The 144,179-nt window shown below is 36.4% G+C and overlaps 1 protein-coding gene across 1 annotated transcript; it reads right to left on the bottom strand.

Moving 5' to 3' along the window:
- Nucleotides 1-35,114: 35,114 nt before the first annotated feature.
- LOC131168340 (uncharacterized) lies at nt 35,115-131,606 on the bottom strand. The gene is made up of 10 exons (XM_058127679.1): nt 131,155-131,606; nt 110,505-110,540; nt 110,016-110,139; nt 109,572-109,633; nt 106,849-106,916; nt 106,410-106,459; nt 88,732-88,801; nt 60,358-60,481; nt 47,888-48,004; nt 35,115-35,575 (listed from the first exon to the last, which is right to left on the bottom strand). Exons 1-10 carry the CDS (start codon nt 131,470-131,472, stop codon nt 35,477-35,479), a joined length of 1,068 nt encoding a protein of 355 aa, XP_057983662.1. The 5' UTR covers nt 131,473-131,606; the 3' UTR covers nt 35,115-35,476.
- Between the last annotated feature and the right edge of the window lie 12,573 nt (nt 131,607-144,179).

Here is a 144,179-nt window from a genome sequence, read left to right as displayed (position 1 = left end):
CCAGTTAACCAAATGAGATCAAGTTCTTTCTCAGGTTTAGAATATATCTGACATCCTCCAGCTTTCATACTGACCCGTTCATCTTGATCTTCACAATTCCCTTGCCAGTTTTGTTGCAAGGTTGATCATTTCCAAGGTATACCTTATCGAAATCACTTGGTATATACTCCTCTAGGCAATTATTTCTGCAAATGGCATGAAATGAGGTTCCAGAGTCTAAGACCCAAGACTTCTTCTTGCTTTCCAAGAGCATATCAACATATTACCTTCTTCTAAAGCAATATTTGCTTCTGTCTTTGCCTCATATTCCTTTCTTGGACCTTTGCATTGGTTTCTGAAATGACCGAACTTTCCACATTTCTAGCACTCAATGTTCTTTGTGCCCTGGGAACCTTTGGGATTTATAGATTTGGATTGCCTGGACCTAGATCTGCCACGATTGTTTGATCGACCATGCCCGCTTCCTTTCCATGAATATCTCCCTCGCTTTCCACATTCAATGCTGAACTTGAAGTGGAAGCAATGTTTGACATCCTAATTTCTTCCATCAAAATCATGCTGACAACTTCATCAAAATTTAGATTTGATTTTCCTGCAGAACTACTGATCATAGTAACAATACTTTTCAAACTCTCAAGCAACTGACTAAGAATCAGTAAGGTGCGGATCTTGATTATGCGTCAAAGATACGTAATTAGGTATTTAAATGTATTTATTAAGTGTTAAAATTTTGATTAAATACCTAATTATGTTTAGTATTTAAACATTAGATTCAATTCAAAAAATTTGAATTTTTATTTTATCTTTGCCATGAAATTTACGAGTTTTTCTACCTAATTATTGTAGGGTAATTTTTGAAAATTTGAAGGAGGACTCAGCCATACATTGGGCTTAGGGGCCATGCATGCATTCAAGTGGGCCGCGTGTGTGAAGAGTGAAGCAACTGGCAAGCCCATGAGCAACAAAGGCCTTGGTGTGTTGGAATGAAGACAAAACACAAAAAAAAAAAAAAAAGGAAACTGGGCCGGGTCTTTGATGTGGCCCAACTATGCAATTCAAAAAAGGCCTTGTGTGTGTGTGTGTGTGTGTAATGACCCAAATAATAAAAATGGTATTTAAATAGAGAGGAAGGGAAATGGAAATAGAAACAGAAAGAGGCAACAAACTTCGCATTCATCGACGACATTACACTTTGGGAGTATTAATCGAAGGAAATCATCAGGTCCTCGTCGACAAACATAGGGGATTCGTCGACGAGGGTATAAGAGGGCCTTGTCGACGAAGCCAAGTTTCGTTGATGAGAAGATACCAAGAGAGGGTTTTGGGGAAGTCTGAAATTTGTCAACGAAGGTGCAGGTTCGTCGACGAACTTTCTACAGGACTCGTCGATGAGGTGACATGTCTCGTCGACGAATCCAGCCCTATAAATAGCTGAAAATCAGATTTTTAACGTAGAAAAATAGAAATTACTCACTCACTCTCTCTCTCTCTCTCTCTATCTCACTCCCTTTGGTTTCTCTCTCCTCTCTCTTTGATTTCGGCTCCGTCGTTCGCCAGATCGATGATCTGAGGCTGCCACGATGCTCTTGGGGAAGTATTCTAAAAAATATGCTGGAGCGGATTGTTGGTGGAAGTAAGTTGGAATTCATCCCTGAGTTGAGGTAAAACTTTTTATGCCGAATTTGGTCCTACTGTAGTTATAGGAAATGATATTTACGCGAAAATACTAAAGTTTAGTATTGGGAGTTTCATTTTCAGGATATTGATTAGGAAATCCTACTGGTGTGAGAACAGAATTTATAGGGGCTTTTCTCAATAGTCAGGTAAGAGAATAAACTAAAACACTTATTTTCTATGCAAATTATTATTATTTATCAGTAAATTTATTTTTAGAAAAGCATGTACTATATTTGAATATTACGAAGGAAATGCACGTTTAGGAAAATACTGCTATTATGTTGAAATGTATATGTATGTATGAGATGCCAAAAATTATGATTTTAGAATACAATGTATTGTTTTAATACAGTAAATGTGTGACATGAATATTTCTTTACATGACAAGTATTATGATATGAATATGTTATGAATGAAGCATGTTTTCAGGAATATGAAATATACAGTACAAAATGATGTTGGAAATACATGATAATTGATTTATTATTCAGAATGATATGTATGAAATATTTGGTGTAAGACTGTGATTGATAGCCGGTGCGAGGCCGTGTTTTATGTATGATTTCGGCGCGAAGGCCCTATTTATGAAATGTTCGGCACGAGACTGTATTTATGAAATGTTCGGCACGAGGCCGTATTTATGAAATGTTTGGCACGAGGCCATATTTATGTAAATTATAGAAATGCTATCAATCTATTTATGTCAAATGTTATATTATCATATACTATATGTTACCAGAACCCAGATGTTAGTTTAGTTCAGTTTTAGGAGCACGGTACCATAGCTTATAGATCATATATCTATGATCAGATTGGTGTTAACCACCCCACAAGGGGGTGGGAGATGGATAGTCGATGTGGCTTTCAGTGTAAAGTGTGGATGTCCGCCTAGAAGTCCGGACCATGGTGTGACGGGCCCATCTTACTTATAGACATTTTTTACTCGATAGTGGTCAGCTAGCCATTGTCAGGTCCCGTCTTCGGGTTGCACAACCTGTCATGGGGGGTAATACATGACATCAGCTAACTATTCATTCTGGGTATGTTTTTAGTATTATTAGCTATACTAGACATTTATGATTAGTATGATGTATTAGAAATATGAAAGTATACGTTTATGCAATTACTAAATGATGAATGTTTTCTGGTATTAAGTTTGTACTGTATATCTATATTATTATTAAATGTTCATGTTACCACACAGCTGTATTTAGTTTATTTTCCCTTACTGAGAAGTGTCTCACCCCCGAATTTAATTAATTTTTTAGGAGACCCTGAGAGACCGGTAGGTCGTGGCCTTCGTTAAGTTTATTGAGTTACCCCACTAGGAGGGTAAGATTTTGTACTAGGATCAGGATTATTTTGTTATGAGATCCTAGTTATATTTGGAATGTTATGGGAGATTGAAAATATATGTATGATATTTTGGTATAAGTAGACTCTGGTATTATAATTTATGGTTGGATGATTGTAATTTTATACTTATTATTGCTTAGGTTTCTGCTGTGAATGACAAGTGTCCCCGTTACCCACGGGTTCGAGTTGATTATTTTATTTATTGTGTTTATATATATAAAATTTATGGTTGGATGGTTGTAATTTTATACTTACTACTGCTTAGGTTTCCGCTATGAATGACAAATGTCCCCGTTACCCATAGGTTCAGGTTGACTATTTTATTTATTGCGTTTATATATATATATATATATATATATTAAGATAAGCAGGTCGTTACAGTGTGTGTGTTGTGTGAGGGGCGTGAGGCTTATAGGCACTGGCATGTGAAGGCATTGAAGTAAAAGAGAGGAAAATGAAAAGCAACAAAACAAGGAGAGAAAAGGGCTACGACTGGCAGAAAAAGTAGGCGGTGGCAGGAGGTTATAAGCTAGGAGGTAAATAAGAAAAAGAAAAAGAGAGTAAAAGAAAAGGGAAGGCAAGTTAGGGTAGAAAAGGTGGCTAGGGTTTTTGGGGAAAAGGAGATTGCGTGTGGGAGGCTTGGAGCTGGGGTTTTGGGGAGTTGCGCCGCTGCAAATAGGAGAACACAGCAACAATAGCTGCTGTGTGGAGCTCACGCAAGCCCTCCTCTCTCTCTCTCTCTCTCTCTCCCTCTCTATTTTAATTAATTTGTTTAGCTAGTTGTTGTGCACTTTATTGTTATTTTAATGGATAATTTAATGTTGAGTTTATGTTGATTAATGCATTGAATACTTTCATTTCCATTATTGTTGAATTTCTCTCTCTCTCTCTCTCTCTCTCTCTCTCTCTCTCTCTCCATTTAGTTTTTACATTATTTATTAGAATTGTTTTTAGTGTTAAGATCTTAGTTTATTGTTATTTAAAGTTGGTGTTGGAGTTAAATAATTGTTTAAGTCAATTAATGTGTTGGTTTATTTCATTGTTGAAACACTTTGTATTAAATTAATGCTTGTTTAAGTTATCTCTCTCTCTCTCTCTCTCTCTCTCTCTCTCTCTCTCTCTCTCTCTCTCTCTCTCTCTCTCTCTCTCTCTTTCTCTCTCTCTCTCTCTCGTTATCATTTAGTTGTGTTAGGTTACTTCATTGTCATTTTAAAAAAAAAAATACCTTGCTGTTATTTTAGTTGCATTTTTTTTACCTTAATATCATTTTTAAACATTCTATGGGAATCTTGTTGTTTATTTTTTTTTTACTTTAATATCATTTTAAATATTTGGTTGGAGCTTTCTATTAGCTTGAGTTTAGTTTATTATTTTATTTTAAGTCATTTTAAACATCTTGTTGGAGCCTTTCATTAGTTTAATTTTAGTCATTGTTACTTAAGAGTTGTTTGAGTTTATCTATTGTTAGGTTTAGTTTTTTTTATTCAGTTGAGTTTTATTTATTGTTTAGTATAGTTTATTTTTCATTTAGTTGAGTCACTGTTGAAGTTTGATTTTAATTTATCTTTGTTTATTATTTGAATGTTTAACTAGTGAGTTGTTTGGCTAGTTTTATGAGTGTTAGGTTCATAGTTTAGGTCTCACATCTTTTCAATTTCACCACAATTTTCAAAACCCCCAAGATTTTGAATCTGAACCATGTTCAGTAAAATTGTTTTCATATTTTCTTTTTACTGTTTTGCATTAGTTTAAAACTAATTTATATTCCCTAAGGAAACGATCTGGCTTGTTTGGGCTAATTATTACATGACATAACTCCTATACTTGGGATAGCTTCCGAGTTACTCATTTTTAGAAGTGAGTCATTGCCGGGGAGTGTTAGAATTAGTTGCAATCTAGTGTTTCTCCATTTATTTTGATTTTTATCATAATTTAAAACAAATATATATATAAATATAATATTTTTAAAAAACCAATAATATATATATATAAATATAATATTTTAAAAAAAACCAATAAAAAACAAAGAACATAAAAAAAATTTGATCATGCATGTCTGTTGCTATGTTGGTGACTGTCTGCTGCTTGGGTTGATGTTTGATGTCTTGGGTTAGAACATCCACTTGCTCCTCCACCTACACCACGCACTTTGAAAGACATTTTGCAGCCTACACGCACCACCACACCATCCTGTTTTGCTTTGCCAAATAATGCACCAAATTTCACCATTAAGCATGGTATGTTGTCAGTAATGCCTCAGTTTCACGGGATGGATTCTGAGAGTCCTTATCAGCATCTGACTGATTTTGAGTTGGCATGTACTACCTTCATTACTAGAGCAAGAACTGATGAATATATTAAGTTTCGTTTATTTCCTTTTTCTTTGAAGGATAAAGTGAAGATCTAGTGTAGTGACTCAAATAATTATAATATTTAAATAATATTCGCGTTCGTTGACGAAGTTACAATTGGGCTCATCGACGAGTGTACGTTTCGTTGACAAGAAACAGAGTTCGTCGACGAATTTTTTTTATGACCTCATCGACGAGGTGGTGTGGCTCGTCGACGAAGGCCACAATATAAATAATTCTAAATGCGATTTTTTGATAGAATTTTGGCGCAGAATCCTCCCTTCTCTCTCCCTTCGGTTCCCTAACCTTCTCTCTAGTTTTTTGGGTCCATTCTTCATTGGATCGACGATCTGAAGCCACCACAACACTCATGGGGAAGTTTTTTGCATATCTGCTGGAGTGGATTGTCAGTGGGCCGAGTTCGAAATTCATCCTAGATCCAGGGAAAGGCTTTCTACTCAATATTTGAATTCTTGTTAGTTGTAGAAAGTGTAGTACGTGTAGAAATATTGAAGTTTAGTTCTAGGGAATATCATTTTTAGGGTGTTGAGCGGGGAATCCTATGGGTGCAGGAGTGTTTCTCTTAGGGGCTTTTCAGGAATCAGGTAAGGGGATAAACTAAACTAGTTATTTTATGAAAGTGTATGTATGTTATTACAACATCTGATTTTAGGAAAATAAAAAAAAAAAATATATATATATATATATATATATATATATATATATATATATATACTTTATGTTTGGGAAATACTGCTGTAAAAGATGATATGCTTAAATATGTATAAAACCTATTTCGTGTGGCATGAGCGAAATTTACAATGAAATATTGGTTTTTGGGAACATGGTAAAGATATGGATATGATTTGTCGGCATACATGCCATGCTATGTATGTGATTTGTTGGTGTGACTTACTCAAAAAATGAGCAACTCCGAAGCTATCCCAAGTATAGGAGTTACGTCGTGTAATATTAAGCCCAAAGGCTAGATCGTCTCTTCAGGGAATGCGTTTTAATCTCAGATTTTATGTTTTTCCAATTGAAAATAAAAGTACTGAACTCAGTTCAGATTCAGGCTTTCAAGATTGTTCAATTTAACTTTTGACAAATTAAATAACACACAAATTAAACCCTAAAACTAACATTCACTAAATTAAAAAGCAAGAATGGAAGCCCTAGTTTACTCAAGGAAACATCGAAACAACAGCGAATTTAAATTGGTAACCTAGAACACCGAAGTAAAACATGTCAATCAAACTCAACACACACACTAAAAACTGAAACTTTAATCAAATCAAGAACTCAAACCGAAAAAAAAAATACTGTTAAAAAGACTTGAGGATTCAAATAATTAACTGAGTCTAACAATGCTAAAAGTAAACAACCATTCAAAAATCCATTTTTTTCAATAAACAAAGAAAGAATAATAACCATTGTAATAAATAAAGAAAGAGAAAAGAAAGAAAAGAGAGAGAATGATGTTCTAGCCGAGTGGTTTGCTGCAGAGGGTGGCAGTGCTTTGGTGGCCGAAGTAGAGAAGGTAATCTGCTTGAGGAAAAGGCTGGTCTGCGACTGCTAGTGGTCGGCCGTGGCTATGCAGAGCTGGCTTATGTGCAGTTGCAGAGGAGTTTGTGGCTTGCAAGAGGTTGCTGGAGAGAGCCTCGGGCACTGCTATTGCTATGCTACTTGGAAGCTTCTGCTGGTGCTTGGATGATGAAGAATGCTCGGGTGGAGGTTGGACTGTTGCAGCAGGTTGCAGCCTGGGATGGCTGGGTTGCAGAAAAGGGAAGAGAAGGAGAACTGAAGGAGAGCAAAGAGAGAAGAGAGAAGAGAGGTTGAAGGGAAAAACAAAATAAAAACAGAGAGAGCAGAAGGCATCGAGAAACAAGGAGAGATGAGAGAAAATAAAAAAACAGAGGAAGAAAACGGGATAATGAGCAAAAAGAAAGGGCAGAGGACGGCTAAGGGAAAGAAAAGAGGAAGAAGAAGGAGAAGAGAAGAGGAAGAAGAAGAGAAGATGCACGGGGGCGGTTTATAAAGAGGAAAGAAGGATTGCCCTACCTAGATTGTCCAACGTGACCCGATTTGCATGGCGGGGTCAAATCATGATCCTTTTACATATATTTTTATTTTCTCATTTTATTTGTTCTCTGTATTCATAGCCTATTTTGACCTCCTTGGAACCCGTTTCTCGCAAAACTTGAAACACAAAAGTTATAGATAATCCTTTCCCCTTTCTCCAAAAATTTGAATCGTTTTGATCAGAGTTCGGGTGGAAAAGTTATGCATGAAATACGAACAGGTGCCGATTTTGGTTTTCGAGAATTTTCATGCGATAAAAAATTACCCAAAATTCATAAATTGCACAATAAAACTCCAGAATGATAAATTCAGCACTTTATCAAAATATTGGACGTAATTGGACATTTAGTTAAAAATATAAGCCATAAATACCAGGTTAAGATGCTCAATTACGCAGTTTTGGCGCGTAATTAGACCCCCCAACTAACATTTTGCTAGTCTCTAGCAAATAACATGAATGAATTTTAGGGCGGTGCCTACAGCTACAAACTCCAATGAGCATAAAATTAGTGCACATGCGACACTACCATACGGTTTCACATACAAGAATATAACTGAATTTCACACAGGCTTGTTCATATTCAATGCACATTCTCCAAAGTATGTCACTCATGCAAGTTTCATCGTTTATATGTCATTTAAGAGCAATATACTTACATAAAGTTAACTAGCGGCACAATTCAGAGTTAATGTAGTCATATAAGTTCGAGTATAAATAGGTAGACTCTCGAGGTGTGTGTGATATGTGTTACTTAGTACACCTAGGATATCAGTGAACACCTTCAGAATGGTCGCTTTGACTCGGCCTAACTGGTATACCCTCAAAAACACTCAAAGAAAATAGGTTCACTCGTCATATGTGAGGAGGAGTGTCATGATCAAACATCCCACATATTAAAAGGAACAAATGCTAAATATACGGATTGGACTAGTTTGGAAAGGATCTAGCCTATCTATGAGGTGTCGGGTCCTTCATCCTAACATCTTCTCACCTACTTGCCATATCCAACCGAGACCACCCTAGATCAACTTATTCACAAACTTGTCGTGAGTACATTTGAGGCATTAACCGGTTGAAGCATCTTCATACGTGGAAAACATGTGTCGTCTCCTTGAATTTTTTTGATATGTATATGGACCGGCATTGATATTTCATTTCATGCACATGTTTATTTCTTATTCTTTCTTTTGCTCATTCTTTATTTTCTATCTTTTCTTGAGTAATAAGGACAATCTTAACACTTCTTTTGTAATCTTCATACCATCAATGGGAATTGAGCTCGAATAGGGGTTCATGAATTAAGTCTATCTTTAGGGGTGACTCAGCCTTCGCATTTTGAGTAGGCTACAAGACCTAGGTTTCTATCTCCCCACTTGGTGTCACCTCTAGGCTAGTAAATCAAAACATAGACTAGTGTACAAAGGATCCATAAAAAGAGAATTGAGTTCCATGAATTTTGATTTGATATTAATGCTCAAAACGACGATACATAGCTCAAGAATATCTCACAAGGTGTCATAATAGTCATGGGTGTTTTTTTTCAGTGCTCACAGGAAACTCTAAGTGTAATGAATCACGTGAATGTGTTTATTTAGCCTCGTGAGATACATGTAGATACAAGAAATTATATAACCAAATTAACATGAGTGTACTACCAATCAATTCTTTGTGGAGTCACAAAATCATATATAGAGAAACTACGCATGATTGACTAAAGTGTGTCATTCTTAAGTTATACGCAAGTATGTGAACGGTATGAGTCAGTGTTAAGTATAACATAATGTAGTGTAGGTTTTTTAGTGCTCTTTCTTTATTTCTCTCTTTCTTTTGATTTTTGTTTTTTGTTTTTATTTTTTTTTGTTTTTTTATTTTTAATAAGACCCAGTACGTATACGTGCATAGTGTCTTATGCGAATGCTCACCCCCCCCCAACTAAAGTGGAACATTGTCCTCAATGTGAAAGCATAAGGGAATTAAAAATTGTGCACGGTGAATAGCTAATGGGAAATTACTACCGACTAATGACAGAAGAAAAAGAAAGATACAAACAAAAATAAAAGAAATAAAGTGAAAATAAAAAATAAATGAAAAAGAAAGCAGTAACATAGGAAGGTCAGAAGACTCCCCTAGGGTCTTCAGAAGTAAGACCTCCTTATTAGGATCAAATGGAATCGTGAGAGGCTTGAGCTACGGCTCCTTGACCTTGACATTATTATCATTCATTGAACCCACCAGTTCTACTATGTTGTGGGAATGAGCATGTTCAACGATATACGAGCCACAGCAGGGTCTCAGCTTCAACGAAAATAGGTGGTACTTAGAGTTGCAGAGAGAGTCTAGCTGACTTGGGAAGGGTTGTTTTTCCTTGAGTTTATGTAGCACCTTCATCTGCTTCTTCTCTAAGCGATCCTTGTCATAGACTTTCCTCTTAGATCTTTTAGGCACATGCACTTGCAATTTTCTCAACCCTATGGCATTATTAAGTAAAAAGTTATTCTGTTTTATGATCCAAAATATATAATGCTGAATTTTAACAGGTACTTCACATGCCTTATCATAAATCAACCTGTATGGAGTCATTCTTGAAATTCTCTTGGTTGCAGCTCGGTAAGCCCAACGCGCATCATCTAATTCCTTGAGCCATGCTTTGCGGTTAGGACAACCCATCTTCTCAAATATATTCTTGACTTCTGAAAAGAACTGTCACTTGTCCTGTAGTAATGTTCGATTGGTAGCAAAGTAGTTCACAATATCATCAACTAGAGGGTCGTATGACATGTCGTTGATTGGATAGGTGATGTTTAACATAGTCAATTCTGGCGATTTCCATTGCTCATCACGGATCAATATTTCATCTATCCCTGTGGACAGCTTATCAATTACCTCAAGTTATCCAGGAGCTTCATTTTCACACATACCATCCAGACCAACTGCTGAAAACGGCTCCAATGCATCCAAGTCATCCACCATGTCTACTGCGTGTGCCTCTTATTCCTCACGTCCAGTTAGCGTTTTATTAAACACGTTCATTTCCTGTGCCATGTTCCCAAACGTAAGCTTGAGTACTCCACTTTGACAATTGATTAAAGCGTTAGAAGTTGTAAGGAATGGTCAGCCAAGGACAACAGAGGCCTGATAGATGGTGGACACAGGCTACTGCATTTTGAGAACAACAAAATCCACTGGATAGTAAAATTTGTCAACCTAAATCAATACATCCTCAATGATGCCTTGTGGAGCTTTTACGGATCTGTCTGCTAACTGTAGCATCATATTGGTCTTCTTTAGTTCACCTAAACCCAATTGTTTATATATCGAGAATGGGAGCAGATTCACACTACTCCCCAAGTCAAGTAAAGCTCTCCCGATGCGAGATTCACCATCAAGATCAAAATCGTGGGAGACCCAGGGTCTCTAAGTTTCTGTGGAGTCTAATTTAGTATCAACGCGCTGACTTGCTCAGTCAAGAAAGCCTTTTTCTCCACATTTAATTTCCTTTTTACTGTGCATAGGTCTTTCAAAAATTTTGTATATGCTAGGATTTGTTGTATCGCCTCTAGAAGTGGAATATTGATCTTCACCTGTTTGAATATCTCCTAGATCTCCGTATGATACTTATTCTTTCGATCAAATGTCAACCGCTGAGGGTACGGTACCACAGGTTGGTATTCCTTAACTGGATCATCCTCTTTATTATCTGACTTTGTTAAACTTGAGTTGGCCTCATCTGATTTTTCTTTTCCTTTATCTGTCTCATTTGCCACCTTAGGTGCTGGCACGACTGTTTGTTAGTCAGTGGGCATTTCAGGACGGGCAACTTCTTTTCCGCTTCGCAAGGTAATAACTGCCTTTACTGACTTAAACGTATCTTCTGAAACATTGTGCACATATTGCTGTTGCTTTCTATATACCTGGGGATTCGGCTAAGGCTGTGCAGGGAATTTCCCATTTTCCATGGTGTTCAACTGTGTACTTATCTTATTCATGGCATCTTTTAATTCACTGAATGATTGACTACTCTGATTACTGGTCGTGACAAGAATCTGCATGAATTGTTGAAACATGTTTGTCATTTGCGCCATGTTATCATCAAGAGACTTCTTCGCTAGGATAGGAACTAGAGTTGGTTGAAATCTCGGTGGTGCGTAACTCTGAGAAATTTGTTGCGGCTGATAATGTGGTGGAGGAGCGGCAACTAGCTGATATATCTGTTGCAGAGGCAGTGCATATGATTGAGGAACTTGCTGATACCGCGAGGATGATGGACCTGGCTGATCATTTTTCCATGGGAGGTTTAGATGATTCTGCCATCCTGGGTTACAAGTGTTTGAGAGAGGCTGATTTTGTGTTGTGTTGACCCAATTTGCCGATGGTACCCGATCAGGTCTACTCTCTTGCCATACTGGTAGGAATTGATAGTCCTGAGATCTGTGGTCTGAAGTCTCACAGATAGTGCAAACCTCAGATTTTGCTATCTCTAATTCCATAACTTTCAGTTTCTTAGATAACGCAGCAACCAGAGCTTGTAAGCTAGTCTCCTCTTTGACCTCGTATTGGCCTCCACCACTAATCGCTCGGAGAGGTTGTGTTGCTATCGATGCCCTTTCAAGACGCGTGTTCCATTGTTGGGCACTCTCAGCTAGATAGTCTAAAAATGATAAGTCCTCATCTAGTTCCTTACGGAAGAACATCCCATTGCACATAGTCTAGACAAATTGTTTGCACACAGGGGTTAAAACAGTAAAAAAATAGTTCACGAACCTCCAAGATTCGAATCCGTGATGTGAACATATGTTCATCAGGTCCTTGAATCTCTCCCAACATGCTTGGAACGTCTCGCCATCTTTTTGCATGAACTAACTGATCTGCTCCTGTAGGTACTGAGTTCTCTAAAAAGGAAAGAACTTATGCAAGAACTTACGCTGCATATTAGCCCAGCTAGTAATAGAGTTAGGGCGCAAAGAATTAAACCAGATTTTTGCCTTGTCTTTCAGAGAAAAGGGAAACAAACGCAGTTTAATGTATTCATCAGTCCCAGCCCTATTAATAAACGTGGTGCAAACCAGCTCAAAATCTATCAAGTGTTGATATGGACTCTCAAAGTCCATCTCCTGAAACTGGGGAATCATAGATAACATGCCATGCTTAAGAGTGAAATTCGATGCATCTTGTGGCAGCACGATGCATGAAGGTGTAGATGTGTGAGTAGGTTATAGAAAATCTTCAAGTGTACGTGGTGCATGTGTAGCCATAGCTTCTTCGAAATAGTGGCCAAATAGATTATTCAACTCAAATTTAGAATCACTCTCAAGACTAACAAGTGAACAGTCAGATTCGATGTTATGTGTATCCCTATTAGTGCTAGGTGAAAGTCTACACAATCGATTCGAACTATCTCCACCCGAGCATTCTTCATCATCCAAGCACCAGCAGAAGCTTCCGAGTAGCACAGCAATAGTAGCGCTCGAGGCTTTCTCCAGCAACCTCTTGTAGGCCACAGACTCCTCTGCAACTGCACACAAGCCAGCTCTGCATAGCCATGGCTGACCAACAGCAGCCGTAGGCCAGCCTTTTCCTCAAGTAGATTACCTTCTCTACTTCGACCACCAAAGCACCACCACCCTTTGCAGCAAACCACTAGGCTAGAACATCATTCTCTCTCTTTTCTTTCTTTTCTCTTTCTTTCTTTATTACAATGGTTATTATTCTTGCTTTGTTTATTGAAAAAATTGGATTTTTGAATGGTTGTTTACTTTTAGCATTGTTACACTCAGTTAATTATTTGAATCCTCAAGTCTTTTTAACAATATTTTTTTTTTTTAGCTTTAGTTCTTGATTTGATTAAATTTTTGGTTTTTAGTGTGTGCATTGAGTTTGATTGACATGTTTTACTTTCGTGTTCTAGGTTACCAATTTAAATTCGTGATTGTTTCGGTGTTTTCTTGAGTAAACTAGGGCTTCCATTCTTGCTTTTTAATTTAGTGAATGTTAGTTTTAGGGTTTAATTTGTGTGTTATTTAATTTGTCAAAAGTTAAATTGAACAATCTTGAAAGCCTGAATCTGAACTGAGTTCAGTACTTTTATTTTCGATTGGAAAAACATAAAATCTGAGATTAAAACGCGTTCCTTGAGGAGACAATCAAGCCCTTGGGCTTAATATTACACGATGTAACTCCTAAACTTGGGATAGCTTCCGAGCTACTCATTTTTTAGTGAGTCAAGTTTTTGGTGCTGTTACTGGGGAGTCTGTGGCCTGCAAGAGGTTGTTGGAGAGAGCCTCAAGCGTTGCTATTGCTGTGCAACTTGGAAGCTTCTACTGGTGCTTGGATGATGAAGAATGCTCGGGTGGAGGTTGGACTATTGCAGCAGGTTGCAGAGCTTCTTGGGATAGCTGGGTTGCAGAAAAGGGAAGAGAAGGAGAACTGAAGGAGAACAAAGAGAGAAGAGAGAAGAGAGGTTGAAGGGAAAAACAAAAGAAAAATAGAGAGAATAGAGGGCAGTAGGAAACAGGGAGAGAATGAGAGAAAAGAAAAAAAAACAGAGGAAGAAAACAGGATAATGAGCAAGAGAAAGGGCAGAGGACGACTAAGGGAAAGAAAAGAGGAAGAAGAAGGAGAAGAGAAGTGGAAGAAGAAGAGAAGATGCGCGGGGGCAGTTTATAAAGAGGAAAGAAGGATTGCCCTACCCAGATTGTCCAACACGACCCGGCTTGCATGGTCGGGTCAAATCATGACCCTTTTATATATATTTTTATTTTCTCATTTTATTTGTTCTCTACGTTCACAGCCTTATTTGACCTCCTTGAAACCCATTTCTCATGAAACTCAAAACACAAAAGTTGTTGATAATCCTTTCCTATTTCTTAAAAAATTTGAATCCTTTCGATCAGAGTTCGGATGGAAAAGTTATGCATGAAATACGAACAGGTGCTGGTTTTGGTTTCCGAGAATTTTCTTACGATAAAAAATTACTCAAAATTCATAAATTGCACAATAAAACTCCAGAATGATAAATATGGAACTTTATCAAAATATTGGACATAATTGGACATTTATTTAAAAATATAAGCCGTAAATACAGGGTTAAGATACCCAATTACGCAGTTTTGGCGCGTAATCACGGTGTACGGGTCATGCTATGGATACGATTTGCCGGCACACAAACCGTGCTATGTATGTAATTTCCCAGTGTATAGACCGTGCTATGGATATGATTTTTTGGTGTACGGGCCATGCTATGGATATGATATTCCAACGTACGAGTCGTGTTATGGATATGATTTGCTGGCGTATGGGCCGAGCTATGTTAAAATATGAAATACCGGCATACGAGCCGATGATTTTATTGATATATGTATAAATATGCAAAATGATGTGATGATATTGATTTGGAAATTAATAGTATGAAATATCTATGTATCATAGTTTGATTATATGCTACATGTTATTGGAACCTGGTTGGCTTGGTTTAGAATAGCACTTGCATGGTACCGATGCTATGTGTTCATGATTTATCATGATATTTGTATTAACGCTGCTATATGGAGTGGTGTGAGATTGGATGGTTGATGTGATTTTAAGAAGTGTGAGCGCCCCAGGTGTACGGATCAGGTCTAGCAAACCCATCGGACTTACAGACTGTACTTTTGACTTGACAGTAGTCAACCAACCATTGTCAGGTCCCGCTTATAGACCACACAACCCAGTCATGTAGGGGTAATACATGACAATGACTAGCTAACCTACCATGATTGTTTTTGTATTATTATTATATGAGATGAGTTATGCTATGAGAATGCAGTATGTTCTGTCATGTTATGATTATACATGTTTTTCCTAGAAATATATATACAGTTTTACTGGTTATGTTTATGATTATATATATATCATAGAAATTCTCATGTTGCCACACACTAGTGTTAGTTTATTTCCCTTACTGAGAGGTGTCTCACCCCAAAATTTCATGAACTTTTTAGGATCCCCTGATAGGAGAGCGGATAAAGCTTCACTGAGGTACATACGATTGACCTGTCCTTTCTAAAGGGTATGTCTTTTGTGATAGGGTCGGATGATTTTTGTGGGAGTGACCCTAGGTCTCCTTTTGAGTTGTAAATATAATAACAATGGATATAGTAACTCTGGTATTGAGATGGATGGTTTTGTATTTATGATATTGTGATTTTATGGTTCCTGCTGTGTAGGCTTCCATTTTGTATTTCTCTTATATCCTTAGTACCCACAGGTTCAGGTGGATTATGTTTTTATTATATTATGAAAAAAAATCATGGAAATTAAGTAGATCATTACAATTTGGTATCAAAGCCTAGGTTGCTAGGTTTTGTAGACTTTAGAATGCAGCGGAAATGATACCAGAGTATAGGAAATGATTTAAGGTTGTTCTACAGTCTAGAGGCAGGATTTAAGCTATTGTCGGGTTATGTTCCTAGAATGTAGGACTAGGGTTAGAAATAAGCTGAGAGTGTTGAGATAATAGGTTAAGTTAAGTGGGTATATTATAAGGATTGAATTTCTAAGTTGCATTTGTTGTTTTCAGGATGGATCTAGGAGGAAGTAGTGCCTATGTGAGTGGCAGTGATGGAGCAGGGCCATCAGGTGCAGCTGGAACCGACTTTGACACGGTATTACATAGCGTGGCTCAGCAGGTTATGGATGAGATCACTAAGAGCTCTAGGGAGTAAGGTGGTTTGTTGGTTGGCCATGGATGCACTATCAAGAAGTTTACGAAGATGAATCCTCTGGCCATTTCATGAGGAGTCGATCCTATAGCCACTGAGAACTGGGTGCAGGAGATCGAGAAGGTCCTGGCCATGTTACAGTGTACGGATGAAAAGAGGGTCCTCTTCGCCACCTATAGACTGACAGGAGAGGCCGAGAGATGGTGGACTGCTATGAGGCTTTTGGAGCAGCAGAGGACTACGCCGATTGCCATGACTTGGGATCGGTTTAGGGAATTATTCTTTGATAGGTATTTTTCAGCCACTGTCAGAGAGGCTACAGTGGAAGAGTTCCTAAGTCTGAAGCAGGGACAATTATCAGTTTAGTAGTATGCGGTGCGTTTCATCGAGCTCTTTCGTTTCGCCCCATACATTGTCCCTAATGAGGTGAAGAAAGCGAGACAATTTGAGAGAGGCTTAAGACGGAGTATTTTCAAGCAGGTGGTAGTGCTGTGGATCCAGGATTTTGCTAAGCTATTCGATAGAGTAGCCTTGGTAGAGGTTGGTGAGCGGCTGGATGTAGAGAAGCAGGGACAAAGGAAGAGATCTGCATCTACAGGTTATCAATAGGGTCACAGACCGAGTCAGTGGAGGAGAGGAAATCATGGCAGAGGATGGAGACAGGAGACTAGAGGACACAAGGTTTAGGCAGTGTAGGGTCTCCCTATCTGACAGACTTATGGGAGGAGACACTTGGGAGAGTGTTGCATAGGTGGAGTTGTTTGTTACTGTTGCGGTAGGCAGGGTCATATGGTGCAAAATTGCCCTACCCCACTAGATGCAATTCCAGCTCCCTGACCACACCGAGGATTTTATCAGGCGCCACGTGGAGGCTAGTAGAGGAATATGACTCCAACCAGGGTGTTTACTCTAACGTCAGGTGAGGCTGAGACGGCAGGTGACGTGGTGATAGGTATGGTTATTATACTTTCTTTTAAAGTTATTGCATTGTTTGATTCAAGAGCTACACACTCGTTTGTGTCCTTGGAGTGCACTAGACTATATGGAGTAGAAACAGAGTTGTTAGACACTAAATTGTTGGTATCTACACCAACTGAGTTAGCAGCGAGGTGTAGTAGGGTGCTCCGTCTAGTTGATATCCAGGGGAGGACTTTGTTTGTTAATTTGATAGTGCTGGACATGCACGAGTTTGATGTCATATTTGGCATGGATTGGCTAGCAGCTAATTTTTCTAGCATAGATTGTCAAACACGAGAAGTGATATTCAGACCTCCGGGATAAGCGAAATTCAAGTCCGTAAGGTTGCGAGTGCAATCCCTACCTCAGCTAGTTTCAGCTATCCAAGTCAGGAGACTGTTGCTGAGTGGTTGTCAGGGGTTTGTGGCCATTGTAAAGGAGATGTCAGAGAATGAATTGAAACTTGCTAGTATGCCTGTAGTAAAATATTTTACAGATATTTTCCCAGATGAGTTACCAGGCTTGCCACCTAATCGCGAGGTATATTTTCCTATTGATCTACTTCTAGGTACAATGTCGATTTCTAAAGTACCTTACCGAATGGCGCCAGAAGAATTGGCAGAATTAAAGAATTAGATGCAAGATTTGCTGGATAAGGGCTTTGTACGACCTAGTGTATCTCTATGGGGAGCTCCAGTTATATTTGTAAAGAAGAAAGACGGGTCGACGAGGATGTGTATAAATTATAGGGAGATTAATAAAGTGACAATTAAGAATAAATATCCTTTACCCCATATAGATGATTTGTTTGACCAGCTCCAGGGTACACGGGTTTATTCTAAGATTGATCTTAGATCCCACCATCACCAGGTAAAAGTGAAAGCAGAAGACGTATCAAAGACAGCCTTCAGGACCAGGTACGGACATTACAAGTTTCTTGTTATGCTGTTTGGTTTGACGAATGCTCCTGCAGTATTTATGGACTTGATGAACAAAGTCTTCCACCAATACCCAGACCAGTTCATTGTTGTTTTTATTGATGATGTACGGGTCTATTCGAGGAGCCATGAGGAGCATGAGATGCACTTGAGGCGGGTTCTACAAACGCTTCGGGAAAAGAAGTTGTATGCCAAGTTCAGTAAATGTGAATTCTAACTTGAGAAGATCATGTTCTTGGGGCATGTTGTATCTGGAGATGGTATTTCTGTAGATCCTAGTAAGGTTGAGGCCATAGTAAATTGGGCTAGACCAAGGAATGTCTAGGAGATTAGGAGTTTCTTGGGGCCATCTGGGTATTACCGTCATTTTGTAGAGGGATTTTTATCGTTATCGAGGCCTTTGACATGACTAACTCAGAAGAATGTCAGATTTGAGTGGGACGACAGCTGTGAGCAGAGTTTCCAGGAATTGAAGCAAATATTAGTCACAGCACCACTATTGGTCATCTCGTTAGGGGGTGAGGGGTATGTCATTTACAGTGATGTGTCCTTGAAGGGACTTGGTTGTGTATTGATGCAGCATGGCAGGGTGGTGGTGTATGCATCTAGGCTGTTAAAAGAATATGAAAAGAACTACCCTACCCATGATTTTGAGTTGGCTGTAATTGTACACGTATTGAAGATTTGGAGGCATTACTTGTATGGCGAGCAGTGTGAAATCTTTTCCGACCACAAGAGTTTGAAGTACTTTTTCACATAGAAGGAACTGAATATGAGGCAGAGAAGGTGGTTGGAGCTAATTAAAGATTTCGATTGTACCATCAGTTGTCACCCAGGGAAAGTAAATGTGGTAGTTGATGCGTTGAGTAGGAAATCGTGGGAATCAGCATTGGCGACTATGGAGATTCAGTATTCAATCATGATAGATCTGGAGAAACTAGGTACTGAATTAGTTGAGAGTGGTTCTCAGGCTCACATTGCCAGTTTAGTAGTGCAACCTATCATGTAGGAAAGAATTAAAACTACTCAGAAAGAAGACCCAGAATTAGCAGAGGTGATGGACAGAGTGCAGAGTGGTTAGGGGGAGGAATTCAGTGTTGCAGATGACGAAGCTTTGAGGTTCCATTCCGGATTATGTGTTTCTGTCGATGTGGATATTAGGAGGACCATTCTAGAGGAGGCTCACAGATCTTTATATACAATTCATCCTGGTAGTACGAAGATGTATAGGGATCTGCAAGAGTCGTACTAGTGGAGTGGTATGAAGAGAGAGATCGCCGAATATGTAGCCCAGTGTCTAACATGCCAGCAGGTAAAAGCTGAGCACCAAAGGCTGGAAGGGCAGTTGCAGCCGCTATTTATCCCAGAGTGGAAGTGGGATCATATATTTATGGACTTTGTGTCAAGACTGCCGATGGCATTGCACGACTAAAATGTCATCGGGGTGATTGTTGACTATTTGACTAAGACTGCCCATTTCTTACCTATCAAGATCAGCTACTCCCTTAACCATTTGGCAGAGCTTTACATTCAAGAGATAATTTGTTCTCATGGGGTGCCAGTATCGATTGTGTTAGATCAAGACCCGCATTTTACGCCACATTTTTGGAAGAGTTTGTAGGAAGCACTAGGGTCTTAGTTATCGTTTAGCACGACATTTCATCCTCAGTCAGATGGGTAGACTGAGTGGACGATACATACATTAGAGGATATGCTCCAAGCGTGCGTATTGGATTTTGGGGGTAATTGGACTCAATTCATGCCGCTGGTAGAGTTTGCGTATAATAACAATTATCAGACCAGTATTGGCATGGCACCATTTAAAGCACTGTATGGTAGGAGATGTCGTTCTCCTTTGTTTTGGGATGAGATGGGTGAGTGGCGAGTTGTGGGGCTAGAGTTGGTACAGCAAGCGTGTGATAAAATTCGACTCATCAGAGAGAGAATCAGTGCAGCTCAGAGCCAACAGAAGAGTTATGTTGATAATCGCCGCAAGAATTTAGAATTTGAAGTTGGCGATCATGTATTTTTGAAAATAGCTCCGTTGAAAGGGATTATGCGATTTGGAAAGAAGGGCAAACTTAGTCCTAGGTTTATCAGTCCATTTGAGATCCTAGAGAAAATGGGGCCGGTGGCCTACAAGCTAGCTTTGCCACCTGTGTTATCTAGAATTCACGATGTATTCCACATATCTACATTGAGGAAATACGTTCCAAACCCTTCTCATATTATTAGTTATGGTGAATTAGAGTTCAGTGATTCACTAGTATATGAGGAGGTACCATTACAGATTCTAGATAGGAAAGTACAGGAGTTACATAACAAAGAGATTCTTCAGGTAAAATTTTTGTGGAGGAATCATACAGTTGAAGAGGCTTCTTGGGAATCCGAGGAGCAGATGAAGCAAGAGTATCTGCACTTATTCCAAGAAGTTTAATCGGGTAAAATGTAAGTAGTTAGGTAATGTTTCTTTTGTAGGTACATGTAATAATTTAATTAGTAAGTGGTATTTTAGTTTTGGGAGAATTTTCTTTTGTATATGTAATCTCCCAAAACTTGGAATGTAACCATGGTATTCCTCCTTTATAAGTGAGGGTAAGTAATAAAATAAGTAGACCTTTTTTCTTTTAAGGGACGATAAGTTACATGAACAGTAAATTTTAAGGACGAAATTTTATAAGGAGAGGAGAATGTAGTGACCTGAATAATTATAATATTTAAATAATATTAGAGAGGGAGGAAATAGAAATTGGAAAGGATAAAGAAAGAGGCAGCAGGTCTCGTCGACAAACGCAAAACTTTTGTCGACGAAGTTACAATTGGGCTCATCGACGAGTGTACGTTTCGTCGACGAGAAAATACTGAAGAGCAATTCTCTCATTCCTGAATTTCGTCAACGAGAAACAGATTTTGTCGATGAACTTCCTTCATGACCTCGTTGACAAGGTGATGTGGCTCATCGACGAAGGCCGCAGTATAAATAGTTCTAAATGCGATTTTTTGATAGAATTTTGGTGCAGAATCCTCCCTTCTCTCTCCCTTCGGTTGCCCAACCTTCTCTCTAGTTTTCTGGGTCTAATCTTCGCCAGATCAACGATCCGAAGCCATCAAGACACTTCTGGGGAAGTTCTCTACATATATGCTAGAGTGGATCGTCGATGGGTCGAGTTCGGAATTCATCCCAGATCCAATGTAAGACTTTCTACTTAATATTTGACTTCTTGTTAGTTGTAGAAAGCATAGTATGCGTAGAAATACTGAAGTTTAGTTCAGGGGAATATCATTTTTAGGGTGTTGAGTGGGGAACCCTACGGGTGCAGGAGTGTTTCTCTTAGGGGCTTTTCAGGAATCAGGTAAGGGGATAACTAAGCTAGTTATTTTATGAAAGTGTATGTATGTTATTACAGCATCTGATTTTAGGGAAATAAAAATATATTTACATATATATATATACTTTATGTTTGGGAAATACTGCTGTAAAAGATTATATGTTTAAATATGTATAAAACCTATTTCGTGTGGCATGAGCGGAATTTATAATGAAATACTATTTTCTGGGAACATGGTAAAGATATGGATATGATTTCTGGAATACGGGTCGTGTTATGTATGTGATTTGCCGGTGTACGGGTTGTGCTATGGATACGATTTGCCGGCGTATGGGTCGTGCTATGTATGTGATTTTTCGGCATACGGGTTGTACTATGGATATGATTTCGGCGTACGAGCTGTGCTATGGACATGATTTGTCGGCGTACAAGTCGTGCTATGGATATGATTTGTTGGCGTACGGACCGAACTTTGTTAAAATATGAAATACCGGCATATGAGCCAATAATTTTTGTGATATATGTATAAATATGCAAAATGATGTGATGATATTGATTTGGCAATTAATAGTATGAAATATCCATGTATCACAGTTTCATTATATGCTATATGTTATTAGAACCTGGTTGGCTTGGTCTAGGCTAGCACTTGCACGGTACCGATGCTATATATTCATGATTTATCATGATATTTGTGTTAACGCTACTATACGGAGTGGCATGAGGTTGGATGGTCGATGTGGTATTAAGAAGTGTGAGCGCCCTTGTGTACGGACCAGGTCTGGCAGACCCATCAGACTTATAGACTGTACTTTTGACTTGGCAGTGGTCGGCCAACCACTGTCAGGTCTCGCCTACAGGCCACACAACCCAGTCATGTGGGGGTAATACATGCCAACAGCCTGCTAACCTACCAGGATTGTTTTTGTATTATTATTATATGAGATGAGTTATGCTATGAGAATGCAGTATGTTCTGTCATGTTATGATTATACATGTTTTTCCCAAAAATATAAATACAATTTTACTGGTTATGTTCATGATTATATATATATATATCACAGAAATGCTAATGTTGCCACACACTAGTGTTAGTTTATTTCCCTTACTGAGAGGTGTCTCACCCCGAAATTTCATGAAAATTTTAGGAGCCCCTGATAGGACAGTGGATAAAGCTCCACTGAGGTAGATACGGTTGACCTGCCCTTTCTAAAGGGTATGTATTTTGTGATAGGGTCAGATGATTTTTGTGGGAATGACCCTAGGTCTCCTTTTGGGTTGTAAATATAATAACAATGGATGTAGTAACTCTGATATTGAGATGGATGGTTTTGTGTATTTGATATTGTGATTTTATGTTTCTTGCTGCTTAGGCTTCCGTTTTGTATTTCTATTATATCCCTGGTACCCACGGGTTCAGGTGGATCATGTTTTTATTATATTATGAAAAAAAATCTATGGAAATTAAGCAGGTCGTTACATCTAGTTTAATTCTCTAAGACCTAACTCTATTTCTAATTAGACTGACATGCAGCGTGAGTTCATACATGAATTTTTTCCTTTTCAGAGAACCTAGTTCCTACAAAAGCAAATCAGTCAGTTTATGCATAGAGGCAATGAAACCTTCTAGGATTGTTGGGAAAGGTTCAAAGAGCTAATAAATATTTGTTCACATCATGGGTTTGAGTCTTGGAGGCTGGTAAGTTATTTTTACATCGCCCTCACTCCTGATTGTAAGCAGTTTGTTCAGACTATGTGTAATGGGGAGTTCTTCAGCAAGGAACTAGATGAGGCACTAGCATTCTTTGATTACTTAGCTGAAAGTGCACAACAGTGAAATACACAATTTGATTGGGCACCAATGACAGTGCAACCTCTCAAGGCAATTGGTGGTGGAGGTAAATATGAGGTAAAGGAGGAAATTGATATCTAAGCTCGTATTGTGCATTGGTTAAGAGGGTAGAGGTTATGGAGTTAGAGAAGGTGAAAACGGCGAAATCAGTTGAGGTGTGTTCTCTTTGCGCCAACTCTAGCCATAAGGCTCAGGATTGTTCGATCATGATGGTAGTACAGGAGAGTAGGTCTGATCAGATTCAATCAGCAAATTGGGTTAACAAAGCCCCCAATCAGCCTTTCTCAAACACTTACAATTCAAGATGGAGGAATTGCCTGAATTTTTCATGGAGAAATGATCAATTTGGTCAATCTTCTTTATAGTTTCAGCTGCCTCCCCAGTCTTGTGCACCACCACCTCAACACCCATATCAACCACATCCGATTTCTTAGCACGACTCACCTCTAGGTTTTTCATCCAATGTTGCACCCATTCCACCAAAAAGGTCTCTTGAGGATACTCTTCAGCAGTTCATGCAAATTCAGGCCACAACTAATAATGAACTGCGAGGCGCCATTAATAAGAAAAGTACACAGTTGAGTACCTTAGAGAAAGGGAAATTTCCAACGCAACCTTATCCTAATCCTCAAGTCTACCGGTAGCAACAGCAACCAGTGCATAATGTTTCAGGGGATTCTATTGAGATAGCAAAGGCCGTCATTACTTTGAGGACTGGGAAAGAAGTCTCTCGACTTGAGATATCCACTGAGAGGCAAACAGTTGCCCCGACACCAGAAGTAGCAGTTGAGGCAGATAAGGCCAAAGAAAAATTAGAGGAAGTAAGCCCATAATTGAAGAAGTCAATCGATGTGGAGGCCGAGACTAGTAAGGAGTACCGACCTATGGTACCCTATCCTCAGAGGTTGATAGCTAGCCAGAAGAACAAATACCATAATAAGATTTAGGAGATCTTCAAGCAAGTGAAGATTAATATTCCACTTTTGGATGCCATAAAACAGGTTCTTTCGTATGCAAAATTTTTAAAGGACTTGTGCACAGTGAAGAGGAAATTGAATGGAAAGAAGAAAGCTTTCTTGATAGAGCAGGCTAGTGCATTGATATTGAGTGAAACTCCTCAGAAACTCAGAGATCCTAGTTCTCCCACCATCTCCATTATGATCGGTGAATCTCGAATTAGGAGATCTTTACTTGATTTGGGGAGTATTGTGAACTTACTACCATTCTCGATATAGAGCAATTGGGCTTAGGTGAGCTGAAGAAGACCTCCATTGTGCTGTAGTTGGCAGACATATCAGTGAAGATACCACGGGGTGTTATTGAGGATGTATTGGTTCAAGTCGACTAATTTTACTACTTGATGGACTTTGTGGTTTTGGATATGCAGCAGCCTGTCTCCACCATTTCCTAGGAACCTATCATACTTGGACAGCCATTCCTCGCTACCTCCAATGCGTTGATCAATTGTCAGAGTGGAGTACTGAAACTCACATTTGGGAAGATGAATTTGTTTAATGCTTGCAAGATGAAGAGTGATTGTGATGACTTTGAGGTACGTGTAGTTGATGTGATAGATGGTTTTGATATTTCAAAGTTTTTATCAGTGTTTGATTCTGACAGTGCATTTGAGAATGACTCTCCTGAGCAGCCTAATATTTTTTATGAGACAGTTCCTTTTTCTAGAGAGTTGATAGAATCAAAGGGGTTATAGCGACATGCTTATGTATATAAACTGTAAACTTTCACCATAATACCCTCTAATATAAACCATAACATCATCACGGACCAGGTAGGGACCATGGAACCTGTATATCTATAAACTATGCAGCGGAAAGTAGGAATCAAATAACCACATCAAATATATACAATACCAGAGAGCCAATATCTCTCCAAGAGATACTTACATAACCATTCCCAAAATACCCTCACCTGAACCTAGGGACTACTCAAAAGTGACTTCCCAAAATACTTACCCTCTGAATAAGGCAGTAAAAGGTCCCCCCTATCTCGGTGCCTGATCTACACGCCTTCCTGGATCACCTGAAAAGTGGTAAATTACTGAGATGAGACAACTCTCAGTAAGGTGAAATATGCTATTACTAGAGTGTAGCAGATGAGTTACAGATATATTATACAGATAAAAATTCTGAAACTAAGTTACTGATAAAACAATTTATATTGCAACTCACATCTATATACTTTAAAATACAACTGTGTTAACTGAGTTTCCTACTTATTCATATGGCTAATACTATAATATATCTGATGTTTACTGTAATTCTATATACATATAAATAACTATGAAAATACCTTGAAAAACTATAAGTCATGATTTAACCCCTCATGATAGGGTTGTGCGGCCCGTAGGTGAGACTTAACACTGGTTGGCCGACCAGGATAAGTCAACTGAACTTCGAAAGTCAAATTGGCCTCCTCAACCCTAACTGACAGTGAGCCTATCCACAACATAAGCACAATCAACTACTAAAAAATCCACATACTATCTAAGTTGTGTGGTTACACCCTAAACTGAAATAGCAATGGTACCGTACTTTGCTGACTGAATAATTCATCAAGTCTAATACTATATAATACTGATATTTATAATTATCTTACTATTTTTACCATGATTTTGGAATAACCATAATACCGTAAAACTGATCTGAATAATCTGAATTTCTGAATAACTAACCGAATATCTAAATATCTGAATATTTGAATATTTGACTGAATATGTGAATATCATGGTTCTGAAGTAATGGTAACTTGAAAATACTATAAATCATATTTATGAATATTCTGTAAATTGTCTATCTATATGTATTCTAGAAATTTATAATTCTGTAGAACACACACACACACACACACACACACACACACACACACACACACACACACATATATATATATATATATATATATATTTCATGATATTTTGAGAATTGTATAAATTCTATATTGAATAAATATAAACTCATGTCACATACCAAATAAAAATCATGTATTAAAAATCTGTATAAATCTATATTCTGACATATTCAAAATCACACCCTGTACTTATATTTAAATATTATAATTGATACTGATAAAATTCCTGAATTTGCTAGCATAACATATTTCCCTTACCTAACTGTTGGAAGGCTCGCCGCCTCCAATTCTATTTTCATGCTCATGGCGTGTTAACCCAAAAATCCTGCAATAATAGAGTTATACAAATTCCTCGGTAAATCACTGAATTTTCCTAGAAAATTATCTCACTCATATTTCCTAAATTATAATATACCTGAGCTTCTATAAAAATATCTGTTGGGGGTCCTCAACCCATGCCTGTAGGGTCCCAAAATACCATATCCCTGAAAATATAATACCCTAGTTTTACTCCATAAAACACTAGTATATTTACATACATTACAGAATCTAAATTTGGATAAGCTTGATAATACTGGAAATACCCAAATATTCAACTTACCCTAATTTTGGGAAGGTACCCAAGTTGGCCTAACCATTGATCTGCCTAACCAATGATCTGCTTCAACATACTTAAAGAGAATCTTACCAGGAGTAATGTGGCAGCTTCCGATCATCGAATCGGCGAAAAAAGGGGCCTAAAATGAAGAGAGAAGGTGAGGGAGACGATTTTAGAGAGAGAAAGAGGATTGCTGCATGAAAATTTCATTGGAAGCTAAGTTTGAGCTTATTTATACACCTGGCTTTGTCGACGAGACACATCACTTCGTCGACGAGGCCAAGAAGGTAGTTTGTCTATAAGAACTTACCCCTTGTTGATGAATTTCAAATCCTGAAATCAGCCCTCTCGGAAATTTTTTGTTGACGAGACACATGTCCATGTTGACGATCCTAATAATCTTGTTCGTTGATGAACGCGGAGCATTCGTCGACAAGGCCCTACTTAGTCCCCTTTTTAAATTCTCTTTTTCCTCCTTTCTCTTATTATTTAATTACTATAATTCTTTGGGTCTCTACAGGGGCAGTGCACGAGGTTAGATGGTTCCCCTTGATTGTTAGATGTAGGTTATATGAGTAGTTGGCTTAAGCCAAGTTTTGAAGCTCTTGACTTACCAAAAGTCATGAAGTCATCGAAAGAAGAAGTCCTAACACTTGAGTTGAAGCCACTACCTGAGGACTTGAAATATGCTTTTCTAGGCCCAATTCAGGGCACATTCATGGTGGTAATTTCTTCTCATCTTATTTTGAAGCAGGAAACTGAGTTATTACAGGTATTGAGGCAGCATCGAGGAGCAATATGCTAGACTATTGTAGACATCAAGGGTATTGATCCTGCAATCTGTACTCGCAACATCTTTCTGGAGGGAGATGCAAGACTAGTTTGTGATGCGTAGCGGAGATTGAATCCAACCACGAAAGAAGTGGTAAAGAAAGAAGTGCTGAAACTATTACATGTTGACATCATCTATCCCATCTCCGATAGCAAGTGGGTAAGCCCAACACAGGTAGTACCAAAAAAATATGGTTTAATTGTCATTGGGAATGCTAGTGGAGAGTTGATCCCATCTAGGAAAGTAACAAGTTGGAGAATGTGTATTGATTATCGTAAGTTGAATTCGGTTAGCCGAAAAGATCACTTCCCGTTACCCTTCCTAGATCAGATACTCGAAAAAGTAGCTGGTAATGCTTTCTATTATTTTCTGGATGGTTTTTCTAGGTATTATCAAATTGACATAGCACCAGAGGATCAAGAGAAGACCACCTTCACTTGCCTCTTTGGTACTTATGCCTTTCACAGGATGTCATTTAGATTATGCAATGCACCCATTACTTTCTAGCGCTGCATGATAAGTATTTTCTCTAACATGTTAGATGAGATTGTGAAATTTTCATGGATGATTTTTCTATGTTTGGTAAGTCTTTTGATACCTATTTGAAAATATTGACTACTATCTTAAAAAGATGTGAAGAAAAGAACTTGTTGTTGAATTGAGAAAAGTGTTAATTTATGGTAAGTAGTGGTTTGGTACTTGGCCATTTAGTTTCTGAGCGTGGTATAAAGGTTGACAGAGCCAAGGTAGAATTGATTTCCTAGTTACCTGTCCCTAATACAGTGAGGAATATTTGTTCTTTCCTTGACCATGCCTGCTTCTATAGGCGTTTCATTCAAAACTTCAGTAGTATTGCTATACCACTGTATTCTTTATTGCAAATGGAGACTGGATTTTTATGGATTGATACATGCCAACTCGATTTTAAGACACTGAAAAAATATTTGACCATGGCACCCATTATGCAACCCCCTTGGTGGGACTTGTCATTTGAGATTATGACTGATGCTAGTGATTTCGCTCTTGGAGCTGTTCTTGGTCAAGGAGTTGATAACAAGCCTTATGTCATTTATTATGCAAGAAGTACCTTGAATGATGCTTAGAAAAATTATACCACCACTGAGAAGGAGTTGTTGGTTATTATGTTTGCCTTGGAAAAATTTCACTCTTATGTCATTAGATCTCCAGTTATTATTTTTACTAATCATTCTACATTGAAATATTTATTGACAAAAAAAAAAAAAATGCTAAGCCCAGGTTGATAAGATGGATTCTACCTCTTCAGGAGTTTGACATCACCATTCAAGATAAAAAGGGAGTAGAAAATGTTGTAGCTGACCATCTTTCTCATTTGCAGCTACTTGATATGTTTATATCCCTTTCTCCCTTAAATGATGATTTTATTGATGAGCATCTTTTTGCAGTGTCGCGCGCTCCTTGGTTTACTGATATTGTGAACTATCTTATCACCGATTGAATGCCAGACCATTGGGTAAATCAAGACAAGCGTAAGTTCCTTGTAGACGTACGACACTACTATTTTGATAATCCATATATGTTTAAATATTGTTCTGATATATTGGTTCACAGATGTGTGCTCGATGATGAATTTACTTCTGTGATGCATTTTGTCATAGTGAAGTGTGTGGAGGCCACTTTACTGCAAAGAAAACTGTTTCAAAAATTTTGCAAAGTAGACTCTACTGGCCTACTATGTTCAAAGATGTTGAGAATTTTTGTAAAACCTGTGAGCCTTGTCAAAAATTAGGGAAAATTACAGCAAAGAATGAAATGCCTATGTGTTAGAATTGGTGTATTCCCAAGAGGGGAGGGGGTGAATTGGAATTTTAAACTTTTCTCCTAGGTTGAATTAGATGTTAGTGAATATTACAACCTAGGGTCTTTCTATGCAGTTCCAAATACGCCGATAAATATAATATACGGAAATTTAAATCAAGCGCATCATTCACATAATAACATACATGTGCGGTAAATATAAAGTGCGGAAATATAAACAAACACACGATATGTTATCGAGGTTCGGCCAACTGTGCCTACATCCCCACCTTTAGCTCTCAAACCTGAGGATTCCACTAATAGCTCACTTAAGGGTGGAGCGGCATCGATTACAACCAAGTCAATTAGCACAAGACTGACCTCAACCTTAACCAGGTCAATTAGCAGGGCTGACCTCAACCTAACACTTGTCTCTCTCTCACCTTCAGCACTCTCACACTCCTCGCTCACTCACTTCACTTGCACTCTTCATACAACACAAATATTCTTATTTATAGATACATAGGATATATATAGAATGAAAGTAGTTATTGCATTCTAATGGATAATGAGCACATTTTTTTTAATGGATTATTTGAGCATGTGATAATTGTGTTTTTGACGGAATGAATTGGGTACACGACTGTAGTTCATCCTCTTTAAGGCCTTTCCATTTTCTCCATTTCCATATTTTCTCCATTTCCATTTCAGCTTAACAATCTTCCACTTGGAGACTAAGAGACCATCTCAACCAGTATATAGATGATGATGTGTTCAAATATGTATTCAAGCATGAAGACCAACTGAAGTTGATCATAACTTCATCTTATCTATAGTCACCACCTTTGTTAGCATATCTGCCAGATTCTTGCTACATTAGATTTTTTCTAGTGTCAACACTCCATCCTCTAACATAGATCTGACAAAATGATAACGTAATCCAATGTGTTTGGTTCTAGAATAAAATGCAGAGTTGCTTGCCAGATGTATCGCACTCTAACTGTCACTATGCAAAACATTTCTTTCATGCTTTATTTCGAGCTCTGTTAACAAACCTTAAAGCCAAATCATCTCTTTACTGACTTTTGTCACTGTTACATACTCAGCTTCTGTAGTGGATAAAACAACAATCTTCTGTATCTGTGACATTAAACTGACAACTATTGTGCCAACAATGAACACATATCCGGTGATACTTCTGCAATGATCAATTTTACCTACAAAATCAGCATCAACATATCCTTGAATTTTCAAATCTCCTTTACCAAAACATAGGCACTTATCAATAGTGCCACGTAGATATCTCAAAATCCACTTCACTACTTCCCAGTGAGTCTTCCCTGGATTTGACATAAACCTGCTGACAGCTCCCACTGCTTGACTATTGTCTGGTCTGGTACCAACCATGACGTACATGAGACTTCCAATGACTGAGGCGTAAGGCACCTTAGCCATTTAGCCCTTCTCTTCATCTATTTGGGGAGCTTGATCCTTGGAGAGACGAAAATGACCGGCCAATGGATTATTTACTGCCTTGACGCTACTCATGTTGAATCTCTATAAAACATGGCTAATATACTCTGACTGAGATAACCGCAACAAAATCTATGGTAATTTTTTAGTTTCGCTCTCTATTTTTTATCGGTGCAAAACTGCAAGTGCACAGTATTGTAATTTTATAATATAATGATGTAGAGTATCGTCCTCAGGGATTGATGTCTTAATTTTACCAAGTACCGAAATTATACTAACCTTGATTTTATTTAGAAAGATTAATAATTTTAGACTGTGAAATTGAAATAAGACTACTTTAAATAAATTGTTCAAGAGAAAATAAAATTGGTTGTCGTGTATCAAATTAATGAGGGCGAAAGCTTCTAGGAAACCGATTTCACCTAGTTTTGCACTATGCTTTACTCATCTAGCTAATTCGACTTCGTTTTCTCTATTTGTTAGCAAATCTCCAATTTTTCCAAAAGCCCTTTTCGATAGTCAATCAGAACCTATCCTTATTTATTATTTAACATAAGAGTATGCAAATTAATGACACAAGAACGCAATAAGATCTACGATTTTATTTAACGTTACGTATGTTCATATAAGTCTTTCGATCTCTATATTCACCTACGCTGAATTATCCAAGATCTATCCTACAATTCCCCCTTTCGGTAGCAAATCATAATACCAACATCATCTAATTAATGGTCAGTTAATTAAAAGCATTAAGTGCAGAATAACTCAAACAAACATTAAGGAAAACTACTTCGGATTAGCATCGCAGAGCAAGCATAGTTTAAAACTGACTACATTGTTTTCCTAGAATACATAAATTAGCTCATTCCGAAAATTAAATCCAACATAAAAGATTTCACCAAACTTGTTTTTATTTGTAGAGTAAAAGATAAAACGACAGCCACAGCATTGCCATCGCGCCTCGCGAACACCCTGAACACCGCCTTTGTTCGCCGCTTTCCGGTTCCTGAAAAGATTTTATTTTTCTGTGCCGCCGCTTTCCTTTGCCACTATTTGTGTTGACCTTTTTCCATGCAGTCTCCCAACAAGAATCCAAGACAAGTCCCCTGCTCCCAAAAAAAAAAAAGAATAGTAAAAAAAAAAAAAAAACTCCAGTGTGTGTGAGAATTCACCACCAAAAGAATCCTCTTGTCCGTGCACCCGACCTTCAGTCCCAGTGAAAAAACCCTATGTGTGTGGTGCGGCCTCTTGTATCTTCTATATTTTCCTTGTCTGCGGCCCCCACCAAGAAAACCTAATTGGCCTCTTTTTCTTTGACTTTTCAAAATCCTCCTTTTCTTCCCTTTCTTTTCCCTTTTCTTTGTGTTTTCTCCCCCTCCTATCCGTGTGCATCTCGCCTAGCGCCCCACCAAGAGGACCCGGCTGCATGGCCAGGTCACATCATTATTTATGTTTTTATTTATTTATTTATTTTCTTTTTTTTTTTTTCAAAAGCACACGGTCTGCCAACCAATTTCAAACCCAATTTCAACCCTCTGATAGCTCATAACTCTCAAATCTCAAAACACGAAAATTGTACAGAATTTCCTTGGTTTTCCACAATATTTTTAATTATCTCGATCAGAGCTCGGACGAGAAAGTTGCACCCAGATTACAAAGTAATGCCGAAATAGTTCATAAAAACAGCATATGGTAACTTCATGTCCGATTTCGACCTTAATGTTGTCCGTATTTTTCAAAACACAAAGCATGAAAGTTGTAGAGGGTTCTCTTAGCTTTCTACAGCATCTTGAATGATTTGAATTGGAGATCGGATGAGAGAATTACACACAGATTATAAAATAGTGTTGAAAAAGGCTATTCTTTGCGTGCATGGCTTGGCTTCCAAAAATTATCTTGCAATAATAAAATATGAGTGTCCGCAGATTTTCAACAAAAGTAGGCTAATTTATCTTAAAATTATAGGGTGAGCTCGATGATTAAAACATTAGACAAAATTAGACATTTTAATTAAAATTATGATCTTAAATGCATAATTACACAACTGTGGCGCGTAATCAATTTTATATTTATATTTATGATTTATAGAGTTTATCTTGGGAAAAGCTATTACTTGGTACCTGATTTCGTAACTAAATTTGTTGTCGACAACTCATAGTTATTTCTACATTGTTTATCTTGACACTATTCTTTTTCTTTCTGATTTGTTTGTGTTGCAATAAATCATGTTCAGCCACTCCTTATTTGTTACTCATTTTGATTTCTCTTAGTTGTGGTGGTATCTATTATTCTAGTTGGTATTTTCCTTTGATAGTTTCACATTGTCCTTTAAAAAAAAAAAAAAAAAATCAACTAGCACTGGACCCCATATTGGCAAATGAAACAAGATTTACTTATTAGAATCTTTAATATTTAGAGATAAGAATGATCTTTCATTTGCAGTCTTGAATTATAAATGTTAACTTCATTGTCGAAACAGCAAATGCAATGTTATTTGTCTGATTATGCTAGCTAAGAAAAATTAAAATTTATTTATGTTTTCAACTATGTTTTCATATGTTACTATGGGTTTGTTGAGCCTTTTATCCTGCAAATTGTTCTTACTTACCATGGTTTGTACTTCAATCTTGTGAGTGCCTTTCATGCAGCAAAATTAGGAGGCACTATGGTCCAATGCATACAATATTTCGTCAAAATTTTGGGTCGAGACCATTGCATTTAGCACAAAAGTCACTTTGGGGTTTTGCGATGCGATGGATCAAAGAGGTGTGGGCCACTTTGACGAAGGCTTGAGATATTAAATGAGAAAATCTATGAAAATACCATATCAAGTATGTATCAGGGAGTTTTTGACCATTTAAGGATGATTTATATTTCAGTCTATTGAGATGACTTTTGTAAGGGCAAAGATACGAGAGGTAAGCACACAATATCAACGGAGATGGATCGAGATTATTACATTTCATACCAAAGTTACCTCAAGGTACTGTCATTTGGACGGATCCTATATAGAGGTGTGGACTACTACTCCAACGAGGGTGGACTACTACAACGAGGGCATTAGAGAGTTAAAAATGCATATCTCGATCTCATAGCAGACATGTATAAGAAGATTTTGGTCATACAATGATGCTACAGGTTTCAATCTTGTATGAAATTTTTACGAGGCAAGGTCTCATAATACTTCATTGTAGTTAGGTTAAAATTATTTCATTTAGCATTTATTTGAAGTGAATATGCATTGGTTCTCAGAGGAAAAAAATAATTGGCACCAACTACCATGCCTCAAATAACTAATGCTGATTTTAACTCTACACAATTCTTAAGTTACAAACACATTTACATGCATCCATTATCCCAATCAAGAGATTATTATCTATGTTAAATCTTCATTTTAAAAGTTTATAATTTGATTCTAAAATAACTGACTTGTTTATGCTTTGCAGCATGAAGAAAATTAGAAAAAGAAAGAAAGCAAGGTTCAACTTTGAACATGCATAAAAAACAAAGGCTAAATGGGAACTGTTCCTTCCTTTTTCTGCTTCATTAGTTTGATCACTGAAATATAGATATTATTTGACCTAAAGGTTCAGGATTATAAACATTTTTTGCTCTTTCTGAAGACTATTGCTCTCTGTAATTGGCACATCTTGTTTGCTTTCTGTTATTTTTATTTTTCTAGTGCCTTTGAAAGTAATAACTCTTAAATTGCTCTGCTGTGCAGCACAGGCATTCCACTAATTATGATTAAATACAAAATGAGATTGATGTCATTCATTTTTTAAATGTCAAGAGATGTGTCTAATGGCAGACCTAATTAGAAGTTCCGTATTTTTCATCTCTAAGAGTTCGTTTGGATCAAAAATTCTATTTAAAAAAATAAAAAAGATTAAATTTTCATCACATTTTTCTTATAATTTAAATACTATTAAAAATTTAAAAAAAAAATTAATATGATTAACAAATTAAGAAAAATGAAATATTATTCATATTTCTTTTCCGTTTAAAACGGGATGTAAAGTTTTCTAATTGCCATTACTATAATTAATTGCATTTTTTACATCCATACCGCCACCCTTTCTCCTTTTTCTTGATCCAACCACATTTCTTTCTTCGTTTGGGTGCATAAGCCCTACTTCCCTTGTCTTTATTTCGCTAGATCTCTCCATTTTCGGGCTATTATATCATATTTTTTCACCTTGAGATATCTGCATCTTTCTTCTTATAAAAATTTGAAGTAAATAAACAATGAGTTAGTATTTATGGATTACATTTATCATATGTTGGGGCAACATCAAGTACAAATCTCATCTTCAAATTTGTATAAATTTTGACAAAATTCAATACATTTTTATATTGCATTTTGTTCACACAAATCCGAATCAACAGCCAAATTCAAAGCTCCCAAACACATGTTTAGGCAATTAGGGATAACTTTGGACACAGACCCTATGTTTGGGAGAGACATTAGCTTTGGATTTCGTAAATTTAAAAGAAATATGATACAAAATCGTACTGAATTTTGTCTAAATCCACACAAATTCAAATCTAGAGCTCTGGGACAAGTTTACATGTCTATGCCCTGCTCCTCGATATTCAGAAACGCGCACACACAGCATATACACAGCGTTCAAAATATCTGAACTGGTATTAGATCTCAACTGCAGGAGTTTTTGAAGACATGTTGAAACTATAAAGTGGCAGCTGAGTATGTACCAAACAAATAAGATAAAATGGTCTTGCAGTCACCAAGTTGGGTATCAGTGTTGGGATCAATAATGAACGGCACCTGTAGTAAAAATACAAACAATGTCAATGTTCATCGCTTAGGACTCCCAATTAACATGCATACAATTAAGCAAAATACAGTTTTTTGGAAAACGTCAGTGCTGAACATTGAAGATTGAATCAACATATGGGTTCGTTCAGAAATTTATCCTGTTTAATAAGAGTAAAAAACTAATAGGGTAATTTTCAATATATGAGGATGCGTAATTTTTCATTGCAACCCTGTTTAATAAGATTTAAATGTGATGAATAATAGGGTCAATCGTGAACCTCTAAGAAATTTATCCTTTTTTCTTTTTCCTTTTAAACTTTAAAGGACAAACCAAGGTGCACTGCCAAAAATAAAAACAAAAATCTTCCCATTTTCTCACAAATCAAAACACAAATAAACAAAGATCATATTTCAATAGAAGTAGAAAAAAAAAAAATACTTTTGTTTTTTAGAACTTAAACATGAGTGTTTAAACCAAGTCACATTGTCAACATCTTTGATTTTGCAAATTTCTCATTTTCTCCGAATTTTCAGATCTTGAAAATAAAATTCTTCATTTTCTTGGAAAATGTTTCATTTTCTCCTTTGGCTCTGCAAATCTACCATCCCAATCATCTATGTCTCCTCTTCTCTCCCAAATTTCATAGCTTTACGAGGAATTCAACTGTTGCCATGAAATTTTAGGTCACAGTTCAATGATCAACAGGGGTTTTTCTATCACTAACATCGTATTTTTCAATCTCCTAATTAACACTTGATAAAAAATGAAAAATAAAATTATGTATCTTTCTTCTTACCTTTTTCTATATATTACAATATTTACCTATCCGAAAATTCCTCCTATAATCATGCCACAATTTTAATCCTACAACCAAGCCTACAATCACACCAACACTCCCCCTCAAGTTGGTGCATATATATCTCTAATGCCCAACTTGTCAAGTGAGTTGTAGAAGCTCTTACTGCACACAGCTTTTGTAAGTATATTTGCCAACTGGTCTTCGGACTTAACGAATAGAAATCGAATTATCTTGGCCTCAAGATTTTGTTTGATGAAGTGTCGATCTACTTCCACATATTTGATCCGATCATGCTGAACTAGATTATGAGAAATGTCAATAGCAGCCTTGTTATCACAAAATAAGTCCATCTCGTAGTTTGAGGCATAGCCAATTTCAGTTAATAGTCTTCAAAGCCAGAGAAGCTCACACAAACCCTTAACCATCCCACAAAACTCAGCTTCTGCACTTGATAATGTTACCACCTTTTGCTTCTTGCTTCTCCATGTAACCAAGTTCCCTCCAACAAACGTAAAATAGCCTGAGAGGTGGATTTTCTATCTGAAATATTTCCTGCCTAGTCAGCATTTGTATAACCTTCAACCCTCAAGTGGTTTTTTTTATAGAACATAAGTCCTTTTCTAGGGAAGGACTTTAGGTATCGAAGAATCGGAATCACTGCAGTCATATGATCTTCACTTGGACAATGCATGAATTGACTTACTACACCTATTGCATAGGCGATGTCATGCCGTGTATGGGATAGATAAATAAGTTTCCCAACCAATCTCTGGTACCTTCCTTTGTCTGTTGGCACTTGGTCTAGGTATTCTCCAAGCTTGTGATTCTAGATTATTGGTGTATCTGTGGGCTTACAATCTAGTAACCCAACTTCTGATAATAAATCTAGGATATATTTCGTTGGGAAAGAAATATGCCTTGCTTAGACCTAGAAACTTCAATTCCTAGAAAATATTTGAGTACGCCTAGATTTTTCACCTCAAACTCTATTGTTAATTGCTCTTGAAGTCTTGTTATTTCTTCTGGATCATCTCCTATAATGATCATATCATCTACATAGATTATTAAATGCTATTACCTTGCCCAGTTGATGCTTCAGGAAGAGTGTATGGTCTGAGTTGCTTTTTGAAACCCATATTTCTTCATTGCCAAGCTAAATCGCCCAAACCATGCTCTTGGTGATTGCTTTAGTCCATACAGTGCGCGCTGTAATTTACACACAACCTTAGTCGTTGAGGTTGTCGTATACCCTAGTGGAATATCCATATACACTTCCTCCTCAAGATCATCGTGAAGAAAGGCATTCTTTATATCAAACTGGTGCAGCGACCAGTCGAGATTTGCTATTACAGATAACAAGACTCTAACTGTATTCAACTTGGCTACTGGTGAGAACGTTTCTTGATAGTCCACGCCATATGTTTGTGTATAGCCCTTTGCCACCAGTCTTGCTTTATATCGTTCGATAGATCCATCTGCCATGTGTTTAATGGAAAACACTTATTTGCATCCCACCGTCCTTTTTCCTCTAGGCAACGACACAAGAACCCATGTTTTGTTCTTTAGTAATGCCTCCATCTCTTCTTTTATAGCTTGGGTCCACTTAGGGTCTGTTAGAGCTTCCAGAACATCAGCGGGAACATGGTACGAGGAAAGTTCATGTGCATATTTTTTAATGGGTTCGGATAGTTTCTTTGCAGATACATAGTTGCCAATCGGATACCTTGACCTTCGTTCCTCAATTTATGGAGAGTACCTATTTAGTGGCTTTTCACAATTATGCTTGGAAGGTAAGGTATAACCAGCAGAGATACCCATATCATTATTAGTTGGAAGTGTAATGGGAGAGTTTACCTTAGGGGTATTCTCAGGAGATGGCTCTTTAGGTACTAAGTTGTGGAGGGATTCTTGTTCAGCTTCAGGTGGGGTTGATGTAGATGTTGCTGGTGTAGATGTTGCTCTTAGAGTTATGTCATCCTCTGAAGATTGATCTGGAGTTTTATCAGGTTCCCCACTGACTACCGTATTTATGTCATCAAACCCTAGCCAGTAGTCAAATCTTCACCAATTCTGCTCTTCAACTTGGATCTCCCTTTGAAGAGAAGAATTGGATACCGAGGGAGAGTAGAACATGTCGGATTCCAAGAATGTCACATCCATAGTGACATAGGTGCGTTTGGTGATCAGGTCATAGCACCAATATCCTTTTTGATGTACGACATATTCCAAAAAAAAGACATCGAATAGCACATGGATCAAGTTTATTGCGTTGGTCCTTATGGAGATGTACAAAAGCTACACATCCAAAGACTCGGGGAGGAATCATTAATACTGTAGGCAAGGACACATAAGTTGAAAGAGCCTATAGGGGTGTCTTAAAATCCAAAACTTTAGATGGCATACGCTTGAGGAGGTTCATAGTTGTAGCAACTGCATCAGCCCAGTGCTAGTTGGGTACATGGGCGCCAAGTAAAAGGGCACGAGAAATTTCAAGTATATGTTGGTTTTTCGTTCAGCAACACCATTTTGCTAAGGAGTCCATGAGCAATAAGATTCATGAATAATTCCATGGTGTTGGAAATAATCAAGGTATCCCTAGTTAAAATATTCACGACCATTATTGGACCAGAGAATCTGTATCTTGGCTGAGAATTGAGTCTGAACCATGACATGAAATGATTTGAACACACTTAATACCTCATCTTTATGTTTCAGCAAGTATAGCCAAGTCATGCGAGTACAATCATTTTACAAATATTACAAACCAGCGAATTTCAAATGCAATAGGAAACAGGAGAGGGTCCCCACACATCGGAATGGATTAAAGCAAATGGAACGTCACTTTTATGCATACTCAATGGATAAGTAACTTGATGACTTTTGCCAAGAATGCAAGTATCACACTTAAAGTCAGCAGTTGATATGTGTGAAAATAAATCAGGGAATAAATGACGCATATACCCAAATAACGAATGTCCTAATCGACGATGTAAAAGCCAAATCTGTTTCTCCTTGATACCATTCGGATGACGCATATGATGTGCTCGACCCACACTGAAATCATCCATGTAGTAAAAACCCCACCCCCCCCCCCACTCTCTTAGTACCGTGCCCAATGATCTCCTTTGTGAGAATATCCCGAAGAAGACAAAAAAGTAGGATAAATGAGCACAACACAATTTAAGTCTGTTGTTACTTGGCTAACAGAGACTAACTTATGAGACAGAGAGGGAACCAATAAAGTGTTAGATAATATGAGAGAAGGAGACAAAGTCACCGTGCCAGCCCCGGTGACCGAAGAAACAACTCCATTGGCATTTGCAATGTTTGTGCGTCACGGTGGAGAAGTGTGTGAGAAATCATTGGGATCGAACGTCATGTGATCGGTAGCCCCAGAGTCAGGTATCCAAATATTACTATCAGCATTATGACAAGAATTAAATAAAGTAGTAACAGAGGTGCCGAGATTTCCGGTGTCCTCCATTGAGGAAAAAAAAAAAATCGGATAGAACAGTTCTTGGATTTCAAGCTCACAAAAAAACCTGCAAACCTGCAGAGATAGGGAGCTGCAAGAATCTGAAGGATCTTATTCTCAATAATAACTTTCTTAGTGGTGAAATTCCAATTGAATTGTTCAAGAGTAGTAACCTTGAATGGATATCCCTCACGAGTAATGCCCTCACAAGAAAAATCCCACGTAAATTTGGCCTTCTGACAAGGTTGGCTGTTCTGCAACTTGCAAATAATAGCTTCAGTGGTCAGATACCGAGAGAGCTAGCAAAGCATCCACTACATCCACTATAGTCACAAGATAAAATAAAACATGGCAGTCTCCATCTTTTTCCAAATCCTAAAATAGAAACTCCAAAACAGCAACAAAGAGTAATCTCACAAAGGACACCCAAATAAAGGAAAAGGAAAGAAAAGGGAAAAATGAGAGAGGTGGGGCTACTAGCCTTCACTTTAATGAAAATAAGAAAGGAATGTACAAAGGCAGTCCATCAAACAGCCATGAGATCTCCATAGTTACGCATCAGAAGGATGGAGCCAACAAATAATCCGGCACTCGAGGAGATGTGTTTCGGCGGAAGACAGTCGTGGACGAGGTCCAGTGGGCGTCGGAGATGTGGGGTTTTTCCAGGTACTGAACCACGGGATGGGAAGGATGTGTTGGTCTTCCTTTGGAACGTCACTGACGCTGATGAACGCTCCGGATGGTGCCCGTCAAGGGCTGTGAAATTTTATTTTCTTTTTTTTCCGAAGGGGCAAGACAGTGCTGGCCAGTGCAGGCCTTCATCGTCGTCGGTGAAGGCATCAGGCACGTCTAAACGATGGCGGCAGAGAAGGCATGGGTAGGGTTAGGGAAAAAGCTAGGTCCAGAGTTGGAACCTTGTCTCTAATACCATGATAAAAAATGAAAAATAAAATTCTCTATCTTTCTTCTTACCTTTTTCCTGTACAAGATGAATGAATATAGATTACAATATTTACCTATCCGAAAATTCCTCCTATAATCATGCCACAATTTTAATCCTACAATCAAGCATACAATCACGCCAACAATACTCAAAGCTGCTACAATCTTTCATAGACAGCTCAGCCAGAGGGATTAAAAAATAAGAAAGAACAAGAACAAAAAGAACCCTGATTCTGCCATGGTGCTTCAATCTGCTGTGGACTACAGCCTTGCACTTTTCACTGGTGGAAATGTACATCAAACCCAAAACTAGATCATGAGTAAGTTTGGCATTATCACTAATAAAACTATAATCTGTGTCCTAAGGCAATTGAACCTCTTAAAGTAGTTAAATCCCTATTTTGGCCCTAAATTTATAGCTTACGGAACGGAGAAAAAATGGGAGGAAAAAAAAATAGTGGCTCAGTTGAGATTCAATATGATTTTACTCATTATTTGATAGGCATCATGATTTGAAATTATGCCTGAGTGCCATGGGCTGTTAGCTAATGTGCACACATTATGGATAACTGATTAAGATGATCCTTATAACCTTTGACTAATAATTTTGTAAAAATAGCTCTGCATTTTCTTGTGAAACTAGATATCTGAGGCTTCCAAATGAATACCAATTTGACCCATTTTGCATTTAAAATGAAATAGATATGATCATGACATTTGAGCTAGTTGTGCAATTTTAGGATGCAAATGTTGGGAATTTGAATGTGTTACTAGTACCTACATGAGCTTGGACTAGTATTCACTAAAGCATGATGACAGGATCGTAATCGCAAAGAGGAGATGTTTAAGATGGAGATTAATAGCCTAATGCTTAAAAAATAAAAATGTGGAGACGGTTCAAACTTCATGTATGAAAATCCATTTAGAGGAGACAGCAAACCCTCCCGCATTTTTGTCATTAGCTTGCAGTCATTGCCTCCCTATGTCCTTCCCCCCTCCAGCCTATCTTGTATCTTCAACTCAGAAACCAGCCCAAAACATTGAAACATCTTATTGGGACTCCCCGTTAAAATTTTTTTGGAGTAAATCAATATTTGGTGGCTTCATTCATGTGGGTATAATATCTGAGAATCCACAGGCTGATCAGCCGATGCATATTTTAATTCTGCATGCCCCAAAAACATGACTTAGTCCAGGCATTTTGATTGGGATACCTCAAACTCAACATTTAAATTGCTGACCTGATGCCTACAAGGAAGAGTAAGAACAGTTGTTAAAGGTGCAAGGTTCCCTTAGATGCCAAGGGTACCTAGAGCCCAGGCCTGATGAGCAAGAGACTGAGGTTCACATTTATTAAAAATTGTGTAAAAGGCCACATAAGATGGATTCTCAATTGTTAAATGCATTCGCAGTAATTTTTTATCCAAAAAAAGAAATAATATTCAATACTAAAACATACGCTTCAATGCAAGATCCTTTTTAGGGCCTAAAGAAACCATTATAATCTCAAATAATTTAATATAAATTAGAAAGAAAAAAAGAGAGAGAATATGAAACCAACAGAGTGGGAAACAGAAGGATAAAAGAGTGTATAACAGAGAAAAAAGTGAAGGGGAAAGGGGGAGAACAGAGGGAATAGAATTGCTGTCTGCCTAGAAAAAAAATTTGAAAAAATAAATAAATAAAAGATGACAGCAGCATCTTTAAGCTCTAAAAACATGCATAAAAGAAGGGAAAAAGATAGAAACATAAACCAACAGTAAACATGAAGAAGATGACAAAAACAAGGAGAGAAGAAGACCAGCCGATCATGAGTAAGAAGAAGAAGATAAAGGGCAGCCCGGTACACAAAGCTTCCGCGTATGCGGGGTCCAGGGAAGGGGTGGGCCATAATGGGTCTATAGTATGCAGCCTTACCTTACATTTTTGCAAGAGGCTGTTTCCACGCCTCGAACCCGTGACCTCCAGGTCACATGGCGACAACCTTACCGTTGCGCCTAAGCTCCCCTTTAGTAAAAAAAAGAAGATGATGAAGAAAATTTGGTTGAGCTGGTTGAGTGGTTGTTACTGGCCTGCTGAGAAGAAGAAGATGAAGAAGTAGAGAGAGCAAGAGAGAGATATTTGTGTGATAAGAAGGGCTGCTAAGTTTGGAGCTTCTGGTACTGTGGGACTATATTTCAGGAGCAGATAAAAAAAGAAGATGCAGTATTGTTGCTTACATCATTGTTATCTTCAAATAAATAAGTGGGATGGAATTAAAACAGAAATATGTTGAATTAAGAAAACATAAAAAATGCTTGAGGCATGAGCCCTATAGCCTCACCAGTAGCAGATGAGGCACTCACATAGTGACTCAGTGCACCTCATATTTTATATTTGTATTATTCGTATGTCTTATGTGTCTAATATATTAATGGGGTGTATAATGTATTTTTCTTTTTTAAATTAATTTAGCACACATAAGAATTTATCAAAGATAAGAACAATGAGAAGTATAAATACGCACACACGTAGTTTTTCTATCAATGGTGGTTTAAAACAAATGTAAACTTGTTGTCCTCACCAAATGACTTAGTTACTCAAATTAAAGGATCCAAATACACTAAAACTCTTTCTAAGAAGGACTAAAAGCTTAAAATATGCAAGTATGCTAATACGCACAAGGTTGTGCGTGCTTCAAAAAAATTCACAGCCGTTACACCTGCTTTCCGTTATGTAACATCCCCTACTCCCGCTTCCCTTTACACCCATTACCGTTAAGTTACGCTACCCGCTACCGCGATTTAAAACCATGGATCCAACGTATCGAAACCTACTAGCGCTATTGATTTCTTCATTATCAAGTTTAACTGTCTCTAGTGTTCCTCCTACTATGACTGAAATTACATTTCATATATTCTATCTTATTTCTATTTATACTAAAGTCTCTAGATTCTAAACCTTCTCTCCATAATTCCAACTTAGATTCTATTCCACCCCTAGTTTCATCAATCAAAACAATATTATCTGCAAACAACATACACCATGGAACCTCATTTTGGATACTCCTAGTAAGTTCATCCATCACTAAAGCAAAAAAATAAGAACTCAAGGAAGATCCTTAATGTACACCAATTGTGAGTGGAAATTCCCTAGTCTCTCCACCTATGGTCCTAACTCTATTCATTACTCCATCATACATATCCTTAATAACATCAATATACCTACTACAAAAACCCTTTTTCTAAAACCCACCATAGAACTTCCTTAGATACCCTATCATACGCTTTCTCTAAATCAATATATACCATGTACAGGCCCTTCTTCTTTTTTCCTAAACTTTTCCATTAATCTTTTTAAAAGATATATAGATTCTACAGTAGATCTCTTAGGCATAAAATCAAATTAATTACAACAAAACCAAGCCTTAGTCCCACTTGGTGGGGTCGGCTATATGAATCCTTTTCCTCCAATTTATGCGATCATGGACCATTTCTTTTGATAGATTCAAGAATATTAAATCCTTACTCACTATCTTCTCCCAAATTATTTTAGGTCTATCCCTACCCCTTCTAATGCCCCCCCAGGTAACTAAGTCACTCTTCTTTACAAGTGCACTATATGGCCTACGTTGCAAGTGTCCATACCATTTGAGTCGCCCCTCCCTTATCTTACTTTTATAGGAGCTACACCTAACTTACCACAAATATGTTCATTCCTTAATTTTCTAAGACCTACATTTATAATCTTAATTTTTGTTCAACTACCCTTTTCACAATTTCATTGGATGACTCATAATTTTAATTCCACTATAGATATTACAATGTTGAAAATCTCATTCATTTTTATATATAGGTATTAAAGTGCTCTTTGTCCATTCATCTAACACTTTCTTAGTTTTTAATAATTGTGTTAAATAAGTTAGCTAATCATATAATTCTATTATCACCTAGGCATTTCCAAAATTCAATTGAGATGTTATTCGGTCTATAGCTTTTCCATTTTTCATTTTTTCTCAAGGCATACTCAACTTCGTTGACTCTAATTTTGGGAATAAATCTCATATTTTTAGCTTATTTTTTGCGAATAAATCTAAATTTAAGCCTTCTACTTGGTTTTCATTAAATAACTTATTAAAGTAACTTCACCATCTTTCTTTTATGTTTTCTTCATTAACCAAGACAATATCATCCTCACTTTTTATATATTTTACATTATCTAAGTTCTTACTCTTTCTTTCTCTAGCTCTAGCAAATTTAAATGTCTCTTTCCCCTTCTTTTGTATCTAGTCTAGCATAGAAATTATTAAATGATCTATGTTTAGCTTCACTATGACCTTTTTTGCATCTTTTTCGCCTTTTTGTACTTTTCAAAGTTTTCCATGTTTTTACATTTTTTACCATGTTTTATGCCAAATTCTTTGTCTTTACAGTTTTTAGGACATCTTGATCCCACCACCAACTTTCTTTGCTATCCAAGAATCTTCCTTTTGATTTACCAAAAACTCTTTTACCATCTTGTTAATAGAGCTAGCTATCCTACTCCAAAGAGTGTTTGTGTCTACACCATCCTCTATTGTCCAATCACTATCTTTGATCATTTTATCTTTTAATACATATATCTAACACTAAAACTCTATGTTGTATAGTTAAGCTTTAACTTGGGATAACTTTACAATCCTCACATGATAATCTACCCTCCTAGTTAAGAAAAATCTATTTGACTTATTTTCACCAACGTTGGAGCTAATATAAAACTTATTACCCATACTAAATAATGTAAAGTTGAACCAAAGGATCCAAATATATAAAAAACTCTTTTAAAGAAAGATTAAGGCTTTAAAACATGCAAATAGAATATACCAATATAAACAATGTTGTATGTGCTTCAAAAAATTCAAAATGATTATACATCTACTTCCAACTATCTAACATTTTCTACACCTGTCGCTATCACACTGTGCTATTTACATCCAAGGTCTTAAATTTCGGTTTCAACTCAAATTTCGAAGCTCCAAAAGTATGGAAATTTTGATTTTGATGTCAATTTCAATTTCTATTTGAAAAAATAATGAAAATCAATAGTAAAGCACGGAATCCTTTTAGGAAACTTTAGAAATGATTAACAAACATAATAATATAAGTTTTAGAACTAATATATTACAAGTAAAATACATATATGTTGTGTGTGGGGTGGCCAAGTTCTAATATAATGTGTATCAAACATATTTGAAAGATAATGTGCATTAAATATATTTAGTTAATACAAATGAAATTCATAAATCACTTAAATACTATTTATTATAAAAATAATGATAATTTAGACATGAATGGTTACATAAAATGTTGTTATAAGTTTATTTTTTCATATAATTTTGAAAGCTCTAGTAATAATATTTTTGCTTCAAATAAAAAAAAAATTAATTAAAAGAGAAATTTCACTTCACTCCCATATCACTCATTCGAATTCCAAGGAAATTTCATTCTATTGTTAAAATTTCGACAGTTTTCACTAAAATTCCGAGATTTCGATAACTTTTGGATGATTCGTTGAAATTTCAAAGGAAATTATGTAAAATGGAAATCGACTCTCATTTCGATTTCAAGGGTGACGAAAACTAGAAATTTCAACGAAAATTTAAAAAATTTTTTGGAAATTTGAGACCATGATTAAAAAATGTTCCCCATTTTTAAATTTTATAAAAAAAATAACTGTTACCATAGACTTTTTTTTTTTTTTGTGTACATTACAAATATTTTACCAAAAACATGGAAATTCCTTGAATATTATTGAAGTAAGACTTGTTTTGAAAACTCAAATTGGAAATCATAGATTACTTCCGAATTTAGAAAGATAATGGAAAGCAGTCAGATGGTTAGGCATAGCTCTTGTAGAAGATAAGATAATGGAGGGATGGCTCAGATGGTTTGACCATGTGCAACATATGCCAAATAGTGCACTAGTGAGGAGTGAGCCAGTTAAGGGGGGGTAAGACCTAAAATGACTTGGAATGAGATAGTAAGAATTTAATAACCCTGATTTTGTCAGAGGAAATTACCTATTATCGTGTAAATTGGCAGAAAATAATTCATCTAGCCGGTCCAAGACTTAAGACTTCATTTGTTGTTGCTACTATTGTTGTCTTATTGGAGTATAGAGTCTAAATTGTTAAAATAAAACTACTTCTATTTTCATTTTTTTTTTTACTATGACTTATGATTTAACATCATTAGTTGGATACACACTAATGCCCAATCAATGGGGCAGACACTGATGCCAAATCAGTGGGGTGGGCATTCATGCCTAGTTAGTGGAGAGGACACTGATGTCTAGTTAGTCAGCAAGACTGAACCCCAGTTGGGTGCAACATTGATGCCAAGATAATGAAGTAAACATTATCAGTTTGCGTGGCAGGCACCAATGCCTAGTTAGTGGACAGACACTGATGTCGCAATTGGTGGGGAAGAAAGCAATGCCTGGGGCAGATTCTAACGAACTGTAAAAGATGAGAATGACTGGAAATAAACCGTTCACCCCAAGTTTAAATGGTATATTAACCCCTAGTTATAAACACTCCTCTTATTTAAACCATCTTGTGTGTAGTTTTTATGGGATAGGAGAAAATTTATTTACACAGAAAGAAGGTACAATGAGAGGAGAACAAAATGTCCTCCAAAAAAACAAAAGAAAATATATAACAATTACAAAACAGCTTCCCTCCAATCCCTTTGCAGGTCGGGCAGCTATATCCTCCAGAAAAACCAAAAGAATGAGCCCAAAAAGAGGCCAGAAATACAACTCAATCCCATAACAAACTAGTTAACCAATATAATACCGCTAAGCTCTAATGTATAACCTTAGGAAAACAAAAAGTGATGCAATGATATGATTCCAACAATTGCTTTGTAAAAGCAATTGGCCATGCATTATCTTTATTCCTCCACTGAGAATGCTATCCAGTTGATCAAGCCCAGAATAAAGCACCAGTAAGTGGTATCCACAGAAAGACAATCCACACTGAGTGAAAACTTTAAATCCATTTAATGTTTTGATATCTCTAATGCTTGTTGCTATAAAACAAATGTATATCTCTGATGATTGTGGATTGCTTTAAAAACTACTAACCTCTTTGGATCCAGATGCCTCAAGAAGTAACTTTGTTCGCCAAGATCCTTCCCCCATGTTTTGAAGTATGTAAGGAAGCTCCAATTCACAGAGGGCTTCACGCACCATCCGTGCATACTAAAAAAAAGGGGACAGGGAAAGTATGAGGTGAAAAGTGTATGACATGCTGTAGAAGTAAAATTTCTGATATAAGATATTTAAATGAAGTATAGCAAGTAACAAAGACAATTCATGTCCTTCAAAGATTCCAATTCCAAAGCTGCTCTGCTTCACATGAGCAGACTAAATCACTTGGACAGTTTTATTGATTGACAACTCACTGATGTATGATATAGCAAATGCACAACAGTATCAGTATAGCAGATGATAGGTACATGCCTCATTTTGGATGACAATGTGAAGACCATGGATAAATCATGAATAGAGTTGGTAATACAGACTGACAACATGCAAATTATTAAAACCGCATGATGTGAATATCTAAGAATGTCAATATCTAAAAAATATGAAGGAAACAAATTCCAAAATTTCAAGCCATGAAGTTCCAGTTGGGTATCCCTGGATTTCAAAAGATTATGGAAGATTTTGCACTACATTTGAAAACACAAGTATGACAAACAAGATAAACAAGCTATAGCAGCCCAAACAGATAAAAGGTTGTCTATTTCACAATAAAGCAAGGCTGGAAAGGTTGTTTGGTTTCATTTTTGTTTCCATTTTCTATGTGCATTGCAGTACAGCAATGAAACAGCTGGCACAATGCATTTGCTTGCATTGCAATTTTTAGTGTCAGCTGTAGGTTTTTAATTCTTGTAGCAATAAAAAAACTCTGTTCAGTTTTACTTCCACAATATTTTAATATTCAAGACCCACTTTCGTAGATTAAATCATTTTTCACTACAGAATTTTTTTAATGAAAAAATGTTAATAAAATTACCATGTAAATTAAAGTAGAATTAAAAAAAAAAAAATCCTTGAATTTACTAATAAAATTTTTTAAATATAAGAAAAAAGCCATCCCAAAAATATTTTCATTAGTTTTCAACCTTCATATATGACAGGATTAATTCTGGATGTATCAAAGAGTGAATTTAAGTGTCTAATTATTAAGTAATTTCTATTTTTTTTATCGCATTCTTTTAAATATTTTATCATTCTAATGAGTAAAATCATAAATAAGTCCCTAAACTATTAAGCAATACCTATTTTAGTCCATATACTTTTAATTAGTACAAGTAAGGACTTGTAGTTGAGGGCAGGCCTTGGATCAATGGTAAGGTTGCTCCTTTGTGACCAGTTGGTCATGGGTTCGAGTCCAAGGAAACAGCCTCTCTGCATAAAAGTAGGGGTAAGGCTGCGTACACTGTGGCGACCCTCCCCTTACCCTCGCAAAGCAAGGAGCCTTATGGCCCGAGGACGCCTTTTTTAATTAAGGACTTGTAGTTATTGATTTCATGCACTTGTTTAAGTTATCCTGATTAAATATAAAAATATTAATCAATCTACCTTATGTATATAAAATGTTGCACTCACAGTACACGTTGTACATCACTTTTGTTTGTTACAAGCCTAGCGCTAAAAGAAATCTCAAAAAAGTTCTATTCGTAAAATGATTGTGGCTTCAAATGCATAATTAGCATAAAATAATTAAGAATAACATATAATTTTTCCATAACCAATATTATCTAGGCCCCAAATGAGCCTACTAATCCAAGAATGATTTTGGCTTCAAATGCATAATTAGCATTAAATAATTAATAATAACATATACTTTTGCTGTAACCAATATTATCTAGGCCCCAAATGGGCCTACTAATCCAAGGGCGGAGAGATCTTCCATCATATCTAATTTCCAATTCATAATCATTAAATTAGTTCAGATGACAACATTAATTGAATAAAATTAGTAAGTACAAGTCCTCAATTATATAAATTAAAACTACAAGGAATAAAATAGATTTCAACTAATAGAACAAGGACTAACTTATCATTTCATTCTATTCTAATCATAGCTTAACTCTATTTCTAAACTATTTAATAAATGCTAGATTAATAAGGTATAGTAGTGGTATGGTTAAATTTCTTAGGACTCGAGGACGAAAAATTTAATGGTGATTTAAGTTGGGGGTGATAAATCTTTTACTATTCTAATCATATTGTAGTTGATTACGACTTCAAATTTCTTTCCAATGATGAGTTTATATAAGGTTTAGCAATGACTTTTCTAAATTGCTTAGGACTTAAGATGAAAATGGTTATGATGATTTAAGTGAGGTATCATAACCAAATTTTATTTAGTCCAACAACAAGAATGAATATGCATTCAATCAAGTCTTTCAGATTTAGGAATATAGTATAACCAAATAAGTTGCTAATTTTCAGTTTTTGACATTTGATACCAAATGGCCTCTGAAATTGTAAAAAGAAATTTGTACACCTGCAACATGGTAGTAGAGATTTCAAATCTCATCAATCATTATGCATCTCAAGATAATACTAGGATTTTATATGTATTCCAACCATAAATTTGTTATTCCACATAACTTAAACAACATGTGTGAGGACAACTTTGCATTCTCATTGTTCTAAGAAGACTAAGTGGTCTCACCTAAAAATGACCAATTTCCAAAGTTGGAGATGCAAACCAAGGTGTGGTAAGATATTACTTCAACCAAAACAACTTTTTTTTATCCCAACAAAAGAGAGGAATAATACATACAATAAGAAGATCAAGAAAGAAGCAACAGGCAGAAACTCATGAGGACCAGGAGGGTATTCCCTCTTCTTTAGAAAGAAGCAACAGTACCAGAAGGATTAGAGGGAAATGGACAACAAAAGAAAGGTTAGTCTTAAACAATTCTGGAAGTTTGATTGATGATTCTATTCTTTAAGTGGGGAGAACCTTCAGTGGGCCTTCTTCAGTACCTGAAATGGGGGGTGGAGGGGTTCTATAAAGAAACGAAATTCTTCTAGTGGGAGATTCAAGTTAATTACTTTTTTTGGGGCTAGAAACTAATGGCAAGGAAGCAAATTCTGATAAGTTCAGGGGTCAAAACTCAAAAGGTATACACTTGTTGGGAGACATTGTAGATGGGTATTGAAATGAGCAAAACATTTGAATAATAGCGAATTAATTTTGATGCGATAACAAAAACAATTATAATGAGAGATTCAAGAGTATAAGTATAATGGACAAGCCAATCATTCAGAAGGGTGATACCAGTAAGAGGGTTAGCATTTGGAAGGAAAAAAGAAAAAAAGAAACATAAAAGACACTAACCTCCCTTGAGATTTCAAAAATCTCATGGACCTCCCCTAAGGTTTGGCAAAAGGACACGGACCTTCCTAAGGTTTCAAAAAAAACTACAGACCCCCTATGACATTTGGCAAATGCCTCCCCCAATATTTGGCAAAAGATAAGTCTAGGAAGGTCTGCGTCTTTTTGTCAAACCTCAAGGGAGATCCGTGGAATTTTTAAAAGGTAGATCCACATTTTTTACCAAACCTCAGAGGAGTGTTAGAACCGGAGGTGTCCAAAGGTATGCTTGATACACATGGGTGAACACCAACTTGACCCAAAAGCTTACGCCCATTGGGTCTTGGGCTACACCATATATATAAGCACCCATCAAACACTCACTTTTTCCAATATGGGACAAACTTCATAAGTGGAATTCTCAACAATCTCCTCCTCACTTGTAAGTTCCAACTACTCCCCCTTGAACGGAAGTCATCTCCCTTACGAGACAAATTCTCCAACAGTATGCTCAAGTGGGCTGTCTTACGTGTCTCGGATTGTATTCCAAACGGCGCCTCCAAACCAATCCTACCTCCCACGTCTTGACCCAATTTGGATCCATCTTGGCAGCTTAGATGATACTTCTTAGCCTCGGTCACACACTCCCACACCCAGCGTTATGAACCATCGGCTCTGATACCATTTGTTAAAACTAGAGGAGTTCATAGGTGTGCTTGATACACATGGGTGAGCACTAACTTGACCCAAAGATAAAGTTACTTTTGATGCTGTTTGTATTGCATTGATTAGTACTGAATGTAGAAAGAAGGATCAGAGGGTCCATAAGGAAACAGCAAAAGCACTAACAATAAGGGGACATTCTCAGAGTGATAAGTCTGGAAGGAGGAGTAAATCTCATGGGAGACCTGCTAAAGATGAATGTGCCTTTTGTCATGAGAGAGGGCATTGGAAGAAAGATTGCCCTAAATTACAGCAGAAGAATAAGGACAAAGAACATTCTAATGTCAATATAGCCAATGATGATGGAAGTGAGTCAAAATTTTCTCTTGTTGGAACATCTTTGTCACATTATTTTGGTGAGTGGATTTTGCATTCTGGTTGTTCCTACCACATGTGTCCCAATAGGGAATGATTTTCTAATTTTGAAGAATTAGATGGTGGAGTTGTTTTTATGGGAAATGATAATACCTGTAAAACAACTGAAATAGGATCAATACAGTTGAAATGTCAAGATGGAACTATCAAAACCTTGAATAATGTTAGGTATGTTCCAAGCCTAAAGAAAAATATGATTTCATTGGGTGCCTTAGAATCTAAAGGGTTCACTATCACTTTGAAAGAAGGAACCTTAAAGATTAAATCAGGTGCGCTTATGGTGATGAAAGGAATAAGGAAAAATAACTTGTATTCTTTACAAGGTTGTACAGTTATTGGCTCAGCACTTGTTGTTTCTGAGAAAGATGCAGGTACAGATACAACCAGGTTATGGCATATGCGATTAGCACATGCAGGAGAAAAATCTTTGCAACAATTAGTTAAGCAAGGTTTGTTGAAGAGTGCAAAGGTGTGCAAACTTGAATTTTGTGAGCATTGCATTCTGGGAAAACAAACTACAGTAAAATTTGGCACTGCAATCCACCAAACTAAAGGTATTTAGACTACATCCATACAGATGTATGGGGGCCCACAAAAACGGCTTCATTGGGCGGTATGCATTATTTTGTCACTTTTGTTGATGATTTTTTCAGAAGAGTTTGGGTGTATTCTATGAAGAATAAAAATAAAGTGTGTGATATTTTCCTTAAATGGAAAAAATTAGTTGAAACTCAAACTGGCAGAAAGATTAAACAGCTCAGATTAGATAATGGTGGCGAATATAAGAGTGATCCGTTTATGAAGATATGTCAGGATGAAGGTATTGCTCGACACTTCAAAGTTAGAGATACACCACAGCAGAATGGGATGACAGAGCGCATGAATTGGACTTTGCTAGAGAAAGTTCGATGTATGTTGTCTAATGCTGGGTTAGAAAAAAGGTTTTGGACTGAGACTGTTAGATATGCATGTCATCTCATTAATCATCTACTATCATTTGCAATAAGGGGAAAAATACCCAATCAAATATGGTCTGGAAAGCCTGCTAGTGATTATGATTCTTTACATGTATTTGGTACTATGACATACTATCATGTTAAAGAATCTAAGTTGGATCCAAGAGCTAAGAAAGCAATATTCTTGGGGATAAATGCAAGAGTCAAAGGATACCGTCTTTGGTGTTGTGAGACGAAAAAAATGATTTTAAGCAGGGATGTGACTTTTGATGAACTTGCGATGATGAAGAAAACAATACGCAAGGAGTCACGAGTTAAGACTAGTGGTACTCAACAACAGGTGGATGTTGAGACAATTTTTAGAAACCTAGTGAGAAATGAGACTACACAAGGTAGCTCTCCAGTTACGGTGGGGAATAGTGTACAAGAAGAGGATATTTCAATTCGAGAATCTTCACAGCAACAAGAATCAATTGTTTCTCAGAGGCCAACATGAGAAATTCGAAAACCTGCTTGGTATACTGATATGGTGGCCTATGCACTTCTAGTTGTGGAGGATAATGCTCCTTACACTTGCAAAGAAGCAATGAGGAATTCTGAATCAGACAAGTGGAAAAGAGCGATGGATGAAGAAATGCAGTTTCTTCATTAGAATTAGACTTGGGAACTAATCCAGTTACCGAAAGGTAAGAAAACAATTGGTTGCAAATGAGTTTATGTAAAGAAAGAAGTATTTCCAGGTGCAAATAATGTTCGCTTCAAAGCTAGATTGGTAGCTAAGGGCTACGCATAGAAGGAAGACATTGATTATATGAGGTATTTTTTTCCAATTGTTAACATTCTTCCATTCAAATTTTGTTGGCTTTGGTAGTACAATTTGATCTTGAACTAGTTCAGCTCAATGTAAAAACTGCATTTTTACATGGTGATTTGGAAGAGGAAATCTATATGACTCAGCCAGATGGATTTCAAGTTGCAAAATTGGGTATGTAAACTGGGTAAATCGTTGTATGGTTTAAAACAGTCTCCAAGACAATAGTACAAACGATTTCATCAGTTTATGATGGGTCACAAGTACATCAGAAATAGACATGATCATTGTTTTTATTTTCACAGACTACAAAATGGATCTTTTATATATTTACTCTAGTATGTTGCTGATATGTTGATAGCTTCAGAGAACAGGGAAGAAATCAACAAGTTGAAAAGTCAGTTAAATCAAGAGATTGGGATGAAAGATCTTGGTGAAGCAAAGAAGATACTTGGCATGGAGATTCACAGAGACAGAATGAGAGGAAGAGTTAATTTGTCTCAGAAACAGTATTTGAAGAAGGTAGTACAGAGTTTTGGCATGTCTGAGCAGTCCAAACCAGTAAGCACTCCTCATAGACATAGTCCTCATTTCAAACTTAGTGCGGTTTAATTCCTAAATCAGACGAAGAACGTAAGTATATGTCATAGATTCCTTATGCAAGTACTGTTGTTTGTCTGATGTATGCAATGGTTTGTACTAGACCTGATATTTCACAAACTGTTAGTATGGTGAGCAGGTATATGCATGATCCAGGTAAAGGACTGTGAATTGGATTTTGAGATATATTATGAATACGTTTAATGTTGGTATTGTATTTGAGAAAAATAATACTATTGATCAACGGATTGTTGGATAAATGGATTCTGATTTTGCAGGAGATCTGGATAAACATTGATCAACTACTGGATATGTTTTTACATTTGCTAATGGTCCAGTGAGTTGGAAGTCTACCTTACACTCTACCATTGCCTTGTCGACAACAGAAGCAGAGTACATGGCAGCTTCAAAGGCTGTTGAGGAAGCTATTTGGTTGTAGGGTTTACTTGAAAATTTGGGAGTTGTTCAGAAGCACATTGTTGTGTTTTGTGATAGCCAAAGTGCTATTCATTTGGCAAAGAGTCAAGTCTACCATGCACGAACGAAGCACATCAACGTTCGGTTTCATTTTATGCGGGATATTATTGATGGAGGCAAGATACTTCTTTAGAAGATTGCTGCAGCTGAAAATCCCGCAGATATATTGACCAAAATTGTGACAACAATCAAGTTCAAACATTGTTTGGACTTGATCAATATCCTGCAAGTATGAATATTTTGGAAGGCGCCAATGATGTGGAACTCCAAAAAATGTTGGTGACTGAAAAAATTTGTTGAATTTATCGTCAAGGTGGAGATTTGTTGTTTTTTGTCCCACATTAGTAGAATAGTTCCACATTGGTAGAAAAAGTTGTTTTGAATTTTTTCTTTGTTTGTCCCACATTGGTGAGAAGTGTTTTTTGAACTTGAGGTTGAAGCTATACAAAGAGCTCAACTCTCCATTTGTAAAACACACTTCAAAGTTGTACTTTGTCAAGAAATAGTGGATTGATCGTTAGCGCCCGAGGACGTAGGTAATTCTGTACCGAATGTCGTTAAATTCTTGTCTTGTTCTTTTTACTATCTTTATTATTAGTTTCGGCATTTGCTTTAGTTCTTTATATTTTCAATAGCATTAGTTGTAGTATTGGTGTTTGGCACAAGTAGGGTGCCCGGCACAATAGGGAGGTCAATGTCTTTTGCCCAAAAATTTTGGGGGGAAGGGGGATGTTGGACAATGACAGTGAAGACTAAGCAATTCTGATTATGACAAGGTTTTCTTTTCGACGAGATTTGGGTATAGTATGATTATGCTTCCAATTCATCTGATGTGCTTGGGGGATTTAGTATGTGTGTTGCATCCTCCCATGGAAGGATTGGAGAGCTTATAATTTTTGAAAAATGATGGTAGATAAAAAGCAAATGGGTAAGGATGGAACCTTGGTCACCCTCGTAGAGGATCAAGAAAAAATTGGCCATAGGGATGTCTAACTGTGGAGGAAACAAAGCTAGGCTAGATGGTGGTAAAGCTAAGGTGAAGAAGGGCCAAAGTTCTAGCAAACTTGAAGTGATTGGTGAATTAGGATGGGAAGGGTTTAAAGAGGGGATTCCTGATTAATTATTGTAAGTTTTTTATTTTATTTTTGTTATAATACCACTTTACCTAAAAGCTTACGCTGTTTGGTTGTGGACTAACAATGTATGTCAAGCATTAACGCTCCACCGCATCTGCAGCCTGACAGCACATGGAGAGATAAACACATAATAAATAACACCCATTACAAGGAACAAATAATTTTTTGAACACCACACAATAAATGCAAGCAAGGAGACTAGAACCTAGGACCTTCTAGTAACTAGCTCTGATATCATGTTAGAATACCACTTTACCTAAAAGCTTAAGCTATCAGGTTGTGGGCTGACAACGTACATCAAGATTTAACAATTTTATTTATTTTTTTCTGGTTTTTTTTTTTTGTTTCTCCCTCTCTCTCTCTCTCTCTCTCTCGCTCTCTCACTCTCTCTCTCTCTATACATATATATATATATATATATATATATAGGATCAAGAAAAAGCAAATTTAAATGTCAAGAACTTGAAGGCATAGGTTTAATTTGATCTCCCCCCCCCCCCCCCCCCCCCCCCCCCCCCCCCCCGTCTTTTCTAAAAAAAGAGGATAAAGAAAAAGAAATTTTAAGTGTACAACAGTTGAAGGTACAGCCGTACAGGTTTAATTTGAAGTGGTTCCTCATGGGAGTAAATTAAAACTTTTTCTGTTTGCACTGTCCATCTTACTAATCAAATCACTGCAAAAAAGTATTGACCAGCCAACTTTGTGGAGCTCTACTTAGAAGTTTTCTGGGTGCTTTAGTACAGGTTTTCTGGCCCACTCCTCTTTGAGTTCAGTCTGCTTTGGACTTGCAAAGTTTCTCTGTTGTAAAAGGTTTCTTATTTGAGTTGGTCCTATTTTTTATATAATTAGGCATGCATTGTAAACACAAATGACAATTAAATTTTCAAAATTTATAGAGGTTTTGAGATTTTATCAAACCATGGAAAGTGTGATGATTCGTTTACCCAAGAGTGATTCCTAGAAAAATTCTCATGTGAAGCTATATTGCAATTTTCTCTCTTTAATTCTATCTTATTTTCAGTTTATGATCAGATGTGCGCAGGCTTGAATTTTCAAACCTAATTCTTCAATTACGCCCAATTCTTATAAATCCTAACCCAAATTTCAATACTGCAAGAATTCCACTTCATGGTCCTACATCACAGTCACAATGCAATCCCTTTTCTAGGAATGGCCAAACATACTTTGTGCAAACAAAAGTGTGCAAATTCAGTTCAAACAGAATGAAATCGATTCAATGATATGTAAATATCAATCGTATAATAGGTAACCAAACATCTCCTTAGTTCAACAACTTTCTGAAAGCATATGGCTCCCTTTCCAGCATTGTGCCAAAATCTGTACATTGACACATGTCATTTATCAACATCATTCATAAGTCCATGTGACTTGGTTGGTCTGCCTTGTTATGATGTTTGTGGCATGTATAGTTGTATAAAAATTGTATAAAAATAGTTCTCATATTCCATTTCTAGATTTCCAAGTAAATACAAAAATAATTCCTTATTTTCCTATTTTCCAATATTTACATAGGAAAACTAGAAAACAATGAAAAGATATTTTCCAACTTTTCCATACAAATTTGGAAAACTGGAAAACAAGAGAGCATTTCTGTAATTATTGAAAATTGAAAATGGGAAAAACTGTTTTCCACAAGTGAACAAGGGCATAAGCTACTGCTGGGAGTAGACAGGATTGAATGTTGAGCACCAAGATATTAACCACTGTATTGCAAAGATACAAGTAGACAATCAACACAATCGTGCGCTCCTTAATCATAATCCTTGAATATTAAAACGTCTGGCCAATGGGGACTCAGAACTTTCACTACTAAGACAATTTTTTAAGGGTACAATCATCGTCTTTGTTTCAGATAGTCAAAATATTTATAGAACACAATATTGTTTCCATAACAGTTAACTGTCTGAAAAATAAAAATGAGAATTTCACCTAGTCCAAAAACATATGTAGTGTAGCCTATAACCTAAAATGCTAGTCAATCACTAATTGCCACAAGTTGAGGATCTACACAATGTATTCAGTCATACAGAAGGCCTTAAATTTTTGAATTTGACTAAACTTTTGAGGCTATAAAAGTGAACAAATTTTGATTTTGATTTAAGAAATTGTGGAAACCAGAAGTAAAGACATTGAATTCTTTTATAAAACTTTAAAATTTTCTAATAAGCACAATAATGAAAGATTCAGAACTAAAATATTACAAATAAAATACATCATTGGCACATATGTGGTGTATAAGATACAATAACTGTAATGTAATAAACATATCGAGCATGTCCAATTAACACAAATAAAATTCATAAATTAGTTAAATATTATTTATGATACAAATAAATATAATTTAGGCATAAATGATCACACAAAATGCTGTAACTAATATCTAAGTTTAATTATTTTCATATGTTTCAAGAGTTTGAAAGCTATTGTTCTTATCCTTTTACAATAATATTTAATCACAATAAATAAATAAATAAAAAGGAGATTAATTAAGAGAGAAATTTCAATTTTAGCTTTGAAACTCAAATTTTAATTTTAAGAAAAATTTATTTTATAGTTAAAAATTCTCTGAAAGTTTGAGATTCCTAATATTCAGATGATTCCTGGAAATTATGACAGAAGTTTTGTACGATAGAAATTGACAGTCATTTGAGGAAAGTGAAATTTACACAGAGATTTCAACAATTTCATAGCAATTGAACACAATGATTAGACATAGTATCTTTCCATCTAAGAGATTCCATTGCAATCATGGTCTTTAATAATTTAAATTTTGACTTTTTACCACCCTCAACATCAAAACAATAGCCAATTTCCACATTACAATATTTGCATAAAAATTTCCATAAATCATCCAGAATTTTTTAAAATCTCAATATTTAAATGAACTTTGTTTGATAATGGAACAAAATTCCTTGAAATTGAAATTATTTTAGGCCAAGAGGGGAAGAAATTAGCTTGGACTGTGGAAGAGGAAATTTTTTTAAAAAAAAAAGGGGGAAAAAATAATAAACCAATTTGAACAGCTCTATAAATTATGATGGAAAGGGGTTGAAGGAGGGCCTTTTGAATTAGTTTAGTTTTCTAATTTTTTTCTTCTATTTTTTTTTTTCTCTTTTTAGTTTGAGGACTTTTCAGTCTCTTTTTCTTGTATCTTCCTTCTCTCTTTCTTAACAAAAATCTTTTTGTATTAAAAAAACCCCTTTAAATAGAAATTTTCATCTTCATAAATTTTTTTCAAATGTTACTAGTTATATTTTCATAAGAACTAATATTTAACTAATTTCTTAATTTAATATATTAATGCAGTAATCATTTTACAGATATTGCACCTTATACATCAGATACATGTCATTGATGTATTTCAATTACAATAATTTTTATAAACCTTGCATTAGTATGGCTATTAATAGTTTCTAAAGTTTCATTCAAAAACCACACGTTTTATTTTTGATTTTCATAATTTTTAAAAGTCAAAATCAAAATCGACATCAAAATTTCCGCATTTTTGAAGCCTCAAAATTTTGCTCAAGACTGAAATTTAAAACCTTGGCTGCAATAAACTTCACAATAACATTGAATGTACACAATCAAAGAAAATGTCCATGCCAAAGATCAATGGTTAACCATTGTTCCTTCAAAGAACCCTCCTCTCTTCAACTCTTTAGAGTATTATATGCATCGGGTCAGGGGTTCTTGGATGTCTCCCATTTGACTGGCTATTATCTTCTTAAGAAATGCAAAAAAATATTTAGCAACAATGAAATTTCCCATGGGATATGTACTGTTATGTGATCCTCTAGGTAGTTTGGGAGTAGAGGGATGCAGTTATCCTTCAGACAGGGATCTTTGGGTGAAAAGGTCAAACTCTCCTCTTTGGTTTACTTCCTCTCCACTTCCTGAATTTATAGAAATTAGAAGAGGGTTACATTAGAGCAGCATGAGCTTGCTTGCCATTTTTTTATACCTCAGGCTGTTGGTTTTCAGCTTTTTGTTCTATTTTACCCTTTACATGATTCTTATTCTATCTTCTTAGCCTTCCCTTAAAATTTTAATAAATAAAAAAGAAACATAATAATAATATTCACCATATAACACATGCAAAACCATTGTCTTACAGGATTATTTTCATATGAGAAAAGTTCCAACTTTTCAGGTGGCGGGTCTGATCTGGCTTTCTCCCATAATGTCATTCCTCTACCAGCTCGAAGAATTGTTGGTATCCATCCTGTGAAAAGGGTGCTGCAAGATGCCAGATGACTCATTTAGAGCAAAAAATGAAAGGAAATAGGGTAAAAAACCCACACTCAATATCTAAACAAATATGAAATTCCATTTTTATTAAAAAATTACTATATGTTGGATTATCTGAATAAATGATTGCACCATGACAGATTTGGGCACTCACAGTTGTCTCAACTTTCACCACAACACCCCAACTAGGCATGTAAGTGATTAGAGTTAGCTTACAAGCTACTCAATCTCAACTTGACCCGTCGCTCAACTTGACTCAACTCTATTCAAGTCAAGTTGAGCTCAAGCTACTCAAGTAGTTTGATGAGTCCAGTTTAAGTTTCATAATACTCTATTTGGTTATTCAGAAGCCTAATTGAGCTATATCTTTTGTTTCTGCATAATATAACTTCAAAATACGCACACAGGCAGCTCCACTGTGCTCACTAGTGCAATGTCCCCCACTACAATCCCCTACTGTAATGCCCTCGAGCCCACACCAAAGTAAAACCATACGTGATTCTAATGTCATTGATAACACCCTGAGCAGTAAACCAACCCATGAACATTAAGGAACAGGTCCATCCAAGTGACCCAAAAAGACTATATCATGCACAGCCAATTCAAAAGAAGGAAAACAAGGAAACTAAAAGAAAAAAAACGGGAAAGAAAAGAAATAGAAATGAAAATTAAAAAAAATAAAATAAAATAAAGGCAAATCACTCAATTAGAGTTCTCAAATTCTCAAAGTCTGCTGTCGCAAAAATTACACAATGAAACCTTTATATAGGCTTTTCCTCAAAAACTAAATATTAAGTAAATCACAACATAAAAAGAGACGAGAGGCTGTTTTCGGAATTCCTATAACAGAGCACACAAACATCTGGAGTGAGAGCCATCAAAGGTCTTCAAATCTGCAGCAAGTTGTTGGTATTAATTTTGTTAAGCACAACAAACCAAGTAAAGACTTTAATATTTAGGGAAACTTTAACCTTCCAAATAACAGGATAAAGAGGAAAGGGAGAGTTTGAACAGGTCAAAAATTCAAAGAATGATTTACAAGAAAACACCCCTGAATGATTGAGACCCCAAGAACAAACATCCCTACTCGAGGATAATTTGCAATTTCAAATTTGTAAATAAATGAAATTAATAATTCAATAAAAAATATTTAAAATCTTCTTCTTTCTTTTGTATCATTCTTTCCTGGTTGGAGAAAACTTAACTGCACAAGTTTTACAATGTTGATGCATGATGAAGAACCAAGACTCTCTTACAAGACAATACAAGCAATCAAAGTTTCAAGAATCCTAAATTCCAATAAACTAATATTTGTATGGTAGTGGCAGTGGCAAAAATCAGGAAGAAAAGATACAGCTGCTAAAATATTGCTTGTAAGAAAGCCTCTTGGTGACCAAAGCAAGCTAAAAAAGAAAAAAAAAAAGCATAGTAGTAAATCCTCAATAGAGAGAATAGGATAAATGTTCAAAAAATCAATATGCAAGTGAATAAAAATATACATTATGTCCAAGAATATGAATGTCACAAAAAAAACAAAAAAGTTATATAAAGAATTTTTGCTCTTTAATTTTGAGTACACAATCCAACTTTCCTACAAACCTCATCCACTATTTTTTCTTCCATTTTGAGTTTAATGCAGCTTGTTTACCTTAAAAGATGTAAACATGGTCTTAAATTTCCATGAACTAGTCAAAATTTCTGTTGAAATTTCTGCTTTCCATCGCCCTCGAAATTGAAATGGCAATCAATTTTCGTCTTACAAAATTTCTGTCAAAATTACAATGAATCATCCGAAAATTATTGAAGTCTCAAAATTTTAGCGAAACTTGTTAAAATTTTAACTTTTTAATTATAGAATGAAATTCCCTTGGAATTCAAATGTGATATTTAGACGCAAAGTGAAATTTATCTTTTCTTTTTTTATTGAAACAAAAGTTTATTACAAGGGATTTTGAAATTATAAGAGAAATTAAACATACAACATCATTGTATTTAGCCATTCATGTCTAAATTATCTTTATTTGTATAATAAATAATATTTAATTGATTTATGAATTTAATTTATAATAAGCAAATATGTTTAATACACATTATATTACAATTATTGCACCTCATACACAATATAGATGTATTTAATTTCTAACATATTAGTCTTCACACTTGCATTAATGTGTCTATTAACCACTTCTAAAGTTTCATAAAAGAATTACATGCTTTACTATAATTTCCATAGTCTTTTTCAAATTGAAATCGAAATTTCCACACTTTTGGAGATTCAAAATTTTAGTCAAAATCAAAATTTAAGACCCTCGATGTGAACCTATCCGTTGATCCTCTGAATCTAGGATTAAAGCTAATCCCACTTTTTCTTTCCCAAAATCTACCACAGATGGAGAAGATATGCTCTCAGCAACTCCTACTTGATCCATCCCAATATCTTCAAGCAAATCACTTCTTTTAGCCTTCTTTTCTAAAATTTTTCCAGTCATCTTACACTGACTTTTAACATCTTCAAGAACCTTTGGACAAAGTTTCATCCCCTCTCTGTACAAGGTAAACAATGCTTAAACTTGTAACAATCCCACTAAAAGATTGATCACAAAATTTGCATCTAAAGTACTTCTTCATCAAGTTCTTTTAGTACTTCCAAACAAAATCCTTTTTCCGCACCTCTGATTCACTTTAAGACATTTTCTTGAATGCTGAATAGGGCACATTTAGCTACAACAAAAACTTGAAAATTATTGAGTGAGAATGGCAGAGAATAGTGTTGTGTCGGGCACCCCACTTGTGCCAAACACCAATACTACAACTAATGCTATTGAATATATAAAAACTAAAGCAATGTAGCAACTAATAATAAAAGACTATAAAAAGAACAAGACAAGAATTTAACGAGGTTCGGTACAGAATTACCTACGTCCTCAGGCGCTGATGATCAATCCACTACTTCTTGACAAAGTACAACTTTAAGGTGTGTTTTACAAATGGAGAGTCGAACTCTTTATATAGCTTCAACCTCAAGTCCAAAAAACACTTCTCACCAATGTGGGACAAACAAAGAAAAAATTCAAAACAACTTTTTCTACCAATGTGGAACTATTCTACCAATGTGGGACAAAAAATAACAAATCTCCACCTTGATGATAAATTCAACAAATTTTTCAGTCACCAACATTTTCTGGAGATCCAAATCATTGGTGCCTTCCAAAAATATTCATACTTGCAGGATATTGATCAAGTTCAAACAATATTTGAACTTGATTGTTGTCACAATGTTGGTCAACATATCTGCGTGATTTTCAGCTACAACAATCTTCTAAAGAAGTATCTTGCCTCCAATAATATCCCGCATAAAACGAAACCGAACGTCGATGTGCTTCGTTTGTGCATGGTAGACTTGGTTCTTTGCCAAATGAATAGTACTCTGACTATCATAGAACACAACAATGTGCTTCTGAACAACTCCCAAATTTTCAAGTAATCCTGCAACCGAATAGCTTCCTTAACAGCCTCTAAACTTGCCATGTACTCTGCTTCTGTTGTCGACAAGGCAATGGTAGAGTGTAAGGTAGACCTCCAACTCACTGGCCCATTAGCAAATGTAAAAACATATCCAGTAGTTTATCGACATTTATCCAGATCTCCTGAAAAATTAGAATTCACATATCCAACAACCCATTGAACAATAGTATTATTTTTCTCAAAGACTATATCAACATTAATCGTATTCATAATATATCTCAAAATCCATTTCACAGCTTGCCAATGTCCTTTACCCGGATCATGCATATACCTGCTCACAATACTAACAGCTTGTGAAATACCAGGTCTAGTACAAATCACTGAATACATCAAACTACCAACAGAACTTGCATAAGGAACTTGTGACATATACTTACTTTCCTCATCTAATTTATGAGAAAAAGCCGCACTAAGTTTGAAATGAGGAGCAAGAGGAGTGCTTACTAGTTTTGACTGCTCAGACATGCCAAAACTCTATACTACCTTCTTCAAATACTGTTTTTGAGACAAACTAACTCTTCCTCTCATTCTGTCTTTGCGAATCTCCATGCCAAGTATCATCTTTGCATCACCAAGATCTTTCATCTCAAACTCTTGATTTAACTGACTTTTCAACTTGTTGATTTCTTCCCTGTTCTTTGGAGCTATCAATATATCATCAACATACAAGAGTAAATATATAAAAAGATCCATTTTGTAGTCTGCAAAAATAAACACAATGATCATGTTTATTTTTTATGTACTTTTGGCCCATTATAAATTGATGAAATCGTTTGTACCACTGTCTTGGAGACCGTTTTAAACCATACAACAATTTACCTAGTTTACATACCCAATTTTCTTTTCCAAAAACCTGAAACCCGTCTGCCAAAGTCATATAGATTTCCTCTTCCAAATCACCATGTAAAAATGCAGTTTTTACATCGAGGTGAACTAGTTCAAGATCAAATTGTACTACCAAAGCCAACAAAATTCGAATGGAAGAATGTTTAACAATTGGAAAAAATACCTCATTATAATCAATGTCTTCCTTTTGTGCGTAGCCCTTAGCTATCAATCTAACTTTGAAGCGAACATTATTTGCATCTGGAAATCCTTCTTTCTTTACATAAACCCATTTGCAACCAATTGCTTTCATACCCTTGGGCGGCTGGGCTAGCTCCCAAGTTTGATTCTGATGAAGAGACTGCATTTCTTCATCCATCGCTCTTTTCCACTTGTCTGATTTAGAGTTCCTCATTGCTTCTTTGAAAGTGCAAGGAACATTATCCTCCACAACTGGAAGTGCATAGGCCACCATATCAGTATACTGAGCAGATTTTTGAATTTCTCGTCTTGGCCTTTGAGAAACAATTGATTCTTGTTGTTGTGAAGATTCTCGAATTGAAATCTCCTCTTCTTGTACACTATTCCCCACCGTAACTGGAGAGTTACCTTGTGTAGTCTCATTTCTCACCGGGTTTCCAAAAATTGTCTCAACATCCACCTGTTGTTGAGTACCACTGGTCTTAACTCTTGACTCCTTGCGTATTGTTTTCTTCATCATCGCAAGTTCATCAAAAGTCACATCCCTGCTTAAAATATTTTTTTTCGTCTCAAGACACCAAAGACAATATCCTTTGACTCCTGCACTAATCCCTAAGAATATTGCTTTCTTGGCTCTTTGATCCAACTTAGATTCTTTAACATGATAATAAGCCATAATACCACATACATGTAAAGAATCATAATCACTAATAGGCTTTCCAAACCATACCTCATAGGATGTTTTTCCCCCTATTGCAGATGATGGTAGACAGTTGATGAGATGACACGCATATCTAACAACCTCAACTCAAAACCTTTTGTCTAACCCAACATTGGACAACATACATCAAACTTTCTCCAGTAAAGTCCGATTCATGCGCTCTGCCACCCCATTCTGCTGTGGTGTATCTCTAGCTGTGAAGTGTCGAGCAATACCTTCATCTTGACATACCTTCATAAATGGGTCACTTTGTATTCACCACCATTATCTGATCTGAGCCATTTAATCTTTCTGTTAGTTTTAGTTTCAACTAATTTTTTCCACTTAAGGAAAATATCATAGAATACACCCAAACTCTTTCGGAAAAATCATCAACAAAAGTGACAAAATAATGCATACCACCCAATGAAATCATTTTTGTGGGGCCCCATACATTTGTATGGATGTAGTCTAAAATACCTTCAGTCTGGTGGATTGCAGTGTCAAATTTCACTCTAATCTGTTTTCCCAGAATGCAATGCTCACAAAATTCAAATTTGCACACCTTGGCACCCTTCAACAAACCTCACTTAGCTAATTATTGCAAAGATTTTTCTCTTGCATGCGCCAATCGCATATGCCATAACCTGATTGTGTCTGAACTTGCATTTTTCTCATAAACAACAGCTGCTGAGCCAATAAATGTACTACCTTGTAAATAATACAAGTTATTTTTCCTTATTCCTTCATCATCACCAGCGTACTTGATTTAATCTTTAAGGTTCCATCTTTCAAAGTGATAATGAACCCTTTAGATTCTAAGGCACCCAATGAAAACAGATTTTTCTTTAGGCTTGGAACATACCTAACATCAGTCAAGGTTTTAATAGTTCCATCTTGACATTTCAATTGTATTGATCCTATTCCAGTTGTTTTACAGGTATTATCATTTCCCATAAAAACAACTCCACCATCTAATTCTTCAAAATTATAAAATCATTCCCTATTAGGACACATGCAATAGGAACAACCAGAATCAAAAATCCACTCACCAAAACAATGTGACGAAGATGTTCCAACAAGAGAAAAATCTGACTGACTCCCATCATCATTGGCTATATTGACATTAGAATGTGTTTTGCCCTTATTCTTCTGCTGTAATTTAGGGCAATCTTTCTTCCAATGCTCTCCCTCATGACAAAAGGTGCATTCATCTTTAACAAGTCTCCCATGAGATTTACTCCTCCTGTGAGATTTACTCCTCCTTCCAGGCTTATAACTCTGAGAACGTCCCCTTATTATTAGTGCTTCTGTTGTTTCCTTATGGACCCTCTGATCCTTCTTTCTACATTAAGTACTAATCAATGCAGTACAAACAGCATCAAAAGTAACTTTATCTTTCCCATACAATAAAGTGGCGATCAGATGTTCATAATCACGAGGGAGAGAGTTCAGTAAGAATATGACTTTATCCTCATCTTTCACCTTTGCATCCAAATGTAACAAATCGGCCAAAATTTTATTGAAAGCATTTATGTGGTCATTAATCGAAATACCTAGTTGATACTAGAAGCGAAACAATTTCTTTTCCAAATAGAGTCAATTTTCCAGACTCTTGGTCATAAATGTATCTTCTAATGTCTTCCACGATTTCTTTGCAGATGTCTCCCTCATAACACAATATTTCTGATTTTTAGCGAGACACAGACAAATTGTACCACATGCCTGACGATTGATCTTTTCCCAATCTCTGTCACCCATATCCACTGGTTTATCATCCAAAGCAAAATCTAACTCTTGTTGATAAAGAATGTCCATCACCTCACATTGCCAAATACCAAAATCATTGGTACCATCAAATTTCTCTACCTCAAACCGAGCATTAGCTATCGTCTTTGACGATGATGTCGAAGCTGAAGGGGTTGGAGTTCGTGTGGACAGAGTTCTTCTACTACTGCACTAGTTTCTGCCATCTTCTATATATTCAATAGCAACCAACAAAGCAAAAGGCCTAGGATGAATAGTACGTACCAATTGTGTCTACTTTGTTTTATCCTATGAAATTCCACTTTGACCAGGCCGACCTCCAAGAAGCAACTAAGCCACAATGGTCTCTGAGCACTCGCTTAGACAAACTCTTTCTTAGGCATCAAATGTGGAATCAAGGATCCTAACAGAGGAACACCTTCGTATCAACACTATTCAACCTATCTCTGATACCAATTGTTGGCACCGGAGGAGTCCAAAGGTGTGCTTGATACACATGGGTGAGCACCAACTTGACCCAAAAGCTTAAGCCTATTGGGTCTTGGGCTAAACCATGTATATAAGCACCCATCAAATACACACTTTTTCCAATGTGGGATAAACTTCACAAGTGGAATTCTCAACAAATAGAAAGTATGGGGGCAGAAAATTGAAGATGCAAGGAAAAAGAAGCTAAAACAATCTTACTCCTTGCTTAACGAATAAAAATTTTGGAATAATATATAATAAAATAAAATAGCAGCTCACGGCAGAGGAAAGCAGCTCAAAAGTCTTTCACAGTTAAGCATTCAAAAATGGAAAATTGGAGAAATGGAGGGGGAGGGGGAGGGTGGAGACAGCAGCTTAATGGTTGGCCTGAAAGCAGTAAGCAGCTAATATGTTCATCAATTAACAAAAAAAAAAGCAGCAGCACATGGCAGTGGCAAAAACAAAAGAAGATAAAGAATCTTGGATGTATAAATAAACAGAAGAAAAACAAACCTCTGTAAGAAAGAGAGAGAAGAAAAGGTGGGGGCCTCCGGTCGAACAGAAACTGTCAAAGACAGATTATCAGCCAATAAGAGAGAGAGAGAGAGAGAGATTTTGGAAGAGAGAAGTTTTTGTCCCTGACTGAAGAAGATTGCAGGAGTGAGATGACAACCCAGTCATCCTGTGGGAGCAGCCGTAGGTCAGGATCGAGCAAGGGGTGTTTATCAAGGAAGGGAGGGGTGTTCATCAAAAGAGTTCTTGCTCTGAAGACTGAACAAACATACATAACCCTAGTCGTTTTTATTTTCTTTTTTTCTTTTTAAATTTGATCTATAAAAGAATGAAAGCAAACTATGCATACACCTTCCCTGTTGAAGAGTGAAAGGTGCTCTTTTGAGGTCAGTGCATATGCCCAGCAAGAAAAGGCACTCACCTTTTGAGATTTACGCATTTAACCTTGCGCCTTGTGGTATTTTGGGATGAAATAGCATTGAGGTGAACCCCAAGAAAGCATTTTAAAACATTGGTTAGGAGAAGTGGGAAACCTATGTTGGGATGCATGACAAGGGTTAGAAACTAAATCATTTTTTCTAGATAGTTTATGCAACTCAAAGGTAAGATTCATAATGACAAGTAGAGCTAAATAAATGACATAAAGGATCGCTCTTGCCATTATATTTAAAGATTCAGTTATCTCATAATGGATCACATGTTTGAAGAAGCAACAGACATATGTGTCATCATATGCAGGACGTCACACCAATTTGACCATTTTAGATAGTAGATACTAATTTCAGCAGGAAGTCGCACCAAATATGACCATAATAAATACTCTTTTGGACAAAATGAAACCAAATAAAGTAGTGTTACCTACCAAATAAATCCTGTATGTATTAAGACTGGATTGAGATTGTAACTTCAACCAAGCAATGGCATGTTTATAGACAGCATTTATGACATTCCAATCAAGGACAATCATACAAGTTTGAACAATAGATCTCAGATTAAATGCGCCCATGGTAAATGGTAATTGAACTATAATTGAACCATAGACTAGAACGATTGAGGGCATTAAACCTTTTTTGTGTGCTGAGGTCACTTAACTACCAAATCATTGCAATCTCTCTCTTTCCGTCAAGAAAGGATGTTCCTCTGTTAAAATTGCTCATGAGGCAGTTCTGGGGCCCATGCTAACCACCTTTTCTCTTTCCTTTGGAATTTTTTATCTATAATAAAAATAAAAATAAAAAAGAATTTTCTCTCTCACCCCTCTCTTCCTCTTTCTCCTCACTTCTTTGGAAGTCTCCTTTGTTCTGCAAATCCCACCATGACCGGCAACGCAAATCTCCACGCTTCAGGAACACCATGTGCCAGTCCACATTGGAAGGGAGATGGATTTCAGCCACCGTACAAACACGACTCTTCCATGCCCAACACTAGAAAAGATTTGAAGAAGGATTACCAGATTTGCGAAGAGATTGGTTGGGGAAGATTCACCACCATTTTCTGATGCACCTCTGTGATCTCCTGCAGCAATAAAAGTCCATGTACACTGCACCAATAGATGATGTGAACACCACGCATCGTTCCCCTGCCTCCGCCGCAACTCTTATCATGTTCTTCATCCCCATCACTGCCGACTCCTCCATTTAATGTCAAAAATAACTACCACAACCAATATACGCAAGTCATCATGGGAGCGGTGGCATGGTGGGTGCTCCAAAAGGGGAGAGTACGCCACCGAGTCAGTGGCTGCTGAGTCAAACTCGGAGAGGTGGTGAGAAGAAGAGAGAGGAGGGAAAGTTCTTTTAGGGTTTATTTTTAAAAATAAATAATAATAAATAATTGAAATAAAAAATGGGTTAGTGTTGCCAAGGTAGGACTTAGGCTTCCACGCATGCAAAACATTTCTTCCATGTTTGCATATGTGACAGAGGTCATTTGAATTGGAGGAAAGGGGGAGATTGCAATGATTTGGTAATTCAGTGACCTTCGCACGCAAAAAAAAAAGTTTAGTGATCTTGATCATTTTAATCAATATTTTAGTGGCCATAGGTACATTTAACCCACAAATCTCTCGTAAGTATGAAAAGTGTTAGTTTTCCTTCAAGAATCATAGTCACTAGGGCCTGGACAAAATGCAACTCATGATATTGTACGAATTGAGTATCATGGAGGCCCACAAATTCTCTAATGTTCATGGTTAATTTTAATGCAACTTTACACCAAGAAAGTGCAGCAAGAATCTAAAATAAGGGATGGAAACTAACGAGAAAAAGATCAAAATAAGGAATATATTATTTTAGTAATTAGTTGGTGTGTATGGCAATATTATGTCCTCTGAATCTTCTATTTTAATATAAGGGGGACCAATCTGTATTTGTATGTCTTTTTCACCATATAGTATCAAAAACCCTACAATCCTCCATGCTTGAATTTTTTTTAACTATTTGCCGCCAATGTTCATGATTGTTATGTTAATTCATTCTCCTTTTACTGTTAGTCCATCATTATTGTTAACATGAATCAGCTTTCAACAATTTTTTTCTGTTTTTGTGATCTTCCCTGGTCAATCTTTAAATCCAATGCTCCCATTTGTTTAAGAATTGTTCAGGTCCACTCGTTTCCTTGTCCATTATTGGAAGCAATGTGCGGTCATAAGGGTCTGCTGACGTGAAAGCAGTTGAATCCTGTTAGTCATAATTGTTGTTGCGGGTCAACGTGTCTAGGTTTGGTTGTAGTATGTTCGGTCATCTAAAATTCTGGAATGGTTTATTCCTCCCAGCACCTGTTTATCTGTTATTGTTAGGGGTTTGATAGGTGTCTGAGTTCCCTGTTTCCTGTTTATACTTGCATCTACATTCAGCTCATGTTAAGACTAATCTTTGAAACTCCTACTGCCTTTGTGATAGTGGCTGGTCTTCTGGAGTTCCAACATGGTTATCTTCCTGCCTGCCAGCGCACTCGGACTACAGTAGTTGCTGCATTGTGGTCTGTATTCATTATGGTCATGGTTGCTGACTGAAGCCTTAGTGTGCCTCCAAAATAGTGGTTCGTGCTTCTGTTCCCTGTAACTGATCTGTTCTGTGTCATTTCTGACCTACTGTGTGCTGTTCCTTTGTGTGTTTAGGATTGTTCTGGGACTGTGGCAAGGAAAGGGAGGGATGACGAGGCCAAGGTTTGGAGGGTGGTCGTAGCAGAGGTAGTGGATCATGATGTGGAGTTTGTTGGGTCAATTATCACATTTACACACACTCTGACAAGGAAAACCAATATGTTGGGATCTTTGCAGGAAACTGAATTCAGCCATTAAGTCTTATGCCAAGGGCGATTCTACTGACACTTCCAACACACCTAACCACTCCACTATAGAGAGTAGATCACCTACCATGTCATGATAGGATCATAACAAGCTTGCCTGCATGGTTCAACAACTCCAAACTCAGTATCCAGAAACATATATGTTCTCTACTGTGTCTAGTGACTATGCTCTGTTCACGCCCACATACTGTTCAAGGAAAAAATCTCTCCGTTCTATTAAATTTTTCTTCTTTGGGTATTGGAGAACTCAAAAAGGATATAGATGCTATGATCCCCAGACTCACGGAAACTGTCAGTGCAGATGCCACGGTTATTGAGGGGATGTCTTATTTCTCCAATGTGGAAAACTCCATAGATGAATATATTTTGAGCCCATTTACATGATTTTTTGGGTCCCCTGAGGGTTCATCCTCCTCCCCTACTCTTATTCCACTAGAAAATGCTTCCACTCCTCTTCCAAATCCATTGATCACTGAACCATAGAAACAATGGAGAGTTTATGAACTTAGAAAAACTGTTGCAGACATCATTATCAACATGCAGTTGCAGCTGCCTCTTCTACCCACCACTATCTCACCTACTTGAGGGACATGGGACTTGGTGGATCATCATGATAAGAAGTTGATTAAGTTTCATTGGGACAACACTATCAAATATCTATTGAAAAGCTTATGGCTTGTTTAATTGCCAAAGGGTACATCCAAACATAAGGTACTAATTAGTTAGAGACTAACTCTCCCATATTGTTCGTATATTGATTTCATTGGCTGTTAATTTTGATGGATCCTTGTACCAGAATGTGAAGAATGCCTCCTTATATGGGGATTTGTAGGAAGCTATGAACAAGGAGCAATCACCAAGATATGATGCTAAGGGGAAGAGTGGTAATGTATATAGGTTGTGTAGAATTATTAGATATCTGTCAGCCTTTATTAGAGGCTGATCTTTAGGAGATTTACAGCTAACAAATCAGCTGATTTGTTAGCTATTTTTGGTTCCACGATCCTACGGGATTTGGGTAGCATGTTACCCGATTCTATAGATAGTCTTTCCTATTTTACTGCTTTCCATTTTAAATAGGATATTCTATTTTTAGTAGGTTGTAAATATCCCTAGCAATTAAATGAGAATTATCATCTATTTAAAGGGAATGTAATCTTTTTCATAAGTTAGCGGAATATTCAGTTTTCTTTTCCACATTTCAACATGGTATCAGAGCATCCTCTGAACTCTAATCTTCCTATATGACCAAATACGATATGGCCACCGGGAGACGCGACTCCATCTCTTCAGTCTTAGACGTCACCACCAATCAGAAAGCCATGGTCTCAAGCAACAGCAGCAGTTTAGATAGCAACCTCATGCCCATTACTGGACACAAACTTAATGGGAATAACTGTTAGCGCCGGAGGAGTCCATGGGTAGGCTTGATACACATGGGTAAGCACTAACTTGACCCAAAAGCTTAAGCCTATTGGGTCATGGGCCCAACCATGTATATAAGCACCCATTATCCACTCAAATTTTCCAATGTGGGACAAATTGACAAGTGGAATTCTCAACAATCTCTCCCTCACTTGAGTTCCAACTACTCTCCCTTGAATGGAAGCTGTCTCCCTTATAGGAGTAAGCCCAATTCTCCAACAGTTGCTCAAGTGGGCCTTACCACCACGCCTTACATGCTTCGGATTGCATTCCACGTGCCTCCGAACCAATCCTACTTCCCACATCGTGAGCCTATTCGTATCCATCTTCCACGCCTAGATTATCCTTATTGGCTTTGGTCACTCACTTGGTCCTCCAACTATTAGCACGTTAGGAGAATTAGCTTCACACCTCAACTTTTTCTATAATGTCGCTCACCCAGAGTTACGAACCGTCGGCTCTGATACCACTTGTTAGCACCGGAGAAGTCCATGGGTGGGCTTGATACACATGGGTGAGCACCAACTTGATTCAAAAGATTAAGCCTATTGGGTCTTGGGTCCAACCATGAATATAAGTACCCATCATCCACTCAAATTTTCCAATGTAGGACATACTCACAAATGGAATTCTCAACATAACTATCTCCAATGGTCCCATTCTGTGATAATGTTTATATGTGGAAAGGGAAAGGATGATTATCCCTCAGGAGTTGCAGCCCAACCAAGGAAGGATGATGCAAAGTTCAAAACATGGAAATCGGAAAATAACATGGTCATGTCATGGCTCATTAATTCCATGACAAATGTCATTAGAGAAAATTTTCTTCTCTACGAAACAGTGAAGGAGATTTGGGAAGCTACCAAGGAAACGTATTCTAACAACGAGAATACATCTAAATTATTCAAGGTGGAAAGTGTTCTCCATGACTCACGCCAAGAAGATTTGATAGTGACCCAATATTTCAACAACCTCAACCGCTACTGGCAACAACTGGACTTATTTGAGGAGCACTATTAGAGCTATCCTGAAGATGGAATCAAGTATAAACAAATTGTTGAAAAGAAAAGAATATAAAATTTTTTATTGGATTAAATAAAAATCTTGATGAAGTACGCGGAAGAATCCTAGGATCCAAACCACTGCCAAACATCCGAGAAGCGTTTTCGGAAGTTCACCGAGAGGAGAGTCAAAAGAAGATAATGATGGGCCCTCAAGATTCTGCAACAAACATGGAGAGTTCAGCCGTTGCGGTTCGAGGAAATCCATATATAATAGACCAAAGAAAGGGAGGCCGTGGTGTGACCATTGTCAACGTCTTGGTCACACCAAGGACACCTACTGGAAAATCCATGGTAAACTCGCAGATTGGAAACTTTCCGCTTTGCGAATGAGAGAGAAGGACGGGGAAATTTCGTCTCGATAGGTGAAAAACCAATACCACCCGAGTCCAATCTCTTCAACAAGGAGGAACTAGAATTATTGTAGAAAATGTTCTACCAATCTTCAGCAGCCCCTACTACTGTGGTAAGTACTGGTTCTTTGGCACACAAAGGTAATTTTTAAGTGCTCTTAATGTTAAAAAGGAGAAGCTAAGTCCATGGATTATAGACTCAGGAGCATCGGACCATATGACCGGAGATAGAAAAAATTTTTTTACTTATAGTCACTGTTATGAAAATTTAACAGTTAGGATAGCAAATGGTTCACTCTCAAAGGTGGCTAGTACAAGTTCTGTTAAAATTTCAAAGAACCTAACACTTAACTCAGATCTATTAGTGCCAAATTTGGATTGCAATTTACTGTCTATTACTAAACTCACTCGGGATCTCAATTGTGTTACTAAATTTTTCCCAAATATGGGTGAATTTCAAGTCTTGGATTCGGGAAAGATGATTGGCAGTGCTAAGATGTGTTCGGGGCTCTATCTTCTCGAGGTTAATGATCCTCCTCAAGGAACAACTCAAAATCTAATTGTTTAGTGTCTAGAAGTCAAAGTTATTTTTCTTTCGTTCTTTCTAATAATGATAGTGCAATTATGTTGTGGCACTATAGGTTAGGATATCCAAAGTTCTTGTATCTTGAGAAACTCTTTCCTTCATTATTCAATAATAAAAATCCAAATGATTTTTAGTGTGAGATGTGTCAATTTTCAAATGTTCGCAACTCTTATTCCAACCAACCCTACAAAGCATCCCAACCCTTTTCAATGATTCATAGTGATGTGTGCGGGCCATCTAGGATCAAGAATATTACTGGATCTCGCTAGTTAATATCTTTTATGGATGATGACACTAGACTTACCTGGATATTCCTCATGAAAGAAAAGTCAAAGGCAAGTCAGATTTTCAAAAATTTTAACACCATGATCCAAACACAATTCCAAGAAAAAATAGAGCTTGTGAAAACTGATCATGCCAAAGAATATTTCAAATCCATTCTTGGTGATTATCTCTTGAGTCAAGGTATAATACACCAAAGTTCTTGTGTCGACACTCCTTGGCAAAATGGAATTGCTGAAAAAAAAAAACCGGCACCTACTAGATGTTGCCCACTCCCTTATGTTCTCTACACATGCACCGAAACACTTATAGGGTGAAGCCATTCTCACTGCAGCGTACCTCATAAATAGGATGCCCTCTCGCGTTCTCAAATTCCAAACTCCTTGTCAAACTCTACTTTACTCCTTTCCCAATGCTCGACTCATCTCCACTATTCCCTTCAAAGTATTCGGGTGCTCAACTTTTGTTCATGTTCATAGTCAACACCGGGGTAAACTTGATCCCAAAGCCCTTAAGTGCATTTTTCTCGGGTACTCTCCAAACCAAAAGGGTTATAAAGGCTATTTACCAGCTACTAAAAGATATTATCACTCCACGAATGTCACCTTTTTTGAGCAACAACCATATTACCCCAAATCAGAAATATAGTGGGAGATTACACAGGAATTCCAACTTTGGGATATTGAAGAGTTATTTCACCCTTCTTCTGATTCTGGCACTTCTCAACTATCACAAATTTTTTAATCTATTCCAACTACTGACTCCATTTCTCGTTCACATCCCTTCTTAGAATCACACGTGAAACATCAGCATTTGGACACTATTCAACCAACAAAAAATGATGAGTTGATTACCTATTCACGGAGGAGAAGGAACCAAAAGGAGATAGAACAACAAGCATCCCTTGAGCAAATCCAAGAGTCTGATCCGAGCCCTAGATCAAGTGAATATCCACCAGGTAACTCTAATCTCGAGACTTCCCATAATGAGTTAACTAATGATGATAGTGATTGTCTTATTGCTGTGAAAAAAGGTGTGATATCATGCACAAAACACCCAATATACACTTTTGTGTCATATCAGGGGCTGTCATCGAATTTTAAATCTTTTATTGCCAACCTCGACAAAAATTAGGTTCCAAATAACATACAAGAGGCTCTCGGTACACCAGATGGAAGTCTGTTGTCTGGGAAGAAATCAATGCACTAGAAAAGAATGGAACATGGGAGATCACAAAATTACCAACTGGAAAATGTCCAGTAGATTGCAAATGGATATTCACTGTGAAATACAATGAAGATGGAAGTGTTAACCGATTCAAAGCTCGGCTGGTAGCAAAGGGATTCACTCAATCATATGGAATCGACTACAAAGAGACATTTGCCCATGTAGCCAAGTTAAATACAGTGCAGGTCCTCTTATCTTTGGCAACAAAATTAGATTGGCCTCTTTACCAACTAGATGTCAAGAATGCCTTCCTCAATGGAGACCTAGCTAAAGAAGTCTACATGGAAATTCCTCTTGGATTTGAGACACAAGCTACACACAACAAAGTCTACAAACTCAAAAGATCTTTATATGGGCTCAAGCAATCCCCAAGAGCCTGGTTCGAGAGATTCACAAAGGTAATCAAGAAGTATGGCTATTCTCTATGTCAATCAAATCATGTACTATTTTTTTAAAACTCTCTTGAAGGAAAAAATTTTATCCTGGTTGTATATATGGACAACATCATTCCAACAGGAGATTATAAGGAGGAAATGAGTAATCTCATAAGTCTTCTAGCTAAAGAATTCAAAATCAAGGACATTGGGAATCTCAAATACTTCCTAGGCATATAAGTGGCACAGTCAAGGAAGAGAATCTTTGTCTCCCAAATGAAATATGTTCTAGACCTTTTGAAAGAGATTGGGATGCTCGAATGCAAGCCAGCATATACTCCTATGGATTCAACAACCAAACTAGGAGCCATAGAAGACAGTGCACCAATGGATAAAGGCAGATATCTAAGACTGGTTGGAAAACTTATATATTTATCTCACACCCGACCTGATATTGTCTTCTCTATCAGTATAATGAGTCAATTCATGAAAAAACCCAATGAAGAACATATGGAGGCAATTAATAGAATCCTACGACATTTGAAGCTAACACTAGGTACAGGATTATTTTTTGCGAAGAATCAAAGAAGAGATATTGAAGTATTCAGTGATGCAGATTGGGCAGGATCAATACATGATCAAAGGTCAACTTCTGGGTACTGCACATATGTGTGGGGAAACCAAGTTACATGGCGAAGTAAGAAGCAATCAATTGTGTCCAAAAGCAATGCAGAAGTTGAATTCAGGGCAATGGCACATGGCATCTGTGAAGGAATATAGCTAAGGCTTCTAAAGGAATTAAAGATTTCACGTGAAGAACTTATGAAGATGTTCTATGACAATCAGTCAGCCATCAGCATTGCAAAGAACCCAGTGAGCCTCATTGCAAATTGCTGTTTAGAGTATATAGTGTGTTTATCTTTGTACAAAATCTGCTCTGCTGTGAGAGTAATCTACTTGTATGAACAATTGATTTGCTGTTTTGCAATCTGAAGACTCACGGATAGAGTTGTTGCCTAGCGAGAGGGTGTTCTTGCTGGAGAGGGGTCTCCACCTTCAAACGGAGAGAGGCTACTCCACCTATTGAATAAAGTGGGTAAGGAAAATCCTCACAGCAAGTTGCTTGGGGCAAAGACGTAGGCAGGAAGCTGAACCTTGTAAAAAATCCGTGTGTTCAATCTTCTTTCCCCAACTCTCTTTAATTTCAGCACTTATTAACTGCTGTTTATGTTTTAAATTTATTGGGAAAATTGGTTGAATGCTGAGTTTGGATTTTGATCACTTTGAATAATTATATTGGTTTGTGATTGCTTTGCATGATTTAAGTTTTCAGTTGAAAATCAGGATTGCTGAAACTCTGAATTGAATTTGATTGGCAGAGGGAAAGTTATTTTTGTTAGTTGATTGTTCAAGCATAAGAAGGCTACTTGCTTGAATTATATTGTTAAATCTTGTTTTAAATAAATACTTGTTTAGTGTCTAAATTCTGATTGGATATTTAAATTTGCTGAAGATAAAATTCAGATTGTGTTTTTAAATTTCATATATACGTAGGATTGCTTTTTGGTATATAGACGTTTGCTGATTAGTGGATTGTGTGGTGATTGAAATTGTGGTGATTGAGATTGTGATTGAGATTGTTAAAAAGGTTTAAAATAAGTCAAGCTTCTGCATAATAAATATTAAGTACCCAATTCACCCCCCTCTTGGGATTACACCGTACTTTCAACAACACAACTTGAGGGGGAGTGTAGAATTATTACATATCTGTCAGCCTTTATTAGAGGCTGATCATTACAAGATTTACCGCTAACAAATCAGTTGATTTATTAGCTATTTTTGGTTCCACGATCCTAGGGGATTTGGGTAGCATGTTACCCGATTGTGTAGATAGTCTTTCCTATTTTACTGCTTCCCATTTTAAATAGTATATTCTATTTTTAGTAGGTTGTAAATATCCCTAGTAATTAGATGATAATTATCATCTATTTAAATGGAATGTAATATTTTTCATAAGTTAGTGGAATATTCAGTTTTCTTTTCCACATTTCAACAGGTTGCATAGGGCCTTTTATGGTCTTCGGCAATCTCCTCAAGTCTGGTTTGAGAAATTTAGAATATTGTCTTCTGCATTTTGGTTTACCCAAAGCTACTCTAATCATTCAATACTCATACAAAAAATGAGATAGGTATGGAATTTTAAGATACAATCATTGTAGTGATAAAGTACTTGAGTACTTTGCGTTACTTTCTTGGCATTGAGATTCTATGGTGTAAAAAAGGTTTAACCTATCTCATCAAAAACATACTTTGGACTTGCTAAATGAGAGCAGTATGCAGAGCCGAACCAATCGATACTCCTATGGCTCCCAACATGAAGTTACGTAAGGATGTGGAACTATATTTTGAAGATAAAATTGCCAAAGGCAGTTAGCTGGCAAGTTGATACACCTGCCTGTCCCTAGGCCTGAAATATCATTTGATGTAGATTCTTGAGTCAGTGCATGGAGAATCCCAAGCAGCCACACTAGGCTACTATTTATAAGATTATTTGATATCTCAAGAGCTCTCCTGACAGAGATTTGATGAATGAATTTAATAAATTTGTGACATTATGGAATACTCTTATTGAGATTGGGCTGGCTCTATTGACAATTGAAGGTCTCTAGTACTCAATGCTAAATATCATACATTTGTGGATGGTAAATATGTAACCTGTTCTATGAAGAAACTGACTACTGCAATACCAAGCTATAGTTCATACAGTTAGTGAGCTTGTGCTTGAAGTCTTTCATGTCAAAGATGGGTTTCTTGATTGAAAGCCTATAGATATGTTGTGCGATAATCAAGCTGCTTATTGCTAGCAACTCAGAGTTTCATGAGAAGATAAAGCACATGGAAATAATAGAAGCTATTAAACTAACCACCATTTTGTGAGAGGTTGAGATAAAGAAGGCTGTTTGGGCTCCATTTGGAAATCTACTGATTAGTTAAATGTCTTGACAAAAGCTTTATCTATAGTTCTAAACCCACCTTGTCTAATTGTAAGAAGCTGAGATTAGGTGATATTTATACACCTCCAACTTAATGGGGAGTGTTAGAAAGGAATATATTATTTTAGTAATTTGGTGGTGTGTATGGGGGTATTTATGTCCTTCATATCTTTTCATTATTAATATAAATAGGGCTGCACTGGAGATGTACATTTCACCTAGTTCTGGCTGTCTCTCCCTTAAAATATATGTTGACATCCTGCACTTATGTGGACACTCCAAGAAGGCTTTCCAAATCTTTTTTTTTTTTGGATAATAAAAGAAGCTATATTAGATAGAAAGAAGAGAAGGTATAATGTGCAGTGACAAGGAGTCCAACTAACAACAAAAGACCATCAAAGGAAAAAGAAAAAAGAAAGAAGTCAAACAGTCAGGCAGGCAAACGGCTTGAATCCAGCTAATTATCCAACTCACATACAAATTAGCATGAACCAATGAAGTTTTAGATGAAGAAATTCTGAAGTGGAGAAAAATTTTTTTCTCTCTCTATTCTCTTTTTTTTTTTTATCCTTTTTTCCTGCTATTTTTGGGGGAATGGACTTGAATAAAAAAAAAGGTTTAAATTCCAAAACTGAGTTGGGTCCAGTCTGCACATGGGTCAGATCTGGAATCTGCTTACAGTTTAGGTGTAAGTCATGGACTTGGGCTCAGCAGTAGTTTAATTAAAATAGGTGGGCGTGGATTTGTGGAGATTGGGTCAGCTAAGCAACAATAGGATATGGGTAAGTAATTGGGTATTGATTTGGCTTAAAAGGGATGAGAGGTACCAGCTCAGGCTTCATATCAGCTTCACAATGGAAGGGAAATGGGAAAGAGTGCTGGGATGATGTCATCGTGAAGCATAAGTCTCACAAATTACTCTGGTGAGCATGAATTCTACCAAAGTCTGCAGTTAAAAGACGAAAGGCCAACACAACCTGTGATGGTTCTGCTTTTGTCAGGTTCTCCCAAAAGAATCAGAGGAAGTTAGATCTCTGGCAAGGATCTGCAATGATCTTCTTCTCCAACAATGAAGGGTATGGTGATGAAGCCTCTTGCACCCTTCTCTGATAGGACATCTTCAATGATGGAGATCTCAGTAACCTTCTTCAGCAACAAGAGTTTTCAACCTCAACAGCTAAGCTTTGTTCCTTTTTTAACAAATGTGTCTTGCTTCTTCCCTGCTGTTTGCAGCAGCAATAATGATTGTTTTCAGAGTCACATCCGGCAGCCTCAACTCTTATTCAATTAGAGAAACGAACGCTCTTTTTTTTTCTTTTTTGGCTACATGTGGGATTGCAGTGGTGGGAAGCCTTGGATGGCTGGTTTTATGTGGCAGTGGATTAAAAAATGTCAATTGTTGCAGTGATGCAGGGGCAGCATCAAGGTTCTGCAGCCATAGAGAATTTAGAGGAGGAAAGAAGGGGAAGGGAGGAGAGAGGAGATACCAGGGCGTAAACATAATGGAATTTCCGTATTTCTTGAATCATTTTGTACAGACCAATATACAATATTTATAATACAATCAGAAGATCTAAATATGGAAATTATCTTTGAAACAAATCTCTCTCAATAATATACAATATATACTTTCTTAAATTATTCCAAGATATTCGAAGATACTCAGGATTTCTACACTCCCCCTCAAGTTGGATCATAGATATTGATCATATCCAACTTGCAAATGAAATCATCAAAGCTCTAGCGGGCTAGCCCTTTAGTAAAGATGTCTGCAGTTTGTTCCTTGGTAGGTACATAAGTCATACAAATGGTTCCTTTTTCAACCTTCTCTTTGATAAAATGTCGGTCCACTTCTATATGTTTAGTCCTGTCATGTTGAATTGGATTGAGAGAGATACTGATGGCTGCTTTGTTGTCACAATAGAGTTTGATAGAAAGTTTCACCGGGATTTGTAATTCTTCCAAGAGTTTTCGTAACCACAGTCCTTCACATATCCCTTGTGCAACTGCCTTGAATTCAGCTTCAGCACTACTTCGACCCACTACACTCTGTTTTTTGCTCCTCCAAGTTACCAAATTTCCCCATACAAAGGTGCAATATCCGGTGGTAGACCTTCTATTTTCCGCTGATCCTGCCCAATCCGCATCTGTGAAAATTTCTACTTCCTTGCTTTCACATTTCTTGAAGAAGAGTCCTTTTGCCCAGAGAACCCTCAAGGTACCTGAGGATCTTATACACAGCATCTAGGTGAGTCTTTTTCGGGGAATGCATGTGTTGACTTACCACACTTACCGCAAATGCAATGTCAGGTCTGGTATGCGATAGGTAAATTAGTTTACCAACCAATCTCTGATACCTCTCCTTTTTAACTGGTATTCCACTGTCTTCGACCCTCTTTACTGCTTCAATCGGGGTTTCACTAGATTTGCTTCCAAGCATGCCAGTTTCAGTTAGGCAATCAAGGATATACTTTCGTTGAGAGACACTAATACCCTTTTTTGATCTAGCAACTTCCATTCCCAAGAAATGGACTCAGCAGCTAGGACTTACTTTAATCTTTCCATCTTCACTGTATCATCTCCAGTTAGGATTATATCATCAACATACACTATTAGAATTGTTTTCTTACCACTTTCAGACTGTTGGAAGAACATAGTGTGATCTGATTGCCCTTGTCGATATCCTTGATTCTTTCTCACTTTCGCAAATTTGTTGAACCATGCTTTGGGAGATTGCTTGAGTTCATACAAGGACTTTTGAGTTTACATACTCTGTTTTCTTCATCTTTCTTACTGAAACCTAGTGGTATCATCATGTAGACTTCTTTTTCTAACTCGCCATTTAGAAATGCATTCTTAATGTCAAGTTGCTGTAGTAGCCAATCTAAGTTAGCTGCCAAGGATAGGAGGACCCGAACTATATTCAATTTTGCCACTGGTGTAAATGTTTCTGTGTAGTCAATGGCATAGGTCTGTGTAAACCCTTTTGCAAAAAGTCTGGCTTTATATCGTTCAATTGTCCCATCAGCTCTATATTTCACAATGAAGACCCATTTACAACCAACTGGCTTCTTCCCTTTTGGCAAATTCATAACGTCCCAAGTTCTATTCTTTTTCAGAGTGCACATTTCCTCCATGACAGCTTCCCTCCATTTAGGAATCTCCAAGGCTTCCTGGATATTCTTTGGAATTTTTATCCTATCAAGGTTAGAAGTAAAAACACGATATTATGTAGACAGGCTTTTATAAGACATGTATTTTGACTAGGGATATTGAGTACATGACCTGATTTGTTTTCTTATTACAATGGGTAAATTGATGTCATCAGGTACAAGCTTATCAGAAGGGAGCTCATGACCATCTATTACCTGATCGGAATTGGGCGTGGATTCATGGTTGCTCAGAGCGATCACCGATTCCAACTCTTTTGGTGCCTTAGGTATGAAATTCTCCCTATTCTTTGTGTTTGGCTTTCTCAAGCAAACAAGTATTTCTATGTTGTTTTGCTTTTCTACATCTCCCCCTAAGGTTAAGTGATCTTTTGTACATGATAGGTCAGGAAATGATGCAATGGTAGACTTAGGAAATGATGTAATGGTAGACTCAGTGCATGGCACAAATTTAGCAACAAAGAAATCAAAGAACCGATCTTCACTCCATTTCTCCCCCTGAAGAGGGGGCTTTGGGAAGTAAAGAGTGGTTTTGAAGAACGTGACATCAAGGCTAACAAACAATTTTTTTTGTGACAAGATCATAACATTTGTAGCCTTTCTGAGTAGGAGAGTAACCAATAAACAGGCACTTAATGGCACAAGGTTCCAATTTATCCCGATTGTGAGCATAAACATGAACAAATGCAGTACATCCAAAGATTTTCAAAGAGAGATTGGAGTGGAGCCGAGTGTTGGGAAACCATTCCTGGAGTTTCTAGAGAGGAGTGGCAAAAGAAAGAACTCGACTAGGCATTCGATTAATGAGATATGTAGCTATTAAAATGGCATCACCCCAAAAATATTTTTTCATATTTGTAGTGAACATCAATGCCCAAGCTACTTCAAGAATATGCTTATTTTTACGTTCAGCAAACCCATTTTGTTAAGGGGTATCCACACAAGAACTTTGATGAACAATTCCATTTTCTTGAAGATAATGTCCCAAGATATCATTGAAATATTTTGTACCATTATCAATACGTAAAATTTGAATGTGAGTTTGGAATTGTATTTGAATCACGAAATGGAAACTAAAAAAAATAGAACGGACTTCAATTTTATCTTTCAACAAGTAAACCCAACAAATACGAGTATGATCATCAATAAAAGTAACAAACCATCTCGGGTGAGTGCGATTGAGAGAGCGTGAGGGCCCCCATAAATCACTGTGAATCATAGTAAAGGGTCTGGATGGTTTATATGTGGATTTTTGGAAAGGAATTACGTTAGTGTTTTGCAAATTCAAAAATCTCACACTGAAATTCAGAAGAAGTTTTATTTGAAAAAATGGAAGGAAATAAACATCTTAGATATTGAAATTTTGGACGACCCATCCTAGAATGCCATAACAAAATTTCACTATCACTAGAAACAGATGCAGAATCAAAAATAGTAATTTTACATTGTTCACTCACATTAGCCTCCTCAAAATAGTAGATTCCTTCATACTCCTTACCATTGCCAATCGTCTTCCCCGATGATAGGTTTGAAAAACACAATGAGAGGGAAGAAATTTAGCAGAACAATTGGAGCTTTTAGTTAAATGGCTAATGGATAGTAAGTTACAGGATAAATTAGGAACATGAAGAACGGACTCTAGTGTAATCGAGTCAGAGAGTCGGATATTCCCTTTGCCTACGACAGAAGAGAATGATCCACATGCAATTTTAACTTTCAAAGTTCCAGCACAAGATGAGTATGATGAGAAAAGATGATAGGCATCGGTCATGTGGTCAGAAGCACCAGAATCAATAATCCAAGGAGTTTGGATTTAGAGGTTATATTCAAGGCTTGCAAAAAATTACCTCTTTGGGCTAAAGAACCTGAAGAAATATTTGTGGAAGACGAAGCTCTACAATAACTAAACGAGGTATGGTCCGCCGAACTAGGTAGGCCTTGCCTTAACATTTTCCAATCAATAAAAGACTCCGCATTCAAGATTGTCGCTCTTTCAACTACATGAGAGAGAACATGAAGTGACGTGCTTTGCAATATTTTCTACTGCCATAGAGATGCATCTACAAGTTTCTTGGCTTTGGGAATGGATCTGGTCTCCTCTCACAGGTGGTCCTTGATGGCTTGCACCTAAAGCTCTTCAATGCGGCATCCATCGCCAACAAATCAGCTATATTGCTCACAGGGTACATGTTCCAACCAATCACGAGCTCTTAAAGCTCCGCTATACGAGAGTTGAACGAAGAAATCAAAGAATCCAACGATGAGCCTGCTTTCGTCTACATAGCGATTGGGCGCTTTTAAGTTCCGACAAGCATGGCGTCCTCTGCAACTGCCAATCCGTCGCCGTGAGGAGCCATGACAACGGTCGTACACTTCTTTCTCTCTGAACAGGTCCCGGAAGATTTCAAGGACACCGTCAGGCCAGTCAAGAAGCATCGGAGGGAAGCGGTCGGCGACCGAGAGAGGTGATCAGCGGTGATCAGGGAGTGGAGATCCTCGTCAACGCTGCGCTTGTAGAAGGCGTTAAGCTGCTCGTTGCTGCCGGCCTCCATCTTCTTGAGTTGGATTTCTGACCAAGAGTCCATTGTCACCGATCAGACGAAGCTGATGTGAGCGCTAAGGCTGCGGTGCTTGCTAGAGCACTCGAGACACATGAAGACGCCATACGATACCAACGCCCATTGCAGGTTTTTTGCGAGCAATCGACGCAGATCTTGTTCGCCGGTGGCGATTGGAGTTCTTGGTGTCGCCGCGATGCCACCATGGACCTGATCCGAGATACCCCACGATAGAGGTGGCTTCAAAGTCGCCGTCGAGAGTTTCAAAGGAGCACGACCTTTTGCTATTGGTGGGGCTATCGGCCATTGCTAACTAAGGTTTAGAAACCCTAGTTCTGATACCATGTAAACAGAATGGATTTTTTGTATTTCTTGAATCATGTGAGCGCTGAGGCTGCGGTGCTTGCTAGAGCACTCGAGACACATGAAGACACCATACGATACCAACGCCCATTGCGGGTTTTTTGTGAGCAATCGACGCAGATCTTGTTCGCCGGTGGCGATTGGAGCTCTTGGTGTCGCCGCGATGACATCATGGACCTAATCCGAGATACCCCACGATGGAGGTGGCTTCAAAGTCGCCGTCGAGAGTTTCAGAGGAGCACGACCCTTTGCTATTGATGGCACTGTCGGCCATTGCTAACTAAGGTTTAGAAACCCTAGTTCTAATACCATGTAAACATAATGGATTTTCTGTATTTCTTGAATCATTTTGTGCAGACCAATATACAATATTTATAATACAATCAAAAGATCTAAATATGGAAATAATCTCCTAAACAAATCTCTCTCAATAATATACAATATATACTTCCCTAAATTACTCCAAGAATTTCGAACATACTCAAGATTTCTACACAGGGGAAAACTCACGTTCAATTCAATTCAATTCCATCAACAAATTCCTACAACATGGCTTTCACACACTATTTATAAGAAAGCCTCTTCACATGTAATTACATATAAACCCCTAAAACTACATTACTTTACTAACATACCCCTAGAATACACAAATACTACAAACAAGCCCCCAAATATGCATAATACTCTACTAATTAAACTAAACACATAACAAACTACTAACTTAATCCAACAATTCCTTGACCCAACTCTTATCAATTATTCTCCAGCAAGGATCTTCCTAAGGTCTTGCTTCTTGTCCTACATGTAGATTGCAAAAAAGAAAACAAAGAGAAAAGTACAAGAAAATATATGGAAAAGAAAAGTGAAATAGAAAGAAAAATAAAAGAGAAAATCAAAGAAAAAGTCAAATAACTCAATTAGAGTTTCCAAATTCTTAAAGCAAGATGTCTCAAACAATTGTCCAAATCTAAGGAAACAAATAATAGAAAAATCATCAAAATCCTAAATAAGCAAGATTACCAAATAAACCCTAAAATTCTTAAACAATTAATTTAATTCTTCTTTCTCCCACAACACTAGCCGAAGTTATACGTAGCTTGGGTTAACCACTTTGCATCATGTGGACCACCATTTTGTTGTTGGGTCATTTTACTGCCTAGGGTATTATACCCACTTTTTTGTGACCTTCGCAATAAGTTAAAAATATAATAGCAGTTACTGTATATAAGGCTCACAAATTGCTCCTTTATCTGAAATCTTAAGAACTGTTGATACACAAAGATAAATATATGAATTATATTGTTTGTAAACCAGTAAAATAACAATTCAAGCCAACCCACAAAGCTGGTTGTAAACAAGATTTTTCTGCCAGGCATACGAACTTCTCATTTTCAAGTTGCCTCCTCAATCCTCAACCCTTTCAAGACTAGTTGTTGGACACATAAAATGTTTGATGAAAAGAATAGACACTATGAAAAAAGCCTGCTTTTATCATTCATACAACAATGTTTCTATACAATGTCATCAACAGTCTAGGAAGCCAGATGAAAAGGACAGTTAAATGATCATTTAAGGTATTTGGTTGGAAAGAAATGCCAGGAACTATGGGGGTCAGGTTCTTTTCTCTACATTTGCCTAAGATAGAATAAGTTTTCCTGCTATAGAATAAGTTTTCCTGCTTCTTTATGGGCTTACTTGGCTAATTGTTTCAAGGGAACTTGTCTTATGGATTTCCAAAGGAATTCAATGGCTTCATATGTAAGATATCTTTGATTTTGTCTTTTTTTTTTTTATTGTTTTATTTTCATTTTGATTTTTTTTTTTTTTTTTTTTTGGGTTATACAATATTGAATAGATTAGTCACCATATTGCAGTCACCAGACAGCTGCTGAATGGCATCAATTTTCCCTAATGTAATCAATCCAAGTGAGAAAACCTACACCACACCACTATCCCACAAAAAGCAACATAGCTGCAACCATAAACAGATATGGAAGGAAAAAACCTCCCACTAAAAGCACTACAACAACATTTTTCAGGAAAGAAAGACAAAAACTATAAGATTTAATCACTGTTTAACATGCTCTGATACAATGTAACAAACCAGAGGCAGACACTAGTATTAAACCACATGAAGAAAGAATCGACGGAGAAGGAAGGGTGAGAGAAAGAAAGAGAGAGATCAGAAGTAACATAGGAGGAAGAAGGAGAAAAAGAATCAGCCTAGATTCACAGATCGAATACACAAAAAAATATATTAAATAATAAATTTTCTTTAGCATGCTGCACAAGGCCAGAAATGGCCCTTACAATTATAACAGAATATCCCAGAAAAAATCCCCTACAGTGATGCCTTTTCTGATATGATTTATCATTTGAATGGTAGTATGTGGAAGTGATGAATTCATGAAACCAAAGCCAAAAAGAGTATTCATATCCAATTTCCAAAGGACGTGACAGATCCACCTCTATTGAGTCTATTCTCCACATAGGCATTCAAAATATTGAATAGCAAGAAAATTTTTTGGGGTGAAAGACCTTTCCAAAAGGCCAATTGAGGGGCTTCTTCCTTTGCCATATTGCTGAAATAGGTATTTCACAATCTCACCTATCATAGAAAATAGAACACGTGTTATTCAACATACTAACCAGATAAGCCTGAATATGTAATATATATTTATGCATGTAACACAGGATAGCCTGTGGCTGACACACGGGCAAGTGGTTTTAAAGTCAAAGTTGCAGTTGGAACCTAATAAAACACTAAACAAGCTATATCTGCATTCCATCCTCCATAGCCAATAAAGAAAAATTCACCAACATAGAAAGCCGATAATAAACTTCAAACATCACAGTACATAGTTAATACATGATAATGTACAAGTTTATTTCCGTGTTTGGAAATTTAATACATATCCAAACTGACAACAACTGATGTGAATAACTGGAAATGAACTTTAAAGCATTAAAAAGTTCCATTGCCAGAATCTTGGAACTTCATGTCCCCTTAACTCTAAGGACATTCATTAAGATGTAAGGTCTGGAAGTTCTTGGCTTTTAAAATCCCTTCAACCCCATTATTGATAGCCAATAACAAAAGCATAATGCAAAAATAAACTTGACAGACAGATGTTGGGAAAGCACTGGTAATTAAAGTCAATCTCAATAATTATGAATACACTTTAAAATAACTCTTTACCGAGTCCAGGACAACTGCTAGGCTTGGTAGGTTAAACTATGGATCTTAATCATTGAAAGCACAAAATTGAAAACCCAAGGCTACAAAGCACCAACATTTTAATGTGCATTCTTTCCCATAGTCCCTATTATGTAACCCCTAATAAGAGAATAACATACAACTATACAAGTACACAATCCACCAAAGCCCATAGTCACTATAGAGCTCAGTAACACAGGGATATTCAATCTGGACAAAGCAGGCATAGGGACATTCAATCTAGACAAGGTAGAGACTGATCAAATGATGGATCAACCATTTAAGGAAAAAAAAAATGCTGGACCGACAGAGACACACAAACCGTTAGCAAAGAATGATAAAATGATAGAGAAAGCATGCATGAATGCAAATGTAACTGCTAGTGCACAAGGCTCCCATACCATATCAAGTTTGGGAAGGGCATGATGTGGGCTAGCTAACCTCCACATTGGATGGTTGCAATTAAACCCATCAATTACTAATTTAAGTGATACCCCATATTTCTTTTGAGTAATCACCTCTGAAATGCTCAAAAGTGACTAGGACTGCTCATGCGCACAACAAATGTTGGAATAAAAGAATGAAAACCTTGAATAATAATTAATTAAATTTATTAAATAATAATTATTAATTAAATAATATAATATAATATAATATAATAATAATAATAATATTATTATTATTATTATTATTATTATTATTATTATTATTATTAGTTAACCTGAAGGATCTTTTGATCCTTCAGAAACGATCCAGAGAGTAAAACTCTCATCTCTCTCCGTCTCTCTCACGCTCTCTCTCTCCTCCGTCCCCCCTTCTCTCTCTCCTCAATTTCCTCAACCCAACGAGCACCGATCGGAAAACAGAAAATACCACTGGGTTCCATTCTCTGCCACCGACATTTTAACCGGAGTGGATTTGTTGTAGAAGCAACGTAGGCACCATTTCTGGGGTAAGGTAACCTCTCTCTCTCTCTCCTCAATTTTTCCTTAAATCTTTAGTCAAATCGACGATCAAACACCACCACGGGGTCCTAGCTCCGATCTTCGTCATTTTAACCAGCGTAGATTTTTAATTTGGGTTTCCTAGGCACCACTCCAAGGCTAGGGTATGATAGTGGAATTATATCCGTTATTTATTTTTAAAGTTTAATTAGTATTTGGAGTGTGTGGGCCTAGGAAATGTTAAAATAATTGTAATTCTGGGATGTAGTTGATTGAATTGAGGAAATGTGATTTTCAGGGTTTTGAACTTCAAACGCCGTGGGGTGTGGATTTAGGGTTGTTAGCGGGTCTCTCAATAAACCAGGTAAGGAGAATAAATTATAACAATCATTTTGAAAACTACTGGTTGAATTAATACATGAAAATGAGGAGTTTTTTCCAATTTTAACTTTTTTTTAAAAAAATATATTAAATAATACCTCATTCTGGGAAGTATTTCCCAAAATGACTCTAACGTAATCTCGTTACTTGAAGTAGCGAGATTTGCCACGTGTCACTTCAAAAATTATTTTCCTAAAAAATTATTATTTAAGATATTTAAAAAGAAAAAAAATGATAAACTTGTCAATCGCCGTGCATCTACCCTAGCTAGGTCGGCTCATTCCCGTTGCTTACTTGCTTCACCATTAATTATCTACTACCAACTAGTCCTAGCCAGTGGCAGAGGCAGATGGCGGTTGCTAATGCTGCCACAAAAAAGTCTAGATTCCAAGAGGTAGGGTTCGAAGGGCAGCTTTGATGGTATGAAATTTCTGGGTTGCCTTCATTATGATTTGATGTTTTTTGGAGTTCCTATTGTTAGACAAATAATAATAAAAAAAAATTATTTTTTTGTACACCACTTCTTTTTTACGTTCATATGGCTAAAAAGTTTAAGGAGTCACTTTTTTCTTTTGTTGAGCAAAAAAGTAAAAATGCACTGCATGTCTACCCTAATGTTAATTTTTTTAGAAAAAATTTCTAAAAAATAAAAAATTAGCTAATTTTTAAATTTTTTTTAAACTAAATAAATAATTATATTATTTTTACATTTAAAATAAATATTTATTTTTTTAAAGTTTTCATATATATTTATTTTTCCCAATTTGTCCTTTTTTTAAAAAAAATATATTAAACAATACCTTTCTCGGAAAAATAATTGATAATCTATTTAGTTATGGAAAATATTTTTAATATTTCTTTCTAGTTTAAAAAAAATTTTAAAAAAATAACTAATTTTTCATTGTTTAGAAATATTTTTTTAAATAAATTAACAGCTAGAGTAGACATGCAGTGCATTTTTACTTTTTTGCTCAACAAAAAAAAAAAAGTGACTCCTTAAACTTTTTAGCCATATGAACGTAAAAAAGAAGTGGTGTACCAAAAAATATATATTTTTTTATTATTATTTGTCTAACAATAGGAACTCCAAAAAACATCAAATCATAATGAGGGCAACCTAGTAATTTCATACCATCAAAGCTGCCCTTCCAACACTACCTCTTGGAATCTGGACTTTTTATGGCAGCATTAGCAACCACCACTTGCCTCTGCCACTGGCTAGGACTAGCTAGTAGCAGATAATTAATGGTGAAGCAAGTAAGCAGCGGGAATGAGCCGACCCAACTAGGGTAGACATACACGGCATTTTTTTTTTTAAAATATCTTAAATAATAACTTTTTAGGAAAATAATTTTTGGAGTGATATGTGGCAAATCTCGCTACTTGAAGTAGTGAGATCTGTTTAAATCTCGCTACTTCGAGTAGCGAGATTACGTCAGAGTCATTCTGAGAAATACTTCCCAGAATGAGGTATTATTTAATATATTTTTTTTAAAAAAAGTTAAAACCGGAAAAAACTCTGAAAATGAGAATATGATATTTTTCCTGAAATTATTATGATACAAATATCAGATAAAATTGTGTGGCATATGATTTAAACTGAATAATGATGTTTTGGGATTTGAAATATGGGAAATGATGAAAAGTGGTAAATAAAATTGTTTTATTGAGAATGATAAATTATGTTATATCAACATGTATTTTACTAGGAAGTGATGGAATATGAAATATGAATATCATGGTTTTAAATCGCGGTTACGGGTGGCGTAACGTAACGGTAACGAGTGTACAAGAAGCAGGAGTAGCGGATGTTACAGAACAGGAAGCGGGTGTAATGGCTGTGTATTTTTTTGAAGCACGCACAACCATGTGCATATTAGCATACTTGCATTTTTAAGCTTTTAGCCCTTCTTAGAAAGAGATTTAGTGTATTTTGGATCCTTTAGTTCGAGTAACTAAGTTATTTGGTAAGGGCAACAAGTTTACATTTCTTTTAAACCACCACTGATAAAAAAATTACATGTGTGTGCATATTTATACTTCTCATTGTTCTTATCTATGATAAATTCTTATGTGTGCTAAATTAATTAATAAAACAAAATACATTATATACTTCATTAATCTATTAGACACATAAGACACACGAATAATACAAATATAAAATCGCTAGAAAAGAAAGAAGGTTGAGTGAGAAATATAGAAAATAATCACATACTAGTATTATCAAAATAAAAATATTTTCCTAACAAGTTCAGTATTTCAAAATTGTTAATAATGCATATATTGGAGTATATAAAGAAATAGTAACTTTAGTATCATTGTCATACTTTATTAATCTTTTTCCCCCTCTGCCACTGTATCATTGAGAATGATATATGAAAGAGAGGGAAAAAGTGAGAAGAAAAAGTGAAAAATAAAATAAATTTTTGATGTAACAGTCTTGTAGCAGTTACGTAACAACCGTAGCGGCCTTTACACAATGGTCCCGGTCCGTAATGGCCGCTACGGTTGTGATTTTTCTTTTCACCGATTTCACGGTGTGTAACAGTATCGATAACCCAAAAAACCGTTACATAACGGTGCTACGTAATGGTTGCGGCCTTTATTTAAAACCATGATGAATATAGAAATATTTTCTAAGATAAATGAGGAAATATGAAATGATGAATACTGCAACGTGAATGTTACAATGTGAAAACTGAGTTGTGAATACTGAAATGTGAACATTGAAATGTGAATATTGCAACATGAATACTGCAATGTGAATAATAGAATGTGAATACTAAATTGTGAAAATGGAAATGTGGAAATGAGAACTCTAATGGACTGGAATATTTCTGAAAGCACGGTACCATTGCTAGTGGGATGATAAGTGTAACCACACGGTCTTGTGGAGAGTGTGGCATGACAGTCGATTGAGCCAGTGAGAAGGGTAGTTTTGCCCCCTGGAGTTCGGACCAGGGTTAGGCAGGCCAATCATACTACAGACGATGGATTTCATATTTTGATTTCTTATTTTGATCTAACCAGATAGTCCGACCGCGGTTTAGATCCAGCCTTTGGGCCGCACAACCCTAATCATGGGGGGAAGCATGGCATGGTGAATATCCTCAGGGCAGCCATGAGTTACAGACGACACATGGATGGGTTACAGTGAACACTCATGAGCTAAATTGTGAAATTGAAATGAGAAATGAAAGAGTGTGAATTTAATTACATAAATAATTTGGGCAAAGTAAAACTCTCTGCTTGAGGGCTTACTGAGTAAGGTGAGTGCCCTGATAAGTATCAGTTGTAGCCGCACCTGAACCATTCAGGCAAGGTTACAAATGATATCAGAGCAGAGGGGCACTAAATGTATGGGCGTGTAATCTCCCCTATCCTCGGGAACTTACGCTGATAAATATTGGTTGCATGTGTATAAGTTTGAGAAATGGAATTAAAGCTTATAAAGATTATGTTTTATATCTATATGATTATGAGTACATATCTGTATATTTTCTCAAAAGATATAATCATTAAAATGAGTGTATTATGATATAACTAAACTCATGTGCCACACATTGTAAATAATTTATTCCATCTTACTGAGAGTTATCTCACCCAAATATTTAAATATTTCAGGGAACCGTAATAGACCAGGAGATAGAGCTCCGTGATAAAGGGGAGCTGGTACCCTGATAGTCAAGGTAAGTGTTTTGTGTTGGGGATCTGTTTGTGTAATCCCCTAGAGAATGTTACGGACTTTTGGGTTGCGTATGGATGTATAGAACTCTGGTTATTTGTATTCTGGATAGTATGTAAATATTGACTTCCGCTATTAGGAATGTGTGCGTATATGATGAACTGATTACCTGGCACCCTATTTCGGGTCGAGTTATGTTGATATGGTATCATAGTTTGGGATGTAGCAGATGATTGAATTATTGATTATTGTATATATATAAAAGAAAAAAAATTGTATGAAAAATCAGGGCATCACATGGGTGTTATTATCGTTTGTGTTTCTTACTTGCCTACCGAGCACAGAGTCTTAAAAGCGTCGGAATATAAGTGTTGTTCCAACCACTAACAGCTTAAGCTTTTAGGGTAAGTGAATTCTAACCCAAATGTCACCATTTATTATAATACTCTGCATTGATAAAACCTCATTTCTTCTTAAGTGACGTTAAGAGTGGGTAGTTAATAAGGGAAACAGTGTTACTTTCTGATTATTATATCATAAATATTATAAAGGGGTGTGTGCATGTTACAAGGGTGTACTCATCTCTTCAACACATCTCTCATTTGAAGCCTTCCCTTTCTCTTCCATCAACCTTAAGAATATCAAAGAATTCTATCTTTCAAATCACTTAAGACATATCTTCCTTCTCTTCTCACTTTCATTTTAGTTCATTAGTTGTTGTCTGAAAGAAGACAGAAACCTTGGAGAAGGTAAGGGAAAGATACAAAGAAGGAATAGGACTGCAGTACTTGCAGACATCTGTACATCCATACAGTTGGCAGAACAATTCTAGAAAATCTTGATATTTCTTGTTGAGGGTCCTTCAGTCCTGTGATTTAATTTGGTAATTTAAAGTGTTTTTTGTGGTGTCTCTATTTTCGCTCTGCTCATCCGCTCTCATGTTTCTTGTGACTGTTTGAAGTACTCAGTTTTGATGCCCTATGAATGTTACAATTCGGGTTGGACATTTTGTTGTTTACAATTGTTAAAGGTGCTATGGCACTACCATCCACTCACCTACAACTTGAATACATTAAAGAAACATTGCAACTAGTTCTACATTTATGTTTCTGAATGATGTTAATGGTAGTCTTCAACCTATCAGATTTCAAGCCTTAACTGGTGTCAGTGGTCTTCCATCCTTGAGTAGAAGGACAAGAATCTTTCATGTATTGATGACTATCCTAGAAGGACGAGAATGTTCTTAAACGTCAATGTGAACTTTCTTGAATATTTGAGTCATTATTTAATGAAATTTGAAATCAATTTGATTATTCAATTCATGTTTTATGCAATGATAATACCTTCAAATACATTAAGGATCATTAGATTTTTTGCATCACTCATGGTATGAATCATATTGTATTAACAACTTACAACAAAAAAAGAATAGCTAAAAGAAAAAGGAAACATTTTATTGAAGTTTCACAGATTATAATGATTCATATGCATGTTCACAAATATTTCTAGTCTAATGTTGTCTTAAGTGCTCCCTCTTTGATTTATCGTCTTTCTTATGTCCTAGATTCTTCTTTGTTTCCATAGCTACCCTCATTCCATCTTCCACCTAGAGTTTTTGCTTGTGTTTGTTTGCACATGTGTTCACTCCAAGGTCTAACAAATTCGATCCCAATGTCATCAAGTGCATTCTTGTTGAATATTTACAAACATAAAAGGGTTACTAGTGCTAGAATCCTCAATATCATCGATATATATGTCAACACGTGCAGATCAAGGATCCAATGCTCAATAGATGGCGGGACAAAATTTTTGTTTGTGTTAGGGTTTACCTATCCCTATAAATTTGAGTCACCACTAACCTTTTATTTACCCTCGTTGTCGTTAGATCACCTAATTAACTGCCAATTTATGAAACCCTAAGTCAAACATAAAGTAATGAGTAACACTCCCCCTCAAGTTGGAGCATAGATATCATATGCTCCTAACATGTTACAAATGGATTTAACACAAGCATCCCCTAGGGTTTTAGTCAATAAATCAACATGTTGGAAATCAAACTTCACATGAGTGGTTATAATGAACTTTTGATAATCAACTTCAATGTGTTTCATCTACTCATGGAAAACTATGTTGGAAGCAATATGATTAGCATCTTGATTATCACACACTAACTCTATTGGATTATCATTTTACCTAAAAGCTTAAGCTATTAGGTTGTGGGCCAACAATTTATATCAAGCTTTAACACTCCCCCGCACATGTAGCCTGACAGCACGTGGAGAGATAAACACATCCTTGAATATGAATATAAGTGTGACAATGATCCCAATATAAGAGACCTCTCCCATGAGGACCTTTGAGGTATCTTAAGATGTGAAATATTGCATTTCAATGACTTTTTCTCAAAGAATCAAAAAATTGAATGATATATCTAGATGAGTAATAGTGAGATAGTTCAACTTTCTAACAAGTCTCCGGCACCATCCATGCCAACAAATCATTTATTTTTGGCACTAACTTGCTATTAGGATCCATGGGTGTATCATTTGGATCCCATTTGGATCCAAAAAGCCCAGTCTCATCTAAAAGGTCAACAACATACTTCCTCTGTGACAAAACAGTTCAATGCGAGATCTAGATACTTCTATACTTGATAATTATTCCCATCGTCCTAGATTTAGTCATATAGGTAGTGCATTGGGTACTGGAATACTATTTAGGATTATTACCACAAAGCATTTGAATAGGGAAATCAAATGATTTACTATTTCAAAACAAGAGGCACAAAATATGAAACAACCCATGGCAATCTTTTATTAAATAGAGTGAAGTCATCCTTGAATAGTTATTACCAAAAGTTGCAAAATATTGGAAACCTAACTTTGACACAATCAGACTAGGACCCCAAACATTAGAATCGACTAATATGAAAAGGGCTTATTGCCCGTTTACTGACTCGGTAAGAAAATGGAATGTAGTGATGCTTTCCCAATTGACAAGACTCACACTTTATACTAGACATAGAACTCGAAGTAGAAACTATTTTTTTTCAACTTATCTAATGAAGGATGACCAAAGCAATAATGCATTTGGAATGGTGTAATAGCAATAGTGCATGCGGTAGATGGATATAGCTACTTATAGTGGTAAATCCACAAGTCTTATGTCCTCCGAAAAGACGGTAACTAATTGCAGATCTTCTGTCAAAAGGTGACCCAACCAAATTGTTTCCATGTATCTTACAAGTATTTGAATAGATGAATGACTGCATTGTTATGATAGAAGTGGCTAAGGAGATGAACTCTTAATGATTATTTTAGTCATGTGTTGTTGCTATGTTAGTAAGCTTGAGTTAGTAAGGGTATTATGGTCAATGTGTACTCATCACAGGTTAATGAATTATAAAGAGAGACCTATCTTTATGATTAAGTCTTCCACTTTACCCAATACTTCAACATGGTATTAGAGCAAGATCCAACTTAAACCCTAAATGCATCACTGCCGCCAAACCAAACCCAAAACCTCATAATCCTATACAAACCTGCCATGATAAGAGGATCATCGCAACACCAAACACTAAAAACAAGTCTAGGAGTCATTGGAAAATATAAAAATCACCAAAAAAATTCCTAGACATTGTTTCCCTTTCAAAATCTCAAGAACCCTTTTGATTTTGTAAAACAAACTACATATACAGCTACAGTGCCACAGAACCTACTAATCTATAAGGCTATGAAATTTAATTTCTAGAGAAGGCCCCATATGCCCCCACACGCCAATCAACCTCCATACCAACACATGAGAACTTCTTGATCCCTATTTTTGCACTAATTTATTCACTACTGCCTTAAATACTTTCATACTCCACAATAACAAGTTGTTGGTTATGTCTTTCATTCAAAGATCCAACTTTTTTAGGTCATTCGCTTATGGCACTTTGTCAATGGTTGTTTGGTACTATTAGGGTTCTGCATGTCAATTTCTTAGGGCTGTATGTTAGTTTCTTGGGGCTATGGCAATGCTATTATGGTTTGTTCGTGACTCGTTGATGGTCATTCCAATTGTTCACCCTTTTCATGGTTGTTTCAGCTAGTACCCTTGTTTATTTTTGGTCTCATTTGTGAGTGTTGGATGGAGTCCATGAAACCCATGAGTTTGTTTCCTTCATCATTTCCTCCAATAACAATCAAAAAGTAAGTCACCTTCCGATTGAAGATCCGCAACTAGGTATTGTATTTTTGTTGGAGGTTTCATTAACCTAGTTTTAATGATAACAAATTAATTTGGACTAATGGTTGTGTTCTTGAAGTTGTGATTATGCAAGATAAGTCAATATGTGAAGATTTAAAAGAAGACTTCATTTCTCACTTAATTGTATCATTTTCTCTCAATTATAATGCGCTTTCTATTGTATATCTCAAAGAATATTGAAGTCATGGAACTAATGAACTAAAAATGGAAAATGCAAACAAAAAATAAAGATTGTTTCAGGCTACTGCCAAGGGCGGCTGACCGGCCTAGGCAGAATGGCTAGGCGGTCGACTGCTCCAAGAAGGCAAGTTGACCAGCCTAGGCAATAAGCTTGGAGCAGTTAACCAGCCCAAGTGGGTGGTTGACTCATTCACAAATGCAACTTCCTAGCAAGCTTGGTAAGGATTAAGCTTCTATGATGCACATGAGTGATCTCACAAGTGGATGAATGAATGCACGAATGCCTTCATGCAAAATGATTAAAAGATTGAGTGAGCATGCTTGCCTATTTGCACAAATGAAGGAATTACTCTCCCATAAGATGAGGGAAGAAATGTTAAGAGCCCCCCCCCCCCCCCCCAACTTCATGCTCAAAGAATCTAGATGCACAAATGGAAGGAAGTTTACACCAGAAGTCGATAAATATGGGATGGAGAGAATGCTCATATGATATGCAAATTAAGTGAGGCTTACCTAAAGAAAGAATAAAAGTAAAGGGATGCATGATCTCAACTAAGATAGATAGATAGAGGAATGTACTAAATCATGGATGCTTATCTACACCATGAATAGATGGCTGAAAGATCCTACGTAAGGCCCAGAGATGACCTAAGAATACTTCTTGAATTGATGCTCAGTTGTAGGGTGATGACAAGGCGCTCCCTAAAAGGCGCTTGCCTAGAGTGTATGTAACTAAATGGACAGGTATATGAAGGTCCTCATTCCAAAAGAATGAAGAAGTTGTTCAAGAAATGACGACCTAATTAAATCACGTTGTCATCTCCAATATGGATAGAGAACTCAATCAAATGGGAGCAAACAGAGAACTCACTTGTATTGAGGGAAAGGATATGCTGATGAAGGCATCATTTGGAGAGAAGAGAGAAAGATTCTAGGATCAATGGTAATTCCCTACTCAAAAGTAGTGACAAAAAATGGAGTGGAACTACCTGTACAGACTGTTGAGCAACAAGGAAAGAAACTAGCTATGAAAGACTAAGCTCAGACTTTACTCGGAGAGATAAGATGAAATGCAGGAAGAAGTGTCAAGCCTATCTTGTTGCAAGGTTCTAACAAATAAGAAAGTAACATGTTGAATAAATGAAAACAAACGCAAGTAAAAAAGAACTGCACAAAAGGGAACATTAATAACCAAAACCGTGCAAAAAGTTTTGCAGAGAAGGATGGAGCTTCTACCCCTCAAAAGGTGGGTCTTTATATACATGGGGTAATATTTTAAGGTTCTTTCCAAAGTTGGTATTTATATAGTTCACTATGTGAGGTTCGGCTCTATCTCCAAGGGTAAAAGGGCTCTCAGTATGCTCCTACACTTAAAGGTCAGAAGAGCTCCCATCATGCCCATTACAGGTGATAGCGAACAAGATACATTATGGGTGGAATGTTTCATGCACCCATTAGGAAACTTTTGCCACTCAGGGGCTAACCATGATTTTAAATAAAGGCAGTGACCGTTACATAACACCATTACGTAACGGTTTTTTGGGTTACCGATACCGTTACACACCACAAAATCCGTGGGAAGAAAAATCACGGTCGTAGCGGCCGTTACGGACCGTGACCATTACGTAAGGCCGCTACGGCCATTATGTAACCGCTACAAGACTGTTACATCAAAAAATTATTTTATTTTTCACTTTTTCTTCTCACTTTTTCCCTCTCTTTCATATATCATTCTCAATATACCAAGTGGCAAGAGGGGGAAAAGATTATAAAAAGGATGACAATGATACTAAATTTACTATTTCTTTATATACTCCAAATAGATGCATTAATTAACAATTTGAAAATACTAACTTGTTAGGAAAATATTTTATTTTGATAATACTAGTAATGTGATATTATGTTCTATATTTCTCAACTTCAACCTTCTTTCTTTTCTAGCTATTTTATATTTGTATTATTCGTATGTCTTATGTGTCTAATAGATTAATGAAGTATATAATGTATTTTGTTTTATTAATTAATTTAGCACACATAAAAATTTATCATAGATAAGAACAATGAGAAGTATAAATACGCACACACATGTAATTTTTTTATCAATGGTGGTTTAAAACAAATGTAAACTTGTTGCCCTTACCAAATAACTTAGTTACTCGAACTAAAGGATCCAAAATACACTAAAACTCTTTCTAAGAAGGGCTAAAAGCTTAAAAATGCAAGTACGCTAATATGCACAAAGTTGTGCGTGCTTCAAAAAAATACACAGCTGTTACACCCGCTTCCCGTTATGTAACATCCGCTACTCCTGCTTCCTACTACATTCGTTACCATTACGTTACGCTACACGTAACCACGACTTAAAACCATGGGGCTAACACTACTTCATTTCGTACTAATCCTAAATGGTATAACCTAGACGTAGAGCTCGTGCAATGTGTGTGAAAAAAGGCCAAAAGAAACCCCCAAACCCACAAGCAGACAAAACATCATATAGCACATTGCTTTTTTATTCATGCATATGGACAAACAGCAACAAAAGCATACAAATCATTATTGAAGACACACAAGTTTTGATCGGTTAAACTCAGGTAATCACGGGCTAATCCTTGGCTCGACTCTTTAAAGTTCCCAGCGGAGGTCGCCAAACTATTGCAACGTCCTGGGGGAACAACACCCAAAATAAGGGGGGTCGAATCTCCGAATCGCCTCAACTGAATAGCGAACTCGAGATCATTTAAGGGGGAAATGCATAAGGGTGAGAAATAGGTCAAAATATAGTCCAATGGAGTTGCCAGTCGCCACTAACCTATTTCTACTCTATGTGAGATTAAAACACCTATTTAATATACTACCAGTTCACTGGTCTCTAAGCTATACCTAGGTCGAAGGAAATCAATAGTCAATGGTTTGTGTTACTAGGTTGGATTTGGGAGTGCAATTGTGCAAAGGGAAGGTACTAGAACCCCTTTACACCCGTCTAATGGACAGAACGTAATTGGCCTAAGATTACCTTTGAAACCAACCGATCAAGACTCAAATTCTTCTATTTTATTCAATTACCAAGTCATTAGATATTGGATAGCCCTGCGAAAGACAAAAGCTACCCTCACCTAAGGATCCCCTATGGCATGCGAAGACAACCCCAAACAATCCCTATGAGGATTAGTTTCTTATTGAGTTTTTTCCATATTAAAGTTTGCTTTACCAAACCTTTAAATATTGGGAGGATTGGCAAAAAACAAAAAATTTCACCTCCAATTTCTCAAAGGCATGTGAAGATATAACCCTCAAGGCTGGAGGAAAGTTCATTATGGGAGTTGATTTATTCATTTCAACAAAAAAGCATATGCAAGGAGACGAGATATGCAAGCACATAGGCAAAGGAAGACACATATAAAATAGACATTCAAAATAATAATAAAAAATGCACATGTGAAAATATACATGCAAAATATATATGAAAGATATGCACCAAAATCAAAGAGTCTAATAGAATCACCACCGAGCAAGCCAAGAGTGATTCTCTAAGATTCTCCGCCCCTCGGGAGATAATTGAGGAATACAAAACCCCATTTTATTGTATTCCTCCTCAGAGGAGTAGGTCACTTGGCAAGGAAAGGGTAGGGTGGCTGATTTGCATGGAGGAGTTGAGTAAGGTAGCTATTGGGCTCAAAAATGAGTTTGGGCTTGCCTGCATTTTAATTTGGGCAGCAATTACATTTGGGCTTTTATGTGTGCAAGTGCAAGGATCCTTGAAGGGCCAGCCTGAAGATCCGAAGATGGGCTGGTGGCTGCTTTGTTTTTTTTTTTTTTATTTGATTTTTTCATTATTTTATATTTTATATTTTATATTTTTATACTTTTTTCTGGATGTATTTTGGAGTATTTAATTGAAATTCACATGAATTTTGTAATATGATGCAAAATACAATTTATTTTTCAGCCTGGGAGCAGAGAGTATTAGAAGACTAGGTGAGGGTGTAGCGAAGTAGGGAAAGACCTTTGATGTGTTTAATTTGTATACAAGTTTTGTCATACTTTCACTCTTATTTTTATGCTAGTTTGTGTTTAATTTTATTATTTATTAGAGTTTTGATTTATTTTATTTATTTTTTGTTTAGGAATAAATAAACTAAAGGAGTCATGGGAATTAAGGACGAAACTTTCCTTTTCAAATTCAAATTCCTTTCATCAAGAGACATTTTCAAATTCAAATTCCTCTCTCGAATTACCTGAAACAGCCTTCAGTATTTGGAGCATAACGTTTTCTAGAGAACTCCAAAAGGGGCAATTTGGGTATCTACAGAAAGCTAAGAAAAACTCCCACAACTTTCGTGTTGAAGATTTTCAAAGATGGGAAGATCTCGACAAAGAAAATCGCACATCAAAGCAATGGCAGAAAAGGAGGGGATTTGGAGAATCTTGTTTTGGGGAGATAAGAAGAGAGGACAACTAGAGCTTTATAAAAGGAGGGGACTCGAAGCTGGGAAAAAAGAGGATTCTCTGCACCATTAGAGAGAAATTTGAAGCTTGGAAAAAGAAGAAGAGAGAGGCCGAATTGGAGTTGTTGACGATTGAGATTCTCGATCTACATACAGTTTCCTTCTTACTTCTTTCATCTTCTCTTTGTACAATTTTCATTATGAAGTCTAGAATTATTATGGTTTGTTTTGATTCTATTATGAGCTAACTGTTATTGCTAAGGCAACCATGTAAACCCTCCATGACAATTCTGAATCTTATTTCTATGTGATCATAATTTTGTCATTCCTTTTGAGCATACATCAATGAGTTTAATGCTTTCAATTATCGGGCCAATAGTTGAGTGATTTGTTGTGCATGTTAATTCGAGAGATGATGCATGCAGTTTAGCTTTGTACGATGTATGCCATGAATTGAACGAAATACAGGAATGTGCCAATGTAATTTGTGTGGCCTTTATGTGAAATATTATTAATCTTAATGTATTCAAATGCTTTTAAATTTGCAGACATATCGCGGGTTATCGTATGTTGGGTAATTATAATTCTACTCGAGAGAGGGTCTTAGATAAGTTAGAATATTTTTCCGTCAAATAGGATGTTAATTGATTGATTAGGATTTGGGATTGGATTGGTTAGGTGAGTCGGATGCCTTAGTGTTTTCTTCTTGGGTGAAATCTTCTTCTTTTTAAGTATTTAGTTGATTTAATTTTATTTGTTTCTTTTCTCTTTTTTTTCAGATTCGAAGTCCACCACTTTTCTTGATTTTCAAATAATTTTGAATTAGAATTAGAATAATTTCAATAGTTAATAGGTAAATAGTCCTCGTGGGTTCGACATCCTTCTTTATCACTATATTACTTGTTACAATTTCGTGCACTAGCGAATTTTCACAGCAACCTAAGAGGGCATCTCTAATTTAACAAAAAATTTTACCATATTTCAAAAAGAAAGAAGGAAATTTTCATTTATTAAAATTTGGTAAAAAAACCTCTTAAAATTATTTTGAAACTTAGAATTTAATACCTGTTTCACTATACGAGGCCCAGACAAAATTTGGTGTCTACAACAGCTATAGTACACTGCACTCAAACAAGTAACTAACAAGGGAGACACACTTTTGGGATTTGGGAACTCCATCCCTACACACATACAACCTCAATAGAGCAGCTGATAAAAAATACACAGCTGACAACAAGTTTTCGAATTCACCAACTTGATCTCAACATACACAACCTCTGACAACCGCAAACCACAAGCCCACAACATACGAATAAAAAACACAGAAAATTGTTGTGCCAAGCACCCCACTTGTGTCAAACACCAATACTACAACCAATGTTATTGAATATATAAAAAACTAAAGTAATGCAGAAACTAATAATAAAAGACAGTAAAAAAAAAAATAAGACAAGAATTTAACGAGATTTGGTACAAAAGTACCTACATCCTCGAGCGCTGAAGATCAATCCACTACTTCTTGACAAAGTACAACTTTGAGGTGTGTTTAACAAATGGAGAGTTAAGCTCTTTATATAGCTTCAACCTCAAGTCCAAAAAACACTTCTCACCAATGTGAGACAAACAAAGAAAAAATTCAAAACAACTTTTTCTACCAATGTGGGACAAAAAACAACAAAAATAACACTTTTTTTCAGGACCAATAAACTCAATAAACATTGACAAACAACCATTCGTCAGCTGTCGTAAATGAGCAACTAAAAAAGGTGAGATCTTTGGACAAAAAACACATCACAAAAAACTTCAAAAATATGTTTATAGAGGGATTCGATGCACTTCTGGAAGAATTCACGCCAGAAGCATGCCCAAAACTGGCTTCACACTCTGGTGCGCAGGGTTGGCCCTGTCAGCCATCGACCAGCGCGTGAGGGCGCATGGGGAAGTTTCTGGGGATGGGATTTCAGTGGGGGGCAGATCGGCAGTGACTATGGTGTTGTTTTTACAAAATCTTTGGTGGATATTGTGTTCCTGACCTGGCAGTGTTGCCAAGGAATTCTCTGGCGACTTCTCTGGCTTCCAGCAGCTTCTGGCTGTTTTCTAGGGCTATAGTATTTGTCTATGATGGTAGACATACAGCAGATTTAGGGTTTTAGGCTTCAGTTTGATGGTGACTGTGACAATTAGGTCTTAGGTCTCAGAATCATGCTCTGATACCATGTTGAATAATTGGGTAAAATGGAAGATGTAATCACAATGATAGGTGTCTCCCTCTATTTATAATATATATCAAAGTACATACCAATGACCATAATAACCTTACTAACTCTCTCTTGTAATTGTAACACTCACACACTAACAATGCTAAATGACTAAGATAACAATCAACAAGCTGCAAATGCAACCACCTCCTTCCTCTCACAAAACCTAGCTGCCCCAAAACCTGCTGAACCACCAACCACTGCCACTCCAACACTTGACTACTTGAGACTTGCTTATTTTCTCCAACACTCAACCACCAGCAACACTTGCACTCACCTTCACCAGCCCTACCCATCCAGACCTCCAGGGACAAAGACCAAATAACCTTATCATTTGAATGCAGACCCAACTCCAAAAAATTTAACGTTTTGATTGGATTTAACTCACACCCAACATTGTATCCTACCAAACTTCCTATAAACTGCTCCAATCTCAAGAAAAATAAAGAAAAACACTTGAATACCCATCTGGCAGCTGATAAAATGATCTTGTTCAACCAGTAACGACTCCAAAATTTCTCCTCCAGATGTACAAAACCCCCTTCCCCAACTTTTTAGGGTTGCAAATTAATAGTTCCTTTCCATCTGCAAGGACTTGTGGTGGTTCTCCTCCATGCCTTGTTTTGAACAGAACCATTAAAGCAAATGAACAAACCCAGAAGAGAGAGAAAGAACATGAGTGAAAGCCACTAGTATAAAAGAAAATAAAAATCACTCATTATTATCAAATATCATTCCCTAGTTCAGTCTTGATAATTGGCAGGCTAAATATAAAAGCACGAAAGAGTGCATCTCAGTAACCAACAGATAAGCAAGAACACATGCAACCACGTAAAGCAAAGCCTCAGCACTTACTGCTTTCATATATTGAGATGCCTGTATTTGGGTCAACAAGGAATGGAAACCTGCACAAAAACTTTTATTACTATGCGACTTTAACAAAGAGAAAGGAGGAGCAATTACACAAGAGTAAATTAACTTTCCACTGGAATGTTCACAGCAATATTACAAATTAACAAGGAGAAAAAGATCCCCAATGTTATTGTCAGCCTATTATAATTACATTTTATTATAGTATTAATCATACTCAAGTTAGAACCCTGATGGGTGAGATGAGGTAGCCATATCTAGAACTATAAATTTAAATTCCAAAAATTTGTGAAGAACTAAAATGGATGGGAAGTCATTCATGTCTCTTCAAGTTGATAGAGTTTGTACTGATTGCAAAAGACCTTATCACAAATCAAGCCAAGCAATAGCTTCAAAAAATAAATATAAAGAAATAAATGCATACTGCTCTTTGCCGCCGAATCTTTTAACCATCTCCCTATGCCTTCTAGAACCTTTTGGGCATGGATAAACCTGCATGTGCTTCAAGTTTGTGCCAATAAGTAAATATTGAGGAAACAAAATGATAATGAGCAGCAAGGGGGAAAAAAACTCATTTTTCCACGAATTGAAGACTGAATTATGACCCCAAAATCAACTGTTCAACCCTCCAGATATAAATTCACTTTGCTCACCAAAAGCAAGAAAATGGTCTACATTTAAATTCTTCTAATACTCGGGCTGCTAGCAAATCAGACTAAGAACTGATAGAGATAACCAAAATTTGATCAGTTAGTGTAACAGTTCAAACTCAGATCAGTTAATGCAACAGTTGTTAAACTCAAAAAATCTTTCCCTAACAATTCTTGATCAGCTGCATGGATTGCTTACTAGATGCTAAAGAATTACTTACAATTCTTAATCAACAAGTTGGATCCCCATGAAGCCTAACTTTAACATACATGCAGGTAAGGGTTTTAATAAGGACAATGACGGTTGTCAACTAGACAAAAACCTACTTCCTGTTCTTAGAATTTGCTTTGAAAATGAGCCAAAATTTTTGTTTGTGGGTGTAATTTGTCTTTTTCATCAACTATTATATTATACAACCTATGATTTGTTCAATCTATTGGATGATCACAGACTAGAGGACACATATATTCATATATCTTTTAGATCAAGAACTACAATAAGATCCAGAAAAGTATGTGTGAATTGGATTGGATCAAAAACTAATTAACAACTCACTATATGTATTGGCCAACAATAGATATCTAAGCTAGAACAAAAATTTTTGAATGCTACAAGGATAAATACAAACTTACAAAGTACCTTATTAATCAAATTAATATTGAGTTAATATACCTACTTCAAGGAGGTACAAAATGCTACACATGCCATGCAGGCATCAATTTAGGACTCCCATGCTGTTCCATTCACCCCATTGTTAAGTGATCATGAAGCAGTTAAGTTGAGGACCAACATTGTATACGCACTCTCATGGAGCGTATATGTCAACTTTATGTATATATAAAAGCAGAAACCCATGTTCCCAGCCAGTCTTAATTTTTTGTCTTTTCTAATTTAAAAATAAATAAATCAATCAAATTTATGAGGAAGAAACATGTATTACAAGAAAATTTTATTAAAGGGAAAATATAAAGACCCTAAGATCATAAGTTCATGCATTAAAGAGAAAATGCTCAAATTCTCCACTACCAAATGCACCACTCCATGGCCATTAAAGACAATTCCACAAAAGTCTAGCATTTTCCTTCTGCCAAAGCCTCTACATCTAATAAGAACAGCTCTTCCAAAGTACTCAAGCCAACCCAACATTCGTCCTCAACAATGTTAAAAAGATAGTTCCATAATCTCCAAGTAAAAGAACAATAGAAGAAATAGTGGACAGCTATCTCACAACTCTGCAAACAGTCATTACTATTTATCTTATTCAAAATCATGCATCAAACAAAAGTCTTATCCTTAAAAAGGAACCCAGGCCTTCCAAATGAAATTATTCAAGATGAATGAAAGATCAGTTGGGAAATTAACAAGGTAAGAATAAAAGGATTTTTACAAGCGAAAAAACCAGAATTATCAAAACACCAACTCTTATCCTGAGAAAGATGAAACTGGTAAGAATCAAGCAATGAACATAAATAATAAATCTCACTTCCCTCTCATTTGGATATCAGAAAAAAAAAAAGACAAAGAAAAAGACAAAAAAAAGGATTCCATGAAAAATTAGTGTCATTACAACTAGAGAGGTTTGAAATAGAAGTATCACAAATGCAGGAAAGTTTGTATAAATGAGGAAAAACATCACACAAGGGCCTATGCCACAACCATATATCTTCCATATACAATCTCTAGAACCATCCCCCACTCTATAGTAAGACAAAGAAATGAAAGTAGGATAAATTTAAGATGCAAATTTCCAAGCACTAGCATGACAAGAATTCCCACCCCCGAACCCTAGCATCCCAACTGTTCCTATGGAGCCCATATTCACTCTAACTACCTTTTGCTTTAAGGATTTGACTTTAAAGGGAAACACCACAACCACTTTTCCCTCATAGAGGTGTTATTAAACAACAAACTCCCTATTTCCAGACCTCCTTTAGAAGGATGACTCAAACATTCATACTCTGGATTTCAAAGGTTTTCTCCTTAATGTAAAAGGCCTACATACTTCTATGCAGTGGTTTAAATCTGTCAAAAAAGCGAGCAATTAAATAAGGCTTTCACATTGGCATAAAACCTTTTATAGACTAGAAGGGTATCTGGATTCTGGACAATACAACACCATGGCAAAATCTTCAAATAAAATCAAGAATAAATTTAATAAAAAATAAAAAATAAAAAATAGAAAACTCATATTTTAAACTAAGAACCCTGTTCTGTTGAAGAAAAAAAATTCATAAGGTTCTGCAGCACATTGTATCTACAGCAGTATCCAAAATTACTATAGATTAAAAGTTGAAAACAAATTTTATTTTGTTTTCAAATTTTATGAGAAAAAAACAAATGTAGGCTAGACTCCATATAAGTTTGAGCCTGTGGAGCCAGGTACAGAGTAAAATTGGAAGGAATGCAAAGAAAATAGGTAACTCGCTTAAAATATAGAGGAGCATAAGAAACAATGTGAATTGAAATAAAGAATCCGTCAGTAATTGTAGACTTTACCTCTGCAGAAAGATCAAGCTCAGTCATAGCCTCTCGAACCCTCCTGCAAAAGGGGCATGCCTCTGTTGACAAAACAATACTAAGAGTCACATCGGAAAGCTTTTAATGCCTATAAACAGTAAGTTATTCATGAGATAAAAACAACGGCCATTATCTATACAATATGGAACACGTGCTCAATTGGTCATGCTTGGGTCTAATGCTTGTCTCGGGATCTTTTTCAAGTTTTCATTAACCAATGTCTATGCTGATGCCTCTTGCATTTTATATTGATTTTCTGAGGACATTGAATCTCAATCTTAAATCAAATTGCCCAACATTTTAATACATAGAACAATAGAAAAAATAAATAAATAAATAAATAAATAAGAATGAAGTATGTTCACCCATCACCAACATCATTAGGAGCGCTATTAACAGTAGCTGTTTCAATCAATAACCTACCAAATTCAAACAGTTGCAAACGCAGTGGAGGATCTAATGTGGTATTCTCTTGGCTGTGAACACTTGTTAATCGTCTTGATCCCCAGGGAAGTCTTGACAAGGTAGAAAAGGAAGATGTCACAACCTGCAATTAAACAACAGGTATATGGGCATCACGAATGTGTCAGACAACTGATACTCTCTCCCAACATTTCAGATTTCCTAAATGTTTATAGAGCAAATAAAGCAACAATGGTCTATGATTTTAGCAACCAACAACTTCCGTTGTTTAGAGAGTAGAAAGATTTGTCTTCTCCCTCTTCAAATCTTCTTCTGCCATCTATAAGCCATTTCCCTGGAATTTGTTATAGAAGGATGATAGAAGGAAACATCAACCAAGAACAAATGACAGCAAGGAAGGAATACCAAATACAATAACTAAGGGATAGACACATAGAAGAAAGACAATTATCAAAGATGTAAACCATATAATTTTGTGAGGGAGAATACCTCCAAATTATAATTCCGTTGAAGGGGGTCTCCACCCTGCAACAAAAAAGACATGGACACTGGTGAAACAAAGAAACAGGGATGCCAAAAGATAAAGGGGAAATTTGGTCCTTCGCTCCATAAGTATTAGCGCATAATATGCAAAAAAAAATACAACAAGAATTGAAGTGCTAAATTTGAAAGCACTCTATCTTTTATATTGCTTTTTCCAATGGAACATAAGCATGCACATCACTCACCCTAATGTCACTTCTAAATTGTTAATGATGATAACTTCCTGAAATATATGGAGTCTGACAAATTTAATGAAACTATCTTTATAATACTAAACCATTTCCATAAAACATCAATAAGCAAACAGGTATGACAAAACAAGAAGTAAGGAAAACAATAATTTCAAAACCAAAAAAGATCTACAAGAAAACAGGTATGAACAAAACAAAACAGAGGGAAAAGAAATAATATCAAAATCATATAAGAAATACCGACTAACTTGTGATAGTATCAATATCTAATCCCACTATCTTTGTACTCTAAACAATGCACCCTTGACAATATGGCATGTATAATTACAATACCTTCACAAATCAGGCATAACATAATCCTTTAGGGAGAACATTGGTAACAGGATCATCAATGTACATAATGTCAATTGGATTGAATGCCACTCTCTGTGAGGATTCTCGTGTTATATAGCAAATAGAAATGTTAGGTACAAGGCTGGAAATCAGCAATTACAGCCAACTAGGAGACTAACTAAAGCAATTACAATCAGCCTATTAATTACTTACAATCAGCCTATTAATTACATAATATCAACTACAATTCGCCTACTAATCATAGAATATTTACAGCAATAATATAAAATCATGCCATAATTAGAGAGACTAATTATGGCATCGTATCTGACTGACATCCCCCCTCAAATTGATGCAAGCTGATCCAGAAGCATCAATTTGTCCACAAGGAACTGATGGCGCTGTCATGTCATAGCCTTCGTGAAGACGTCAGCTATCTGGAGGTGAGTAGAAACATGAGGCACAGATATAATCCGAGTGTCCAAGGCTTCTCGAATAAAATGACAATCTACTTCAATGTGCTTTGTACGCTCATGATAAACAGGATTAGCTGCTATTTGAATGGCACTAGCATTATCAACATGAAGAGGAGTAGAATCAGATTGAGAAAAACCAAGCTCAACCAGAAGCCCACGAAGCCAAACAATCTCAGAACATGCAGCAGACATTGCTTAGTATTTGGATTCAATAGACGATTTAGAAACACGAGCTTGTTTCTTACTTTTCCAAGAGATCAAAGAATCACCAAAAAACATGCACCAACCCATGACAAACCATTGAGTATCAGGACATCCGGCCCAATCTGCATCACTATAAAAGGCAAGGCAAAGCGGAGAGCCAGTTGGAAAGAACAACCCACGGCCAGGTGAACCCTGAAGATATCGAATAATACAGTGAACAGCAGCTAAATGAAGGTGGCGAAGAGTTTGCAAAATTGACTAACCCACTAGACAGCGAAGGAAATATCAGGCCGAGTAATAGTCAAATAGTTCAAGATCCCTACCAACTGTCGGAACACACTGGGATCAGAAAGAAGATCACCCTCCTCACTTCGATATTTCACATTGACCTCCATGGGAGTATCCACCGAAGGCAAATCCTAAAGACCGGCTAGCCCAATCAAATCCTGAGTATATTTGCATTGATTCAAGAATATACCTGAAGAATCCGTGTGCACTTCCAAACCCAAAAAATACGTAAGAGGACCAAGATCTTTCATATGAAAAGAAGCCTGAAGATTCGGCTAAGATGATCAATCAAGTTGGAGTCGGTGCCAGTAATGACAATAATCCACATATACAAGTAAGAGAACGTGACCAATCGGAGTTTTGCACAAAAACAAAGAAGAGCCACATTGGCTTTGAACAAAGGAGAGACGAAGCAAAGTAGACCTAAATTTTTCAAACCACGCTCGGGGAGCCTGTTTTAAGCCATAGAGAGATTGTTTTAACTTACATACCATCGAAGATGGAGAAGAAAACAAATTCGAAGGAGGATTCATGTAAATATCCTCTTTGAGATCACCATAAAGAAAAGCATTTTTTACGTCCATCTGGTGAAGTGGCCAGCCCTAGGAGGCAGCAATCGAAAGAATCGTACGCACTGTAGTCACCTTTACCACAGGAGAAAATGTCTCCTCATAGTCCACTCCATATTCTTGCCTTTTTCCAAGTGCAACTAAGCATGCCTTGTACCTATCTAGAGTCCCATCAGAGCAGAGCTTAATTGAGAAAAACCATTTACAACCGATGGCTTTAACAGTAGAGGGGCAAGGAACAATATCCTAGGTATGATTGTCCTGGAGAACTTGAAGTTCCTCATCTATCGCTTCTTGCCAACATTCATGTTTAATAGACTCTGAAAAGCATGTGGGAATGGAAATAGACGACAAAGTAGCGTTAAAAGAAGTGTGGTAATCATCATACCGATCAAAAGGATGTGTTACCCAAGTAGATCGTCGAGGACCAGGCTCAAGAAGCATGAGAGAACTGATCGTACTTGTCTCGGATGTCATGTCAATCTCAGGAGAAGTTGTCGAAACAGTTTCAAATGAAGGGTCAGTCTCGGGAAGAGGCAGATTTGGTCAACGTCACACAAGTCTGGGTTTGAACTAGTCAGGAAGAGATGGCAATTCATCAAAACAAGTTAGAATACTATCTCAGGCAACGACTAAACATGTGTAGGAGAGAAACATTGATTCTCAAAGAAAACAACATTACAAGATATATGAAATTTGTTAGCACAAGAATCATAGCAAACATAACCTTTGTGGGGAATACTATAACCCATAAAGGCACATTTAACAGACTGAGCAGAGAGTTTGTGGCGTTTATGATGAGGTAAATGAACAAAGCAAACACATACAAAAATATGCAGATTAAGATAGCTAGGATGCTAATGGTACAAACGGTAAAGGAGAATCAAAATTCAAAACCTGAGAGGGCAGTCTATTAATTAAGTATACTACAATAGATAATGCCTCAACCCATAATTTAGACAGGACAGATGATTCAAGAAATAAGGTGCGAACAACATCCAAGAGGTGTCGGTTCTTGCGTTCCGCCACCCCATTTTGCTAAGGAGTATGAGGACAAAAACACTGAAAGACAATTCCTTTGTGATGTAAGAAATCATGAAACTCATGGGACATGTACTCTCGACCAGAATCAGACCTCAACATCTTAATACATGTAGAAAATTGGTTCTCAATATATGCGACAAAGTTCTGAAAAACAAATAGGACCTCAAATTTGGCCCAAAGAAAATAGACCCAAGTATGCCCCACACATCACTATGCACAATATCAAAGCATTTTTCCGCACAACTACCATGAGAAGGAAACGACAGTCTTACTCTTACCAAGTTTGCATACAAAACAATCAAATGACAAGTGTTTAGAAACATGTTCTTTATTGCCTAACAAACTAGAATTTAACATACGAGACAACACAACAAAGTTTGGATGGCCCAAACGTTTATGCCATACTTCACTCAAAGTATTAACTGTCATACAAGCCAAAGATAAACTACTAGGAATAGAAAACTGCAATGGAAAGAGTCTGCCAACTTTAGGCCCCTTCGCGAGTATCTTCCCCAACACCTGATCCTGCACAAGACAACCATCACGAGAAAAATGGACATCACAGTTTTTTCTCAACTAACTGGCCAACCGAAATAAGATTATTAGACAGTCCAGGAGATACATAAACATCTTTGAATGAAGGATTGATATCTCCTATTTCATTAATAGCTAAATGACTCCCATTAGCTACCTGAATTTGCGATGAACCATGATATGGACGAACATTACACAAATTAGATGATTTGGTCATATGATTGGATGCAACGGAATCAATAAGCCAAGACTTATGCGAAGTATTACCTTGAAGCCCCAAGGCAGAGAAAGCTGACATAATCATTTGCTGGACCATTTCAGAGGTAAGACTAGAGGATCCAGCAGTAGACGATGAAGCTAAGGGCATCCCTGGAGCAGAAGAAGTGTTCACTGTAACCTGATAAGTAGTGGCGTGACAATTTGAAGGTCGAGTGGGACATTCTCTGATAAAGTGGCCTTGTTTCTTACAATAGTTGCACACTTTCTTTACACAGTTGGCGGCAATATGATCATACTCCTTGCAGCCAAAACACTGGACCTTGCGCATATCCTTACCATTCCCACTCCCATAGGCTGTATAGGCAACGGGATTCAGGTTAGCATCCTACTGGGACTAAGCCTGTGTGCGAAGGCGCTGCTCCTCGAGAAGTAATTCTCCAAAACAAGCATCCAAAGATGGTGAAGGATCTCGGTTCATTAAATTTGAGCGAGTAGCCTCTAATTCAGGGCGCAATCTCATTAGAAATTGATCTCTCTTGCTCTGCTCATGACAGCTTGAACGGCAGAGATAGATGCAGCAGGTACCTTCGCATAAACCACATCAAAAAAATCTCCCCATAAATTCTGAAAACCAGAAAAATACTCCTGAATGGAGAGATTGTCTTGAATGTAACTAGCTATCTCATATTCCAACTGAAATCGACATAGAGTATTATCCTGGTGATAAACCTTCAGCAAGTACTCCCACATAGTCTTCGCAGTCTTATAGGCCCTTAAATTGAGCACAATAAGAGGATCAACCGACTCTATAATCCAGGGCATCACACATGCATCTTTGACCTTCCACTTGGCCAACTCCTAAGGCTCCGTAGGAGCTAGATCACTACCATCAATTTGGCCCCACAATTATTTCCCAGTAACAAATAAACGAAACTGGAATTCCCAAGCAAAGTAATTTTTTCCAGTCAAACGCACCTCAAAGGAATCACTAGAAGACATGATGAAACCACCAAAGGAATCACAAGAAGACATGATGGAATCCAACAAAAAATTGGATTACAAAAAATAAAACCTGATCAACACCACCAAAGATTTGTGTGACGAAACATAACCCCAACAGCCACCAAAGATTCTGCAGCAAACAGAATCAACACCACAGATCAACACCACCAAAGATTTGTGTGACGAAACAGGACACCGACAGCCACCAAAGATTCTGCAACAAACAGAATCAACCGCCCAATCCCAACCTAACATAAACTGCCGAATAGCTATTTAACACCCACCGGAAAGAACCGAAAAAAATAAGAACAACCCTAATTGAGATAAAGCTCTGAAACCATGTCAATTGGATTGAATACCACACTCTGTGAGGGTTCTCGTATTATATAGCAAATAGAAATGTCAGTTACAAGGCATAAAATCAGCAATTACAGTCATCTAGGAGACTAAATAAAGAAATTACAATCAGTCTATTAATTACTTACAATCAGCCTATTAATTACATAATATCAACTACAATCAGCATACTAATCACAGAGTATTTACAGCAATAATATAAAATCATAACATAATTTGAGAGACTAATTATGGCATCATATCTGACTAACACATAAAACAGCATCAACTAGGATTCGGTGGGTGCCGGGGAATGGAAGGTATTCTTCTCTCTTGTTATTATTATTATTTTTTTTTATTGTTATTATTATTATTATTAGTATTATTATTATTTTTCAGTAGTTGATTAGCTGTGGTGATTTTGTGTTTAGGATTTTGTAGGCTTAATATATGCATTTTTCTTTTTTTCTTTTTTCTTTTTTTTTTTCTTTTTTTTTTGTGCTTCCACTTGCAAGTCTTGGAATATAACAATTTTTTTGCAAAAAGTACTATTGCATGGTTTTTAGTCTAGCTTGGATTCATACCCAAAATTGTTATTTTTTTTTAATGCATTGTATTTGTGCGTGGTTTTTACTAGTCATACGATGTGACTTAGAAATTTGAATATGTGAAATAAATTTGTAAAAAAAAAAAAAACGCAAATGTGTACTTCACCTATGTAACACAAACTCTTTGTACACATAGCCAGTCCCAAGCCCGAATAAAGGAACAAGGTTGTGTTAGGTAGCTGACAGCCAACATAAAACTTTGTCAGATCTTATTATCATGAATTCTCATCAAATTTACCTAGATCAAGGGAACAGACTAGGTTAGTATAAAAGAGATAGGGTTAATAAGTTAAAACAAGAAACTAAGATAAAATTAGCAACTTGAAATATAGGGACTCTTACAGGAGAAAGTATGGAAATAGTGAAAATAATATTTAGAAGGAAAATCAACTTAATCTGCCTTCAAGAGACGAAATGAGTAGGAGAGAAAGATAAAGAAATTGAAAAATCAGGATTTAAACTTTGGTACACTAGTTGAGAGAAACATAAAACGGGGTGGGTAGTATTGTAGATAGACATAAAAATAATGTAGTAGATGTTAAAAAAATGCGAGATAAGATCATTTAAATTAGGATAGTTTTAGGCCTGGAAATAGTGAAAGTCATTAGTGCGTATGCTCCCCGAATAGGCTTAGCAAAAAATCTAAAAAGACAATTTTGGGAAGATATGAATAGTATTTTCAAGGGATACAAATGTCAAAAAAGATATTCACGGGAGTTTATTTGAACAATCACATTGGTAAGGATAATATAGGATATGAGAGGATACATGGAGGTCATGGATATAGAGATAAAAATGAGGTCGATGATACAATCCATTTTGCCATGTTTTACGATTTGGTATATTGAAGAGCACTTAATAACTTTCAAGAGTGGGCACAATAAAAGCCAAATAGATTTCTTCTTAACTAAGAGCAAGGACCGTCTATCTTGTAAGGCTTGTATTATACCAGGTGAAAGTTTGGCTACACAGCATAGATTCTTAGTATTAGATATGCATATTAAAATATGGAAGAGAAAGAGTAGCATAAATCAACACAAAAGAACTAGATGGTGGAACTTGAAGGGAGATAATATAGTAAAATTCAAAGATAAAATGAACAAAGAGTGTGATTGGACAATAGGGGATAAGGTCGATGCCAATACTATTTGGAATAAAATGGCAAATTCTATCGTAAGGATAGCAAAAGAGGTTTTAGGTGAGTCCAAAGGAAGATGTTTGGGTAGTAAAGAAAGTTGGTGGTGGGATGAAGAAGTCCAAAGATCCGTTAAGACAAAAATAAATTGGCACAAAATATGGAAAAATTGTAGAAATATAGAAAATCTTGAAAGTATAAAGGAGCAAGAAAAAATGCAAAAAAAGACTATCAATGAAGCTAAACATAAAGCTTATAACACTTTATATACTAAACTAAATACAAAAGAAGGAGAAAAAGACATTTATAGACTGGCTAAAGCTAGTAAAGGGCGAGAATGATAATGTCTTATTTAGAGATGAAGGCATAAAAGAGAGGTGGCGAAGATACTTTGATAAGTAGTTTAATGAAAACCAAAATAAAATATTGAACTTGGAAGTGACAAATGAAGAGAAGATTAAAAATAGTAGATTTATTCACAAAGTTAGGGCCTTCAAAGTTAATATGGAATTAAAAAAGATGAAAAGTGGGAAATCTATAGGACTAGATAAAATATCAATTGAAGTTTGGTAATGTTTAGGGGATAAAGGAATTATTTGGCTAACTAATCTATTCAACAATGTTATAAAAACTAAGAAAATACCAGAAGAATGGAGAAAAAGTACGTTAGTGCCTTTGTATAAACACAAAGGCGATATTCAAAACTGTAATAACTATCGTGGAATTAAGATTATGAGTCATACGATGAAATTACGGAAAAGGATTATTGAACATAGAATAAGATTAGAAACGAAGATTTCAGAAAATCAATTTGGTTTTATGCCTAGGAGATCAACAATAAAAGCTAATTATCTTTTAAGAAACTTAATGGAAAAGTTCAAGGAAAAGAAGGACTTGCATATGGTTTTTATTGATATAGAGAAAGCTTATGATAGAGTGCCTAGGGAAGTATTTTGGTGGGTATTAGAAAAGAAGGGAGTTTGCAATAGATATACGTAGGTCATTAAGGATATGTATGATAGAGTAGTGACTAGAGTTAAGGACTGTAGGAGGAGATTCTAAAGAGTTTCCAATCATAATAGGTGTACAACAAGGTTCTACTTTGAGTCCTTATCTTTTTACTTTAGTAATTGATGAAATTACTAGGAATGTCCAAAATGAGATCCCTTGGTGTGTGTTGTTTACAAATGATATCGTGTTAATTGATGATAGTAGGAGCAGAGTGGAGTCTAAACTAGAACTTTGGAGAGCCACATTAGAGTCTAACGGGTTTTGGATAAGTAGGAATAAGACAGAATATTTGAAATGTAATTTCAATAAGGTAAGGGTTAGCAACAGAGATAAGATTAAACTGGGTAATCAAGATATTAATAGCACTGATAGATTTAGATATCTTGAATCTATTATGCAAGGTGAAGGGGAAAATGAAGAAGATGTAGTACATAGAATTAAGACAGGTTGGGTAAAATAGAGGAGTGCATCATATGTGTTGTGTGATCGCAAAATACCCTTAAAATTAAAAGGAACGTTTTATAAAACGGCTATAAGGCCATCTATGCTTTATGGCTCAGAATGCTGGGCAACTAAGAAACAACATGTAAAAAATAAAAGTTGCTGAGATGCGTTTGTTAAGGTGGATGAGTGGTTTAACATTAAAATATAAAGTAACAGACAAACATATACGCAATAATTTAGGCATAGCACCAGTTGTAAACAATATAAGCAAGGGGCGATAATAGAGCACCTATGAGGAGGAGTAAGTTAGCTATGGTTTCTAGCATGAAGAGGGGTAGGCCTAAAATAACTTGGAATGAAGTAGTAAGGAAGGATTTAATAGCCATTAATCTAATAGAGGAAAATGCTTTGGATTGTGTGAATTGGCGGAGAAGGATTCATGTAGCCAACCCCACCTAGTGGTACTTGAGGCTTGTTGTTGTTGTTGTCGTTGTTGTGTTGTTGGAATTAGCATTCAAATTTTTCAATCTAATAATGCACTTGAATTTTTTCAAATAAGCTTTAGACTTTTTTCTTGGCCTCATCAAACATCATGTGTGCATACCCCTTTGCAAAATGGAGTAGTTGACCACAAAAATAAACATATACTTGACATAGCACGGTCTCTGCTCTTTCATATGCATGTTCCTAAAATCCTTTAGACCAATGCTCTTCTTACAACTTGTTTTTTACTTAATAGGATGCCCTCCAGTGTTCTAGGGGGAACAAATTTCCTTCTATCGTGTATCCAAAAACATGCATATTCTTTGTTGTGCCTCGTGCCTTTGTGTGCACATGTTTTGTTCATGTTCCATATACAAGTCAGGAAAAATTCTCTTCTCATGCTGTTAAATGTGCCTTTGTTGGTTACTTAAGAATTTAGAAAGGATATAGATGTTATAATCCAACTCCACCTGTAATGCACTTAAATGTCCTAATTTTTTCACACACAGCCGGTCCCAAGTCCGGGTTAAGGAGGAGGGTTGCGTTAGGTAGCTGAAAGCCAGCGTAAAATTTGTCAGATCACTATGATATGAATCCTAACCGAATATTTGCAGGTGCGTCCCCTACGAGCGACGCGTTGCACTTGAACCACCCGAGTGTAGCGAAAAGTGGGCTAGGTCGTCGCCCCGAAGCGACGCGCCATGTCGGCTCTTGGGTACGGTGTCAAATATGCGAGGGTTCGTACATCATTCTGGACGTGGGCAGGTAAAGACATTAGTTCAGGAAACTAGGATTAGATTAGCAACTTGGAATATAGGGAGACTTACGGGTAAAAGCATGGAAATTGTGGATACAATGATTAGAAGAAGAATTAATATAATTTGCCTTCAAGAAACTAAGTGGGTGGGGGAGAAAGCTAGAGAAATCGATAAATCAAGTTTTAAACTTTGGTACACTAGAAAAGAAAAACATAAGAATGGAGTAGGCATTATTATAGAAAAAAACTTAAAAGATAGCGTTGTGGATAAAGTAAGGGATAGAATTATAAAAATCAAAATGGTATTAAGACAAGAGATAATAAATATCATTAGTGCTTATGCTCCTCAAGTTGGCTTAGCAGAAAATCTTAAGAGACAATTTTGGGAAGATATGGATAGTATTATACAAGGCATACCAGGGACTGAGAAAATATTTATAGGAGGAGATCTGAATGGACACGTTGAAAGAGATATTAAAAATTATGAAAGGATACATAGAGGATATGGATATGGAGACAAAAATGAGTCTGGGGAGATGATCTTAGACTTTGCTATGTCATATGATTTTAGTATAATGAATACTTGCTTTAAGAAGAGAGAAGAACACTTAATGACCTTTAAAAGTAGACAAAATAGAAGTCAAATAGATTTTTTTTTAACTAGGAGGGTAGATCGTGTATCATGCAAGGATTGTAAAGTTATTCCAGGTGAAAGTCTAACCACACAACATAAAGTCTTAGTGTTAGATATATGCATTAAAAATGGAAGAAAAAGGATAAAATAAACCAGTGTAGGAGAACTAGATGGTGGAACCTAAAAGGAGAAAATATAATAAAATTTAAAGATAAAATGATCAAAGATGGGGATTGGACCTTAGAGGATGGGATAGATTCAAATACTCTTTGGAATAGATTAGCTAGCTCTATTAAAAAGATAGCAAAAGAGATTATAGGCGAATCAAGGGGAAGATTCTCAAATAGCAAAGAAAGTTGGTGGTGGGATAGAGATGTACAAAAAATCATAAAGACAAAAAGAATTTGGTATAAAACGTGGCAAAAATGTAGAAACAGCAATAACTTTGAAAAATATAAGGAGGCAAGAAAAGATGCAAAAAGGGCCGTTAGTGAAGCTAAATATAGATCATTTAATAGTTTGTATGATAGATTAGGTACAAAAGAAGGGGAAAGAGATATATTTAAACTTGCTAAAGCTAGAGAAAGGAAGAACAAGGACTTAGGAAATGTAAAATGTATAAAAAGTGACGATGATATTGTCTTGGTTAAGGACGAAGATATTAAAGAAAGATGGCGAAGTTACTTTAGTAAGTTGTTTAACGAAAACCAAATAGAAGGCTTAAATTTAGAATTGTCAAATGAGGAAAAGACTAAAAATATAAGATTTATTCGAAATATTAGAGTTAACGAAGTTAAGTTTGCACTAAAAAAGATGAAAAAGGGGAAAGCTATGAGACCAGATAACATCCCAATTGAAGTTTGGAAATGCTTGGGTGATAATGGAATTATATGGTTAACTAATTTATTTAATACAATTGTAAAAACTAAGAAAATGCCAGATGAATGGAGGAAAAGCACTTTAATACCTATATACAAAAATAAAGGAGATATTCAAAATTGTAATAACTATCGTGGAATTAAACTTATGAGTCATACGATGAAACTATGGGAAAGAGTAGTTAAACAAAGATTAAGGTTAGAAACGAAGATCTCAAAAAATCAATTTGGTTTTATGCCTGGGAGATCTACTACAGAAGCTATTTATCTTTTAAGAAGAGGGACTTGCATATGATATTTATTGACCTTGAGAAAGCATATGATAGGATACCTAGGGAAGTTCTATGGTGGGTTTTAGAAAAAAAGGGTGTATGTTGTAGGTATACCGATGTCATTAAGGATATGTACGATGGAGTAATGACTAGTGTAAAGACTATAGATGGAGAAACTAGAGAATTTCCAATTACCATAGGTGTACATCAAGGATCTGCTTTGAGTCCTTATCTTTTTGCTTTAGTGATGGACCAATTGACTAAGAGTATTCAAAAGGAGGTTCCATGGTGTATGTTGTTTGCAGATGATATTGTATTAATTGACGAAACTAGGAATGGAGTAGAGGCTGAGTTAGAATTATGGAGAGAAGCTTTGGAATCTAGAGGCTTTAAGATAAGTAGAAATAAAACAGAATATATGAAATGTAATTTTAGTAATGATAGGAGGAATATTGGAGACAAAGTTAAACTTGATAATGAAGAAATAAATAGCACTTGTAGATTTCGATACCTTGGATCTATTATGCAAGCTGAAGGAGAAATTGAAGATGATGTAATGCATAGAGTTAAAGCAGGTTGGGTAAAATGGAGAAGTTCTTCAAGTGTTCTATGTGATCGTAGAATACCCTTAAAATTGAAAGGGAAGTTTTATAGGACAGCTATAAGACCAGCTATGCTATATGGATCAGAATGTTGGGCGACGAAAAAACATAATATCCAAAAAGTAAAAGTTGCCGAGATGAGGATGCTTAGATGGATGAGTGGTATAACATTGAAAGATAAATTAAGGAATGAACATATTCGTGGTAAGTTAGGTGTAACTCCTATAGAAGATAAGATAAGGGAAGGACGACTCAGATGGTATGGACACTTGCAACGTAGGCCTTATAGTGCACCTGTGAGGAAGAGTGACTTAGTTACTGTGGGGGGCAGTAGAAGGGGGAGGGGTAGACCTAAAATAACTTGGGAGGAGATAGTGAGTAAGGATTTAATATCTTTGAATCTATCAAAAGAAATGGTCCATGATCGCATAAATTGGCGGAAAAGGATTCATATAGCCGACCCCACTTAGTGGGACTAAGGCTTGGTTTTGTTGTTATTGTTGTTGTTGTATAGATGTTATAATCCCTACACTCGTAGGAAATATGTTAGTGCAAATGTTTACCTTTTTTTAGGGCAAATCTTATTTCTCTAGTCCTAGGTCCTCATTGGATGAATACATTTTTAATCCATCGATGAATTTTGGCCCCCTTCATGCATTGATCCTCCAATCCTTACCCTTATCCCTTTAAAGAAAACTTCTAATCCGTCTTTGGATCCAACTTCTAATCCGTCTTTGGATCCATCATTTATTGACCCAAAGAAACAATTAAGAGTTGATAAGCAACGGAAAGCAAGAACAAACATTGCTACCACTATGCAGCCACCTCTTTTGCCCTCCACTATTTCGACTTCTAGTTCTACAGATCCCTCCCAACGTTATGTGGATTTGTCGATTGCACACTACAAAGGTACTCGAACATGTACTCTACGATCATTAATGGCTTATCTCATTGCTCATTTTGTTTCAACTCAACACCTTCCTAGTCTTATGCATTCTTTTGCCTTGACAATGACCTCTGTCTCTATCCCTTCTTCACATGTTGAAGCACTTGCAAACCCTAGGTGGAAACATGCAATGGATGTAGAAATGGATGCCTTAAGCACTTGAGGGACATGGGATTTGGTGGATCTTCCTCCTGGTAAGGAGTTGGTCAGGAATCATTGGATCTACACCATCAAATATCTTCCTAATGGCTCTACTAAATAGCTTAAGACTCAATTGCTTGCCAAGGGGTACACTCAAGGATATGGTATTGATTATTTTAAGACCTTCTCTCCTATTGCTAGACTAAATTTTGTTCGTGTATTGATCTCATAGGCAGTTAATTTTGATTAGCCCTTATAAGGAGCAATCAACTGGGTATGTTGCTCAAGGGGAGGACGGTGATTATGCATGTAGCATAAGGCCATTTATCGTCTTAAGTAGTCTCCTCGAGCCTGGTTTGACAAATTTAGTGCGGTGACTTCTAAATTTGGTTTCATTCGGTGCTATTTTGATCATCTAGTCTTTATTCGCCAAAAATGAGACAAGTGTTGTGCTTCTAGTAGTTTATGTTGATGATGCCATCATAATTGGCAGTGACCAAAGTGGGAATGTGGATGTCAAGCAGTGGTTTAGAAAAAATTTCAAAAATGAAGACTTGGGAACTCTGCATTACTTTCTTTTATTAAGATTGTACCGTGTAACAAAGTTTGAATCTATCTCAGTGAAAATATACCTTGGACTTGCTAAGTGAGGTAATTATATTGGGAATTAGACCAACTGATACTCTTATGGATCCCAATGTGAAGTTGTCTAGGGATGTTGGACTGGACTTTTGAAGACAAACATTGATATAGGCAGCTGGTTGGCAAGTTAATGTACCTGATTGTTACTAGACCTAACTTTGTCGTGGGGGTGGTGAGTCAATTTATGGAAAATCCCAAACGGCCACATTGGGATGTTGTTTGTAGGATTCTAAGGTATCTCAAAGGATCTCCTCATAGAGGTTTGATATATATATTCAATAGAAACTATGAGATCATGGGATATTGTAATGCAGATCAGGCTTGCTCAGTTGATGATTGAAAGTTTACTACTAGCTATTGTACATTTGTCGGAGCTAATCTTGTTACCTAATGTAGCAAGAAACAAACTACTGTAGCTAGATCAAATGCTGAAGTAAAATTCCGAGCTATGGCTCATACAGTGAGTGAGCTTATGTGGTAGAAGTCTCTTGTGTCAAAGATGGGATTCTTGGTTAAGAAGACCATAGATATGTTTTGGGACAATCAAGCTGCCATTTATATTGCTAACAACCCAGTGTTTCATGAGAAAACAAAGTACATTGAAGTTGATTGTCATTTTGTGAGGGATACTGTGTTGAAGAAGGTTGCAAGGACTCCATTATGAAATCTATGGATCAATTAGGCGAAGTTTCATGAAGGCTAATCCTGCCATGTCTAGTGGTTGTAACAAGCTGGGGTTAGGTGATTTTTATACACCTACAGCCTGAGAAGGAGTTTTAGAAGAGATAGTCCTTCTAAGTAATTATGTGGTGTAAGTAGGGGTACTTTTGTCTTTCAAACTTTTTTATTGTTAATATATAAAAGGGCAGACCTAGAGCTGAACATAACTCTCCAAGAAACTGCTGCCTCCTTCTTCTCTTTCTTTCTTCTTTTCTTCTTCTCACCTTCATTTCTAAGTTCACAACACGCCAAATGATTTTTCCTTCCACCATCAATCCATTCCATTCCAATGTACCAAACATCAGGTTAGAGTTATACCGTTGATCAATATTAAGATTCTCATTTCCGCTATATTTTTTTACCTTTTTGATATATTGTTTTCTCTCTTCTTCCAATTCCACAAAAATTCCCTCTTATTTCTACAATCAAATATTCTTAATTTCTTCTTCAGCTTGCATAATAGATCCAAGGTACCAAATTGAGAATTTCTTGACCATCAAGTTTGATATTCTCTCCAATAACCACCAACAATTACCAAAACCACATTTCATGTATTCTTTCTTGTTTCTATGTGTCTTGAGACCTATCTAAAGCTTTAAACAATAATTCTCACTTGGAATCTACTCCATTGTTATTTTCATCCATCAAAAGAATTCATCCGCAAATAACATAGAAACTCATTTTGGATATACCTTGTAAGTTTGCCCATAACTAAAGCGAAAAAGAAAGGATTCAAAGCAGACCCTTCATGTACACCTACTATGATAGGAAATTAAAACATCTTTGTCCTAAAACTAAGGATATAACAGACATCTTGAAGAAAAATGAATTTGGGCTCAAGAAACTTTTGCATTTCCTTTCATGACATTGCATGGATGTGGAATACAGGCAGCATAACGCATGAGTCAAATAAATAATACCTGTAGATGCTCAAATTTTTATGTAAATAATAATAACTATAAAAACAACAATAACAATAGCAACTACAACCACAAGAACAACAACAGCATAATATTTGTACTACAGTTAAGATGCAAGGTAAATTATTATTATCATTGAGTCCATAGGTCTTGGACCAATCAAATAAAAACATAAGTATTAGTAATAATAATAAGGGTAAAATTGTGTGGGTCTAAGCAATGGCTTGCTATCTAACCCTTCCCCAAGATTCCACTTACTTACCTTACCCCACCCCCTCAAATTCAAGTTTCCCTTACCTTCCTGTTCCCATACTCACACGAGGGAGAAGAAGTCATCACTTTAACTTAATTGTGAGTGTATGGAGAGAGAGAGAGAGAGAGAGAGAGAGAGAGAGAGAAAGAGAGAGAAAGAGAGAGAGATATTATGCAAGAGTTGGATTGGAAAGCTTATAGTTGAATCCCTACATGTTTCTTCTTCAACATTATTTTCCCACAATCATCTATTACCATTGGATTTTGTTTAAGAAAAGCAGATCAAGGCTTGAACTAGGAAATCAGTTTCTATAGCACTTCCCACAATTCTTATTTCCTTTGCTAGACCAATTCAAATTTAAACTAAAATTACAAATAGAACTTTAAATTACTTCATTATTATGTTCCTACTACGTTTAAGTTCAATGAGGGAATTATTGGAAGCTTCATATTTATGCTATTAATTTTATGATGATAAAAATAGCTATTTAGTTTCTAATTTTGGATTTATAATGTGCTATTCTAATAATTCTATGTTCATCAAGAAGAAGGAGACAGGAATGGTGCCTCTAGTAGTTTATGTTGATAATTTGGTATAAGCTATTTGGTATTTATGGGGGAGAGTTGAGTATGCCCTGTACTGGTGGAAAACTAACTAGCCATTTCTTTTACAGGTTTTGGCAGAAGGAAGGATAGGGCAGCCTTGTGCAGGTGTAGTCTATTTGCAGTTTTATGAGGGATATGGATGGAACGTAATGCACGGATATTCTCTGGGAAAAAATTAATTTGGGAGCTGGACTGGGATAAGATCCAGTTTTTAGCATCACTGTGGTATGTTTGGATTTGGTTTTTTCAGAGGAAATAGGTTCCAGGAGATTCAAAGAGATTGGAGGAATGTGCTGACTGGTTCAGTTTTTCTTTTTTTCTCTATGTTGTAGTTGTTTTTTTCTGGTTTGTTCCAGATTTTCTTTGGGAGATATCTCATTCTCCCTCTTGTAAATTCTTTTCCCATTAATATAATTTTCTTTTTCTACAAAAAAAGTTATGGCTGGCATGGATCTCAGGGAATTGCACTTGTAAAAAGCGGTGGCAGCTTCAAATCAAGGAGCTGGTCAGCTTTCATTATTTCCTTTGTATAGAGGTTGTCAGGATTTGCGAAGGATCAAGCGTATCATAGCAGAAATACACTTTAGAATCGCTAGATGAGACCAGAATGTTAAGTTAAACCAGTTCATGCTCCCATGACCCTGAATTGGAAATTATTCTATGATGGACCAAATATTAAAGACTAGGATCAGTCAAGGAAGTTCACTGTAAAACTATTTATTTGATTGTCACTGAACCAGACATATCCTTTGCTGTGGGGGTGGTTAGTCAGTCTATGAAGAAAAAAGCCCTATGATGTACGTAGGATCCTTCAGCACCTCAAATGCTCTCATGGTAAAGAATTGGTGTATAGCTGCACCATGGGGTGTTCTGATGTTAATTGGACAAGTTTAGTTGAAGATCAAAGGTCTAGTACTGGGCACTATACGTTTGTGGCAGTATCTTATCAATTGGTGTAGTAAGAAATAAACTGCAGCTGCAACGTTCAACGCTGAAGCAAAATACAAAAAGCTCCAGCTAGGTTCATAAAGACCATATTTAGATCTTCTTTCTTTGCTGCTTATACCAGGTACGGTAGAGTGGTGTTTATGCACCCTCAAGAGTGTATTAGAATAGTATTAATTTAGTATAATGTTCAATTTCTTTTTTTTTTTCAATGTCATTTTTGTGTGTGTGTGTGTGTGTGTGTGTGTATTCAATAGTAGAGCTGGTCTAGATGACACACCTTTGTCTCCTTTTTTTCTTCTTCTATGCTACTTTCTCTAACCCCTGTTCTTTAACATTTTGCCAATCAAATTATATTTCACTTGTTCATGGCACCTCTCATAACTTTTACTACCTTTCCTATGCAACAAATTAAATTTTCTCCTATAAAAATTCCCAGCCTCCACTAGCCCATGTCTAATATTATCCATATCTTCCTAGAATTATATTTTTAAATTTTTAAGTAAGCCTATTTGACATTTATTGCCTTTTGCCCAAAAACCATCTCAAGCTTTAAAGTTCCATCACACACTATTTTAACATCTACTACACAATCTTTAAGTCTTTCTCAACAATGACACCTACTCTATTCTTATGTTTCTCTTTCCAAGTTAAACCCTATATTTTAAATTTCTCTAGAATTTTCCTCCACTCATTTAGTTTCTTGAAGGAAATTATGTTAATTTTTTTCTTCTAATCGTATTGTCAACTATGTTCATACCTTTTAATGGGAAGGTCCTAATATTCCAAGTTGTTAACCAAACTCTACTCTCCTCTATTAACTTTTGTATCCATCCACATCCACAATAGGTGGGAATGCTTGCATATTTGATCATGTTAGATTATCACTTTACCTAAAAGCTTAAGCTGTTAGATTGTTGGCCAACAATGAATATCAAGCTTTAACACTCCCTCGCACGTACAGCCCAACAGCACATGGAGAGATAAACACACATAAACAACACCCATGATAGGGAACACGTATAATCTTTTAAACACCACACAATAAATGCAAGCAACAAGATTAGAAGCAAGACCTGCTGGTAACCAGCTTTGATACCATGTTAGGTTACCATTTTACCTAAAAGCTTAAGCTATGAGGTTGTGAGCTAGCATGTATATCAAGCTTTAACAGGTACCTCATCTTGGGACCAGTTCAATGCGAGGATCAAGCGTACCCTTGCCTATTTTTTGCAATATGCAATGCTAACAGTACAAATTTGTCATCTGTAGGGGAGCACCCTAGCTAGTAATAGGTAAGGATCCATATCATGAAAACCTAAGGGAGCTCATCCTAGCTGTCAACTACCTAATGCAACCCTCCTTTTTGCCCAAGGTTGGCATTGACCATGTCCAGTGGGATAAAACACTCCAACATATGCGTAGTTTCGATACTAAGGGCAAATCATTAAAAATGGCGTTGTTCACATTGTTTTTCCAATGGCTTACTAAGTGTAATGTAATAGAAGATATAAGAAACATGTGTAAGTTTTATCAATGCATAAATTGCATTATATCATAAATAATTTAAATTTTCTTGTCGGAGGAATGAATATCAGATCTGAAACAACCTGACCTCAGCTCAAAAATTTAAAGTCAAAGATTCCTATCGTGAGGCTTGAGTTGGGCTTGCAAATTTAGCTAACCCAAGAAGCTAATTATTTTGTATTAACCCATTAACAGCCACTATCTCAACCTAAATTCCAAAGTTTAATCATCCCTTTGTTTTATTCTTTGAATCCACTTTATGAATATTACTTCCTTATTATAATGCATTTATCCTGGCATGCTAGGTAAGGAATGCATTATATATTTACTAAGCCACTAAGTCCTTAAGTGGATCTCACCTTAGCCCCAAGATGCTGATCTCTAACTAGAAAAGTAAAGCTTAAGCACCTAATTGTATTATTGTTTTTTGAAACTTGCCACCTATTTTGTAGAAAAAGAATAATCACATTAGCACCCTATGAGTACATTAAAGAATCACACTATAATCATAACTAGATTTTTATTGGACTAGTTGATCCATCATATTCTAGGTTGCCCATTAGACATCATTAACCAAAGTGTCATGGCCTTAGAGTCTTGCAACCATGACATATGGTTTTGGTGTATGATTTTTTACTTGGAGGGAACTTTGGTTAACAAGGAATCATCTATGAAGATGTCACGGGGATGGTTTTGGTATGTCATTATGACTTTGTGGTTGATCCAGATGGTACTTATGGTGGAGTTTTTGAATTTAAGATGTATGATCATTAGATCCCTGGTGGTTAGTCGTATGTGCATAAGAATGCTTCAAGGACATTATTTTTGCAGGGAACACCAGGTGAGCTGCCTACCTCCCTTGGTATCCTATTGGATACTAAGTGAGCACTCTAAGGAGCGCTCAAGGACAAACTCTTGACATCCTCAAGGGGTGCCCTAGGCTTCCATGTGAGGTTGGGAGCCCCACGGACGATCCATTTGAGAATGAGGTCGTGCAGTACTCTCAATCCGAAGGCTTGGATGTTCCTCCTTCATTGCATCGGCTATACTATTGGGTAGTGTCATCCTTGATACAACTGGACTATTGAGGAGTGTTAATCCTTCGTGCGTCTTACTCGAGTAGTGTATGGTGTCAGTTCCCTTAGTTCTAGCTAGTGGGTGGTAAGTAATGGATACTCTTAACACAAGGTTTGTGTTGTGGAGATGAGAATTAACCTCAATATAGATGGAATGTGAGTTTTTTTTTTTTTTCGAGTTTAACTCCCTTACTGTTTGAGTTTAGATTCCTCAGTGATGATGTTAATTGGATCAAGGGCTTTTGATTTGTGAGACTTGAGCACTGGATCAGACATTTGACTGTATCCTTGGATGAATTTGAGTACAGTTGGGCTGGATTTGGGGTAGTCTTGCTACCACACAAGTATGACTCTTTGAGACTTTAGGCAAATCTAGGCCAGGGTGATTCCTTTTGGCCTTGGAAATATGCACGTCCAAGCACATAAAAGTTTCATTTTTGGTGTGGAAACAAACATATATAACTCAAATCCCTTGTTTCTATTGCAGCAAGGTATGGCTAGAATACCTTGATTAGTGGCCAAAAAATAAAGGGCAAAGAACATAATTTTGAATTCTAACTTTTCCATCATTTAAAAATCTGAGAAAATTGCAAGCCATTTGGCCAATTCAGTTGCAGCATTTTGTTTTTTAGACAGCGAAGGCAAAAATATTTTATTCATCAGTTTTCTCAGCAGTCAAACAGAAGATATTTTGCCAGAAATAGAGCTTAAAAGTCCAAACGTATGTAAAAATTAAAATATATAGGAATATAACCATCATAGTGTGCAAACAAAAACAAGAGAATCAATGAAGAGAATTACAGAGAAGAGCTTGAGCAAAGGGCAAAGAATAGACAAGAAACTGGCTGATGGGCTGGCGCCACTACTGGAAACAGCAACATTTTCCTGAGAAAATCGGTTGCTATTTGCCTCAGGATCAGCAGAATTTTTTGCATGAACTTTGTTTCCTCGAGAAACCCAGTTCTTGTTTCCCCGGAAACTTGGAGAAACTGGTGGGAATTTGAGAGTAGAAAATGAAGGTGAAACTGCTGGAAATAGGGAATCTCTGTTCGCGGGAGCAGCGCAAGGCGCGCACAGGGGATGGAACGATTGAGAGCATGCCGGGTAAAACGGCCACATGCTTCTGGTGGTGGCAACTTTCCGTCCTTCACTGCCGCCACGAGCCGCCGAGCGATAAAGCCACAAAGGTGAAGGTAATGCACAATTCCTAATTACTACAGTAGCAATTTCTAACCTCTGTGATTATATATCAGGAGCCGTTAGTTGCCCACTAACGGACATTTTAACGAGTCGATCAAGGATTTTACTTAAATATTATCAAGAATAAAATTTTAATTTAATATAATTAAAAAATTTTAAAAATAAATATTAATAGTGTATAAAAATGTGGATATTATTTTATATTTTCCTTTTTTTCCTCAATATTTTCTGGCTTTCAAATGAAGTCTTAAATAATATCAAATTAAAAAAAAATTGTGATGAACTCCACATCTCCCACTTAATAAATTAAAATTTGACTTTCACATAAAATTGAATCTAAAATCTCCTATTATCAAGAAATATTTTATATTTAATTTTTAATATAATAAATAATATTTTATATTTTTTAAATAAAAATATTAAAAGAAAGACAAACTTATTATTTTATTGTACGAAAAGTAAGCAAAATTTGTCAATAAAAAAATGATAGCTTGCCGGTGCCGAGAATAATATTTTAACTGCCAACCACATCTATGTGAATTCAACAAATTTCATAATATTTTTAAATTATTATTATTTTCATATTTCATGAAAATTCTTCAAATAATTCTCAATAACAAATATTTTAAATATAAATACATACGATTTTGATATATTAATTTTAAAGATTTCACACATGCGTAATTTATCTATTCCTAGTGGAAAGGAGTTTTATATGAATTCTTAAAATATCTCCATATTTGCTCGAAAAAAATAAAAATATTTTTTAAGTTATGTGCTAATGATTACATCTATAAATTAAGACTTCTATTGGCACTCGTGATATTTCAATACCACGTGCCCTTGTTCTTCTGATATTGCTTCACACCTTGGAGTGCATGTATATAAAAATATAATCACTTTGATCTAAGACAAAGTATTTTTTCATGTAACCCTAAGTTTGTTTTTAAAAGCTCAACATGTATATATTTTCTTTTCTTTGGTTCATTGGGGGTTGGACCTTGATTATATGACAAGACATAGCTAATTCCATATTAATTATGTGGATTTTACACTTTAAAAACTGTATTTTGCTGTCAAAACAAAGACAAAATTAATTGGGGTAGACATTTTTTTTTTTTAATATTTTCATCCAATTGAAAATCTTATTCAATCTGGACTGCCTTCCTAAATTCCGCCACTTTTTTTAAAACTTGAATAGATTACCTTTAGTGCAAAAGTATTAAGATCAAATTATTCAAATGTCTTTTATATTGTGTTTGGTCAATGCATTCAAACAACAATTCTTAATAATCCTTATCGATTTTGAATACTCCAACGATTAGTTCACATTTTATGAGAGAAGATCTCATTTTCAAGAATGGAACATAATTTCATTTCTTCAATACCAGCATTCTTATCCCATTTTAAAACTTGAGCATTCGAATCTCCAGCTAAGAGAAATCATCGAACTTACAAAGTGACAAAAAAGACCCTAGTGAAATTTTAAAAATCTAAAAGTACAGTATTTATTTTTGAAAATGACATAACTTGACATACATATGCATGAATTGCATATTTATATTTATTATTATTATTTAAAAATAGTTGCACTATTGGATTAATTTTTTAATTACTCAATAGTTTATAATCTTATTTTAGTTATTGTTTTTTATGTTGTATTTTCAAGTTTAACAAATAGAATGTTCCTTATTGGGAACAGTTGAAGGTATTTTGTGAGGCCTAATTTTAACTCTTATTAGTTTTTAAGCTCAATTACAACAAGTTCAAGTTGATTTTCTTAATTTATTCTAACTATTAATTGTAAAGGCACATTTGAGAAAAAGGAAAAAAAAAAATCACTTTTTATATTTCTTTATTGAGGGAACTGAAAAAGAAAATAAAAAACATATCAACTGAATAAAAAAATTTAAATTTTTAAATTTAATTATATTAGAATAAAATAAATTTTCATACGAAGAGAAAATATAATGAAAAATAAGTTTTTTTTTTATTTTTTTTACTTTTATTTTTTAAATAAGATCCTCAAATTTTTGTAAATACCTATCTACTTTTTTCCTGAATGAGATATTGACAAATTCAAAAATGATAATAGCTAGCTAATAAAAAATATGTCTCATTCTTTTCACAAACGTAATAAATACATTTTATTTATTTATTTATTTATTAAAATTGAGCAAATCAAAATAACTCTTAGTGATTGGTAGAAATATGTGAAACTTGTATAGCAAAAGAACAACTCATAAAATATAAAATAGGATATGTGATTGGTCTTTATGACTTTAATTGCATAGATTATGTAATAAGATATATGAGTAAAAATAGGATATATGAGTAAAAATGAGATTTTCATGATATTATTTTAATAGCATAGATTATGCAATAAGATGTTTTCAAAACCCCTTATGGCTCAGAGGATACAGAAAATTACGAATATCCGATACCGCAACTTAAAGTTTAAAGGGATCAGAGTGCACACACACTATTCACAGAGTGGTTATATATGATAATAGATTTCTTTTAAGTGCACATCTTGTTCAGGGTAAGGACTTAATAGGGAAATTTTCACTTAATGATGATACACATTGATTTAGTTTGGCTGGCCAGCCAGTTAAGTCCAGTTTTCGGACTGCACAACCCAGTCATAGGGGTAAACGTGACTTACGATTAACAAGCCTACAGGTGTTTTTTACAGTATATGTATATACATATTTAATTACATGTACATAACTATTGATGATTGAAGGAAACGTATAAGAGAAAGTATATATATATATATATATATATATATATATTATAGTTACAGCTTTAAAGTTAAAAGTTTAATTTAAAAGTTACAGTATATGGTTATAAAATTTTACTGCTATAGTTAATGGTAAAGGTTTTATATAGAAAATTTTAAAAACACATAACTTCACAATTGGCCTTAGGAGAAGAAACGGTGGAAGGAATGGATAGTTAAAAAGAAGGAATCTATTTATAGTTTGTCTTCTTTTATGTTAATTTGTCATCTTAATCAAATATAGATTTCAATTGAATTTTCCTTAAATCCGATGGTCTTTGATTTGAATTTCAAATCAATCTGCTTAAATCTTGGGAATAATCATGTAGAGGAGAAAATCATGGCATTGATTGAAGAATAGAGTACCAAAACCAATATGATGAATCAAAACAAGATGCAAACAAAGATAGGATAAGAATGGAAGGTGTTCCTCGATAAAAATGGTGATGACCTACGACGTTGCTCTCCAACTTCCGATGACCTAAAAAGGATGAAAACAAAACATGCTTGGAGGACCCGAGATGTACTCCAAGGGATCACTCTGATGCCTAAGTAAGGGAACACTTCAAAGAGGTTAAATGCAACAGTAAGATTGGGATAAGAATGACTTACCTTGGCCTATTGCTTGAGCCCCAACTTATAGTGGTTGAAATTGACCCGAGGGTGTATGGATATTTAGTGGTGAGCTATGGTGCAAGCGTGAATTGCTCTAGCTTTTAAGGAGCCAATTACAGATGTTTGTGATGCGGGCGTAGATCGCTCTGACCTACATGGGGTGGACCCCTTCAGAGCAACTATCCTTGAGCGATAATGACCCTGATTGTTGCTGCACCTTAATGTTCCTTTATGGTAGATGGATATATATATTAGGATATATCAGTTGTCCCCCCTTAGTTTCAAATTTTAGGAACTTGTTCTTGAAAGTTCCAAAGTTGTTCTATCTTTTTTTTTTTTTGGTTACCGAGCCGAAGTGGAGGGAGATGGTTGATCCGAGCCGATGCCAAGGTAAGTTCGACTGATCTGAGCTGATATTAAGACGCATTCGGCTTTGATGAGCTGAATTGGAGGAACAAGACTGATCCTAGCTGATGTCGAGCCGATGTTGATCTAGATTGGAGGAAAACGGCCGATCCGAGTCGTTGTCGTGCTGGATTGGATAAAAAGGGCTAATCCGAGCCGATGTCGAGCCATATTGGAGGAAAATGGCTGATTTGAGCCAATGTCATGCCGAATTGGTGGAAAACGCTTATCCGAGCTGATGCCGAGCCATATTGGAGGAAAATTGCTAATCCGAGTTGATGTCAGGCCGAATTCAACGGATCCGAGCCGATATTAGGTTGGGTTCAGCTTTGCTGAGCTGGACTAGACAGAGACGGCTTACCCGAGCCGATGTGGAGCCAAATTTGGTTGATCTGAGCCGATTTTGAGACATGTTGGCTTTTGTCGAATCGATCACACCGAGCTAGCTCTTGCGAGCATTTACCCCGAGCAGCTCTCCTCGTGGATTTCTTCTGAGCAGCTCCTCAGGTCCTCTCGAGGTAAGTTTTTGAGCAGTTCCTTTTGGGGAACTTTATTTCTACCAGCTCCTCTCGAGTACTTTGCCAAGCAGCTTCTCTTAGGGAACTTTGTTCCGAGTAACTCTTCTCGAGAATTTTGTCGAGCGGCTTCTCTTGGGGAACTTTGTTCTAACCAGCTTTTCTCGAGAATTTTGCCGAGCGGCTTCTCTTAAAGAACTTTGTTCCTACTAGCTCTTCTTGAGAATTTTTCCAAGTAGCTTCTCTTAGGGAACTTTGTTCCGACCCGCTCTTCTCGAGAATCTTGCCAAGCGGCTTCTCTTAGGGAACTTTGTTCCAACCAGCTCTTCTCGAGAATTTTGCTAAGCAACTTCTCTTAGGGAACTTTGTTCTAGCCAGCTCTTCTTGAGAATTTTGTCGACTAGCTTCTTCGGGAACTTTGTTCCGACCAGATCCTCTCTAGAATTTTGAGCAGCTTCTTAAGGAACTTTGTTCCGACCAGCTCCTCTCTTGAATTTTGACGAGCAACTTCTCTTAGGGAACTTTGTTCCAACCAACTCCTCTCTAGAATTTTGACGAGAAACTTCTTCTGGGGAACTTTGTTCCGACCAGCTCTTCTATAGAATTTTGCCAAGGTGCTTCTCTTGGGGAACTTTGTTTCGATGAGCTCTTCTCGAGAATTTTGCCGAACTGCTTCTCTTAGGGAACTTTGTTCCGACCAGTTCTTCTCAAGAATTTTGCCAAGCTGTTTCTCTTTGGGAACTTTGTTCTGACTAGCTCTTCTCGAGAATTTTGCTGAGCAGCTTCTCTTAGGGAACTTTGTTCCGACCAACTCTTCTCGAGAATTTTGTTGAGCAGCTTCTTAGGGAACTTTGTTCCGACCAGCTCTTCTTTAGAATTTTGCCAAGTAGCTTCTCTTGGGGAACTTTGTTCCGACCGGTTCTTCTCTAGAATTTTGCTGAGCAACTTCTTTTAGGGAGCTTTGTTCCGACCAGCTCTTCTCTAGAATTTTGTTGAGCAGCTTCTCTTGGGGAACTTTGTTCCGACCAGCTTTTCTCGAGAATTTAACTGAGCAGTTCTCAGTCTTCTTTGCCTAATGAGTCATGCTCATTTTTTGGGCATTTGTTTTGGTCTCATGAACTTTAGCTCATCAATTGGGTCAGTCTTCTATGCCTAATGAGTTGTACTCATTTTCTTGGGCATCTTCTTTGGGCCTCATGAGCGTTACTCATCAGCTGGGCCGATCTTCTTTGTCGAATGAACCATACTCATTTTTTGGACATCTTTTGTGGCCTCATGAGTCTTAGCCCGTCAGTTGGACCGGTCTTCGTTGCCTAATGAGCCATACTCATCTTTCGGACATCTTCTTTTGGGCCTCGTGAGCGTTGCTCATTAGTGGGGTTGGTTTCGAGACGGGTTCGCATGTAGTGGTATACTTTTGGAGTTCCCGGAGTCTCCATAATTTCACTTTCACTTGCAAAGTTTCAAGATTTTTCGTTAAGTGAGCCATACCTTTGGGGTATCACGATTTTCCTCTAGATTACACATCTCCTAGGTGTTCCATCTGATTGGGAGGTGTGCCTGTACGGAGCCTTTGCCAACATGCGAGAGTTGGATGATATCTTCTTCAGACTACGTGTAACGACATGTGTAATGACCCGAAAAATAATGGCTTTTAAATAATAAAGAGGGAGGGAAATGGAAACAGAAACAAAAGGAGGCAGTAGGCTTCGTCGACGAACGCGAAGACATTGCACTTTGGAGATAATAACTCAGAATTCTTACATAGGGCCTCATCGACGAACACAGGAAATTCGTCGATGAGCGCATAAGGGGACCTCGTCGATGAGCGCATAAAGGGACCTCGTCGACGAAGCCACGCCTCGTCGACAAGAAGATACCAAGAAGGGTTTTTGGACAATCTGAAATTCGTTGACGAGGGGGAAAGTTCATCGATGAAATTATTAAATGACTCGTCAATGAGGTGACGTGTCTCGTTGACGAATCTGGCGCTATAAATAGTAAAAACCCAAAATTTTGATGAAAAATCAGCACAAGAAACTCCTTCCCTCTCTCTAAAACGTCTTCCACCCCTTCTCTCTTCGATTCGAGGCCTGTTTTACACCGGATCGATGATCTAAAGCCACCACGACGCTCCTGACGAAGTTCTTTGCAAGTCTGCTAGAACTGATCTTTGGTGGAGTTGGTTTGGATTTCGCCCCAATCTCAAGGTAAGACATTTTATTCGGTATTTGTCTTTCCCTTAGTTATAAGAAATGTTGTAGGTAATAAAATACTAATGTTTTGTTCTGGAGAATATTGTTTTCAGGATGTTGAGTTAAGAATCTCGCGGGTATCGAGCTAGAGTACAGTAGGGGCTATTTAGAGATAAAGTAAGGGAAATATGCTATGCTAGGAGATTTACTTACGTTATTAGAAATTTTATATATGTATGCATGTATACTAGATATTATACATGATATGAATTTTTAAAGCATGTGTGGCCTTAGTATATGATATTGATATGGAGTTTTATGTAGTTTTTCAGTATTTCAAGTTATACAGATATAGTTGGATAATTGCAGATTTTATACAGACAGAATTTGTATACATATACAGTTTGTTTCAAATGATTACATAGACAATTATATATATATATATATATATATATATATATCAGTATACAGATATTTATTCAGAATAGTATATACAGTGTATATAGAAAGTTATGTTTTCCTAAATGTCATAACACTTAGATTATACAGAAAGGAAGTACAAAAAGATTATATAGAAAGAAAGTACAGATAGATTACACAGTTATAACATCAAGATGCTACAGATAATATAGTATTTACAGTACAACAATATAGTGTTATGGTTATTTTGGAAATATAATGAAAACAGTATAAAGAGTATAGTATGTATATATATATAGTATCAGATCCCTGTGGAAAGATTACAGACAAATATAGTACAGATATAGAATATAGAGCACGGTGTCGTTGCTAATATAGATAGAGTGCAACCACATATCTCAAATAGTGTGTGGGTACCGTCAACCGTGCTCGGAGAGTATGCAACTCCCCAGTTCGCTGGGTTGAGGGGGCCGGTTTGATGAGGTAGCAGTCAGTCCTGAGCTTAGGAATGTATGCAGTTTGGCCGAGTTGGAGTAGTGTAAAGTATAGTGACTTACCTGGAGGGCCGACTAGGTTAAGTCCCGTCTTCGGGCCACACAACCCTGTCATGAGGGGTTAAATCATGACATACAGAGTCCCAAGGAAAGAGCACAGTTATGTATATGTATACAGTTTTACATCTTTTATTGTATATAGTATGATATAGCAGTATGAATGATAGAAAGTTCAAATGCTACAAATGTTTTAAGCTACTGTTCATGTGTTTTACAGTTTTTCCAGATTATGCAGTTTTGAATACTATTATTATAATTCGGTCACCACACACTAGTAATAGCATATTTCCACTTACTGAGCGTCGACTCATCCCATTACTTTAACATTTTATAGGTAAGCCAGTTAGGCGAGCAGATCAGGCTCGCGGATAGGGGATTTACTTGATCACTCTAGTTATAGGGTAAGTTTTTGTATAGGGTTTTGTATTTTTGGGGTAGTTGACACTGGAGAGAGTGATGTATTATGTAGATATGGTTGAGAATACTGAATTCTAGTATTGTATATATATGTATTCATATGTGGTTATGTGATTTATGTTTCCTACTGCATAAAGGTGCCCATTATTTTTAGATGTTGGAATAATTTTTTATTATAAAAAAAATGGTTAGAATTTTGAGGACGTTACAACCTGCCTAATTTACCATATAATTTTTTTCAACATAAAGCTAAAATTAGTAATTCTAACATCCAACCACACTGTCACAATCATGATTAATTTGGATCCATGGGTACTGGGGATATACTTGTTATACAACTTTGACACCTAAGTAGTGGAAAACATAAAACAACATACATGCTATAAAACACTAGAAACCAAACTAGAGTTCTACTAAATCTATTATATATATATATATATATATATATATATATATATATATATATATATATATATACATATAGTCATCCACAAAAGACCAAAAAATATTCCTAGGGTCTCAATCCAAAATCCATCTAACCCTAGTTAACCCAATTACCCTACAGACAGGGTAGCTTAATCCACTTCTACTACTGTGTGGCTCTATCCGCCCTCCTACCTGGATTTTCTGAAATGTTTGTAATCCTGGGCTGAAACACCTCTCAGTAAGGGAAACAAATTATTTTCAGTGTGCGGCAACATGAGTATTTTTTGTGATATACTTATAAACAATACATAATTCATATTAAGGATAAATAGTTGTATCATAATTGAATAAAACATGATTTAATAGTTCATAGTTTAACATACTAAATTCATGTACTAGAAAATCATCTTATATAAACATATCATACTTAAATTATTACCTAGGATAGATATATAGTTAGTTATTGTCATGTCTTACCCCCCCACATGATAGGGTTGTGCGGCCTAAAGGTTGGACCTAGCAATGGCTGGCTGACCATGCTAAGTCAATTTTGCTAACAGTGTAAGTACAATGTGCCTGTTCCACCTATTCCGGACTACCAAGGGAACTACGACACTCCCATAAAACCACGTCGATTGCCATTTCCCACACTCTACATAAGATGTGTGGTGTCACTAACATAAACATGAGCATACAACTACGGTACCATGCTCCGTGAAACTAAACTAAGCTATCCGGGTTGTGATAACATGTAATACATTTCATGATATTGAACATAGCAATTTCATATATTTGGGTAAAACTAATATGATAATATTTTCTTGAAACTTGACATAACATGCATAATTACAACATTTTATGCCATTATATCATAACGTAAAAATCATAATACCAGCGCCAGCATAACATGTTTTGCACTTGTTAACAAAATATTCTTAAACCATAATTTTTGTACTATTTTTATGATTTTCCTGAAAACTGCTATAATATGCTTATCTTAGAAAAATCATAATATTTCAATATAACATACATTTCATGGAAATATTATACTCATGTCACACAAATGTTCATAGCCTTATAAACTCATAATTTATCCTGAAATCATATTTCCATATAAAATGTGTTAAAAATCGTTTCCCTGTTCAACAACAGTATTCCCAAACATAATTCTATATCATACATATTTTCCTAAAAATAAATGTTGTTTAATTCATAATAATTTCATGGAAAATAATGACTTAATTTATCCTTTTACCTGATTTACTCAGAAGCCCACAAAATATTTCAAACCTAGACTCGTGTGTTCCCCCAACTCAACACCCTAAAATTACATTTTTCCTTACTAAACTTTAGTATTATTCTATCTAAAACATTATCCTCACTCAAGAAACATCAAATACCTTATAAAACTTAAAATACCCAACTTACCCAGATTTTGGGATGGTGCCCAAGTTAGCCTAACCAACGAACTACTCTAGAAAATTTGCAGAGAATTTTCCCAGGAGTAGCGTGGTGGCTTCTGATTGTCGAACCAGTGAAGGACGAAGCCAAAACTTAGAGAGGAGAGAGGAATGGGTTTAGAGAGAGAGAGAGAGAGAGAGAGATGGATTTTGCATGAAAATCTCATTGAAAACCCGAATTTTGCATATTTATATAGGCAGCTTCATCGACGAGACACGTTACCTTGTCGATGACTCTAAGAAGGAATTTTGTCGACTAACTCCTAACATTCGTCGACAAATTTCAGGCTCTGCTATAACCTCTCTTGGCATTTTCCTGTCGACGAGACATGTGGCTTCGTCGATGAAGTAAAGAAGGTGGTTCATCAACGAACCCTGCTTAATCTCCTTTAAATTTATCCTTCTTCTCATTTATTTAATTATTAAAATTTTTGGGTCTTTACATTCTCCTCTCCTTATAAAATTTTGTCCTTAAAATTTATTATCTGTATTGAACACCATCCTTTGAGGAAAATTGGCTACTTATTTTATTACTTACCCTCACTTGTGGCAAAGGAATACCATAGTTACATTAGGGTTACATAAAAGAAAAATTCCCCCAAAACCAAAACACCACCTACTAATAGAAAATTATTACATGTACTTAACTAACCTGCACAAAATAAACTTAACATACTTACCTGCATCCCTTCTTGTTTACTGCTGATCCCCACTAAATAGATGTGGGTATTTCTGTTGTAATCCTTCCCCATCTCCCATGAAACTTCATCCACCGCATGATTCCTCCACAAGACTTTTACCAATGAAATTATTTTATTACAAAATTCTTGTTCTTTCCTGTCTAAGATCTGCACTGGTATCTCCTCATAAACAATTGAATCTCTGAGTTCTATCCCTACATAACTGACCACGTGGTAAAGCTAGCTGATAGGCAACTGACCTCACTCTCTCAAATATCTCAAAAGGGCCAATAAACCTAGAGTTTATTGTTGACCTTATAGGTCACGCCCGATTTTGATAATGACAAAATACTCTTGTATTTAATAAATATCTAGGTCATGTGCAGGTCTATATTAGCAGACACATTGATGGCACATGAAAGCTTAAAGCTTGAAGACAAATTTATGTTTTCAATTGTAATATATTTTAAGTGGTGAAATTCGTCTGTAATAGTAATTAGGATATTTGGTTTGTAATAAGCACACACATCACATGCATGGTTTATTTTGTAAGCTCAAATCAAATACAAACTAAAAAAGTGACCGTAGAAAGACCTTAGGATGTAGGTCGACCGACATCGGACTTTTTTGGTGTCTTAATTTTGGATATAAATGACCCTAGGACACATACATTTGCACATATGTTTGCTAGGCACTTGAATAGGGCTTGCATGTTTCGAAACGGGACCAAAATGCACACTTGGTGCACTTTCGGTCGACCGGCCAACATAGTTCATTTTGGCCTGGTCGACCGAACTGGACCTGGGTCAACAGTTGACCAAGGTCCTCGTCAACCGAACTAGGTAGTTCAAAGATCCCCGGTCGACCAAAACCTCCCTGGGTCAACATTTTGATCATCTGGTCGATCGAGCCACTTTTGTACTCCAACTACCTGGTCGACGGAGGGTCCTCGGGAAAATTCCCAGCGGTCTGGTCGACCAAACCAGCCAATTCAAAATGGCCCGGTCGATCGAACCTCGGTAAAAATGGAAAATGGCCTTTGGAAAGGCACTTTCGGTCGACTGATCACTCAATTCAAAAATGCCCTGGTCGAGCGAACTTGTTCTAGTCGACCGGACCTCTCGGGTTGCACCTAATTTTTTACCGTAGTTAATATTTTAAAACAGGGTTAAAATGTTTTAAACATCATTAAACTTTTCTAACAATCCCTAATAGGTCCCTAACGGTCAAAAATTCTGGTATGTCTATATATACCCCTTCATTTGGGTAAATTAGAGAGTTGATTAGAAAATACAAAAATCCAAATTTCTTTCTTAAGCAAAATATTTTCTATTGCTCATACTATTTCCAAATCCACTCAAACTTACCTACTTCATCTAAGTATCATTTGTAAGTGTATTTGAGTGTTATTGGTTAAAGGTTTGCTCTCTCATTTCGTGAGTGTTTGAATCAATTTTTTCACGAGAGCATAACCTAAGTATTCTTAGGAGGCTTTTCTGATAAGCCTATCCTAAGAAGACTTGTGTTGAACTTCTGAGAGTTGCATTCTCATTGCAATATCTTAGGAAGTTTGTATTTGCTTTTTGGCTTGTAAAAATACTTTCAAACTTACTCAAATATCTTGTGGTATTCATATTGACATTTTTGTGAAAAGATATTTGTGTTTGATATACTAATCTTTGTGGCAATATTTATTCAAGTTTATATTACTTGTTGAATACAAAGATTGCTTAGCTTTTGCAAACCAAGCATATACGCTAGTTAAAGTGATTGACTCATTCTGCTATTTGAAATACTTGAAACTTGCATGATATCTTTGTCTGAGCATCTTGATTGAGAACATATTGAAATACAAAGATTTCTTGTTGACACTCTCATGTACGCATTACACTAATAAAAAATACCGTTGAGAGTTGAACTATTTAGACCATACTGAGCTTACATTTTAAATCATATGTGGTGTTCGTGATTGTGCGCATTTGGGGTACAAATATGCTTTACATGAAAGCACGCTTATATTGTACCTTTTGATTGTATATCTGAGAGATTCCAAGCGTAGCCTGAGGGGGCGGTAATCCAGCCTACTAAGGATTGGTGTAAAGTTTGAGGTCAGCCCTGTGCTAATTGACTTGGTTTGTATAGGTGCCACTCCACCCG

Source organism: Malania oleifera, chromosome 11, assembly GCF_029873635.1.
Source record: "Malania oleifera isolate guangnan ecotype guangnan chromosome 11, ASM2987363v1, whole genome shotgun sequence".
Classification (NCBI taxonomy): Eukaryota; Viridiplantae; Streptophyta; class Magnoliopsida; order Santalales; family Ximeniaceae; genus Malania; species Malania oleifera.
The sequence above is the reverse complement of the archived record's forward strand: the minus strand, read 5'-3'. Positions and strand labels throughout refer to the sequence as shown.

Excerpts from the sequence above, each read along its gene's own strand:
- LOC131168340 (XM_058127679.1), bottom strand. The coding sequence starts at position 131,472 with ATGTGGCCGTTTTACCCGGCATGCTCTCAATCGTTCCATCCCCTGTGC. Across the intron at positions 109,634-110,015 it reads TTTGCAACTGTTTGAATTTG|AGGCATGCCCCTTTTGCAGG; the intron begins GTAGGTTATTGA and ends TTTTGTCAACAG. Across the intron at positions 88,802-106,409 it reads CATCTCAATATATGAAAGCA|GTGAGATTGTGAAATACCTA; the intron begins GTAAGTGCTGAG and ends TTTCTATGATAG.